The sequence below is a fragment of the Sinohyriopsis cumingii genome, chromosome 8 (assembly GCF_028554795.1).
Source record: "Sinohyriopsis cumingii isolate HCF-2022 chromosome 8, ASM2855479v2, whole genome shotgun sequence".
Taxonomy (NCBI): Eukaryota; Metazoa; Mollusca; class Bivalvia; order Unionida; family Unionidae; genus Sinohyriopsis; species Sinohyriopsis cumingii.
Window position 1 is genome coordinate 65,638,151 of NC_142968.1, and position 144,179 is coordinate 65,782,329.

General features: G+C 35.5%; 4 protein-coding genes and 1 long non-coding RNA gene across 10 annotated transcripts; 3 read left to right on the forward strand and 2 right to left on the reverse strand.

Moving 5' to 3' along the window:
* Positions 1-1,682: 1,682 nt before the first annotated feature.
* LOC149793707 (homeobox protein PKNOX2-like) lies at positions 1,683-39,030 on the reverse strand. 2 transcript variants are annotated; one of them, XM_089967709.1, is made up of 10 exons: positions 38,930-39,030; positions 34,721-34,906; positions 31,624-31,710; positions 30,281-30,452; positions 28,517-28,876; positions 23,605-23,722; positions 19,147-19,292; positions 16,162-16,238; positions 10,992-11,212; positions 1,683-10,438 (listed from the first exon to the last, which is right to left on the reverse strand). In XM_089967709.1, the coding sequence occupies exons 2-10, from the start codon at positions 34,768-34,770 to the stop codon at positions 10,281-10,283; spliced, it is 1,389 nt and encodes a 462-aa protein (XP_089823835.1). In that variant the 5' UTR covers positions 34,771-34,906; positions 38,930-39,030; the 3' UTR covers positions 1,683-10,280. The 2 variants fall into 2 exon arrangements, with proteins under 2 accessions (XP_089823835.1, XP_089823836.1); XM_089967710.1 differs by lacking the exon at positions 38,930-39,030 and adding an exon at positions 38,687-38,871.
* On the forward strand, positions 38,996-44,384 carry LOC149793708 (uncharacterized). Its single transcript, XR_016422880.1, has 2 exons — positions 38,996-39,072; positions 44,015-44,384. It is a non-coding gene; the product is annotated as an uncharacterized LOC149793708 (long non-coding RNA).
* A 6,759-nt stretch (positions 44,385-51,143) lies between these two features.
* On the reverse strand, positions 51,144-82,614 carry LOC149793709 (electron transfer flavoprotein subunit beta-like). Its single transcript, XM_089967711.1, has 7 exons — positions 82,544-82,614; positions 80,803-80,961; positions 75,664-75,822; positions 68,768-68,830; positions 66,101-66,259; positions 57,541-57,710; positions 51,144-51,252 (listed from the first exon to the last, which is right to left on the reverse strand). The coding sequence occupies exons 1-7, from the start codon at positions 82,598-82,600 to the stop codon at positions 51,246-51,248; spliced, it is 774 nt and encodes a 257-aa protein (XP_089823837.1). The 5' UTR covers positions 82,601-82,614; the 3' UTR covers positions 51,144-51,245.
* Positions 82,615-82,842: 228 nt separating this feature from the next.
* On the forward strand, positions 82,843-92,214 carry LOC149793711 (cytosolic iron-sulfur assembly component 2A-like). 3 transcript variants are annotated; one of them, XR_016422879.1, is made up of 3 exons: positions 82,843-82,930; positions 89,231-89,774; positions 92,145-92,214. XR_016422879.1 is itself a non-coding variant. In XM_089967715.1 (2 exons), exon 2 carries the CDS (start codon positions 89,292-89,294, stop codon positions 89,700-89,702), a length of 411 nt encoding a protein of 136 aa, XP_089823841.1. In that variant the 5' UTR covers positions 82,843-82,930; positions 89,231-89,291; the 3' UTR covers positions 89,703-91,841. The 3 variants fall into 3 exon arrangements, 2 of the variants coding, with proteins under 2 accessions (XP_089823841.1, XP_089823842.1); XM_089967715.1 differs by lacking the exon at positions 92,145-92,214 and having other exon boundaries at positions 89,231-91,841; XM_089967716.1 differs by lacking the exons at positions 82,843-82,930; positions 92,145-92,214 and adding an exon at positions 83,166-83,292 and having other exon boundaries at positions 89,231-91,841.
* On the forward strand, positions 82,843-120,040 carry LOC149793710 (phosphatidylglycerophosphatase and protein-tyrosine phosphatase 1-like). 3 transcript variants are annotated; one of them, XM_089967713.1, is made up of 6 exons: positions 82,870-82,930; positions 92,145-92,219; positions 97,948-98,133; positions 105,873-105,953; positions 108,928-109,119; positions 119,189-120,040. In XM_089967713.1, the coding sequence occupies exons 3-6, from the start codon at positions 97,987-97,989 to the stop codon at positions 119,321-119,323; spliced, it is 555 nt and encodes a 184-aa protein (XP_089823839.1). In that variant the 5' UTR covers positions 82,870-82,930; positions 92,145-92,219; positions 97,948-97,986; the 3' UTR covers positions 119,324-120,040. The 3 variants fall into 3 exon arrangements, with proteins under 3 accessions (XP_089823838.1, XP_089823839.1, XP_089823840.1); XM_089967712.1 differs by lacking the exon at positions 92,145-92,219 and having other exon boundaries at positions 82,843-82,930; XM_089967714.1 differs by lacking the exons at positions 82,870-82,930; positions 92,145-92,219 and adding an exon at positions 83,161-83,292.
* The last annotated feature ends 24,139 nt before the right edge of the window (positions 120,041-144,179 follow it).

Consider the following 144,179-nt stretch of genomic DNA (forward strand, 5'->3'; position numbering starts at 1 on the left):
CCCAGGTTGTGTTCTTACAACACAAGACTGCTTAGTGAAATTGTCAGCTGTTATGTAAGCCTGGTGAATACCCAAGCCAACTTGACCATCTTGTTTAGTTTTTAGTAATACTGGCCACATTTGATGGCAAATTAGGATCATTAGCAGAACTTAAAAGGACTTTATGGGAGAGAGTTTTCTTCCCAATTTGTTCAGATTCTGTCTGAACATTTTGCTTAAACAGGTTCAAGGTTTCTCAAAAATTTAGTCATGGCAGCCATATTTTATATCAGATAAAGGTCATTAGTAAAAATTTAAAAGGCATTCATGCCAGAATGTTTTCTGTCAAAATTCATTAAGTTGTTTTTTTAGAAGAAGTGGTTTTAAAGTTTTATATTGTTAGCAATAGTAGCCATATATGATGTCATTCAATTGTTTTATATGGAAAACCCTTCAGGCTGAAACTAGTAATGGGGCTTTTCAGAAAAGGTTGAAAATGGCAATATTGATGGACACCTGCTGGATGATTCATGACATGGCCATACTGTATGCAAATGATGTACAACTTGGCTATACTGTATGCAAATGATATACAACTTGGCCATATGGTATGCGAATGATACATGACATGGCCATACTGTATGCAGATGACATACAACTTGGCCATACTGTATGCAAATGATGCACAACATGGCCATACTGTATGCAAATGATGTACATCATGGCCGTACTATATGCAAATGATGCACAACATGGCCATATGGTATGCAAATGATGTACAACTTGGCCATACTATATGCAAATGATACATGACATGGCCATACTGTATGCAAATGATGCAGGACATGGCCACACTGTATGCAGATGATGCACAACTTGGCCATAATATATGCAAATGATGCATGACATGGCCATACAATATGCAAATGATGTACAATATGGCCATTCTATATGCAAATGATGGACATGTCCATATAATATACAAATGATGTGCAACATGGTCATACTATATGCAAATGATGCATGACATGGTCAAACTATATGCAAATGATGCACAACATGGCCTTACTATACGCAAATGATGCATGACATGGTAAAACTATATGCAAATGATGCATGCCATGGTCAAACTATATGCAAATGATGCATGACATGGTCAAACCATATGCAAATGATGCACAACATGGCCATACTATATGCAAATGATGCATGACATGGTCAAACTATAAGCAAATGATGCACGACATGGCCAAACATTATGCAAATAATGCATGACATGGCCATGTATGCAAATAATGCATGACATGGTCAAACTGTATGCAAATGATGCATCACATGGCCATACTGTATGCAAATGATGCACAACATGTCCATAATATATGCAAATGATGCATGACATGGCCTTTCTATATGCAAATGTCCATACTATATGTAAATGATGCACATGTCCATACTATATGCAAATGATGTACAAAATGGTCAAACTATATGCAAATGATGCATGACATGGCCATACTATATGCAAATGATGCATGGCATGGCCATCCTATATTTAAATGATGCACAACATGACCATACCATAAGCTCATTTAGCTTTATGACCAGCTGAGCTCAAAATAATAACCAATCCCAGATGGTCATTATGAAATGATATGTTGGTGGTGAAAACAAAACATGGGGGAAAAATAAATGCAAACAACAGGTCAAGTAATACTCTTTAATGCAGTTTTCTTTATTTACATGTACAAAAATAGTAACTTTTTCAAGAGGAAAATACATGTAAGTCAAGGTCCTTTATTTGGCACCACAGTTTTATATTTACACTAGAAATCATACCAAACTAAACAAGCATAAGCAATAATTCTATTGCAACAGGCAAAAAGAGAAATTCAGATTTGTATAGTTGCAGTAGAGTTCACAACCCTTTCCAACTGAGACTTTTTGGGGGTAAACCTACTTATTTATTATCATTCACAAGTATGATGATTTAAAAATAAAATAAAAAATACATACATGATACCTTTGCCATCCATGACTATGTTGTAGCTTGGAAGGCACATTCAATATTAGATTTCATTTGTCCCCCATATGGAATCACTGTGGAGCCATATCTAACCATATATAACGAACCAGCAGATTAGGGTTTATTCTACTAACCTGCAACTGTAACCTATCTAGATCCTAATCACTGTTGTCTCTTGAAATTACATACATAAAACAACTATCATAGAGTTGCTGTTGTGGGTTTAACACTATTTTTCAGCAATGTTGGACTATACATGATGGCTAATAAATATGCAAATGGAAGGACCTAGAAGAGCCACTAACCCACAGGAAGCTACTGGCAAGCTTACTGACATATCCATGTTAGCAGAGTCCAAAATTCAATCCCATGTAGATGGAAATGTCAGTGAACTGTAAAGGCAAAGTTCCTTAGATCACTCACCCACCTGGGGTCCTTCTTAACTGTCATAGAACCTAAACTGATGGTGCAATATGAAAGAGAAGGTCTGGGTCTATACTGTTCACCATAGGGTAAGTACTGATAAATACAATAATATTAAACAAAAAAATGCTAAAATGGCAGTACTTGTCCAGTATCCCACATAATTTGACTGGTAATTCCTTACAAAGAAATATATAGGCAATGGATTTTTGTGTGCACATAATGTGACAAAATCAAAACAGAAAGTGGTTTAAATCCAGTTTAATATTCCATTTCATTTATTCAATTCCACAATGTATAAAACTCCTTGAGTGTCTGCTCCAAATTTATCTCTATAATAACGTCACATATGTATAATTTTTGGGTTAGACGTTATGAATCGCATACCAGAACACCAAGCACTGCAAACAGTTTATTCTGAATAATCTGATAAAAATATCAAGATAACAATAAAAAAACCTTTAAATACATGCTGAATGTACAAGTTAAGTTATATATGGCCTCATTCAATAAAGGCTTGTAAGAAAAAACTTAAAAAATGTTCAGTACATTGATCTCCACCTCAAAATGGATTAACTGCTCCAAACCTAATATTTTACTTTCCAATAGTTTCAATTTTCCACAGATCCATGATAAATGTATTAAAATTTCTCATACATGTCCAATAACTTACATATAAAAACCTGTTGTTTATTATGGAATTCTATGGAATTTTTAAAAATGGAAAATTAATTATGACCACTTTCCAAAGATCATTTTTTATAACCACTGAAAATTTCACTTTCAGTGCAAAGTAAAGTTTATTAAATCCATGATGTACACTTCCATGAGAAAATGGTCTGCAAAATTCAAAACATCCCAAACAAAACTGAATTAATGAAGCAACCAGGCCTCAGTCACACTAACCAACAATGTCATAAAAGATTCTGGGTTAGGAGGGGCTATATGTAGCTCATGAGAATCAGGCCAGAGGTGCAATCAATTCATATATGAATGACGACTCAATCTCATTTATGTCTGGACTTTTTTACAGGTCCATTTATAAGTACAGGGAGTGGCATAGCTTTATCAAAATTTGTCCTAGTTACATGCAAATCTGAAAATGAAATAAAATGAGACATTAAACCTTAATATTTAACCTTCACATGCACTGATAATGAGGGTCTGAAAAATTTCAACAATTAAAATCAGATTTCCAATTAACAACAAGAGTGCTGTGTGAATGACATAATATACACGTCCCCATTTTTAATACTCCTCTACTTGAAGGGTAAGGTTGACTCTTGAGATCAATGACCAGTGGGTTGCAATGACCTTGGCCTATGACCAAAGTAATGCAGTCTTGAAATGAACTCCATGTGCCCTTTGACCTTTATACCTCATTAATACCCAAAGTGCAGCCATACACAAAATTTAGCCAAGAAACTAATTAATTTGTCACGGTTAACATATGACCATTACTGAATGGAATTAAAGTACTTTTTGGATTATAAAACATGCATTTTCCAAATCCGAAGATGTTTATCTTTTAAGACTCTCAAAAACATATATGCCAGAAAAGATGATCATGTACAAGACCACAAAATGAGTCAAATGAAACAAATCTGTCTATATTCCTATAAATTGGCATTTAAAGCCAATGCAATGTACAGAATACAAATCCTAACTTTACTGTGCTGACATGCTTTATGTTGCTACATGGAAACAACATAATGAGCATAAATTGTTTTGTTTCCTTTCAAACCTACAATGCTAAAGAATTCTAGAGCACTATATGTGAATGTTATACAAAGTAAACATTTCCTATCACAGTATCGAAAAAAACCCCAATAAATGCAAATTATTAGAATGTTATCTTGAAACGAAAAAAGTTTAACCCTGAATTTTAATGTGTGCCAAGAAAATCTCAAACAAGATTTTTCAACCAAACTAAACTCCTCAAGATGATTAGGTTGCAAATTCCATCATTTAAAGATATTTACAAAAGGATTGATTTAAATTTTGACAAAAGATCTTCAAAATTATATACTGTTGTATAAACAAGGATTGAATTTTATTTAAAATTAATTTGTCTTCTTGTAGTTCAGTAAACCAGTCCCAAAACCTGAATTGATACATGGGCTCTTATTGTTGCTTAATATATAATAAAAGGGACGACAATTTCCAATTTCTCCTGCATTCTACTTGAGATCTGAAACCAATGCATAAAAGCTATATGTCACTGTGTAATAGTTTTGCACCAAAGTTCAGCTCAGAGATTCGAAATTTTCTAATGTGGGTTTCCTCTGAATATTCCAACCCCATTTTTGACATTTGGACATTTAGGATGGTGTGTGGGTTCAGAGCAATTACATATAAAAAAATTGGAATCTACTGTCACCATAAGATAGCTCACCAGCAGGCCAAGCAAATTTAAACTATGTTAAATCGACTTATACCGGCATGAAATGGATAGCAAAATTACTTATTTTCTCACAAATGGCAAATATAATATTCGCCATTTCTTTAATCGCTGACAGACTAGACGAAACTCTGCATAGGTGAAACCTGATCCAGTACTCTCCATTTGCGTTAATAGTCACATTACTTCACAACTATAAAATAAAAACGACATGGGAAGTCCAATAGCCACATGATATCAACAATAAACTCCTTTTTAATGTCGTTGTACAAAATTTGTTATATTAAATGAAAGTCTGATAACTTTTGCAAAAACCAGAAAGAACATATAATTCTCAACATATTTATTTCGAGAACAACTACAGGATACTTTGCCAGTCTGATTCATCAAGCAAAGTAGTCTGGTTCCCCGCTTCGTATGCTCCATGCGTGAGAGAGCACATGTCAACGTGGTAGTCACATGATACAACAAAACTCTGGAAGTAAGTATCGGAATAAATATAGAGAATTTTGTGCTCTTTCATGTTTTTATTTTTATTACAACCAGTATATAACTTTCATTTTTTTTCTATAATATTTGAAAATGACGGTTGTGAGTTCTATGTGCTCGTGTGACTAGCAATTGAAATTGCTTGTACCAGCTCAAATTTCATCAATGCATTAGTTTTATTGTCTTTCAGCAGATGAAAGACATAATGATTTTAATACTTGCAATTTCTGAGAAAAGAAATAATTTTTATATCAATTTTATGCAGGTATAACTCGAGTTAACAATGCTTAAGTTTGCTAGCCCATCCGCTAAGTGGCTATGATTTAATGCCACCATGTTCTCTTGTGATGTGAGACTGGTTTTCATACCTTCCATATAAAAAAAGATGGATATCGAACTGTGTGGAAGAAAAAGTCTACAAGACGAACCCTAATCCACTGAGCATTTGGATTGTCTCAACAAATATATTTATGGCAAGCACCCAAATAATCCATAATGCAACCTCCTAATTTTCTAGTTAGAACTCGATAAATGTAACTCATGATCAGTTCAGTTAAAACTCAGTTACGTAATTGTTTTGGATGCCAATTTGTGGAGAAAAATTTTTGGTTTTTCCCCGGACTTTCATCAATATTTGCAAAATTCAAGGATTTTTCATGGTCGTGAAAAAATGATCATTTCTCCTGATTCCTGGTAGCGTGAGAACTTGTGCAGAAACCATTCTCTATTTATTTGGGGACTACCCTTGTCCTATAATTCCCAAATCAATTATATTTTTCCAAGTACAAGTCAATTACCAAGTTTGATGAAAGCATGCCATACAGAAATGTTGTTTAGAAACCATTTTTTCTTCTTAAATCAGTGATCTTTACCTCTGATCTTTTAACTCCAAAATTATAGTTTTCTTCCTTACCTCAAGACCAATCTATTTACTGTTTGGCAATGGTAAATGGTGCAGAACTCAAGTAATTGTGTGGAAATGAAAATGAGCTTAGACAGGAAGAACAGATGAAGTGATAGACATCGCCTCAACATAATATTCTCTGCCTTATGGTGGGCATATAAAAATTAAATTTTTCACATACACTTTACCCATTTATCAAACACAACATTTTGTAAAGATCAATATTTCTTTCCCTGCATGAGTCAATTTTATGGCAGTCTGAAGCAATTCTTTTTTTCACATTTCTGAGTATGTCACACACGCGTCCAAAACACAGAAGTAGAAATCAATTATATTATGCATATCCAGCAAAAACAAATAAACAGTTGTCACAACAGATGACAGAAAGTTATTGAACAAATTATGTAAGAGGAAGAAATGTGAACATGTATTTTTAATAAAAAATCACAATTATATTCTGAATTGGATATATCTCAGAGTAACTGGCACTCACCCAAAAATATTCTATCGACCTTTGAGATTCCCAGTTCCACCTGTACTATCCAAATCAAATAAAACATTAACTTTAACATTAGAGAGAGTAAACAATTTATTTGAATGTATTCAAGGGAATCCAAAATGATGTTTTTCATTTGAAAAATATAAAAGATGTTTCTCTGACTTTATAATTGTGTTCATCTGCTCTGCAGCCTAAATGCTATTGATTTCGATCAAATTGCACAAAAAATAAAAATAAAATGCTTTTTTTTTACAAACATGAAAGCATTCAAATAATAAAGCTTATCATTAAAAAGACAAAACAGTCTTAACAGCAAAATGCATACTTTTAACCATAAGAAATAGATTTGGTTCATAGTGTATACATGAATATAGATAACTAGACAAACAACATGTTTAAAGCTTGATAATAACAGCTCACCAAACTTAAAATTGTCAGACACAATAATATAATTTGATAAAAAAAATTAATATGAAATTTTTACCCTAAACCAAAAGCTGCCTACAAAGGTATTTTAGCCTAGACTACTCCAAGCCATATCTTCAAATTTATTTTTTATCCCAAAGCAAAATAAACATAAGAACTGTATAATCACATTGTGTTAGTTTTTCCCCATCAAAAACTATGTTTCTTAAGAAAAGAGTTGTATGAAACATGTCTCAACTGCAACCATTCTACATTGAATAGTGAGAAAACCAGCCATATATGGGATTATAAATCACTGCCTATATTCACAAAAAAACGAATAATAAAAAATAAACACTTGGTATGAAATTAATGACTGGTTTAAACCATAAAACTGGTTTTGTCAAGTTTCACCATGCTAATACTCTAAGCTTTTACATCAGTACACTTAGTATACAGTAACACACTTGAGAAGATATAACTATGCCAGTGTTTGAACATACCACTAACAACTGTTAGTAATATGGAAAAGATTTGTCAGGGGTTTACAAGCATTTATATTACTTCTCACAAGATGAAAGGCACTCCAGATTAAACAAGATCCAGCTGAAATGGATACATCACAAAGGGTCCCACTCTCAACTATTTCGGTTGGCAGGGACTTAAACAGTTTGGCTTTGTGGGGTTTAAAGCCATTTTTCAGCACATGATAGGCTACACATCTGCAACCAGTATATTTGGTGGAGGAACATGAGTCATACCCCAGGAAGAACCAAATACCCATGGGAAGCTAAGTTTTCCCACATATCCACATCGGTCAAGCTTAGACCTGAACCCATGCAGACAGAAGATGCAAGAGATATATAAAGGCAAGTGCATTAGACCACTCAACCCCCCCACCCCCCAAGGCTCCCTGTCTTAAACACAAAAACTTCTGTTGGAAAATAAAAGTTGAAGATGGCCATTCTGGGGTCTTGACTCTTCCAAAAGAAAATGCTGAATGATAGAACTCCAGCTCAAAGTCTTGTTGATACTGAGGTGTACAGTAACTTTGATTGAAAAGTAATATACCTCAGTAAAGTTATGCTGTGGAAAGCAAAGTTGGCCGGAAAAACAATCAGGGGTCACAACTCTATGAAATGAAAATGTGAAACACTTGAAATTTAAACTTATGCAGGGTCTCTTCAACATACAACCTAATGCCAATTTAGCTGAAATGCAACAAAGCTTATTATTTTTAAGCTTCAGAAACCAGTCAAGACAAGGCATTCAAAGGCCGTAATTCTTGTAAATAATTCCATGGAATGCTGGAAACTAAATTCACACAGGATCTCGTCAATCTGAAGCAATAATGTTAAATTTGGCTTAAAAGCAACAAAGTTTGGTAAAAATATCTTATGGAAGCCTAAGTCAGGCAGACAAGCAATGAAGAGACTTTAACTATTTTCAACGTGACAAACCCACATGGGCACATGCAGGTCTAAAAGACACTGTTCATACCAAATTGCATCAGAATATGTTGAATGGTCCTTAAGCAATTCTGGCTACAAGCCACATCTCGTGTGAATAAGTGAAGTTAATTGCCAAAGGCCCTAGCACTACTCAAAACCCTCAAAAAGCACAACTAGGTCTATGAGACAATGTACAACAACGACACTAAAATATATCAAATAATTTGTGAGCTACACTGGTTACAAGGATCAACTGCAATGGAGACATCATATCAATAGAAAAAGGGTAATAACTCAAAACTGGACCTTACAAGACAAAAATCTACATGTCATAGGCAATTTACCTACAATAAAACACCATATTAGTGTAAGGGTTGCATAACTATGCTGGTTGCAAAAAGTGTGCATGGACTGAGAGAGAGAGAGAGAGAGAGAGAGAGCGAGAGAAAGAGAGAGACAGATAGACAGACAGACACAGTATTGTAGGATTTCCATATCATGATGCGGGACCCAAATTACATTATTGAGATTCCATTAATGTAATTATGTAAATTAAATCCAAACATTGCACAATAAACTCCAGTTCCTATTAGACTGCATGTCTTCTTTCAGTTATATTTTTTTAAAAAGTCAACTCTGCATCACAACCCCAGAACAAGCCATAATAATATAAGTATATGCAACCGTAAAGGTCTTTATTATTGTTTAAACAGGATGAAAGTTCAGATTTGTATTTTCAGTTTAAAACTGCTGTATGCAGTTTTCAAATCAGAAATTTTTGTTTCTTTCAACTTTTTAAATATTTGTTTCTTGCAACTGTTGAAATACTTAACTTAAATTGTGAAAGCCTCTCAGTGGTTTTCTACCACAAAGGTGGTTTTCATATTATGATAAGGGAGACAACTTTTGCACATTTCCAAAATTTAACACTAAAATTACATTTTTTAAACTTTGAAATGAAATAATAAAAATCTTTTAATATAACACAGAAATTTATTTAATATATTTCTTAACAAAGCAGAGGTTAAGTATTTAAAGAGATCTGGATACAACTAATACAAAACTTTATCACATGTGATGTTATAATGCATAATAAAACATTAGCATAATATGAAAAAAATCAATGACTTCCTTTATTTGTTAAACTTGTAATACTATGCCTGTGAAAGCAAGTATTGGTATTTAATCTAACAATAACATGGGTACCTATCAGCTGGTCTGTTAACTCTGATGCAAATAAATATCATTATCTGCAGATATTTTTTATTTGAAAGTTTAAAGTTTCAAAACATTTCTATGAGAATACAACTATAAATTTAACATCACAATGCCCATCATCAACTAAGTATAATGTTCTTAGTTCCAGTGAATATTCTTTGCATATTTTTCATGTACATCAGCTGATGATATTCTATAATCGATCAGAAAGGAAGAGGTGGAGCCAAGATTTTCTGTCCTAATCAGCCTCTGTGTTGATCATTCTCTTGAGACAAATATATGTATCCTTAGAATATTTCCATGGTTTCTGCTCATAATCTGTCCTTGACCAGAGGTCAGGCAGTCATGGTTGGGTCATTAATCCACAGAGGTGTTTTCCATGATAAACTTATCTTCCTTATCATGCTACTGACATATATGAATCTTTTTGAATATTTCCATGGCAAAATCTACTGTTTTTACTGTGACCTCGAAGGTCAAGGTTGAGGTCAGGACTCTAGAGAGATTTCCTTCTTTCTATCCTCCTCTTCCGAGTCATTCTCTGATGATGGAGATGATTCTGAGGATTTGTGGTAGTGCTGTGCTCCTTGGAGAGTATCAAAGGTTAAGGCAGGACCACTCACAATTTGGCCATCAGAAGTGACATCTGGAAGTATCAAGTTTATATACTACTTCTGGGACAAATACAAATCAATACAATTTAAAGAATTTTTTTTATTCCAAGCATTTCCTGATATTATTTGTATATTATATGAGGCTTAACTACTGTAATAAATGACAATTGAGATCATATTTAAAAAAATGCTTAAGTTTTACTGGATTTTTTCACAGGCCATGAATAGCAGTGCCAGTTCAACATACGTCTGGAATATTAAAATAAACACTGACATCATACCAAATGTAAAACTTATCACTCGTAAATGCCAAATATTCTCTTGAAATATTTAAATAAATTGTATGATATAATAACAAATTGAAAAGTTCATTTAATTCATAATTTATTTAAAGGAAAAGAAACAACAATAATTTTTAACACTGAATGTAACAACAACAATGAATCCAATTACTATCATTGCTTTTTTTATCTAGATTTGGCTTAATTTCATATCACAAATTATTACTGGTATATAACAAGTCTTTTCCCCCTCTTGCTCCCTCTGATAAAAAAGCCCCAAAATCTTTTAACATTTGTTACTTACAAGTTCCTGGTGTTAAAATTATTGTTTGACCTGGTGCAGAAGCAGATATATTCTCTTTTGAGTCTATAGAAGATGTACTAGACTGGCTGATTGGGTTTTGGTGGTTGAATGGCCAGAAGCGTTGTGGTTGTCTCGTTGGTTTTGCCTTTTTAGCTTTGGCTTGATCTGGGTTGCTTGCATCTAGCATGGGTTGAAGAATTCTTCGTCTTGCATTTATAAACCTAAAATAAGGAGATGCATATGATTAAATAATTTCTGAAAAAACATTTGGCAAGTTTGAAAAATGATTATGTTGATTCTTAATGTAGCAGGAGAACTTTCAACTATTCCATTGATTTAATGTTTTCAGTGTAAAAGCTCATTTAAAAGGGCAAATGTCACTTTATTTACTCCCAAACTGTCTACTCCCTACTTGTCTAATCTCAGCCAGTCTACTCCACTTCAATAACAGGCTCAGGCCGAACAATTCCCTTGAAGGATTGCAACAACAAAAATGCTGCAAGCAAGGTAACAGCTGTCAGTTACAAACAAGTGCTCACACAACACCTGACAAGCAAATGCTGTAATGGAAAAATGAAATGAATGGCAGCCTATGTTTGAGGCATGGGCCTATTGGATGAACAAAGAGAGAGAGAGAGAGAGAGAGAGATGCATGCTTAGCTGAAATGACAAGTCATATGAATTTAAAAGTTGTTTATTTGGAAACAGAGGCAAAAAATGGTGCTGTTTTAATATGTAACTGTATTGTTAAAGATGCAATTTTTAAATACATGTAATAATTAAGCATGGAAAACAATGAAGTCAAACTTTCGAACAATAGGCATGATATGAAATAAAAAAAAATGTTCTGCAATTTTAAAAAAATCAAATGGTGTAGTTATCTTTTAAAGAAATAACAGTACAGTAGACAAACTGGGAGTAAACAACTTGACACAGTTGAGGGGCCCTGGGTGGTCGAGTGGTCTAAAGTGCTTGCCTTTACTGATCACTGCCATCTCACCAGTCTTCATAGGATTGAGTCTTGGACTGGCTTATGTGGCTATTTGAAAAATTTGCCAATAGCTTCCTGTGGGTCAGCAGTTCTTTTGGGGTTTTCCCCTGAGTTCTTTGTCCACAAGTTATACTGGCTGCAATGTATAGCCTATCATGAAATGAAAAATGGCATAAAGCCAACAGCAACAACAACTTTACTCAGTGGACAAATTGGGAGTAAACAAATTGACACAGCTAGATGATTACATCACCCTCATGTGTGCACTGAATGGTCATGCAAGATTACAAGGGCTCATACGACAGATTATAATTATTGGTCTATTATGAGCCTCCTTGACACGTCATACATTCATGAATCAGTGACAGGCTTAATATTTGTATCCATCTCCATATATCCACTTCTCTGTTGGCACTTTATTGTTAGATAATAGTACTTGCACTTAAAGGCTGAAAGAACAAAATTGCTGAATGGTTTTCTATTAAATTTTTATCAATTTGCATTATTTAAAACATTTATTGCATTTATATGAATATTTTACTAAAGAACCAAAGATTCAGCACAATTATCAAATCTTCACCATAATAATAGTTTCTGACACAAGTTAAAATTTATTATGTTGTTATAATACTATTAGATCACAACAACTGTTTTAGATTACAAATCATAGTTGGATTAAACACAAGAGTCCATTGAAGGATTCGATCCTCTTCTGACTGAAAAGAATTTGCAGGAATTCGTGATAAGTTTGCTTCTTTCCTGCTTTTATTACTTTAAACTGCCAAGTACTGAAACCATGTTTGAGTTAACTTGTGTACAAGACAAACAGTGTTTCCTTTTACCCTCATTTGTGTGTCCGAGACCTCCACATTTTTAATTTGACCCCTAGGCCTTGACATTACATTAAATGATGACTATAGTGGCAGCCATTTTGTGAGGTCTGATCATTTTAGCAAAAATTTCATTTCAATGCAACTATATGTTCAAATGGAGATACTATAACAAAGTTTTAATGAAGGATGTTGTAGCCATTTTGTGAGGTCTGATCAGCATCATTTTCATTTTTCTGATAAACTACATAAAAAATGTTTAATGAAAATCTCATGTTTATAAGACTATTTATTCACAAGGAGTAGCAATCACAAGCTTCTCAAGATGGTCTTTACTGGGACCATTATAGAGGCAATATTGGCACCACTTTCGTACACAACTTGGGTTGGGTATCATCAGCTCACTTCACATTCAATACATACAGCAATATGCAACTTCCAATACATGGTATGTATTGGCAATACATATTTAGTGCTATTTAGGAAAGTTTACTTGTAAACTTGCATTGTTTCTCTAGCTTTGTCAAATTATGCTGATATTTTCCAAAATGATATGAGAATGCTTTCTGCATCATTAGTTTTTCAGACAGAATTGAAACTCATTTTAAGGCTACACAATTTACTTTATGTAGTTTCTGATTGATTCATACAGAAATGACTTTATTAAAATTAATTTCTTCCATTTATTGATCACAACTTTTATGACAAGGATTTGTTGGAATTTTAAAATTTCTATCTGAACTGGCATGTAGCATTGATCTATACTAGTCAAATACAGATGACCAATTACATATAGTAATAAGCCTTGTAACTGAACATCTGATAAAGCAGACTAGCAATAATTATTTCAAAATGGCTACTTGGCAGCCATGCGGGAAGTCAAATTAGCACCAATTTTATTCATGACCAACTGGATATCATACTAAATATTTTAATGGCAACCCCATGTCGATATCACTATCTATTCAGTAGGAATAATGACACAATTTTCAAGACGGCAACCATGGCAGCCATGCTGGATATCAGACTGACACCATTTCATTCAGCAACAACAAATATCATAAGAAATCTTTTTTTTTAAAAATCGTCTCAATACAACCATTGTTATGACTCTATAGTCTTTCAGTAACATAAAAAAAAATAAAAGCCAACAAATCTGGTAAAATAAAATTCAACAAATAATTTATTTCCCTTGAATACAAAGTGAAAACTTGAAAGGAATTTACATTATTGTGAATTCAATTCCAAATAGTCCTAAATGTTCTATTACAAGAACAAATATATGCTGAATGAATTTCAGTGGTGTTCTGCTTGAATTCCACTCCTGAATGTGTTGATGTACCAATAGCCTTGAATAGCATTCATATGCTAAGAGTCTTGCTGTATCACCATAATATAATCCAAAATGTCCTTGACTGCATTCACAATAATTCCAAAATAGTGATTTAGTCACTATCTGAACTATCTATACTAGCCAAATACAGATGACCAATTACATATAGTAATAAGCCTTGTAACTGAACATCTGATAAAGCAGTTATCACTAAGCACCTAATAATTCCAAAACCAAGCAAACATGTTTACCCAACATGAAATATTTTGACAGGTATGTCTGGAAATAATAGGTACGTCTCTCTAGCAATTAAACTCTGGAAATCTAGCACCCAAAGATGGTGTTTATCATCTATTGTTGATATGATTATCACACAATACATAATGATTACTGTTTTGCAAATAATTAAATGAATAAAAAATAAGTATCTATAAATCATTCTAGTACATAATGACTGATAGGTAAATTGTAAGCAACGATGTGAGCTCTTGCAATGGAAATAAATGAGCTTCAGCTCGGTTTATTTTAAATTACCAGCACTATTCTGCCAACTGTTTGTTGAAATTTTGAGTAATTTATTCAAAACTTGGAGCTCTTGCTTTGCTGACTAATATGCCATATTTCTGATCTGTTCCATAATGCTGTGTTTTAATTCCATCACTACTTGTTCAAACTGAAGTATTTTTATCAAATGAATACCCTTACTTTTTAATTTCCTTTTTTAGGTTCTTATTTATTCAAATTATCTTAACCCTTTTGAGTGATATTTTTTCTTGTAGCAGAAGATCCCTTAGTACTGAATTGTTTGAGAAAAAAAATGAAAACTGCATCCTACTTTTAAATTGTCTATATTTTAATTAGGACTGGTTTTCTGCCATTTCTACATTTAATTTCAGAATAGTGCAGCGTAGGGTGTTGACTGGCATACAATGTTTTTGTCCGACCTGCATATGTATCAAACTTGCAATGAACACCATTTTCAGGCTCAAAATAACAGACTGTTATTTCCAGTAACACTTTCCCAATATTCTGATATACTTCAAAATCATGTTTGTCATTGCTATCACCTGCCAGTATTTGCCAAGTGAAATCGTCATCTGAAGATGAGCCATTTTTCGTTTTTCAGGTAGCCCATATTTTAAACAAGCATCTTCCTTGATGAATCTGAGGTTAAAACTACAACAGCATGCTTGTTCTAGGGCCGAATGTGCCAATCAAATCTAGTTTAATAACCTTTTATGTCAAGCAGACATACTCAGTTTGAACAAACAGCTGCATACCTGAGAAAAAAAAGACATGCTGCAGCAAGTGATATGAGGCTGCTACTGGAGGTGGATCTTATGTCATGAGAGACTTTAAATATTCTATACTGTGTAGTGTACATGTTTATATGCATGACTTTAAAATAATTTCAAGGAGTTCTCATGCATCACTGCTCTGCCAGTGAGCAAATTTGTATAATTTCTGCGAGGCTGACATGCCTCTGGCAGCATATCTGAATACACAATCTGGAAAAGTAGCAATAACAAGATTTCCAATACAAACACCAAAGTGATCACTGTGATTGTCAGGTACTCAACATTTTCATTTCATACCAATTAGACATGATGAGAAATCTTTTAGTGAAATCCTGTGTCTGCATTGACCATCTGTTTGGGAAAAGTGGCAACAAAAAATATTTTCAAGAAGGACTCTAGGCCAGATTGTCACCATTTTTGTTTAGTGCCAATCAGACATCACAAGATGTCTTTTAGTGAAAACCATTTTTTGATATAATTATCTGGTCATGAGGAGTAGTGATTACAAAATTTCTAAGGGGCTCCATTTTCATTTAGGACCAACTACGTCTAGGTATGAATGTGTGTGTTTCAGTTTCACACCAATACTCCCAACAGTGTATAAAGCATAACAGTAACACACTGGCACTAATAGGCAGCTGACAGACAACAAGCCATCTTACAAGCTTATCTGGTCTTTGACCAGTTCAGGTAAAAACTAAACTGGATCCCAATTTACCAATTATTGACCTGCAGCAGTGTTAGGTTTGTTTGAGCTGCTATTTGTCTCTTTTCATCTTCTGTAGGATAGGGATGCTGAAAATAGATGATTATAATAAGATTATCAAATTATTGAGAACACTAATGGGTTGGAAGGTTCAGGTAATACTAGGATAAATGGGATGAACATAACATGCAAAATATTAATAATGTTATTCCTTTTTTATGAGTAGATAAATAAAAGCGATCTTAATTATAAATGTTTCATTTTTTTCTTTTTACTTCTTAAAAGAGACTTGATAAAAAAATTAAAACATTTTGAAAAAATATTCAATTAATCACTATTGATGAACATTTTCCATTGAAATTGTTTGTAGTACTACATAAAAGTTAGTCTGAGTTTCCTCTGACCCATGCAACCCCATTTTTGACATTTGAACATTTTTTATGTTAGGGTGTAGGGTCAGAGTCCATTCCTTATTGAAAAGTTGGAATTTGCCGATACCGTTTGGTGTCAGCACGGGGTAGCCGCTTACTAGCTGGCCCAGCAAACTTGAACGACCTTTCACCGAAATATACCTGCATGAAATTGATAGGACTATAATTTATTTTCTCAAAAATCATGAGCATAGCATTCGTCATGTCTTAAATCCACTGACAGATGAGACGAAGGTATGACATTGCTGAAATTTGACCTGGATCTGGCCATTTGCATCCCAAGTCACATGACTACACAAATCTTGCAATCTACATGTCAATGGCATCAGTGGTCATACAGTCATGTGATATCGACAATAAACAAATTTCCAAAGTTGTTGTACATAGAATTTGGACATATTATATTGAAGTCACTTAATGTTTGCAAATAAATATAATGCACACTTAATTCTCAACATATTTATTCTGAGAACAATGACCAGAAACATGCTGGTATCACAGCAGGGTGGAGAAAACCATTTTCAAGAAGTACTGATCACATGCCCGCGATGTTTATGTTGGTGTCAATGACTAACACATTGACATGTGCTCTCTGCATATTGAATCATGGTTTTCTTAAAATTGCTGCAAAATTTACAGATTTTCGGTAATTGTTTTCATAATAAATATTCTGAGAAGTTTATGTTTCTTTCATTTTTCTATAAAAGTTACGTTACTTTCATTTATATGTTTGATTTGTTTTCCTACAGCAACACTAGAAATGGTGAATTGTTGATATTACGTGACTGTATGATCTCTGATGTCATTGATATGTAGGTTGCGAGAGTTGTGTAGTCTGTTATGATCGCAATTTCTGAGAAAATAAATAATTTTCCTATCGATTTCATGCAGGTATATTTTTGACGAAAGGTCATTCAAGTTTGCTAGGCCGGCAAGTAAGTGGCTACCCCATGCTGACACCAAATGGTGTTGGTGAATTCCAACTTTTTGATAGGGACCCTACACCCCAACATAAATGTCCAAATATCAAAAATGTGGTGGCAAGGGTCAGAGGAAACTCAAGCTACATAAAAGTCAGCAAACCTTTTCAAGGGAGGTAACCATACTAAATTATTTTCTCTCAGGATTAGAATTTGAGTTATCCCTTCAGATGCTTTGCCTGATTTTTCATGGTCAAATGAGCTAGCATAACTAAATACAGAAAGTGCCTTATTATGCAAAACAAACTAAGATTAATAACAAACAGTAGATAACATGCCAAGCTCAAAATTACTGACAGGAGGTAGAAATATTAGATAAAGTTACCTGATGAAATTTTCTCATTTGTACTTTGAATTAAACTTCATTTCACAAACAAATCAGGCTTTATAAAGTTCAGTCTGCACATTACATTAAATGATAGTATCTAAATGTTCCTGTCTGTAACTGAATTAACAACAGATGAATGTGTAACTGACATAAACAGTATAAAAACAATTCCAAGAAATTATGAGTTCTGCATGCTCTCCTGTCTTCATTTTAAAATATAGTGACCTTATCTAAGTGTCAGAAGGTGGGAAGTAATTTTCATGGATATTAAAAGGCAGGGCTTCTTACAGTCCAAGTATGATAGCTATCCCCCCCAGGATTTGGACTCGAGATCATAATGGAAAACGTTTATTAACCTCTAACCATTGCTGGATATGACAAACAAATGACTGACATATGTATATACTTCCAGGAGATAGCTTCCCCAACAGGCATTAAAACTGAAGTCTATATTAAAGGTGTTTCAATGGCTGAATTTCTGAAGCACTCAGTGGCCAAATGGTCAAAGGTGCTCACCTTTACAGGTCAATAAAAGCATCTCACTTCAATCCATGTTAGTTAGAACCTCAGCTTGACCAATGTGGATATGTAAGAAAGCTTGCCAGTAGCTTACCACAAATTAATTGTTCTTTATAGGTTCTTCCACCATCAAAATAGTGACCACTATGTATAGCCTAACACATGCTGAAAAATGGCATTAAATCTCACAAAAGCAGGATTTAAATTTTATCCAGTGAGATTACTGGACACTAGACTGTATGAATCCAAACTAAGGGGTCTTTGTATACCCAAAAAAGTTTTGCAAGCAGTACTAATCCAACACTTTATAAGAAAGACCCCAGATAGCCATCTAGTTAATTCACTGCAAACTCCTTTTTTACTACCCCAGGCAGTCACTTCGGTATACCATACAATCTGAGAAAATAATTTGCCTGATAACAATGCAGGTCTGCATATACAGTAACCACCTCTGCATGTATACATGAACGAATAAATTAATTTCCGTATGTACAGTGCAGTATTTTCTGTTCAGTTTATATGAAGTACAGGCATCAAGCACATTCCTGAGCCAATGTGCAAGCCATCCAAAGTTCTGTAATCTTGAACTAAAGCTACCAATGTGCCAGAAACCAAAATGGATGGATGGATGGAAAGAAGGACAACATCATATCAAGATATACTCAGATTATTGGTAGGCACATCAAAATATACAGAAAATAAATTAAAAGTATAAACATGTATTCTTTTGCAAACTAACCACAATGTGCTGAAAGAGCCAGGATTTCATGATTTGAGTGGCCTGTTTTGGAAGTACCCCACGCTTGTTTTTCCTCTTCTCTGAGGTATCATCATCATCAGAGTCAAAGTTCTGCGCTGAAGCCAAGGCACCCAGTGAGGTTACCACTAAAATTAAGGTGGAATAAATATAAAAAAACGTGAAAAGTAAGTCTAGGAATGTAAATTGACCCAATGCTAGAATAATGATAACCAAATCTATTACATTTTTTATATTGCTAAGTGCTTTTCTTTTGATCATAATATCATGCACAACAACAATTTTCTTAATGACAAAAATTTAGCAAACAACAAATGTGCTCATGGAATAAGAGCGCTCCACCAAAAGGCTTTAAAGCTGACCTTAACACCAAAATGTAACCAGACTGATATACAGGTCTCAGAAACGCTTAATCATGTGTGTTTGGATGCCAATTTTTTTATCTGGAACGCAGAAAATCACTTAGGCGGGAGTCCTCCATACACATATAATAAGTATGTGGCAAAATTCAAAGACATGCCAGTCTTGCTTCAGCCACCTACTTAGTGGGAAAATGTGTTGATCAATTAGCTGTGCTGATATTTACAATGACAGAATTCAGTGGCTGAATGAGCCCCTGATGTAAATGTTGCCATCTTAAGAGTATATCAAAAGAGCATGATGCAATTGTTGGATGGCAAGTTCAAAGACTTTGACTGGTGGCTGGGTTGGGAAAATCTTTTGATATTTATAATGACAGAAGTCAGTGGCTGAAAGACCACCTTATCTATTAAAAGAGTACATCAAAAGAACATGATGCAATAGCTGGGCAGCAAGTTCAATGGCTTTGGGTGGGAATATGTACTGATATTTACAGTGATTGAAGTCATTGGCAGGAAGACCCAGAGATGTACATGTGATCATTTATAAGAGTACATCAAATAAACAACTTTGGCTTTCATTATTGTGTTCATTTCTGAGTGTAGCGCAATAAGCAATGCACGTAACCTTGGAATCAAGACATATTGCAAATTTGGATAAGTATTTTGGGGTTAAACGGCAAACTGACAAAGATTGCAATGAGATTCAGAAAAGTGCTAAAGGTGCTAGAACTGATAGCTTGGATGGGACAGTAGCCAAGACTAAGAAAGTGTGTGATGCCTTGCTTAGTGCTTGGAATAAGACCTTCCTTGGATTGACAAAATTCAATCTCATTATGATGGACAAACAAGAGCTATGTCAGTGTTATAAAGAATGTAGATATTAAAGTCAATGGGAACCAATAGTTCTTCTAATTTGTATAGTTTTCAGGGAGGGAACTTCAACTTTTGCTGGTGGGACTCCTATTTTTATCAAAATGGGAGTCCTGGACTGCTAGTTTTAAAATGTAAGTGAGACCTCTGAGATATATAAATAAAGGTAACACCAGATGCATAAACAAGGGTCACTAAATAAATACATAAGGGTTAAACTCATCAACAACAGTCCCACAAGATGTATAGACAAAGGTAAAACTAGATGAATAGGCAAAGGTAAAACTACATGTATAGACAAGAGTCTCACTGCATATATTGACAAGAATCACAGACTAGGGTCACGTTCAATGTGAAGACATAAGTTAAACTAAATGTACAGACCATGGTCCCACTAGATGTATAGACGACAAAATTTTCAAACCAGCCACTGAGGTGACAATAACGGATGCAAGATCAGCACCATTTTTGTTTAGGCCCAACTAGACACCATTATAAAATTTAATATCAACATGACTATACAATCTGAAAGAGTAGAGATAACAAAATTTTCAAGATGGCTGTCAAGGATGTAAGATTGGCATCATTTTCATTTTAAACTAGATATAATTGGGAGTGGTTGTTAAACAAGTCTATGTTCATATGACCCTCCATTCATGAGAAATAACAATGACAAGATTTCAAGATGGCTGTCATAGTGGCCATATTGAATGTCAGATCAATAGTGTTTTTCAAGATCGCTGCAATGTGACCTTACTGGATGTAAGAACAGCACCATTTTAATCTAGGATCAAGAAAAGACTTTTGAATTTTTTAAAATGTTAATAGGTGTATCCATTCAGATAGAGTAGCAATAATATGATTTCTGGGATGACCACTATGTTGCCATGTTGGAAGACAGATAAGCACCGTATTTCATTTAGAACCAGCTACACAATGCTGATAGAGTGGTTAAGTGAAAACCGCAAGGTGACACATCCATATATTCTGAAAAAGTAGCCAGATAAAGATTTTCATGCATCCATTTTGGATCAGCAACATATTAATGTAGGAACAAATATATATTACAAACAAGAAATGCTTGTTAAAAGGTCAGTATGGTCATCTTTTGAGAAGAAGCTGTAACAAGATTTTTCAAATTCAGTTCAGTGTAATTGTCACTTAGGATAAACTACACAGACAAGGTTCACACTAGATGACAGACAAAGGTCACATTAGATGACAGACAAGGGTCACACTAGATGACAGACAAAGGTCACACTAGATGACAGACAAAGGTCACACTAGATGACAGACATAGGTCATACTAGATGACAGACAAGGGTCACACTAGGTTACAAAGGTCACACTAGATGACAGACAAAGGTCACACTAGATGACAGACAAAGGTCATACCTACATAATCTGAGAAGTGTTTTTATCAAAATCTCATGTCAAAATAACCATCCCTTCAAGAAAAACAGTGATGTAAAGATTTTGGATTTTCAGATCAGCACCATTTTCATTTAGTAGCAACTATACATCATATTATATCCTTTAATGAATACCCTATGCCACTACTACTATCTGTTAAGAAGTAGTGATGACATTTTCCAGATAGTAACCATACTAGATATATGACTGGCACCCATTTTAAAAGCTATACATCGCAAGAAGTCTCCTCATGAAAGGCCCAAGTCTCTATGCCATCCATTCAGGAGAAGCAGTAAGAACAAGATTTTCATGATAGTTGCCATAGCAACTATGCTGGGGGACAAATAAGCACCACTGAAGTTATTTACATGTTAATGTTGTTAACCTGTAGACACAACGAAAAACATATGTTAAACTGAATACCTGAATGAACAATGATAACCCTATATCAATGTCTTTTCAATTTTCATCAAAGTTATACATAATTATGTTGTGTCAAATATTCTGATGTTCTTGGTGTTCTAAGACTTATAATTTCCCCACAACTAAAGTCATTACACATGCAATATTACCTCAAGGCATATTATGTAAGCAAGAGCAAAAAAGCATAATTAGCTCATTTTCACGCAAAAAATCAATATTAATGTAACATTTTTTCAGAACATCATACATAATGATATAAAGAAAAATAAATTGCATTAGTTTTCATATTTTAAGAAGGGTTAGAATTTTAAAGAAAAAGAATTTCCCCAAGTTTCCTAGCTTGTTATACTGTCTATTTAAAAAAAGACATTGTATATCTTAGGTATTGTTCAAAGAACATTTAATTCCCTTTATTTTGGTGTATGACTGATGGGTGTAATATGGGTTATAGAGTATACAGCTTGACCTTACTCCAGTATGTGTGTGCGTGTGATTTGGATTTTTAATGTAAATTTCAGTCATATCGCTACGATGTCTGCAATGCAACAGATTTTAGTGATGTCTAGCACTGGGGCATCATGCCACAGACATGCAGCATGATGTCCCACCCAGTTCCATTATCCTGACACCAGGCCAACCAGTCCTAACACTAACCTCTTAATGCTGAGCACCAAGCAAGGCAGCTGTTAGCCCCATTTCTGCAAGTCTTTGGTATGACTCAGAAGGGGATTGAACCCACGACCTCCTGCATCTGAGGCGGATGCAGTAACCACTAGGCCACTGGGGCAGTCTGACCTTACTTCAGATGTGCATCTTTAAAAAAACTGCTACATCCACTTGGTCATTTTCACCTCCTGGACTTTAGAGGTAACTTGTAATAAAAAGAGCAGATAACTTTTTTTTACATTATATATTACATTATATACATTTGGTAATTCATCCACTGAACTTTCAGAAGCTGACATTGTCAAGTTTGGCAAATTTCATTTTCCCTATTTTAATAGGTGATAAAGGAAGTGTACTTTAGACTAATTCAGGCTGACTTTTATTTTGCACGAGGGAGCAGTCATTTTAGTCAGCAATGTGCTTAGATCATGTACAATTTACATAAGTACAATATCCAAACAAATTTCAGCCATATTACATCAAAATAGCATAGAGGTATGCCAACATTCTCTCCACTGTGCATGTTTCAAATGCAAACAACTTCACCTTACATACGTCACTCTCTCAAAAGTACCTAATAACTGGTGAGTGTCCCCATAATGGTAAATACTCCTGACAACTCTGATCATTGACTCTGGGTGGGGTGAATATTTATCCTTTTGAGACAGGGGCCACAAAGGCATAATATAATTTTACCGTTGCTTACTTGTATTATTATTAAGTGTGGTAGATGCTGAGGCAGGCACTCCAATTTGGGATAACGGAGTACTTCCGTGAATCATTGGAGCACTGGGAATATGAGCAGGCATTGGTGCTGTCTGGATCTGAAATGAGGCTTAAGTCATAAGTAAAACTCAGAAATAGGTGCTGGTGCATTATGCAAAAATAAAATTTCTACAATGGAAAGGAAGTATTTTTTAAACTTAAAAAATGAGGATCCCTGGTCAAGAAAATTTGAGAAAGATAAAGCATGTCATTTTAAAGAAGTCTGACCTTGATCATAAAATCCACCATCCAAGTTTAAGAAAACATTTACTAAAAGCACAGCTTGAAAGTCTGAAAACTCATGAATCTCCAATATATATAAAATATGAAAAATCTGTGGAAACCTAAGATTAGATAAACAGGAATGATTCTGCATGTTCTGGAGAAGAAAAAAAGAACACAAGAAATCTGCACATTTTGTCTTCAGACATTTATTTAATAATAAGACAGAGCTCTGTATAAGAAATGAACATAAAAAAGAGTCCCTTGAAGGGACTGGTGCTCAACTGTGTTAAAACAATTGCCAGGATATCAAGATAAGACCATTTTTACCTTTTAACTGCTGAATATTGAAACCACCACCAAGTGTTTTCAAATTAGCTGCTGTGGAAGCGATATTGGATGTCAGATTGACACCATTTTCATTCAGGACAAAGTTGATATCATCTGAAGTCTTTTGGTGAAAACCACAGGTCATAATGATCATCCATTCAGGATGTAGTAATAAGAGTGTTTTTGCAAGAAAGCTATTGTGGCAGCGATGACTGGAACAGTTTTTACTTAGGATCAACTAGGTATCATACACAGTCTATTGGTGAAAACCCCATGTTCATATACCACCCAGTTGGAAGGAGTAGAGATAACATTAATTTCAAGATTGCCATGATGGTGGTCATGCTGAGGGTTGGTCATGGTCATTTAGGATCAACCAGACATCATAAGAACTCTTCTGATGGGAACCCTACGTCAAAATGACTTTCCAATGAAAAGCAGTAGTGAAAAGATAATTTTTAAGATGGCCAAATACTGGATATCATATAAACACCATTTTAATTTAGGCTCAAGAAAGCATTATAATAAGTCTTTTAGTGAAAAGTCTGCTAATATGACCATTCACTTGAAGAGCAGTGACAATATTTTCAGGGTGACCATTAAAGGCAGCCATATTAGACCTCAGATCAGTACTGTTTTCACTGAGAACAACTAGACATCATAAAACGTCTTTTGGTGAAAACTCCATGTCAATATTACTTTCCATTCAGGAGGAGCAGTGATAACATGATGTCAAGATGGCTAATGTGGCACACATATAGATGTCATATCAGCACAATTTTCATTTATGACAAACTAGACAAAACAGGAACTCTTAGTTCATGCCACCATCCAATGTAGGAAGAGTTTTGACAACATAATTTTCATGGTGGCCATGCTGGTCTGTATATTGGCACCACTTCCATTAAGGACCAAATAGACATCATACAAAGTTTTTCAGTGAAACCCAATGTTGATATAACCATCCATGTAGAAAAAGTAGCGAAAATATTTTCAAGATGGCTGCAATGGTGCCCATAATGGACATCAGATAGGCACCATTTTCATTAAAGACCAACCAGATATCATAAGAAGTTTTCTAGTGAAAATCCCATGATGATATGACCACAAATTCAAGAAGAGATGCAATGACATATTTTCAAAATAGTCGCTGTAGTGGCTATATTAGACATTCAGGCAACACCAATTCATTTAGGACCAAATAAATCATAGGATGAATGTGTAAAGTTCAAATAACCAAGGAAGCGTAGCAATAACAAGGTGGTGCTGACAGATGGATGGACTATTGATACCATGCCATCCGGTAAGTTCTTCTATGACAGATGGCTGGACTATTGACATCATCCCATTCGGTAAGTTTTTCTGTTCTATGACAGATGGATGGACTATTGACACCATCCCATCTGGTAAGTTCTCCTGATCTATGACAGATGGATGGACTTTTTACACCATCCCATCTGGTAAGTTCTCCTGGTCTATGACAGATGGATGGACTATTGACACCATCCCATCCGGTAAGTTTTTCTGGTCTATGACAGATGGATGGACTATTGACACCATCCCATCTGGTAAGTTGTCCTGGTCTATGACAGATGGATGGACTTTTTACACCATCCCATCCATTAAGTTCTTCTGGTCTATGACAGATAGACGGTCTTTTTACACCATCCCATCCAGTAAGTTCTTCTGGTCTATGACAGATTGATGGACTTTTTACACCATCCCATCCAGTAAGTTCTTCTGGTCTATGACCAGTAGAGCTAAAATAAACACTTTTGCTACAAGACTGATTCTTTATCATAAAGATGCTAATCATGTCTTTTTTAATATTTCAAATGGCTAGTTCAGGGTGTATTTGATAATATGGCTGTTTGAGTGAGGGTTCTCATAATGACCAAGTACAATCATGTTAAACATGGAAGGAACATCTGGAACTTAAACTGATAGCTAAGCTTATATTGACAGAACACTTCACTACACAAGACAGAATGTGTTTAACATAGAAGCAAGACAATGACAACTTTGAACTCAATGCTCAAATCAAATTATTCTCTATAATTTGTATTAAATATTTTTGTAATTTTATTTGAAATACATCTCACATCTTATATAAAGCTCTGAAAACTTAATACACCTGGCATCAAAATCTGTTATTATGAAGCCTGCTAGAAGTTCCACATGCTCTGGACTAGAACAGGGTACACAGTCTGGGCTGCATGACTAGTTTTTGCACACTTGTTTATTTTCTGATTAATTTCTTACTTGGCACATTATTGTCCAGCATGCTTTATACAGTACTGAAGAGGACATTTCAATATGAGAGTATTTTTTCTTATTTTAAATTGAACTTTCACTGCATAAATAGATACCAATGAAACAGAAACACATAATTACACTGAGCTACTACAACAAAGATGCTACTCCATTTGGTAACTATCAGTGCCATGCATATTTTGATATACACAATTTTGTCCCATTTCAATTGCTTATTCATTATATTTGAAAAAATATGTAAATAAATATAAAAAAAATAAAAAAAGACTTTTTTTCCTGTTTAAATGTACTTATGATGAATTCAAGTTTTTCAAACAAATTCAAGGACTTTTGAACTAAAAAATGCCCCTATTTTAAAATACAAACTGTGGTAATTGGAAATTTTAGTAATAATGACTGCAAGTGAAATTAATGTAATGAAAATTAAAAAGCTAGAACATGTTATTTAGCATTTATTCTGGATTCATCACTTACTACCTTCTGTACAGTTACCAAAATCACCTGAGACACAACTAATCAGGAGATGAGATGGACTAGTCAGAGTCTCTATGTATTATAATAATGTTTTTTTTTTAATTTTCAAAAATAACTAATAATACATTTCAAATACAAAAGTACATCTCAAGTGGTCATTCTATTGCTACTTTACAACTTGTGACCATGTACATGTAGTCATTGAAACTTGAAATTTTTTCATGGGCAATTAAACTAGTGGGGTTTGGAGAGCATTCAGTCATAAAACAAAGCACATGCCCCATTTTTTAATTTGAACATGAACCAAGGACAGTTGTCCAACCTGGCATCTACAATAATTTGAGAATGCATGACATTTTTGAGTGATCAAACTCAAATGCACAGTACTACATGTTTTGACTAGATTTCCAAATCATAATGGAAAACATGTCTGCTTACAAGTAAACACTGCATAACCAGTCACATTATTTACATTGCTTCTGTATGCAAATGTTAAAGTGCCAAGTGGCCTCTGTCATATGCTCTCAAAGGATGTACTTATAGCTGTCAGTAGGATTTTGAAACTGGGAGTCCAGGAGCCCCAGCAAGCTGAACCTGGGGGGTCATTATATATATATAATGTTTCACACTACTTACTGTCCTACAGTTGAACCTCCACTTTCATGGGCATTTTTATTGACTTGGGACCATTAGACTTCTTCATTTTCCTGTTCAGCCTCACTTTCTTTGCTAGCTAAGAACACTCCTTGACAGTGTCATCACAACACTTTCTTTCCATACAAGCTTAAAGGCTTTTTCTTCCCTATGACCATGTTCACAGTTTATTGAAGTTTAGATCACAAACACATGATAACTTATCATTAACTGATTTAAGCAGGACCATGTAATTCATTGTGCAAGCAAAGACGGCATATTCTTAGTCTTTTCAGATTCTGTTCACAGGATGAAAAGAATACTAAGCAGAGTGACTACACTTGGTTATCAGTGCTAGATAATTACTTGCCATGGCCATTTAAAGCTGACAGTGAGAAACATAAACAGGTGTTAGAACTGGTTTGTTTGTCTTACACTGCTTTAATTGATATAGCTGTGGTTTTGCCTACAAAGGGTTCTTTTTCCACTGAACTTGTAAAATAAGAAGAACCATGTCTCTGTGGGATGTGCACCCTTTCAATATGGCAGGTCCAGGACCGACAACTGGGGGTCCAAGATGCATTCACTAGAAGTTAAGCAGTGAATTTCTAACTTTTAAAACAATGTTTGTCCAACTTTTCATTTTATAATAAATGCAGTTGCCCAGGACAATTCTTGCTATAAGGCACTTGCTTGATCAGGACATTGGTCTAGGCTTCGATGTTGGGGAATTCAATTTGTACAGACCTGATAGTGCATGTAATCTGCCAGGCATATTCAGGGCATATTTAAATTAGCTTCAACTGGTGGCCCGCAAGGTCTGATTTTGTTTGAGGAGAACAAACATTTCACCAAATGACAAGTACATTATTTTCAAAGAAAAGAGACATTTGTACCAATAACTCAGTATGTATTCTCACCTGTATTGGTTGTGCTACTAATCCCTGTGGTGTTTGTACCATTTGATATATAGTTCCTCCAGAAATGATTTGTCCTTGACTCACTGTTGCCATGGAAACTGTTGGCTGGTTGTATCCAGGTTGCATTATCACACCACTACCAGCACTGGATGGCACTGTAACCTGTTGACCTTGATCTTGTGATGAAGGTGGTTGGTCAAACATAGACTGATCAAAATCAGACTCTGTCCTTAAAAGGTTTTCACTTTGCAATTTGCTTTTCAAGCAATTGATATACCTTGTACAAAAATCCTTGCATAGCTCATTGACTTTCTCCAACTCCAGCAGATGAATCCTCAAAACCTGAATAGCTTTTACCATCTGAAACAAAGAAACATCTTTGGTAACATATTCAGAGGTCAGACATAGTGTTTGTTAAACTTCTATGACCCTACTGCTGTAGTGTTCTTAGTAGATATAATTATGCAGGTCCAATAATTATATGTACAAAAAGCCTAAAACTTTAAAGGATCTATTTGTTTTTATGCCATGAAAATCTAATCAGGTCATCCACATAAAACATAAAAAGGAGAATAAAACTTTCATTGACCTCAAATGGTTCTTGCCTAATTGTTTTAATAAGGTTTTCAAAAAAAGTCAAATGTTCAAAATGATCCTAAATCTTTAACAAATTAAAAAATTATCATAATTGCCTCAAAATCTAATTATGTTAAATACATATGAATTCAAGTACGACTATCAAATTTCCATTGTCAAAAATATGTACATTATGCTTAATCATGTTAGCAATTTTTTTTATTAGAAAAAAGTCCACTAACTTCAAACATTTAGAACTGTTATAATGGCCTGAAAATCCAATTAAGTCATCTGCTTAGGACCATGATAAGGTCTGTATAATTTCATGGCTTTAAACTGATTAGTTTTTGGGCTAATGTACTAAAATCAAATTAGAACAGACATATTAACGCAGATATTTCAACATTTAGTTGTATAGCAGGACAGTAACAAAACAATATTTTGGCAACAGCATTGTACTAAAGCAAACAACAAAAACGGCTGAAGATACTACTTGATGCCATTGCCAAAGCATGTCTCTCTAATCCTAAATGAAAATAAGGAAGAAAAAAAAAGGAAATGTTTTTCACAGAAGACGAAGGTCTGTCCTTGGTGGCCATAATAAAACTAAAGCATGCTGACTGATGGATGGACTGATAATTCATTTCCATTTCACATTCTTTGAAGGGGATTTCCCCAAAGACAAGATCTTTTCTTTGCAATTATATTGATAGTTTTAACTTAATGGTGTCAATTGGACAAAGGTATCTACCTAATTGTGTAAATTAACAGAGGTAACTACCTAATTACAAATTATTGAAAAATAAAAATCCTTACCTATGGTTCTATAAAGATATCACCAGCTTGACTTGGCAACTAAAAATCAGTTTTGGGCAAATAAAATTACGTTGTAATCCGATAACATGTATAACAGGAAAAAAGAACAAAAACATCAATTTGAAACTCCTTTACAACAGCTTTCTCATCCAGCTAGTAAGTCACGATTGGAATTGTTGCCCCCATAGATGCTCAGATTGATCCTTATTCAATAATGTCACTGAGTGAAGCAAACAACAGTCTTGAAATGAAAGTTAAACAGAAACAATAACTCTGCCAAATATATATGGAGAGATGCGAACTTTGGCATCACTCAAATACACTTAACAGAAATATTTAATGGTCTAGGCTTGAGCTGAAAAGAGCATATACCAGCGCATCTAGTTCTTTGTCTTCACTGAAGAAAGGCATGCGTTCTTGCTCCTGCTGCTGAACAAATGTCTGAATATCCACATCAAAACTATCTGCACTTGGACAGTCCGGGGTGTAGGTGGCCTGCTCACATTTCTTAAACAACAGCTCCATCAATGGGTAGAGTGGATGCCTTAAATAATTGGTTAAAAGTAGATGCATTTAATTTTATCACTTATGGAAAAGGCTAAAAACTATATGATTACTGTAATAATATGGGTATTATTAAATCACATGATTATTGTACTAATACTGAAATATATGATGCACATTACTGCTGTACTAATATTAGTATTCATGACAGACATGATGATTACTGTAATAATATTGGTATGCATGATGCACATTATTAATGTAATAATATTGGTATGCATAATGCACATTATTAATGCAATAATATTGGTATGCACGATGCACATTATCAATGTAATAATACTGGTATGCATGATGTGCATTATCAATGTAATAATATTGGTATTCATTACATGCATGATGATTACTGTAATAATATTGGTATGCATAATGCACATTATTAATGTAATAATATTGGTATGCATGATGCACATTATCAATGTAATAATACTGGTATGCATGATGTGCATTATCAATGTAATAATATTGGTATTCATTACATGCATGATGATTACTGTAATACTATTGGTACGCATAAAGAACATGATTACTGTAATACTATTGGTACACATAAAGAACATGATTACTGTAATACTATTGGTACGCATAAAGAACATGATTACTGTAATAACATTGGTATGTATGATTAATGGCATTGCACTGCTGTGCAAGATCTCCTTATGGCAAAGCTAAAAGATAAGAATACTGCATTTTTCCGATAAATTAATTATTTAAAAATGAGAAATAAAATATGTAATATAACTAACTCAAAGTACAAGAGAATGAAGACCAACTACAAATGTAATACTTTAATACCAATCTCTACTGCTGATCAACAAACACAAATTCATAAATGATGACAATAAAAATCAAGCTGGCATGTAAATATGCAGTTTGGAATATGTTTGGTTATAATTCATACTGAAAAGCTGAATATGGTAAAATACCGCAATGTGTGGTTTCTTGTAAAAAACAGAATAACCATCTCAGTCAGAAAATTGTTAAAGTGCCATAACATTCAAAACTCATATGACAGCTTCATGCATTAGGGTTCAAATAAAAAAAATTGCAGTATATTTTAAAATGAGAAAAATAATCTAAGTGAAGCTGAAAACAGTTTTCCAGTTTCCATGGAAAATATTATATTTGCAAAACTGCAAGGTTGGTGTTACCTGTAGATTGACTTCCTCCCCTCTTCTATACTTGCATCTGTCTTCTGAATAGGAACACTAACGAGGGTGATGGGTGTCCCTCCCACACTGCAAAAACAACAATAATCAAAACTGAGTGAAAATGTTAGCATTTGATTTTGCATCATGACATTCTAAATATGCATGACCTTGACCTTTGGGCTAACTGATCAATCTGAATATTATATGTCTCATTACAGATTGAAATAATTCACCTACCATACATTCTCACTTACAAGTTGGGTCCAAACTGCAAAGACCTAGATATGCCATCATAAATTGCACTGGCAGATCCTGATCTATGAAGTTTCTTTGGAGTAATCAGTAAAACAAGCTGCATAAACACTGATCTGCTGGCATGTAAGTACTGTTACATCTCTGTGCATAAATGACAACCCCAAGAGGCATAATTGTAATTGTTGCTAACATAAGGGGCAAAAAAGTGTAATCTGCATATTACTAGCACCCTTATTAGTACCCCGGTACTTTGTTCAGGTTTTGGCATCATAGCTAAAAAATAGGCGAATTCCATGTGGATTAGAACCCTAAAACCAAAACAATTATTTATATTCAACACTCACTTCAACCTGTCTACATGTCTAACTTAAGCTGAATCATCATGAGGTCCACAAATTCTGCATTACAAAGTGGTAAACCCGATTGCTGTATTGCATCACTCTTGCATTCTTTTTACAAATTTGTAAAGTGCTGTTGATTTGTCCATTTCTGATTGGACGTGTTTTTAAGTTTAACAAGACCCATCTGCTCTATGATACTTCATCCACAAGTCAAATCGTAAAAGCCATTCAAAGTAAAGACTGGTGCACTAGCTAACTTGAATATCAATATAATGAATCTGCATGTCATAGTTCAAATTAAAGAAACCCCCTCTATTTTTTTCTTGGAAACAGGCCATTAATGGTTGCTATAAATAAAAAATTAGGAAATTACATGTATGTCCATGCATGACAAATTAACTATTGTTATATTCTCATGAAGCATTCTTTCTTTTAGAATATTCTCAAATTTTTAAGAGAAGTTGAATTAAAAATGTCAATATAAATGACAAACAGAACTATTAATTTTTTTTTATATTAATTTTTAATGTGGCGGAAAAGCTTAATCAATACATAAGCAAGTGTAAGATGTAATTTGGTGAAAAAAGCATAATGATTATGCCAAAACCATAATGGCTGGCATGCATGTTCTATGGTCTTGAAATAATCAATAGAAAAGAGTGAAAACCAACAAGTTGTGTAAAATTCAATAAATAATTAATTTGCCAAGAACAAAAGTGAAAATTTAAAAAGAACAGATCTGTGAATTAGTTCTAAAAGTTCTATCATATGACCAAAAGCATACAGTATTCCAAATGAATTCCGGTGTTCTGAAAGAATTCTGATAATGAATGTGTTCATGTGCCAATAGCCTGGAATTTGGTGATGTGTTAACAGTCTTGATGTATCACAATGATAAAATCCATAATTGTCCTTGAATGCATTCACAACAATTCCAAGATATTAATTTAATCCAAAAAGTCTAACAGCACAGTTTAATATCAATGAATAATTTAAATTAAATCATCACAACTAAAATTGATTCCTCTAAAGACTGACGTTAAGATAGGAATGAGTGATTGTGAAGTACCTGGTAAACAACATTTATAAAAAAAACTAAGACACAATAACAGAACCATGATGAAGGTAATTTTCCAATCAAATTTGTAAACAACTGGCTTCTGGCCAAGGCACTGGAGTAAAATTCCTTACCCAATGACACACCACAATTACTGACCTGCACTGATCCAACGGTAGGTCAAACGTCCAGCAGGCTAACCACTTAGCCATCACGGCTCACACAAATAAACAGATGGGTGGACCATATACTTAACCATTTTACTCTTAAACACTGAGGGAAAAAAAATTGCCAATTGTAGAAATTATGAAGTTTACTTAATTTCTACTGATAGATTACCTGGATTATCATAATTACAATCAATACTAAGATAACTAATTAACTGAAAGAAGAACAAAGCTATACCAAAACTGATGAAGTCTAAAAGATTCACATTCAGTTCTGAATTAATTTCCTAAATGATGACTGTATTGTTGAGTTTTCTCATCTTTAACATCAGTGACCATTATGGTTTGAACATATGAACAGAGTGCAAAACTCACCCAAAAAAATCAAGCAAGGCCACAGGACCAGTATCCTAAAATTGATACTGGTCCATAAGGATGGAATGGTTAATCATAATAGAGATTTTGACAACCATTGGTATTCTGATATGTTCATAAATCTGGTTTAGTCTTTTACTCTGAGCTTCCTCTGACCTTTCCTATACCATTCAAGATTTTCTTACATTTATGTCGGTGTGTGAGGTCATTTCTGAGTAGAAAAATCATCTTCCTATTAATTTCATGTGGGTAGGGATTGATGCAAATTTGTTTAAGTTTTATATTCCCAGTAGTATGTGGCTACCCTATGCAGACACAGCAAATTCCAACTTTTCAGTAAGGCAATGCACTCTGATCTCACACCTCAATAAATTGTCAAAATATCTACACTTGGGAAAGAAAGGTCAGAACAAAATCACACTAACAATTTTTGACATACAACTTTACTTTACAGATCTAAATAAACCCCAGTCAAGATTTATGCAGTCTCATTCTAAAACATGATTTGTAAAATACTGATCTGATAAAACCCTACAGGATTTACGCAATTATCTCTGACAGAACTTGAACACTGCCCAATCATCCAGATTTTCAAAACATACTTAAGACTGTAAATAAATGCTGAACGTTGTTGACAACTTTACCATCAATCAGACTAATAAAATGGACACGAAATACTAGCAACTGGCTGGGAGACTACTGCTGATATTGAGCACTGAAAAAAAACCCGCATTTTCCATATTTCCTTTTTAAGACTTATATTTTGACTGGCAAATTGGCCATGTATTTAGTTTTAAAAAAAAAACAAATGGGAAAAATAAATTGATGGTCTGTGCTGCACAAATCCATTCTTGTGGCACACTACAGTTCAAACTGTTTACAACTAACAGAGGTTTACAAACCTAACTAGGTCCTGAAGCTGCTGCTGTGACCCTGTGGCTGTGGTTACCATGGTAACTGTGAATGAGATTGTGATGTTCACCTCCAAAGTTTGTATGTAGAACACTTGCCTTTACAAAAGGAACATAACAGACAAGTGTAGTGTTGCCATCAATACAATGCATCACATTCTGTCCTGATAAAGGCATCTAATTAAAAGAAAGAGAATATAACTTAAATAATGCTGGCAATCATGCATTAATAAGCTAGGCTTCCTTCCCATCCAGCTATGTGAAGATAAATAAATAAATGTTTCAAAGTGGACTGACAATTTCCAGCTTATGTCCATCCCATGATACTACATAACAGAGAGAATTAAAATTAAGCTGGACAATTTTACAAAACAAGTATTTGTGGTTAATGATTTTGCCTAAATTATCACTAAATTACAAAGGCTGTCCACAAATCATTTAAGCAAGAGCAACTCCAATGGCTTGCAATTGCCAATCCCTATGCTTGTCACTGCATACTCCAACCGTGCACTTGACAGTATAATCCGATAAATCCGTCTCTCAAATCTGCGTTGATACTAAAAGACAATATGTTGGTCGGAGTTCAAAATGGTCACAGGACAGAGGGTTGTTATTCCATGGATATACAAGTCACCAAACATAGGATTTGATCTGGAAATAGTATGTACATATCACAATATGAACCTATCAGCTGATGGAAGCTAAACAGCTGCAAGAAATACAGGTATAAATATGTATAAGGGGTATGAATATGTATGTGTACAATGGGTACGAATATGTATGTGTATAAGGGGTATGAATATGTGTGTATAAAGAGTATGAATATGTGTATAAGGGGTATGAATATGTATGTGTATAAGGGATATGAATATGTATGTGTATAGGGATATGACTATGTATGTGTATAGGGATATGACTATGTATGTGTATAAGGGATATGAATATGTGTGTATAAGGAGTATGTATATGTGTATAAGGGGAATGAATATGTGTATAAGGGGTATGAATATGCATGTGTATAAAGGGTACGAATATGTATGTGTATAAGGGGTATGAATATGTGTGTATAAAGAGTATGAATACGTGTACAAGGGGTATGAATATGTATGTGTATAAGGGGTATGAATATGTATGTGTATAAGGGATATGAATATCTATGTGTATAGGGATATGAATATGTGTGTATAAGGAGTATGTATATGTGTATAAGAGGAATGAATATATGTATAAGGGGTATGAATATGCATGTGTATAAGGGGTATGAATATGTGTATAAGGGATATGAATATGTGTGTATAAGGAGTATGTATATGTGTATAAGGGGAATGAATATGTGTATAAGGGGTATGAATATGCATGTGTATAAGGGTATGAATATGTATGTGTATAAGGGTATGAATATGCATGTGTATAAGGGGTACGAATATGTATGTGTATAAGGGAAATGAATATCTATGTGTATAAGGGATATGATTATGTATGTGTATAAGGGGTATGAATATGTGTATAAGGAGTATGAACATCTATGTGCATAAGGGGAATGAATATGTATGTGTATAAGGGATATGACTGTATGTGTATAAGGGGTATGAATATGTGTGTATAAGGAGTATGAATACATGTATAAGGCAAATGAATATGTGTATAAGGGGTATGAATATGCATGTGTATAAGGTTATGAATATGTATGTGTATAAGGGTATGAACAGCTATGTGTATAAAGGGTATGAATATGTATGTGTATGAGGGGTATGAGTATGTGTATAAAATATACATCAATGTCTGCAGACAAAAGTGGTTGCAGGTTTTTAATTAATAGGCAATATCAGCCCATAACCACCAGTCAACATTATTACAGGTGTGGGGCTGATCTAGCAGTCTATTGACAGTATAGCGAGGTTAGAAAATATCTGAAATGTCATTTTAACTTTAACTATCTGTTTATTAACCAGACCATATCCCCCACACCTACCATCAGGGATCCAACATGTAGTTGTCAAGGATGGCACCCCTCCAGTGGCATAGTAAGAAATTCTGCCCCACCCCACCAACTTAATTCTGGGGTTACCTCTCTCCCCCCAAAGCTTGGTTGGTTGGAATATTGGGCCACCCCAGGGTCTGCCCCCCCCCCAACATTTTGTGAAATTCTAACAAGCAATTTTTACTGGGTATTCCATAAAACTGGATTTAGCCGGTAACTAGCAAAAGGGTGTGTGTGCATGGGTACTCCCCAAATGGTGTACAGTGGTAGCCCAAATGTGTCTGGTTGATATGATGGGATATGTACCTGGCTACCTGTGTTTAGGGAATATCCTAGTTTATTAGATGTGTCAATGAAAAATGGACTACTGGAAGGCCAAACAGATGTAGGCCATTAAGATCTTATACGATTTTTAAAAAGTGTGAAGATAATTATGGGCAATAACATTAGCTCACATGCAACCATCTGATCCACAGGCAAATATAACCCATGGCTGATGACCTGGTTTTATGGGATTACAGTTGCACAATATGGATACATTTCAAAATTGCTATCTTTCCTACATCCTGAAGGAAGTTGCACATGCCTGTTGCACTGTTATGTGAAAACTAAAGGTTTGTCTTTCACAAAGCAAGTCAATAAAATTTCAATAATAATCAATTACAAACTAGATATAAAATTTGAACAGAAAAAGAAATCTATATGCAGATAAAATGTGTGATTTGGATTTTTAACTTAGCTTCAAGAATATTTCAGTTATATCACTATGATGTTTGCAGTGTAGCAGTTTATAGTGATGTCTAGCATTAGACCATCATGCTGCTGACATATAGCATGATGTTCCACCTGGTTACATTATCCTGCCATCAGGCAGACCAGTCCTAACACTAACCTCTTAATGCTGAGTGCCTAGCAAGGCAGCTGTTGCTACTGTACCATTTTTAGAAGTTTTTTTGTATGACTCAGCAAGGGTTTGAACCTGCGACCTTCGCATCCGTTCTTACCACTAGGCCACGGGAGTGGTCCAGAAAAAATATGTACAAATGTTTTGTATGTACATATTTAGGTGCTTGAGTATGATGGCAGGGAGTGGTCAAGAAAAAATATGCACAAATGTTTTGTATGTACATATTTATGTACTTGAGTATAATGGCAGGTCAGAATGTACTAGAGTTTAGTGGCATGTCAGCACAATAATTAAATGTTCTAAAAAAAATAAAAATAAACATCTGCCCAAAAATTGTTTATAAAGATCAGTACTGTCAAATAATGCAAACATGTAGAATTTTTTTTTTCAATTCTGTAATATGGTTACAAATAATGAAATTATATACGAGTTTATTGGCAAATCTGTAAAATAATAGCTATATGGTACCATTTAAATATGATATTTATAAAAAATATTACAGGAAAATCCAATAGAAGATGAACACTTCTAATTAAACTAAACATTAAGTACCACAATATAAAAGATAAAATAAAATAAAGAGATGCATTATGCTTCAGGAAGATAAAACCTTCCAAACAAAATGTATAGTAATAAAAAGTATGTACTACAATAGACACATAGTAAGTATCAAATTCTGAAAGCTGTCCAATTAATTTAGGTCTACTATCACAAACAGCCTATAGGTACTGTACAACATCAAAGAACGGAATCCGTCATCTTAATCTGCAAACATGAGGTCATCATTTTGTGTATGTACATGTAATTATAATGTGCGAACCGACTAGACTGATTTCATAAAAAGGAATTATTGTTAGCTTGTATTCCCTATAATCGCCACACAATGATCAATTTTCGTATTTTCAGTACTTCGTATATACATGTTGGGAGATATTCTAGTTGGGTTAAAATACAAAAGTCACGTACAAGAAACTACATTTATACCAAAAAGATTATTTAATATGCTTCTTTTTATCTTTTACATATGATCCTGACTGAACACCCACCCGATGCAACTGTCTGTACGTACCATCTGACCTGCAAACTGTAATGAATCAAATGCAATCGTGCGAATTCTCAAATTTCAAGGATTTTGTAAGAATGTGGGTCAATCTTTGTGTCAATTAAAAGCCACAGTCTACAAGGTCTCATTAGGGGCAGGACAGCAGAATGACTGCCACCAGAGGCCAGTAAATCACATATGAGAAGAAAGGACTGATGCAGGCGGAATCAGACAGACAGTTGAGACTAAGCAATATTATTGGTAGCTTACCTATTGCAGCGACAGTGTCAGTCTTCGTCAAAATGGCGGGCGTCATCTCTGGATACTGCCCACAACGTCATGTGACCATGACGTAAACGCACCTGTTGTTTGGTTCATCAACGATCGATTTAGCTTCCAAAACATTGTTTCAGGTAATGATATTCATTTTTTGTTCGCAATTCTAATATTTCTTGCAAACTTCTTGAAATGAATGTGTCGTATTTATCTACAACATGGGTAAATTTGGAATTAATATGGTGTCGAGCCCATCTGGTTGGCTCTAGATACCAACCCCAATGTACCCTCCCAGCGACCTAATTATGGTACCACGTGACTTGGCAATCAACATATTTCAACAATGCTACACATGTCAGCCGTCTTGGATGACATTTCATTCAGTGCCAACCCCCGCCCTTGGTGCAAGTGATTTGTGATCTTCAGACTGATTCGAACATGCATGTAGAGATAGCTACGGAAAAAGGCTTTGCTATTACTTAGAGAGCACGATCCAGGAACATCAAGTTCACGTGACGACCTATTTACCACAGAATCGTTTCTTCGATAGATACATTTCTTGAGAGTGCTGGGTAGTTTGTTTTAGGAATTTTTAAGTTATTCTACGTGTAGGTGTGTATGTTGACAGAACAAGGAGTGTAGGCCTATATGTTCCTGAGTGCACAATACTACTATGACTACTACTACTAAACCATTGTCTTCACTGACGCTGTAAATGATCAATTACTGTTTGCTTATTACCATTTTGCAGTATAATTGCTTCGGTTGCAATGAAACTTTAGTGGAATTTAGAAAGTTATTTCCTAATTAAAGCAGGAAATTATGGAAAGATAAAAATATGAAGCGAAGTTAAAGTAGTATTAACCGAAGCCATATTTTAATAAACACCGTATTATTATTATCTATCATCATTGGCGTAACTTCAAACTGTGACCCTGCTGCGAAAATCCGCCCCCCCCCCCGTTACGATCGTTGCGTCATCGATTTATATTATTTTAAGAATAAAGTACATTTCAAACACAATTACCAAAATAATTTTTCTCTTTCCATTTTTAATGCGGGGATCTAAAATTATGTAATGAACAAAAAGCTTGTCTTCTTTAAATAATAAAAGTAGGAAAAATTAATTTTAAAAAAATACGGAAAAGGGAAGTTATAATTACTTTCTCAATATAAGACACAAAGGATTACCTCCCTTATGACTACGCTCGAAAATAGCTGGAATCGGGAACGGAACTTTCAAAGAAGTATAAAGGATACATTTTCCCCGAAATATATCCCCTTGTAACACAGTTTGAAAGCATTCTTTTAAAAAAACATTTGCGACTAGTAATCTTTCAAGATAACAATAGGTTTGGCGACTATTTTTGCAATAAAAACATGATTTTGTTGAATCAGATGGACAGGAGGTTTTCAATACAAACAAGCCCCCCCCCCCCCCCCAAGTAACAAACTAAAGCTAATGTCATCAGCTGTTAAAAAGTACCCAGGAATAAATATATCTGTGTAGTATTTTCTGACCATCAGATTGTGAAATCATAGAAAATTCTGAGATTATGCTAAATTATGAGATTTTTGTAATATAGTATTTTTATGGGTGTTGATTTACAAATGCCCTTACTGTTCACTGAAAATGCAAAATGCTCACCAGTAGTATTCTTGGACTGGAACATTAATTTGGAATTATAGTGAATTCAGACAAGAAATTTTGTTGATTATATTACTGTGATACATTAAAAAACTTTAAGTACATCTTCACACTGCAGCCCACTGGCACATCAGCACATTTGAAACTATAGGCACATTAAAACATTCATTACTGGAACTTATTTGGAATACCACTGGAGTCAAGTTGGAACTTTATACCTTTAGACTTTTGATAAAACGTTTAAGAGTATTTAGGATTTAATTCACAATACTGTATGTTCTTTTTTAAATTTCACCTAGTATTGTAGGGAAATAAATTATTTGTTGAATTTCCCCAAATTTGTTGGTTTTTTGCTCTTTTCTGTTACTTAGTTTGAGACCATAGACTCATAATAAGACTATACATCACAATGTAATATATTTGGTTTAACACTAAAGAATTGAGTTGTTCTGAAAATGAATGAAAGTTTCTGGGCCATAACATATTGTAATATGATGGTTTCAGAAAAATATAGATAAACCTTCTTTTCACATGTTTATTTACAATTTACAGTAAAAACACTCCAATACCATTGTGTTGCATTACACAAGAAAAAGCCCTCTGTCTCACCAGAATTACGATGATCTCCTAGAACATAGAGAGAGAAAATCCAATGAATCCTTTGGCATGTAAAGCTAAAATATTCTGTCTGTCTCAAGCCTGCGAGCCTCATTAAAAGCCCCTTTCCAAGTTCATAATTCAGTCTAGTTGAAACCTAATGCTTGACACATAAAAGCAGATAAGAGTTACCTCACTCCTTAGGATCTGAAAGCCAGACCTTATAAATGACAAGTCCAAATTGTTCAAAAAACCAGTGCAACTGGTCCATTATTAAAGCATCACACATACCCCCCCACCCCTGTATGCACATAACATAAATAAAAATATCATATTAATCTACGAGATATATGTATAAGAAGAGAAAAGCATGAGATCAGGAAGTATTTACAAGGCATGTACTTATAATTATTTATTGTATTTATTACTTTAGTATCTGGGCCTTGAGTGGCCGAGTGGTCTAAAGCGCTGTCCATTACGGATCACTGCCATCTCACCTCTGTCTGCGTGGGTTCGAGTCTCGGATTCAGCCAATGTGGGTATGTGAGAAAGCTTGCCAGTAGCTTCTCGTGGGTCGGTGGTTCTTTCCGGGATTTTCCCGGGTTCTTCCTCCACCATTAATACTGGCTGCCATGTGTAGCCTATCGTGTGCTGAAAAATGGCGTTAAACCCTACAACAACAACAACAACAACAACAACTTTCGTATCTCATCCATTTAAGACAATACTTATGAATTGATTTTGTTGTTGTTTTAGATTTAATGCCATTTCTCAGCACATGATAGGCAATAAGTGGCAGCCAGTATATCTGGTGGAGGAAGAACCCTGAAAAATCTTGGGAAGAACCACCAACCCAAGTGAAACTTCTGCCAAGCTTTTCTGCACACCCATATTGGCTGAGCCAGAACAATTATGAAATTAAGAAATGCTAAGAGACTGTCATGTCACTGGGAATATTGTTCTGTACTACAGTGGACCAGTATTAATGAATTTAAAAAAATTCCAATATTGGCTTTGGTATAATGGAAAATTTCTAACAGACTTTAAATTTGGAAAACCATCAGCATCTCTCTGGTGAAAGATATTTCTTAGGTAGAGAGGAATGGCTTTTCAAGACACTTCATACATAAATTCGGCCTTCCTACATAATATTCTTTCATGCATTTGTATAATGTTTTATAAAATTCACTGCTTCTTAAAAACTGTCCTTTAACTGATTGAGAATTAAAAACCTGTCTTATTTTGGAGCCAGAAATTTTTTCTTATGCTTGAATTAGAAGCATTACCCAAAGTTACATTACAATAATTAGATTGAACTGAATGTAACTTTTATAAAGATGACCTTAAAATGAGAAGGAATGAATGTGGCTGCATTCATCTTATCTTGATAGATGACAAAACATAATTTGGGATGTAAATGAGGTTTTTAGGGGAAATGCATGTCATTGGGGGTGGGGTGGAGAAATAGACCCGATAATAAATAAATCAGAGCTTAAAGGGTATTGGTAGAGAAAACGTGGATGCTGAAATGCCCTTAATTTCTCTATCAATACCTATATTTATCATCCTATCCTATGATATATCTGCTATAACCACTTGAGCTTGCCTGGCATCTTTACTGCATACTTTTTCAACTGGCTGAGAATTTGTAGTTCCTCTTCACTTTGTTGCTCATTTTATGTGTACAGCTTGTGAAAGACAAATTTCTGGCAATTTTATGAAGAACACATTAGTTTGAGACCAGAGAATAATTATTTAGATTTATGGGGACAGGCGCCTGTCAGATTGCCATACTGCCATGATTGGTGATGTTTTTTTTGAGGGGAGAATTTTATTCTTAATTAAGCATTCATTTATTTAGCCATCAGAAGACTGGTGGAGACAAAAGCTAACTTTGATTCCATAGTGTAAATGTCAAAATTGAAATCTTGCTGAACACTGTTACTCAAACTACAAGGTCAAGTTGACCACGACTTTGGCGCCTCTGGAAAAAGGCAGCAGATATATTTGATTCTGATTGGTTATGCTAAATAAGGGTCGTGTTTCCCACACTAAATTTCCTAGTTTTAATATCACCACATCAACATTTTTAATTAGTCTAAGCTTTTCTGCAAGAGAAAACAAGTGTAAGAATACACTGAGAGTAGATTTGGGAGAAATTCTCTCGTAAAACTGTTGTCCAAACAAATTTGTTGGTAGAAGCGAGGAACGCTGAAAGCAAATGTAGTTGCGACAATTCCATGTAATTTGTTCATGCCATATATAATGCTTTGCTGAATTTATTTACTTATATTTGCATGAATTTAATTTCTACATTCATATTTCAGTTTGCTTTATGAAGTATAACTGTTGAGTTTATGCATAGGAAGTGGTACATTAATCTTTAGATAAGATTTATGAATTGTTTGAATTTGTCATCTTGTTTGTATACGAATTAGGTTCTAAGAATTTCATGCATTACATTAGTTAATATGAGTTACGAGAATCTGTGTGAATTCACCGAATTTAGAAGATTTCACATATGATTACGGTTGAGTGTGTAGTGACTGAAATGACGTAGTAAGCTATATAATGTATCTCATTCATTTACTTGTGTAAATTGAGGCTGGCTCATAACTTTTATATCTCATGTGGTGTTAATGTGTGTTGTTAATGCCTGATGAATTAGCCATTAGACTAACTAGGGTCATTATAGGACATGTGGAGCCGACTGATAGCCTTAGCATCTGTTTAGCACCAATAGTAAGATCTGATAATGAGAGGGGGATAATGCAAGTCCCTGTTATCATAAACAACAGAAAATGTAGTTTGCTTCTATTTATATTTTTAAAAAGGGAGAAAATAGCTCCTGCGACATGTTATCTTTAAGACGTATCCTGAGACGTATTATCTCTGAGACGTATCCTGTGAGACGTATTATCCTGAGATCCAGATATTTATGAATGTACGTCCCAGACATAGAGTTGCGGACTGAAAGAGGCAAAACAGGGAGGTCGAAGGAACAGCTACAGTGGAAGTGGAGTGAACGGAGAAGCAGGCTATGCAATTGTACAATGCATTGACTTCGATTGTTCACTTGATCCTATGATCACTACATCGGCTACTTTATTTAAATATATTTGTGTTCTTTGTAATTCGGTATTCTTGATGTAATGAATTCTCACAGTTGTTTTATGTAATTGATTAAATTGTTGTTTACATGTATGGAGGCTCGTATTGGTCTGTTCATTATCTCTGCTCAGATCTCCATCTATTCCGGGGCCCCGAGTAGCCGAGTGGTCCAAAGCGCTCACCGTTCCGGATCACTGCCATCTCACCTCTGTCTGCGTGAGTTCGAGATCCAAGGCTCAGTTAGCGTGGGTACATGGGAAAGCCTGCCAGTAGCTTCTCGTGGGTCGGTGGTTCTTCCCTGTGTTCATCCTCCACCATTTATACTGGCCACCATGTGTAGCCTACCTTGTGCTGAAAAATGGTGTTAAACCCTACAACAACAACAACAGCTCTCTATTCCACCTTTAAGTTTAACCACTTATATTTATATTTACTCAAACCAAGCAATAACATTGAAGGCAGTCAACCTCTAGATAACGAGAACCAAATTAAGCGGACACCTTGAAAGGTACAATCCGCCAACCGACAAACCTCTTGCAAGTAGAGGGGACTTTGTGTAAGGTTTCTACAAAGTGGACCGTGGGTTGCTTACACAGCTAAATCCCTGACATATGTGACAGTTGTGTTCCCAAGAGAGTTTGCAGAAGTTGAAATTGTGTAAGAAATTGTGTTGATTCTACATTTGCATAGGTAAGTTGAAATTGTGTAAGTCAGCAGATACCTGTGTATATATAAACTGAAAAAGCCTGGCCACTTCCCCAAATTTCAGTTTACTGAAGTTTGTGCAGATGTGATAAAGATCCAATTCTAAGCATTTATGTGACAAGGGAGAATGTAATCATAAGAGCATCAGTGTCTGTATGCACAACAGTGTACAAAATTTAGAAAGCCGTTAATGTTTTTAAATACATGTATTTAATAAAGAATTAGCTGAACAATATTTGTTCCTTCTAAAAATTACCTCATAACATAAATGCAGTTATTCCACACAGATATAGTCTTCGTTACAGGAAACATTTGAGGAATGAGACACTTTTAAAACTTTACTTCAGTCGATCAGAGTTATGAATGATACTCTTCAATGTTTAAATACTCCGTATAATTCATAATGTTCACAGTTTATGAGTCTGGCTTTGGGAAGGTATGTAGCATTGTTGTTTTTTACATCCATCTTTAATGACCGTTAATGTGGCTTGTGTTAATGCCTCCATTTCTTGTGCCATAGCCAAATAATACTCATCCTCAGCAATCACAAAGTTTGTTAATCTCCGTATAACATATAAAACTACAGAGTTTGTCACTGAGTGAATCCAACTTTTAGAATACTGCTTTGTCTGTCTCTGTTGACAAAGAATCAATAGTGAGGCCATATGCCTGGTTAATAATTTCGATATTTAATTTAAAACAACAAACAATGTTCTATTGATCATGTATACGAATGAATAGTAGCAATCAGAATTAGATAATAAGCAAATAAACAAAGTCTTTCTTAAACAAAGTCTTTCTTAAATGGCTTATCTACATGCATTTAGTTATTAATACATGTAATTAGCCTTAACAGTTGGCTCTTTTGTATGGTGCAGACTTCAGATTGGCTTATTGTCAATTGTCAGCCCTAATCTGTGTCAGCATACATCTCAAGTATTGTTTTAACCTCATGGGACTTGGGATATTTTTTGGGTCACCAGCTCACAGATCAGCCCACTACAGTACTTGCTGACCATAGTTAATCTATTCCAGCAGGTGTCAGGGATTTAGCAGCTAAAATATATTTCCAAGTTTTAAATTGAGTTTTAGTCTGAATTTTTAATTTAAATAATGAAAAATTGAAATCTGGGATCAAAATTGTGTTTTGTATTTGGAGCTGAATAGTTATACTTTACTGTGAAAAAAAATCATATTAATGAAGGAAAGATTTTGGGCTAGAAAAATATGGTTCTTAAGGTGATTCTGCTACACCAAGGTTTACATTTTGAGAAGTTTCACTCTGTGTGTGTGTGTGTGTGTCTGTATATATATATATATATATATATATATATATATATATGCCTTTTTGGATTTCATGAGAAGTTGACTTGAAGTTCATTTTAAAATTGTGGTACTCTTAGCATTAAATGCAGTCATTCACTGCACAGAATTAAATGATTCTTGTTGGGGAGGCAACTATATATGTATATATGTGTGTGTGTGTGTGTGTATATGTGTGTGAGTATGTGTATGTGTGTGTGTGTCCTTGAGTGTTGTGATATTGCTACAATGTCTGCAATGTGGCAGTTTATAGTAATGGGGTATCATGCCGCAGACATGTAGCATGATGTCCCACCCAGTCACATTATCCTGACACCAGGCCGACTAGTCCTAACATTAACCTCTTAATACTGAGTGCCAAGTGAGGCAGCTGTTAGTACCATTTTTGTAAGTCTTTGGTATGACTGGGGGGGGGGAAAATCAAACCCATGACCTCCCGCATCTGTAGCGGACACTCTAACCACTAGGCCACTGGAGTGGTGTGCGTGTCCTTGAAAAAGTTTACCTAAGTGTGCATATACTGCTATATACTTTGTAAAGTCATATTCAGTTATGTGCCACTGTAGTTCTGTGTTGGTTTTATGCGTGGAATTAATATTCTGTGTATGCAGTTCATTACAGTTTTGCATTACTGGATGTACTACTGGACTGATTGCATCCAATGCATATTTGTAATTTGTCTGTTGTATGAATAATCCTTAAGGCTTTTTTTAATGGTAGTAAAAAATCAATGCTGGCTTTAAATAAAGATTATCTAACTTGATTTTGCTTTGCTGATATTATTTCAGTCAATTACTGCTTTACTCGAGTCATGGTGGCTAAATAGTCAGTTGTTTTATGCTTAATGCCATTTTTCAGCACATGATAGGCTATACATTGTGGCCAGTATAACTGGTGGAGGAAGAACTCTGGAAAACCCCCAGTAAAAATCACTGACCCATGGGAAGCTACTGGCAAGCTTTCTCACATAACCACACTAGCTGGGCCCAAGGCTTGAATCCACATGGACAGAGGTGAGATGGCAGTGATTGGTAAAGGTGCATGCTTCAAACTCCTGACACCCAGACCACGGCTAAGTTAACAGACTGCTTGGCTTACAGATGGAAGTTTGTTATATAAACTTGTGCATGAAGGGAACTTTTGAGACCATGCTCATCATAGTATATACTCATTCACATGTTGCTGCTGTAATGATGTTTTTTCTTTTTAACTTGATGTCTCTAAAGCCTTAGTTCATAGTCTCTTTGCAAAAAAGATGTATGACTGTTTCCTACTGTTGTTCCACATTCATGCATTGGAATGTTGTTGTTGTTGGGTTTAATGCCATTTTTCAGCACACGATAGGCTATGCATGGCGGCCAGTATTAATGGTGGAGGAAGAACCTGGGAAAACCCTGGGAAGAACCACCGACCCACGAGAAGCTACTGGCAAGCTTTCTCATATACCCACATTGGCTGAATCCTAGACTCGAACCCACACAGACAGAGGTGAGATTGCAGTGATCCGTAATGGAGAGTGATTTAGACCACTCGGTGCCCCTGCATTGTAATCCCATAAATAATGAGAGTAAAGGGCCCAGACTACATGTGGTGGCTTAGATGCATTACATATTGTGGTATCATTGTTATGATGTCTACATGTCACCTTGTAAGGTTTGTGTGCCTTTCTTGGCCATTACACCAGTTATTTGGCACTCGGACTTCAAATGAGCACAGTCAAAACAAAACACCGTAATTAATTTTAACTGATATGAGTTCATGGATTACAGTATTGTAATTACAAATAGTTAAAAATATTTAATCAGCAACCACATAAACAAGCAATTACTTTTGTTATAGATTGGAAAACTTAAGAAAATGACAATGTCAAAATATTTTCAAACTATTTTGAAACAACAACTTTAAATGTGTATGAGTGCATATACACAGGAATCTTCATACTGGTTTTCATCGATTAAAAAAGTGGTGGCAACCGATGTTAGGGATGATTAACATCTGCATGTTTAAGGGATTAATTAAAAATAACTATGAATCTTTTGGACTTATTAATTTTTGGTAACATTTTCAACTGAAATTTAAACAAATTGCTTGATGTAACTGTAGTTGATTAACTGTTTACACTTAATATACAGATTTTCAATAACGTAGTATGGAATATTTCAAATTAATATTAATCAATGTTTTTTTTATATATATAGTCAACCATACTGATTCAAAGGCTTTTGGTTTAAACATGCTTCACATAATTAGCTTTGTTGCCCCATAACTGGTGGAAGTCACTAGAGAAAAGACTTCAAAAGTATGGTACTTCTTCAATCTTGATGCCTTGTACTGAATCCCATTTTGAATTTCTGGAGCAAATTGTTTTCTTTTTCTTAATCTAGATATAATCCCTACTGCTGCCACCTTCCATGTTTATATCATACTTGAACTTGTCAAGTGAATCAGCTGACATGATTTCTGATTTAGCTGCTTTTGTGATACAATTTCTTAGCAACAAATTCCAAAAAGAATAACAAAAATTACATGCATTTCAGTGATGTATACAAATAAGTGACATAAACATTTCAGTGATCCATAAATACCAGTGATCAAGATGTAAATGAAACATATCAAATGTTCTTGAAAAATCAGAATCGGAAAGAAGTGATGATAGTGGCAGGATTTGAGGTTAATGATATGAATGACTGCGAAAGAAGCGATCATAGTGGCAGGATTTGAGGTTAATGATATGAATGACTGCAAAAGAAGCGATCATAGTGGCAGGATTTGAGGTTAATGATATGAATGACTGCAAAAGAAGCGATCATAGTGGCAGGATTTGAGGTTAATGATATGAATGATTGTGAAAGAAGCGATCATAGTGGCAGGTTTGAGCTTAATGATATGAATGACTGCAAAAGAAGCGATCATAGTGGCAGGATTTGAGGTTAATGATATGAATGACTGCAAAAGAAGCGATCATAGTGGCAGGATTTGAGGTTAATGATATGAATGACTGCAAAAGAAGCGATCATAGTGGCAGGATTTGAGGTTAATGATATGAATGACTGCAAAAGAAGCGATCATAGTGGCAGGATTTGAGGTTAATGATATGAATGACTGCAAAAGAAGCGATCATAGTGGCAGGATTTGAGGTTAATAATATGAATGATTGTGAAAGAAGCAATCATAGTGGCAGGATTTGAGGTTAATGATATGAATGACTGCATCCAAATCAGAATCAGAAAGAAGTGATCATAGTGGCAGGATTTGAGGTTAATGATATGAATGACTGCGAAAGAAGCGATCATAGTGGCAGGATTTGAGGTTAATGATATGAATGACTGCAAAAGAAGCGATCATAGTGGCAGGATTTGAGGTTAATGATATGAATGACTGCGAAAAAAGCGATCATAGTGGCAGGATTGTTATTATGGAAAAAATATTGTATCAATTTGGTTCTTTCATAACATGTACTAGTTCAATATTTATCCTTGTATTATACATGTAATGCTCGTATGCAAGATTTGACTTTTAAGATTGTGACATTTGATTGGTTAGCAATTTGACACCAGCCACATCTGATCAACTAGTAATTTGATAAAATCCAGGTCATCAATTATATACAAGCCACATTTTTTTACTGGTTAGCCTTCTGACAACAGCTACATTTGATTGGTCACCAATCTGAAACCAGCTATGTCAACAATTGGACACAAGCCACCTTTGGTTGGTGAACAATTTCACACCAGCCAGGTCAGCAATTTGACTCAAACCACATTATTTTTGGTTAGCAATTTGACACAAACCACAGCAGATTGATCAGAAATTTGGCACTAGCCATTTTGATGTCAGAAATTTGAGTTTGAGCCTGAGTTTGAATATGAAAATTGTATGTCATCTTGGGGCCAGATCTGCCATATGATAATATCCTGGCAGATGTGAGTGCGCACAGTTCACATGAATAATACCACAGTTCTGGGTTTTGTTCCAGTTGTAATTTCATAACATCATAACTATCAATACAGTAATTTCTCAAGTATTTTTCCATTGTCAGTTTAAAAATCAACCAAAAAGTGATTGGAACCAATTACGTTTAATGCTTTCTGGGTCATGTAGAGTCAGTTATTACAAGATTTAATATTATTTTGACGAGAAAACCTTCACTGTCACAAATGTTTTATGGATCAAAAAAGTTATCATCCTTTCAATTTTGTCATAAGGCTACATATAGTCTAACAAAGGAGCTGAAAAATTCTTTTTTGGTGGGGAGAAAATCCTCCTCTTCTCAAATCTTATTTGAACAAACTGGAAGGAACAGATACAAAGAAAGCTTGATGGAAAGTAGGATGGAAGGGAAGGTCCAATTTATTGCCATTTCTTTTCTATGAAAAGCATGGGACAGTAAGCAATATGACAGTCCCAAGATCAATTAAATGTGGAAGACCAATTCCTAATAAGTCCTAAGATCAATTAAATATGGACAGTCCTAAGAGCAATTAAATATGGACAGTCGTAAGATCAATTAAATATGGACAGTCCTAAGAGCAATTAAATATGGAAGGAGTCGGTACTCTCTTTAAAATCTGTAGTGTCTGGCATAAGTTTCATGGAAACTTTATCAGCAAAATCTAACATACCAATTACAATTATTGTAAATAAAATAATTGTAATAAAAAATAATTAATAATTAGAATTTGTTATAATTACCTTAAATAAGCAAGTTAAAAAAAACTTTAAATTGTTGGTTCTGATAATGCCACTGCTATTATTTACCAAGGAAAAGTGTAACAATGCCTTATTACCTTTCCAAATCAGGCCAGATACAATAATGTAACAAAGTTTTGTATAATATAAATTTATTCATTTAATATACAAGTGTTTAATACCAGCTCTATCAATACCTCACTCATACATCATAGATCCCAAATTCATCTTTACATCTTATGATCTGGAAGAAAAAAAAAAGAATATGAACATATTAACAAATTTAATTTAGAGAACTGGATTCCTTTCTAATTTATTGACTATCATCAGAAATATTTTCAAATTAGTACTTCATTTTTTATATCTCTATTTCATCATACTTGAAAAATAAAGCTTTAAATGAAAGTGTAAAGTGATGTTTATATAGTAATCGATACTGTAACATCTGCGAGGCATTTCTGCAATGGACGGAGCTTATCTGACACTTTCTTGAAATAAAGCAGCATAGATACACTAGTTGGGTCTCCCAAACAAGTGGTATCATTGTTGTCTTATAATGGGCACATCAGTTTGGAAAACCCACATCAGCTGGAAAATCTACATTAGTCTGGAAAATCTACATTAGTTTGGAAAAATATCGCAAGAATTAAGTTTATTGATAAACTGTTAAGAGGTCAGTAGTAGGAAGAGCAAGATTTTGTGTAGGAATACTGCAGACATTTATAAGGGAGATTAATAACACAGATTAGTAACACAGATAATAATGACAAAGGTTAATAACACAGATAACACATACATTAATAACAGAGATTAATAACACAGACATCATTAACATAGAGATTAATGACAGACATTACTAACAAAGCCATTAATAAGACAGATTAATGATGCAGACATAACACAGGCATTAATAACACAGCTATTAATAACACAGATTAATGACACAGATATTAATAACAAAGCCATTAATAACACAGATTAATGAAACAGACATTAATAACACAGGCATTAATAACAGAGATTAATAACACAGATTTCAGGAATGTTTGTTCATCTGTATGCATACTAAAATTCTGCATACAGAAAATATTCCCTGGTGTTTTAAAGTTGGTCACACTCAGCCATACTGCACTAGAGCTTTGCACACAAAGACAAAAGATCAGAATTTCTGTTGGCAATAGTAGAAAATGTATTCTGACATTAGAGAAACCTTCTAATTACATTGTGAACAGAATTTCTCTTCGACTCCTGCCACTAGTCTGGGAATTTAAAAATGTTGGACAAAACTGAAGTAAATCACAAGAAAAAGTAAAACAGGGTGAATTCCTCAAAATTTGTAAATATTTTGTGTCAGGAATTATTTTTCCAGCATCTTAGGACATAAAACTTTTGTAACTTAATGGGATTGATGTTCTTTTGTCTGAAAAGAATGTCCAGGAATTTAGGATAAAACCATATCTTTTAAACCTCTGAGTTTTAAAATCATCTCTGATATTCTTTACCAAACCAATTTTCAAATTAACCATTGCAGAGGTAATATTGTGTGTAAGATCAACACAATTTTCGTTAGAACAAACCAGAAATCATTAGAAGACAATTGGTGAAAACTCCATTCTAGTATGACCAAATATTCAAAAACAGCAGTGACAACAAAATTTTCAAGATGGCCACTAGGGCAGACATATTTGATATAAGATTGGCACCATCTGCATTTAGGACCAACGACATATAAAAAGTCTTTTTGCAAATCCTATTTCACTATGGCCATTCATTTTGGATGAGTAGTGATAACAAATTTTTTTTGCATGGCCACGGTAATACTGGATATCAGACTAGCATCATTTTCATTTAGGACCACCTAGACATAAGAAATCTAAGGGGAATAGCAATAACCGTATTTTCAAGCCAGTTACCATGGCAATCATATCTGAGGTCAGATCAGCAACATTTTAAGTTTGAACCAGCTAGATACCATACTTAGTCTTCCGAAGAAACCAGTTTTGAAAAGGCTTTATGTTTAGGGGAATAGCAATTACAAATTTGAAGATGGCTGCTGTGACAGCCATACTGTCTGTCAGATTGGCACTGTATTCATTTAGAACCATGGAGACATCATAAGAAATCTTCCCATGAAAACATCATGTCGATATGACCAACCATTCGGAAGGAGTAGCAATAAAATTTTCAAAATGGCTGCTATAAGGCCATATGGATGTCCCTCTGGTACCATTCTCAGTTAGGACCAACCTGACATCATAAGAAATTTTCTGGTGAAATCCCAATGTCAATATGATTTTACATTAAGAAAAAATAGCTATACAATTTTTTCCAGATAATTACCATGATGGTTATATTGAACTTCAGATTGGCACCATTTTCATTTTGGACCCACCAGACATAATAAGAAGTCTTCTATTGAAATCCCCATGTCAATATGTCCATCCATTCAAGAGAAAAGTGCTAACATGATTTTCAAGATGACTGTGATGGATGTCTGATTGGTACCATTTTCATTTAGGACCAACTAGGTACCATAAGAAGTCTTGCAGTGAAAACCCCATGTCACTATGACCATCCATTCAGAAGTAGTGACAACATGACTTTCAGTGGCCATATTGGATGTCTCACTGTTTTAATGTAAAGTGTATATTTTTCTTGAAATTGTGATTTTTAAAGCAAAACTATCATATTCCAATGTTGGATACCCAATTAGTCAAACATCCAATAAGTGTCCCTAAAATGAGCAATCATTGTTTTTACATCACCTTGGAAATGATGGTTATACAAGTTGTTGTTGTTGTAGGGTTTAACGTCATTTTTCAGCACCAGATAGGCTATACATGGCGGCCAGTATTAATGGTGGAGGAAGAACCAGGAAAAAACCCCAGAAAGAACCACCAACCCAAGAGAAGCTACTGGCCAGCCTTCTCACATACCCACATTAGCTGAATTCGACACTTGAACCCACACAGACAGAGGTGAGATGGCAGTGATCTGGAACGGAGAGCGCTTTAGACCACTCGGCCACTCGGGGCCCCTGGTTATACAAGAATAACTTGACAAGTAATTTAGATTCTGAAACAGATCCATAGGTTTTAATATAAAACTGCATTTTTTACTGTATAAAAACAATTCCAGGTGCCATCAAATCATTAAATGTTTCCCCCTTGTTTCTACAATGTAGGATTTGGCAGATTCATACTCTCTGAGTCTTGGTTACTTAAATACATGTATGTCATAATTTTTCACCCCTGAAAATCAGTTAAGTGAATCTGACTTTCAGAGTACATTTCTGTCATTTTCATCAGGAAAGTATCAAAAGCAAGGTTGCAGGCCTTTTACTGTATTTAGACAGGCAATCTAATTTAGAGGTTTAGCAAAATTTGGGACCTACAGGTCAACTTCATGAGTCTCTATGTTTTTATTATTTTGTATCCTCATGTGAGATACTTAACATCAACTGCTCCAGTAAAACCAGCTATAAATGGGTATTAGTATGTCCTGGGAAGTTTACCCATGATGGACTGGAGTCTCATTTAACAGAAGTCTTGTACTTTCAGCTGGGAGGTTTACCCATGATGGACTGGAGTCTTGTCTAGTGGGAGTCTTGTACTCCCTCTCAGCTGGGGGTTGGACTGGAGTCTCATATAGTGGGAGTCTTGTACTCTCAGCTGGGATGTTTACCCATGATGGACTGAAGTCTCATCCAGTGGGAGTTCTCAGTTGGGGGTTGGACTGGAGTCTTATCTAGTGAGAGTCTTGTACTCTCAACTGGGAGGTTTACCCACGATGGACTGGAGTCTCATCTAGTGGGAGTCTTTTACTCTCAGCTGGGAGGTTTACCCTTGATGGACTGGAGTCTCATCTAGTGGAAGTCTTTTACTCTCAGCTGGGAGGTTTACCCATGATGGACTGGAGTCTCATCTAGTGGAAGTCTTTTACTCTCAGCTGGGAGGTTTACCCATGATGGACTGGAGTCTCATCTAGTGGGAGTCTTTTACTCTCAACTGGGAGGTTTACCCATGATGGACTGGAGTCTCATCTAGTGGGAGTCTTTTACTCTCAACTGGGAGGTTTACCCACGATGGACTGGAGTCTCATCTAGTGGAAGTCTTTTACCCTCAGCTGGGAGGTTTACCCATGATGGACTGGAGTCTCATCTAGTGGAAGTCTTTTACTCTCAGCTGGGAGGTTTACCCATGATGGACTGGAGTCTCATTTAGTGGGAGTCTTTTACTCTCAACTGGGAGGTTTACCCATGATGGACTGGAGTCTCATCTAGTGGGAGTCTTTTACTCTCAGCTGGGAGGTTTACCTTTGATGGACTGGAGTCTTATCTAGTGGGAGTCTTTTACTCTCAGCTGGGAGGTTTACCCATGATGGACTGGAGTCGCATCTTGCAGGAGTCTTGTACTCTCTGCTGGGATAAGTTCCATATTTCTAAATTACTTGTAAGCCCAGGATGACTTTAACCTTTGACTATATATACCATATTTGCTGCATACAAGTTAGATCTAACTGAAAACTGTACAGACCCACATCTGCTGTCTATGGAGTCTGTTAGATCTAATCAGTAGAACAAATAACTCAGACACTGAACTGCCAGTGCATTATGTGATGGCACATCAGGGTCTATGTTGAATACAGTGGGACTCAACTTATAACTATATGCATAAAGTACTATATTTGACCACTGTTAATATACCCTCCATTAAAAACAGCATATACCCAGATATGCTTTCTGATAATGCTCCAGCAAATTAGAGTCACTGCTGTTCATGGTTCTTGTAATTCTGACCGAAAACCAGAGACCATGATCTGCTGATAAAAGATGAGCTATCAGATCTGGATCTAAGATGTCTGTACTTTCATGTACCTTATTCACAGCTAAATATGTACACTGCAATAGTCATTTCCAAAAGTTTAAAAAAAATATGTAACAGCTGACTGGTAAGTGAACAATAAATCCTTTATATGCATGCACACTGTATGACAGCAGATCTGGTATGTGAATGGTACAAACTCATGATCTGCCAGCACTGCAAGACAGCAGATCTAGTATGTGAAAAGCATCAATCTAAGATCTGGTGGAATATTGTGCAACAGTTGATATGGTGTAAGACTTGTTGGTATTAAGTATAAGACGCAGATCTTATACAAGAACAGCATAGATCTCATTCTTCTGGCACACTGCATAACAGCAAATCTGGTCTGTGAACAAACAACACAGATGCCTGATCACTGTATGACAGCATATCTCGTCTGTGAACAAATAACACAGATGCCTGATCACTGTATGACAGCATATCTGGTCTGTGAACGAACAACACAGATGCCTGATCACTGTATGACAGCAAATCTGGTCTGTGAACAAACAACACAGATGCCTGATCACTGTATAACAGCATATCTGGTCTGTGAACAAACAACACAGATGCCTGATCACTGTTGACACTGCATGACAGCAAATCTGGTCTGTGAACAAACAACACAGATGCCTGATCACTGTATGACAGCATATCTGGTCTGTGAACAAACAACACAGATGCCTGATCACTGTCGACACTGCATGACAGCAAATCTGGTCTGTGAACAAACAACAGAGATGCCTGATCACTGTATGACAGCATATCTGGTCTGTGAACAAACAACACAGATGCCTGATCACTGTATGACAGCATATCTGGTCTGTGAACAAACAACACAGATGCCTGATCACTGTCGACACTGCATGACAGCAAATCTGGTCTGTGAACAAACAACACAGATGCCTGATCACTGTATGATAGCATATCTGGTCTGTGAACAAACAACACAGATGCCTGATCACTGTCGACACTGCATGACAGCAAATCTGGTCTGTGAACAAACAACACAGATGCCCGATCACTGTGGCCACTGCATGACAGCAAATCTGGTATGTGAACAAACAACATGGATGCCTGATCACTGTGGACAATGCATGACAGCAAATCTGGTCTGTGAACAAACAACACAGATGCCTGATCACTGTGGCCACTGCATGACAGCAAATCTGGTCTGTGAACAAACAGCACAGATGCCTGATCACTGTGGACACTGCATGACAGCAAATCTATTATGCAAGTAGCAAAGATCCTTGATTTGTTGGCAATGTGATGTGTGAACAGCATTGATCCCTAATCTACGGGCATTGTGTAACACTTACAGCAAATATAGTATGCAATCAACAAAGATTCATGATTTGCTGGCCCTGTGTGAAAGCAGATGTGGTATGTGAACAGCACAAATCCATGATCTGCTGGCACATTACATGACAGCAGTTCTGGTATGTAAACGGTATAGACCCTTGATCTGCTGGTACATTGCATGATCACATATCTAGTATGTAAACAGCTGAAACCCTTGATCTGCCCCACAGATCTGCATGACCACAGATCTGGTGTGTAAAGAGTATAGATCCTTGATCTATTGGTACCGAATAACAGCAGATCTGGGTCTGAATAGATTGTAAGTGGGTGCCAGTTATACAGAGATCAATAAAGTAACTTACGGTATCATTCCCGCATCTCGTAATTTCTGTACAAGCTGTTCCACTGATTCTACTTTCTGTCCAGCTTCTCTCACTGGGGGGTCTTCTACTGACAAAACTTCTTGCCTTGGGCTGATGTCAACTGCATAGTCAGAGGGCTTCTTCACTGTAAGCGGCTTTTTCTTGGCTTTCTGTTGTGCAAATAAAACAGATCAGCAAGTGAAAAATAATGTATCACAACGTCCTTCTCTGAAAATAGGTAGAATTTTTTAAAAAACACAAGTCTCTCAAAGCGACTAATGCTCTAATGGCTGAAATGAATTTCCTGGAATCCATCATAAGTCCATGCTCTGAGTGAAGCCTTTCAAGACTGAAAACAAAAGGACAACGTAATAGATTTTGTTCTTAAGAGTTTTGGTGTACTGACGTTTTATAATTTCACATACAATGAGTTATTGTCCCCTCAGTTATAGCATAATGTGTATGCTGGTTAGTATTTACTTTTTGTTTGACAGATAAACCTGTTTTGAAAGAACACTGCTACAAAAGACCACCCATCTTGAAAGACAAGGTTCTCAAAGTACAGATTTAATATATTGTGTTATGACCCATAATGAGAGACACCTGTCTTGAGAGACAATAACTTCTAGGCAGTAGGGGTGGTTTTTCAAGGCCATTCTGATGTATTAATAGAATGAACTTGTTTTTGTTGATATTTATATGCAAGTGTTTACACTATTTTATTTCAACATATGCATTTGTACATGTAAATTTACGTGATTTGATAACATGTTAAATGTCAGCAAATACGACAGAAAATTGTTGTAGAATTGTTCTTTTAATGGTCTTTGTAGGCACTTTCTTCCAAGGCAATGATGCAAGCCTCATTTTAAATTTAAAAGTCAGCTGACTGAGGGTCACATAGGTATATAGTGGCAAGTATAGCCAAATGACTGGCAAATAAGATATATAGTACCTAGCATTGCCAGATGACTGGCAAATAACCTGAGGTTTGGCAAATAAGGTATATAGTAGCAAACATAGCCAGATGATTGCCAGAAAAGGTATATAGTGCCTAGCATTGCCAGATGACTCGCAAATAACCAAAGGATTGACAAATAATGTATGTAGTGGCAAGCATAGCCAGATGATTAGCAAATAAGGTATATAGTGCCTAGCATTGCCAGATGACTGGCAAATAACCAGAGCATTGGCAAATAAGGTATATAGTGGCAGGCATAGCCAGATGATTGGCAAAGAAGGTATACAGTGCCTAGCATAACCAGAGGATTGGCAAATAAGGTATATAGTGGCAAGCATAGCCAGATGACTGGCAAATAAGGTATATAGTGCCTAGCATTGCCAGATGACTGGAAAATAAACATAATCTCCTTTCATTTACACAATCACTGGTACTATGTTACAACCAATTAGCTTATTGTTGACACTGGCTGTAATCTGTGCCAGTGTGTGTCCAACTTTGTTATTAATTCATACACAGCCATAGGTTATTTCATGGCCATTGGCCAATCTCACAACTAGGATCAGGCAGTTATATGGCTAAGGTTAGAGTCAGCTTCAGTTTTATGATGTTCATTTTAGTGCAGAAATCAATTTGGGACTGATAGTTTACTTTGGTGTTCAGAATACAGAAGTTCCAGTTCACTAAATCTTTATTAAAATTAAAGATGGATTTTAGTTTAGTGAGAATTTTGGCCTTGAGAAGCTTCACTGTATGTTTTTCTTGGTAAACTTTATTTAATTATTTGTAATCTGAAAAATGTCCAGACAAATTATGTTCTAGGACAACAACCACAATCATTTCCAAAAAGGCTTGTTGATAATAGAATGTAAACTTCTGTTTTGCACTGTTGACATTTTTGCAAAAATCCCAAATCTGTACACCACATTGAACATCTAAATCATAACAAAGACAACTCAACATGAGGCTTCACCTGCTTGAACATGACATACTGTTTTGTGTTCATTGATGATCTCTTATCAGGATGGTGCCCTAACAGAGAAGTAAAGGTTCATTTGAGAAATAAATAAACAAGAGGTCCCTGTAGGCCTGAAATTGCTCACACTGCTTACATCACATGACAGATCATTGTATCACTAAACAAGTTTATGTAGTATCGTAAGAACAAACACAACCTACATAAATTATCCCCAAACTTTATATCCTGTTATTTAATAAATTATGATAAAAATTAATGTAGCTTACGCATCTGAAAGTTTTTGTGGCTGTGACTGTGTGACTTGCCATGGGCGTTCACAGATTTGTCATATGGCTGTGACATACACTTACGAAGCAAGAAGCTATACATGAAAGGTAACAATATTTCAATTTACCCATATAACATTCTGTTCATTTAACATGTGATCAGACCCCTCCCCAAAAGACAAAAATAATGACTGATAATTGTTGTTACTATTGTTGTTTTGGGTTCAACACCATTTTTCAGCACAAGAAAGGTTATAGATGGTGGCCAGTATTTTTGGGGGAGGAAGAACCCCCAAAAGCCCCAGTAAGAACTATCGATTCATGGGAAGCTACTGGCAGCTTTCTCACAAACTCATATTAGCTGAGCCTGAAATCTGAACACATGCAGACATAGGTGAGATGGCAATAATCAGTAAAGGTGAGCACTTTAGACCTTTTGGCCACATCGGGCCCCGCAGATATTTGCCAAGTGGAGTCACATGACCAAAGCAACAAAACTTTCAAATAAGCAAATGAACAACAGTCACATTGGATTGGTTTCTGAATCTGATGAGCAGCCATATATAGTCACGAAATTCTAAATAGCAACAGGAGATAGGGTTGTACTGTTTCCGGCTTATTTATCAGTTGTCAGTCATAGGATTTGATCACGAAATATTCTCTACATACCACCAAATGGTCCTTTCAAGAAATACTGGCATCTAAAATGTACACATATGTTTTGTACAGATTTCAAGAAATACTGGTGTCTAAAATGTACACTGATATGTTTTGCACAGATTGGTTTGCATTAAATGCATGATGTTATGAAGAGATGAGATCAGCCCCAAACTGCCCATGAGTATCAGTAGGAATTTTGGGTCTGATTCATCTCACTATGAACACCTAAACTTCACCAGTGATATTTTTGGAATAATTTGTCTGGTCTGGCAAATGTGTCTTAAAAAAGTCATTTGCTCTTCATTATCTGTCACTTGTATTGTAAAAGTCATACAGGTCATGTATGTGCATTTACTAATCTTAAATATGAATTAAATTGTTTTAAGATATAATACAAATTTTGTTTAACCAGAGTCTTTCCAATCCTGATTACTGATTGTTCTGTACCTTATCTGTCATCAAGAAACTTCCAGAGGAATATTATTAATTGCTATCAACCATTACATGGCCATGTACTAAACTGGGCCAAGAAAAGAGCATGTTGAGTCTAATCATCACATTACAGGGTAGTATAAATTTGTTTATCAACATGTGTAGCTTTCACTGGAACATAATAGCATGTGGCATTCAATCCATTTTGTACTGGATTGTACATTTAGGTTGATCTTGTCCAAAAATGTCCAAGTACTTTAACATTGATTTTTGCCATATGTACTTTTCAGGGTCATGTAAACAATGAGCGTCCCAAGGAATATTGTTGTATGAGGATCCAAATAAAGTGAATAATAGCCATTAAAAAGTATGTAAAATCAACTTCTAAAAAATTACACCCATTACTGAATAAATGGTGTTGAATTCCTACATGACATGTATAACTTTTACTCTAAATGCAAACAGGCATGTGGAATTCTTAAGGACTATACAGTGACCATGACCTTTGACGTTTTGAAACCCAATTCAAATGGCTTTTTTCCCCCCAAGTGCTAGCTATTCACAAAGCTAAGTTCAGCTATGTGATGTAGAACTAATGTTATTATGTGGAAACCATTTTTCTCCTTTCAATCACAATGACCATGACCTTTGTACCTCAAAATTGATAGGAATCTTCCTTACAACTAGACAACAAAATTTTGTCCAGCTCTATGATGAACTAATGTTACTATAGGGAAAGCATTTTTTCCCCCTTTCAGTCACAGTGACCCTGACCTTTGACCTTTTAACTTTTGGAATAAGTAAACTCTTTAACTCACACAGAAGCTATCCACATAGTATGATCTGGGTACATGATTTAGAACAAATGAAATAATGCATAAACCATTTTTCTCTTAAAGTCTGCAACCTTGATTTTTTTTTAACCTTTGACCCCCAAATCAAAAGGCTTCTTCCTTACTGCAAGTGCAAGCTATCCATAATATTTGTCAAAGCTAAATACTGTATAATTAATGTTCTCATGCAGATAAGGAAAGGCTGATGAACAGAGAGCATTATGGCATATTACAATGTCAAATAGTGACTTTTTTCTAATGTATACACAGAGAAATTTGTATTGAATTTATTATTAATTTTTACAAACTGTGAATCTTATACTATGTTTACAAAACAAAACAATAAAAGTAAAATAATGCAAACTTGAATTTTTTACTATGCTCAAAATAGTTAAAATGAATAAACTCCCTAGATATCCCAAATGAATGAATTATCAGGTTTGAAGGCTAATTATGGCTGTTTTGTATTAACTACATAGTAGTGTTTTATTGCACATCAGCACAAAAGTGGCTAGGTAGTGCCAACAAAGGGCTACTTTTTAAAAATGTAAAGATGAATCGTTTATTTTATGATGTAAAACCCTTTCAAAAATGTAAAATTAGGTAAAACAAGATAAAATATAAAATGTAAATATGTTAAATTTCTGTACTGGACACAGTTTTCTAGATGAAAGCAGTATTTATTTTCTCATGTACAGGCCCAGGGCAAATGGCTCTATAATAGATCACTTGCCCTGACTAAATTTCCATGTGCCTCCAAAAGAACATTTATTTACTATTTTTCTGATACACAATTACTATACTTTAAATAAGAATTAATAAACCCAAATACTAGTATATTTTTTAATTTGCCTCTCAAAATAGTGCACCTCAGAAAAAAAATATTGTGTGTGGTCTTGTTTTCTAAAACTTTTGTTTTATCTGATTTCATTAAAGTCATGATTTCTCCAGGTCATCATGTAAACCGGTACCCAGCACAAAAACAGTTTTTTTTTAATAGTATTTTCAACAACATTCTGTATCTTTCTGTACTATAGTTTTGATTCCATTTCTCTTTAAAACATGTTTTCCTCCATGACCTGATGTGAAAGTATGTATAATTTCTGTATCTGTGACGTCCTTTGTGTCTGGTTCTGCAGAGTTGATGTTTGTGTGGATCTTAAGAAAATTTGTGCTTTAAACAGTTTTACTCAGCTTTGTAATCTTGATATTGCTCAGGAGACTGAACCCTCACTCACATTCTTCTGTTGAGGGGCTTACTGCTAAAATTATTTCATAATGGACTGCACCTCTGGTCTCTGACCATTTATACACACATAATTTTGCTTGCAGATTGATGTGTGTGTGTGTGTGTGATTTGGATTCTTAACACAGCTTTAACAATTTTTCAGTCATATCGTTACGATGTCTGCAGTGTGACAGTTTATAGTGATGTCTAGCACTGGGGCAACATGCCGCAAACATGTAGCATGATGTCCCACCAATGTCACAACCTGACACCAGGCCAACCAGTCCTAACACTAACCTCTTAATGCTGAGCACCAAGCGAGGCAGCTGTTAGTACCATTTTTGTAAGTCTTTGGTATGACTCGGCCAGGGATCGAACCCACGACCTCCCACATCCGAGGCTGATGCTCTATCCACTGGCCACCGGAGCGGTCTTGCAGATAGATATTTTGACAGCGTATCTAATCATGATCTTTAGGGAAGAGTATTCAGGGAACTTGGAATAGTTTGTTTCTGCATGTTTTATAACTCTCCATGTTTCTTGACTGAAATTGACAACAAATAAAGTTGGAAACCCATGGGTCTTGTTTTAATTTCAAACAGTAAAACAATCACTTCAAGTTTCATAATTAGCTTGTGCTGCAGTACGCTGAGCCAGTGTATCATCATAACAGAAGAAAACATGTATCAATAAAATCAATGGCTGCCAACTCTTTGACATAAATGGATAAAAATACAAAGCATATCTCTTTCTTTAAGACTATAGATATTGTCTTGGACACTTTTGTAGGTGGCTAATACATTAACTGTCAAGCAATTACTTAGGTACCACTCGATATATTTATATATTTAACCTATGCTGCATTACCCAAGGGACAGTTCATTACTGATAAAGGTCAAATGGGTGCATATTACAGGTAACCAAGGAAATATGCAGTAAAAAATAGTATTGTTCCCCACTGATAGACCACACACTTTATCTTGTACATCAAATTTATAGCTTTTGATGCAAGTATGCAGATGAAGGGTGACATATATAATTGGAGTTCCCAATGAGGGTTAAATATTAATAATTTACCATTTTCTTCACAGAAATTCAAAATAAAAATACTGCATTGCATTAGTGCTCGTAAAAGTTTGATTGGCAAATTAGATAAAACATTATTTTTCATCCTGATGGACAACACACTTAGAATATGGCAAGTGTTCATATCTGCCAACCTCTTAGACAGTATTGGGGGTGGGTGGGGTGAGACTTGAGAAGTATGATCTCGGGTCCCAAGAGGTGTCATTGTAAATGACCCAAAATAAGCCTCGTCATACAATTGAAAAATAATAAACCTACGGAAACAAATGACTGAAAATTAAAATCTGTAGAAAATAAAATAATGCATCTATTTTCTTTGAAGCATTTGTTTCAGTTACGAACAAAAAAAATGGTAGACTTGTTGCTGTAAAATACTACACACATATGCCCACAATCACATAACCACAACTACAAAGGCATTTAAAAAAATGTACCAAGATTCCGTCTCTGAAATCCAATGGAAACTGGAATACAGTCTTAATCTGATGCAGTTCTTGCTACTCTCAATAACTGAAGGGAATGAAAGCATCATTTGTGTTTATCTTTGTATTCCTTAGAGACTTGACAATATTCTTATTCAAACATCCCTAAAGAGCTTGTTGTATTTTCCTCAGCATATAAAATGATCTTTCTGAATCTGCATAGCTGTGAGGGAGTGTCAAATATTCAGATTAAAAATATAATCTGCAACTGCAAATAGCTGAATAAAACTGCAAAAAGTAGTTCAGCTTGTGTCTGCTGCTGATTGTTTAAACATGTTAGTAACTTTTGGAACTGAGTTCTGCATTCATGCATTGTTCCAATGCTGGGTGGTGATGCTATGTCAGTGGATGTCATACACTCCAGAAATACCCCATGAGCACTTAGCAACGTTGTTTACAGTTTATACAGCTGCAGGTTTTGGTTCCTAATTTCAAATTTCATGTTCTTCTAAACATATTATGGGGTTTGGGAGTCAAATACCTTGTTTTTATCATGACATCTTATGTTCTAAAGTTAGAGGGGCTCCAGTTGTTGGACTATCTGATTTTCTGAGCACAAAAAAACCATTAAAAAAAGATAAAAATGTGTCTGATCGGCACCATAATTGTATGTCTAATATGAGGGAGATTTTCTGAAGAACCTGATGGTTGTTGTCCTGAATAAATTTTGTAACTGGAACTTTTCCAAGTGTGATATACAAAATTAAAGCTTTCTTCTAATGTTTATGTATGATGTAGACATAAAATTGTCACACAGGCTGGTAAAACAATTTATTCTAACATGCAATTTGTGCCATAAAAGGAAAAAAGATTATACCCTCTCTTCATCAAGTAAGTGGACAGCGATGTTCACTATCCCAAAAGTAGTTGTAACATGCTCAAAGAAGCTGTAAAAAGATCTTTCTTTTATATAAATATCACTTTAACTTACACTAAATTTGAACTCATTGCAAAAGTTTATGTTTTTCTGAGAGTAGTTCATTTTTTGGCATTTTGTAATCTTGAATATAAAAGCATAATCCTCCAAGCTACTTGTCGGACTGGACATACGGGACATAAAAATAATTTTTCTGATTCAAAGCTGAAATTTTCCTGGCCAATAAGTCAGTCTTTAATATTTAGCTAAATCATTTAATCACATCATGCAATTCTGTTACACTGCAAAACAGAGAAAAGATTGAGTTGCTGCCAATTACAAACATAATAATACACTTCTGTGTCCAGAACTAGCATCTTTTAAACAATACTGAATCAACTCTAGATATTATGTCATAGCTACCCATTTTTGTACAAAACAAACCTTCATCCCAATGGCAAATGAATTAAAAGGTATTATAACTAGATTCCATACATAACTGAAAGCAATTTGTACAAAATCATTTGAAGTAGGTTGCAACAATCGAGTTTAGTTTCACAACATATTTTCAGCCCAAGTTAAACTGATGTGTAATAATATGGGTGCTACAGGCCAGATCAACAGATAACTGAGCAAAGAGAATACTATATGTGTTAACCATACATTTAAAATATTAAAAAATATGTGACAAATACTGTAATGAAAGAAAATTGCTTTCATCTGTTCCTAGCTTTATTTCTAAAAAGAAGCACGACCATTTAACACATTGATACTAACCATGATATTCGGCAAAGTTGCATATCTTGGTTCATTCAGTCTCAAATCAGTAGTTACTACAGCTGGCAACTTGACCTTTATGTTCTCCAAGCCTCCGTCTATCTCTCGCAATACCTTCAAGCTTCCATTATCTATCTCCACTTTGGAAGCAAATGTGGCCTAAAAAATGAATGAGATTTATATTCAATATACACACCACTTTTATGAAAATTTAGAGTTTCAATAACTTTAAACTAGAGAAATGGTGAACAATTTTGCTAGCACTAATATACTCATTTGCCCCCAGTACTCAAAAAAATTTTTCTCTGGCACAGGTTTAGGGCTGGTGACTTTAAAAAAAATCACAAGCCCTAACTCACATTGCAGAAGCCCTGACTCGAATTTGTAGTACACAAAAGCATATTACTTCCTCAAGTGTTTCCGCCAAAATCATTCTTTGGTTAGTCTCTCCTTTTTAATCTCACCTCGACCAAAGGATGAACTATTTTTAATTAAAGATTCAGAAGCCATCCTGGACCACCTTTGGTCCCTTGTTTTACTTATGCCACCTAAAAAAAACCTGCTACATCTGGCCTATACTTCCAGATTACAAAGTAATCAATCAGCAGCTTACTGTATACACATGTTAGCCTTTCTAATCAGATTACTGAGCCATACATCATTTCATTGGTTACAATCACTGCTGAAACAATTCATATTGTTATGTTTTAGGCTCTTTACAACAGTAATAAGAAAAGAGTGAAGACAACAAGCTTTGTAAAATTTAACAAATAATGTATTTCCCTAGAAAAACAAGGTAAAAATGAGAAAAAGAACTTATGGTTCTATGAATCAAATCCAAAAATAATCCAAGAATTAAAAAATAGAAGTCCTAGAAATAAAAAGTCCTAAATGAATCTTTAGTTGGAGTCCTGATTAAAAAAAATAAAAGATGGTGGATGATGATGTATGCTGCGGTCAGTGTTGTCTTGATGTGTCAACAGTTCCTTGTTGAACCACAGAAAATAATATTCCAGTTTTGAATTCTGAATAAAATTTAAATAAATGTCTTTTCCAAGAATTCTGCATGAGCACTTAAATGTTTACAGAGAAAAGAATTAATAATTCCATAAAATAGAATTTCAGCTCAAACTGATCAAAACAAAACACCTTTAAATGTTAATAGTTGATAGTCCAATTGACTAAATTCTCTATAGTAAAAGGTTATACACTAATTTAAGACCCAAAACAGATTCCTGCATGAGGGTCACATGATCGTGTTTCTAGAACTACATAGAAGCTTTACATGCCTAACATCACATACTCCCAGTATGGCCTCCATTTCACTTATGAATCCAAACTAAGAAAAAATAAAAAAAAGTTGTTTACTTCAACTCACTGATTTCTGATACAAGGTCAGGAACTAGGTCAGCAATTTGATACAAAGTTTCTATTATTAAGTGTTTACACAAAAAAACCCAGTCAGGTCAACTAATTTCTGGAATATGTCAAATTCAGGAAATAAAATTGGATTACAATAGCATGTAATCGAATTAAAAATATTTAAAATTAACAAACAAACAATTAAAGTAAATCAAATAAAAATTAAATCAAATATATATATATATATATATATATATATATATATATATATATATATATTCCCAGTAGAATGGTTCTGGTTGGTTTTTGTAATGTGCTGACAGAACACATAAAAATAAATTTGTAAAACAATTATGACAGAAAATCTGATTATTTTCAAAAGTGGCAGATTTCAGAGATAATATGGTACATGATAGACAGCTGTAAAAATGGTACTTTTGTCCTACTGCCAGTAGAAAAAAATGCACACTGGCTCATTTCATTGCTTACAATTTGCCTATAAATCATATCAGTACATTATACAGTATATTACATGATTTATAGGTAAACTGTAAGAAACAATACAAGCCCCTGTGATCACAATGGCAAGTGAGCACTAATTATGAGTAAATCAGGCAATCTCTTCCCCATTCATAGGTCACATGCTTTGCTTTGTACACAAAGTTTATAGCTTTCAATGGAAGTATGGTAATAATCCAATATTCATAAGGGTAGGACCTACTTAGGAGATAAATATTAATAATTTACTAGTCTGTCAAAAGCTTCAAAATAAAATTTTGCATTTTATCAGCGCAATCCAAGTTTTCTAAGGCAAATCAGATTTTGTAATTACAGGGGCAGTGGGCTATCAGATTTTGTAATTACAGGGGCACTGGGCTATCAGATTTTTTGAGCACTGCTATCCCACAGTGCAACTCTATATCCCAACAAAGGAGATGAACCTATAGCTCTTTTTAAAATCTGTGTGAGTAGCTCTTTTTAAAATCTGTGTGAGTACAATGATTGGTCAACATGCTCTGTAGACAGTCATTTCAAATTTGTTTTGCAATTTAGTGAAATAAGGAACTCTGTGATATTTATCATGCCATACATATGATCTTACATTCATACTTTGATATGAAATTGAGCAGTATCAGTCACTGCTCACAAAAGATTGCAAACGGTATATAAATTGAATTCTTAGATTTCACATGATGGAGCACTTGTGCCTGAGCCTTCCAATCACAGTATAGGAGTGTGAGAAGTATGAGACCTGTAGTGCTAGAGATAACTTAATATTTATCAAGCCCCTAAATTAGAACTTACCTGGGGCCAGTCTAGAATTGCAGCTGTCATCTGACCAGTCTGGTTACAGTCATCATCAATGGCCTATACAGTCAGAAAATATACAACTTAGAAACCAGTCATCAGTAAATGTGATTATATAAGATTAAAAACATGTTTTGCAACAAATCAGTTTTACTTTAATTTCCTGACATAATTTTAGCCAGAGAAAAAAAATCTATTGAAGAGACTTAAAGGATTATAGTAATCTCCTATTTAGTGTGTCTTTAGAGTAACAAATTTCTGATTTTAAATATTTTAATCCAAAACAAAATCAGGTTTTCATGTCAAAAAGATGCCATGACATACTATAATGCAAAGGACAAAATATCCAATGTATCTTAACATCTCAAAGTCAATTCTCCTAATTTCCAGTTTTGCCTCAAACAAATTATTGGTATTCATAATATAATAAATGTATAAGATTACATGAGTGCTAACATTTATAAAAATACAAGAATAATTTCAATCTTTCCAATGAAAAATGCAAGGACAAAAGAAATAACATTGTTCACATCATTTCATGTTTTGTATTTCATTTGAAATGTACACATGAATATAAACCTTTGTATAAAATTATAAGCACTGTGTAAAACAAAAATGTGCAAAAATGAAATACCATATTACTGTGTAAATGTAATACATTTTTAATTAGTTTTTTTAAAAGTTACACAGAAATGAACTGATACCATGATAAAATTGTAATAAATTTTAAGGTAGTTTTCTTGAAATTACACAGAAATGAAATGATACCATGAAATAATGAAATATATTTTCAGGTAGATTTTTTAACGTTTACATTTATATTTTCAGGTAGTTTTCTTAAAGTTGAAGAGAAGATTGAAAAATTCTTTAATTTATAAACTTAAAAGCATATAACATTTCCTAAAGAAACTAATACAAACAAGTTTGCCTAAAATATGATGATACTTTATAACTTGGAGTGTTGCACAATATGGATTCTATTTTTGCTTCAAAGTAGAGTTGATTGATTTTAATTTGATCTCGTGATTATTCATTGTTAATGATCTTATATGGCAAGCTTGTGAAGATATTCTATATTAATGAAGAGAATCAAAGTGGCTACAAGAAACTAATTGTTTTAACCACAAAAATGACAAAATGTTTAAAGAAACATGAATTTTTTTTTTAAAGAATTTTGCCAGGAAAGAGTATTTGCAAAAAATAATGTTAGCTGTAAAAATTACTAGTATCATGTAACATTGAAAATGACAACTAGAGGTTTTAGCAATGAGTGCATCACAAGAGCACCATGGCTACAATATGCTCAGTAGGGCCTCTAACATAGGAATTTGTGCCGTGAATCAAAATTTGTCAAACAGTAATGAGGGCTCACAACTCTTCTAAATGATGAACTGAAATCTAAGTCATGGTCTCAGAAATATAAAGTTGCATGCCAAATGTGATTGAAATACAACTGTCCTTCAGGGACCTTTACTTCTCTAAATGATAATGTGGATGCTGGACATTATTATTCAAAGTCTCAGCAACATAAAGTTGAATGCCGACTTGGTAAAGTAATGCAGCCTGCAGAAACCAAAGTCAGGAGGACAGACAATAAAAGAAGGCCAAAAATCGTGTAAACAACGTTGCAGAATGCTTAAACTGCAGAATGCTATAAATCATGGAATGCCAGAAATAATGGAATGTTTTAAACCATGGAATGCTAGAAATCAAACTAATTCAAAGCTTTATCAATATAATGGTTCATGCTTCATTTGGTTACATTACACGTTTTTAGTTAAGTTATGCTGCATAAAACAACATTAGGCAGAAGGAAAATTAGGGGCTATAACTGCTCAAAATAAGAGCTATCATAATATAAAATTGTTCCAATTTCTAAGCATAGCCAAGATTGCTACAAAGATAGTTTTATAACTTTTTTTCTCAAAGATCAGCATCAGAAAACCTGGCTGGCAGCACAACTTACTTTTTGGAGCATTATGAATTAGGCATTCTGCATTAAACTTGGCAAACAGCTGAAGTGAGTGATTGAGTAATGCATATGAAGTACATTCTAATTGGAATTTCCATGATTAATTCTCACTGATCAATAAACACACACACACACACACACAAACATACAAATATATATATATATATATATATATATATATATATATATATATATATATATATATATATATATATATATATATATATATATATATATATAGAGACACACACATACACACACAAGTACAGTATATGTAATCAATAGTACAAAACATACTGATTCAATACAGTGGTGGTGGTGCTCTACAATTTTGTATTTTGCATAGGGTTAGAATTTTAAAGAAAAACAGTTTCCCCGACTTTCCGAACTGGTTATATTGGCTATTTAAAAAAGACCTTGTATATCTTAGGTATAGTAAGCACTTTTAATTCCCTTTATTTTGGTGTATGATTGATGGGTGTACTATGGGTTATAGAGTATACAGCTTGGCCTTACTCCAGATGTGCACCTTTCAAAAAGGTGCTAGCTCCACTTGGTCATTTTAACTTCCTGAACTTCAGAGGTAAATTATATAAAAAAGAGCCAATAACTATTTTTACATTTTATATATTTGGTAATTCATTCATTGCACTTTCAGAAGCTTGTATTGTCTAGCCTGGCAAAATTCATTTTCCCCATTTTAATAGCTGCTATGGATAGTGTACTTCAGACTATTTCAGGTTGATGTTTTTTTAGCACAAGGGAGCAGTCATTTTAGTTAGCAGTGTGCTTAGATCATGTACAATTTCCAAAAGTACAATATCCAAGGAAATGTCAGCCACATTACATTATTATATATAGTATAGTTATATAGTATAGTATTATATAGGTATGCCAACATTCTCTCCAATGTGCATGTCTTAAATGCAAACAACTTCACTGTATATATATCACTCTCTCAAAAGTACATAATAACTGGTGAGTGCCCCCTGTAGCTGTTGTAGGGTTTAAATGCCATTTTCAGCATAAGAAAGGCTATACATAGTGGCCAGTATAATGGTGGAGGAGGAACCCGGGAAAACCAGTGCAAAGAGCCACCAACCCACAATGATTCAATACAAATATGATAGTCAATGAAGCCTGAAATAAAATGAATCCATGACAAAACTGCATGAATGTACACTGAAAGTTTTATGCCACACTGACCATACATGAAAAGTAAAACATTTTTCCAAAGCATGAAATGTAGGTCATGGTGAAATGCTTTTGGCATGACAGTTTAGTTCCATCCAAGACCCTGTAAGTGTGTGTGTGTGTGTGTGTGTGTGTGTGTGTGTGATTTGGATTTTTAATGTAGCTTTAACAATTTTTCAGTCATATTGCGACATCTGAAGTGTGATAGTTTATAGTGATGTCTAGCACTGGGGCATCATGTTGCAGACATGCAGCATGATGTCCCACCCAGACACATTATCCTGACACCAGGCCTACCAGTCCTAACACTAACCTCTTAATGCTGAGCGCCAAGCAAGGGAGCTGTTAGTACCATTTTTGTAAGTCTTTGGTATGACTCAGCCAGGGATCAAACCCATGATCTTTTGCTTCCAAGGCAGACACTCTAACCACTAGGCCACCGGAGCAGTAAGACCATGTAAGTAAAAGTGCCTTAAAAAACTCACCTAAGCAATGCCAAACAAAACCAAAGAATGCTGAAGAGAGTGAAAGCTGGAGATACAGATAGGCTGATGATGTTTACACTAAATGCCCTTTTCACATTATTGTGGATCATACAAAAATGGTTTGTGTCCTCTGAGAACAGCACAAAACTTGACCTTAAGGAAATAATAAAGTGGACTTCAACACTTAGAATTAGGTACAATATATTGTTTCTATTGTGTTCATACAGCCAAAATATATGGTATAATAAGCAATGCATGGATATATGACTGTAAACGAGAGTCCCTTGAAGGGACTGTTCTACAGCCAAAATACGTGTTGGAATGACCTAGGTGTGGATACAAAATTCTAAAAAAATCCCTCAATATGCCAGACAAAATTATTTTCCTAATCAACAATTGTTCCTTTAAAGGTCATCAATTCAATCTCTTCCATTTGTAATTCAGTGGAAAACTAAGTGTCTATTAACATTTTTCAAATTATTGCTGATGCTGCTCTGAAACAGCACAATTAAAAATTTACAGCAATCCACAAGTACGTTCAAGTATGTCTTCTCCAGTAAGTAATTTTTAAAGTGCAAAGTCTATTTAAGAAACCATGCATTAGCATAAGAAAGTAATATTCAGGTCACAAACTCAAAATGTGCATTAGCATAAGAAAGTATTCAGGTTACAAAATTAAACTGTGCATTAACATTGTTGTGTATATTTATATTGTGTGCTTAATCTTTGTGAGTGATTGAGGGTTGTGCCTACATGATTTTTCTCATGCTTTTTAAGATATTTACTAAAACCTGAGTTCAAGGCCTGATATTCTTTAAGAGCTTAGAAGGTTCTGATGCAAAGTTGTTAACAATTTTGTGTAATGTTCCATTAAGATAATTGGTTTTTCCAGCATCTTCTATTGCAACACAGGTAGAATGAAATACATAACATGTATAAATGATTTGGTACACGAATTATTCATTCCTGTTTTATAATTAGTCTGTGGAATAACTTATAGATGTTTTCACCATCTGAGAGGAATTATTTATAAAAATTATTCACTGGAATTACAAAGTGCTCATTGACTTTTTGAACTAAAACACTACTTTGGGATTATTGAAGACTCATCCAAAGACAATCTGGATTATATCATTATAATACAACAACACATTCAAGACTACTGGAATTCATTGGAACATTCTATACTTTTGGACTTGTGACAGAACATTTAAGATTATTTGGAATTTAATTCACAACACTGTGTCTTTTGAATTTTCACTTTGTATTCTAGGCAAATAAATTATTTGTTGAATTTTACTTAAATTGTTGGTTTCACCTTTTTTGTTACATAGTTAGGACCATATAGTCATAACAGTATAAGAAAGCATTCAGGTCACAAACTCAAACTCTGCAGTAGGATAAGAAAGTATTCAGGTTACAGACTCAAACTGTGCATTAGCATAAGAAAGTATTCAGGTCACAAACCCAAACTCTGCATTACCATAAGAAAGTATTCAGGTTACAAACTGAAACTCTGCATTAGCATAAGAAAGTAGTCAGGTCACAAACTCAAACTGCATTAGCATAAGAACGTATTCAGGTCACAAATTTAAACTGTGTTTTTCTGCTTATCAAGATAGAACATTTTTCCATGCCCACTATGCCTATTCAAGAAAAGAACATTTTTGTGAATCAAGACAAAATAATAACTCTCCAACACAGACTCACTTTCAGAGTGGTCAATAAATGGTCCATATGCTTTGTAATATTCAAGTAAACAGTCTGGACTTGGGAAATCAAAAGAAAAACACAACTCTCACCCACAAACAGTTCTAAATTTTACTTTGCCAACATGAGAGCAAAAAACCAGACAAACTCATCTACACAATAACTGATCAGCTGTGGACTGAATAACAGACTGACACTTTTCCGCAACTGATTTTTAAATAATTAACATGACTTGCCAGTAAAAAGAAAAGACAGCAAGTTGTAAAATTCATCCAAGTGGATGATATATCATTCAGGTCATCTCACTTTAAACAGTGTCAACAAATACTGGACAAAAGGATTGACTGCCAAAACTAAAAAGATGATGAATGGACATTTGAAAAATTATATGTTAAAAAGTATTTATGGATATAAAGATACAGAAAGAAATTTTATGTGTGTGTTTTGGATTTTGAACATAACTGTAAAAGAATTTCAGGCATATTGTTGTGATGCCTGCAGTGTGACAGTTTACAGTAATGTCTAGCACTTGGGCATCATGTTGCAGACATGTAGCATCATGTCCCACCTAGCCACATTATCCTGACACTAGGCCGACCAGTCCGAACACTGACCTCTTAACGCTGAGCACCAAGCGAGGTAGCTGCTAGTAACATTTTTATTAGTCTCTGGTATGACTTGGGGTTTGAACCCACAACCTCCCGTATCTGAGGCAGATGTTCTAACCACTAGACCACCAAAGTGGTAAGAAATTTCATGAATAAGAGTACAGTGATTGGTACATAATATGAAAAAAGCAGTGAACAAAGAGTATTTAATCCATTCATTGTGTTAATATATGTAGGCAAATAAAAAAACTATAAATTTCCAATCCTATCAATGGCTTTCTGTAATGAAGCTAGAAAGTCAGTGGCTAAAAAAATCCCTCTTTCTAAAAATAGATGCACCCACATGTTATGTATGGAGCCATACATGCTCTTGGTTGTGTCAATTCAGTTAGAAAGAAGGGTCTAGTTGGATCATATATCAACATTAATGCTTTAGTGTGTTGTCTATGAATGGGTAATGTTTAATTGGCAATAATGAAATTAGGATCAACAGTATGTATGAAGTTACTTGCGCATTAGCTCCAAGTACACTTTACTAGAGGTTGTTTCAAAATAGTTTAAAAAGCTTATTGACTGCCATTTTATACAGAAGCTTCAGAAAGTAAAAGAAAAATGTGGGTTTTATACCATTTCTCAGCACATGAAGGCTATAAATGATGGCCAGCATATTTGGTGGACAAAGAACCCAGGAAGACCCACTGGAAGCTACTGGCAAGCTTTCTCGCATACCCATACTGCCCGAACTGAGACTTGAGCCCACACAGACAGAGGTAGATGTAAGTGATCTACAAAGGCAGGTGCCTTAGACTACTAAACCACTACTGTTGTCGATGTTGCTTGAAAAGTTATATATATATATATATGTGTGTGTGTGTTGTGAATAGTAATGCAGTTAACAAAAAAGTATGTGTATAGCTAAGTCACCTGTTTCCCTAAAACTACAAGATCCACTTTCTCTTCCTGTGCAATTTTGGCCAAAATTTTGGAAACGTGAAATGGCTGAAGCCCTTCATATTCTTTCCCCTCCACCTGTACATGGATGGCTCTGTCTCCGCCCATAGCCAAAGCTGTTCTCAAAGTCTCCTGTGGAAATAATCCAACCATTAACATGCATCTGATAAATTTATAAGGTTACATCTCTCCAGCCTTACAGACACAGACTAGTGTAGTTTACAGCGTTCCAGCTGTGTAGAGATAGACTGATTCCTTCCCCAAATCCCATCTTCATGATGCATGCCTTTACAGACCTACATTAAGATCCATGAAACATTTAAATAAAACTGTGTTAAGTTTCATTAAATTCTTGAGAATTAATTCAGGTTATTTTCATCCTTTGTTTATAAGTGTGACAGAAAAACACATATAGGAAGTATCTTATTATTTCCAATAACTGTCAAATACACACACACACACACACACACACACACACACACACACACACACACACACACACACATACATTGTGGCTCTCTGTGTCATAGATACAATAATCCCTTCCTTGATTTTTGTTATACACCTATGTTGGTCTGAAGGCAGCACAGAATAGACATGCAGTTTACCCATTTTAAGACCATATTTCAATTATCTCTTCTTTCTTTCTTCCATGTTTGTAACTTTTGTTTGTTGATTAACCCTGTCATTCAAACATGTAGTCCACAATGTCTCTTGTTTTTTGGTGCTAAATGTTTGTTTTGCAGCTTGTTTCTTTCCCTGATGATGAACTTGGTTTGCATTTGTGCTGTTATAAATTTCTGCATCAATGTACATGGTCCCCCTCTTATATGGCCACCCCTTATGCACCCGGAAGTGCCCTTATAAGACGGGTGTCCTTTCCAGAGGGGGACTAAATTTTTTATGAGAAGTATATGTAATGTATGTAGTAAGAAAGCTACATACTTCAAAGCATTTAATATCTTCATTTAATATCTTCGTTTAAAAGTAACATTAATTATTAAAAGGTTCTTCTTGTTATATTAATAGACTTATTTCAACTGAATATACATTAATAGTTCTTATTCTTGGCATAAGCGTGATATGTGAGTGGGTATTGTTGTCATGCACATTGCAAAACCATTCAAAAACGTCATTTAAATCTTGGTACATACATAATTCTATTTCCATTTGCTCCATTTTCCTACTGCTGCTGAATAACCTCCTTATCGGTTATGACATTGTTTATTCAAGTCTTTACAATATAAAATTGTTTTATTCGAGTCTTTTCTACATAAAATTGTTCAGCAAGTCCCCCCTCTCCATCTCACCTGATGTCGTTAAGTAGAATAACAGACTTTCTTCTAAAATAATACATCTCCATTTACGTGATGACATGTTAATGTTTGGTAATGATTTATTTGGATGTTGCTAACTGTATGCGATTTAATTATGCAGACAATACTTTTGTCAGGTGAACGAAATGCCTTCTTTGTAAGGGAAGCAATAAATGTCTTATCATGTGACTTTTCAGTCTTTGTCTGGTACCCTGATTTGTTCAAGGTTAACTTCTGAGTGTGTGTGTTAATGCACAACATCTATTTTTAGCCTATGCTGAACCCTGTTATGATCTTGACAATTACATCCGGCTGTAAGCCTAATCATCAAAAGAGAAGAACTCGACAGATGTATGAAGCCCAAAACTCTGTCATAACACTGTTGAGCCCATTTCCTTTAAATGTTTGCTTTTATAGACAATGATATAATATTAATCTTAGTGTTACATGTACTTTAGTCAACACTTCTTTCAGTAATGGAAACTTGACATTGGGAGACATGTATCGATGATAGAGATGATCTGATTACTTACCTTACGTCACAATACAAATTAATTATTGGTTCTGGATATATTTAAAAAAGAAAGTGGCTGCTTGTGAGGAAAACATTTTCCATTTTTTACTAACATGCTGGCCACTGGTCGCATTAGAGGGGTGGCCATTCTTGAGGGGTACTTTTGAATACAAACTAAGGGATTCTGAACATAAGAAGTGGGTGGTTGCTGGTCAGGTGGCTGTTCAAGAGGACTACTGTATGTACCCAATATGATGCTTCTAAAAAGTAAGTTGAGGATTTGAGAGCTTAACTGGACTTCAACCTGAACAATATGTAAATAATCAAGTCAAAAACTATTCAAGACTGTCAATTAACTATATTATTAATTATTGTTGATTCTACACACTTGACAAATCACACTGACAGCCTTGTGCAAGAAAGAGCATAATCACCTTGCTCGCTGCAGTATTTTGAAATACAAGTCCAGGGCCACATTTCTCCAAAAAATTTAATCCAGTACATAAAATATAGTTAAATGGCCAAACAAATTTTCAAAACTGAGCATCCAAGTCCTTGAAAGGAAAGACTACCACACAACAACAAGCTCTAAGATAACCTCTGTACCTACTGTTTACCAGAGCTCTTTTTTGTGGACTGTGACACCTACCAGTTATTTTTCTCCATATTACACTGGACAACAAATTTTTACAAAAGTCATGTTACTGAAATAAAATTAGTCAATTCTTATCAATTTTTATGTGCTGAACACGAATATGACAGTCAAATTGCAAAATTGGCTCTAGTTTTTTTGTAATCTGCAAGAAATTAATGTTTACATAACGAAATGCATTCCAATAGTAAAAGGTCAACTGTAATAGCCTACCTATAAAAAATCAAGTCATTGACTACATCTTAGATTTCTTCGCCTGTCTCTTGTACAGCTGTTCGGGAGCATCTCTGAGGAGTGTCCAGCAGTAGTCAGCCAGCATTGTAGTGGACCATTTTCCCTGGTATCTTTGTTCCATTGTTGCGATATCTTGATGAAAACGTTCGCCGTGTTCATCACTAACAATACCACAGTTGCTAGGAAAGAAATCCAAATGGGAATGAAGGAAGTGAATCTTTAGAGACATATTGCAGCCAAGTTTCTTATACTTCATCAACATGTCTTCTACTAGTTCCTTATAGTTTTCTGCCCTAACGTTTCCGAGGAAGTTTGTAGAAACTAGGCGAAAAGCATTCCATGCTTGTTTCGCGTCACCTTCCAGCAAGTTGTTGAACCGGTCATCTTTGAAAAGCTCTCGAATCTGAGGACCCACAAAAACTCCCTCTTTAATCTTTGCTTCGCTGAGTCGAGGGAATTTTTCATGCAGGTATCGGAATGCTGGCAAAGTCCGGTCAATGGCTTTCACGAAGTTCTTCATCAAACCTAGTTTGATGTGAAGGGGTGGTAGCAAGATTTTCTGAGCCTCAACCAGAGCTGGGTGTTGGATATTCTTCTCTCCAATGGCTACATTCTGCCTGTGAGTCCATTCCTTCCTCATGTAGTGCATTTCCCTTGCTCGGCTATCCCACTTGCATAAGAAACACATGTATTTTGTATATCCTTGCTGCAGTCCCATTAAAAGGGCAACTACCTTCAAATCACCACAGAGGTGCCAGCTGTACTTGTTATACTCAATGGAATTCAGTAGCTGCCTTAAGTTATCGTATGTCTCTTTCATGTGGACAGCATACGCTACTGGAATAGATGGAAGAATGTTTCCATTGTGCAAAAGCACAGCCTTGAGACTCAGTTTCGAAGAGTCCACAAATAGTCTCCATTCTTGTGGGTCATGAGTGATTTTTAAAGCATTCATGAGGCCCTCAATATCGGAACAGACATTACTGTTCTTTATTGTACGTAAATGGATAAAATAATAAGTTTTATGTAACAGTAGCTTGAACTGTCTCGCACAACGTCTAAAATATTTTAAATGCTGAACCTATCTGATTGGGCTTTATATAGTACACTGCTTACGTCAGCTTCAGCAGCCGCCTGGCATTAGTATAATAGGCCTACACATGTATAGTACACTGCTGACGTCAACTTACTTCAGCAGCCGCATGGCATTAGTATTGCATTGCATCAGAAAATGATGCAATCAACTGTGGATGATGTGAGCATGATGGTATTATGCAATGTTACATCATTATTCCGGATGTTGCTGCAGTCCTACTGGAGAAATTTACACAGTGAAACATAGAAAATGAGGTATATGAATATCTTCAAAACGAGAGCCAATACAAATTTTTCACGGTTATATTCGTGTTCGGCACACCAAAATACTACAGATTAGGGCCTTTTCAAGTCAGTAATGATTTCACTGTTGACCAGTGTTATCAGGCAGGATAATAGTGATGTTATCATATACCAAGATCACAATGGATTTTTGTAAGACAGCCCCCTCACCCACATACATCTATTTCAAATTCACTACAATAATGGGCACTAATACAACGCAGCATACTTATCATAATCAGCTGTGTCCTCAGTGTTATTATAATTCAACCAATACATGTTCATCAGATATGAACAGCAACAGTCTATAGGTAATGGTTGGTGAAAAGCAAAATAATGGAATTTTCCATGAGTTCCAAACATGGCTCTGACAGCTGCCCTGATACACAATATTGTATTAAAAACATCATGATATATCATGACAATATTGTAAAACAGAGGCAATGGCTATACATTAAACTCGTGATAACATCACCATTGGACCAATTTATGAAAGGTTAGATTTTCATGAATTTGCACGTCCTGCAAAACTGGGCTGGGCTGCTGGACAAGTGAGTTTTCCACCACTGATAATATGTGTGTGTGCTTATAATTCATTTTCATTGTTATAACTTGGCCATTTTTCACTCCAAAGGATTATTTAAGAATGCATATCCTTACCAAAAATTACAGATATTATAGACCACAATATGGCAATAATTACAGGGAGCAAATGAATAACCAAGCTCAACCTAACTAAAAAGAGCTGTCAGTCAATCCATATTTACTTGAAAGCAAATGGACTGTTCACTGATTTCAACACTGGTTATGAGTGAGGCATTACATGAATGTTAAGCTTATCAGCAACATGGTTTACTAGTGGATTGACACCTATGTCAAATTACAAATTATTACTAAAACATTACACACTCACAAGGTGGCCATATTTCTGAAATAGAAATATTTTATTTCATAGAGGTTTCTATGTTGTTGAGTAGACATAGTTTGGTGAATTAACATTTGATGATGGCTATTGTTACCTGACATTGGCTAGGTCCACAAGAGACAACAATGATTTCCGATGCTAGTTTTTTCTCCTTCATTCGGATAGCTTCCTCCATAGCAATCTCATCAAATGGGTTCATGCTGTGTTTAACTCCATCTGTGAAAACACCAGTTTTATCTGGCTTGACACGGACCTGTAATATAAAATATAATTCATTGCTAACAATGACTATTAGGAAATGATAAAAATCTCTCTGTATGCCTGTATCTTTGACCATATTATTATTTATGCAAACATTCAATATCTGCAAGATTGTTCAAAAGTTTCCTGAATACAGCAACAAACTCCAAACCAAAGGTAAATGTTCTCAAATTCTGACTACCACCTCAACAGAGTCATTAAGAACAGTTACATCTGAAGTTTTATATGTATAATATGTGTGACAAACTGAAGGTTAACACTGGATGCAAATTTCAAGATAAAATTACTTCTCTTGCCAAAGAGAAATGATAAAAAGTAGACAGTAAATAACAAGTTTAGTGAGTTAAAATTATGACAGACATTTTACTAAACATATGAGATAAATAATATAGAAAAAAAATAACTAGTAATGAAACTTTATTAAAATACTACAATTTTATATCATTATTTATCAAAACTGTTATATAATTTTGTTTACCTAATGGACAAAAACCTTGAAAAAAGGTTCCTTTAAACAAATGGTGACATAAATCAAAGTGTATAGGCCTAGAATTCAACAATAATGACTTTGTAACCAGAAGGATTTAATTTAGCAGATAATTAAAGTTACTAGTCCTGCTGAATCTTTGTTAGTCCCTCTCACCAACCAAATTTGCAACAACTGAAACTTTATTAGATCATTATGATTATGAAAACTACTAGTCCGACAGGAATATTTCGAGCTCTCCTACTTTAACATGATTAACAAAATAAACTTGTTTAACATTAACATTACTAGCAATCTACTTGTAACTCCCACTGAGTGAATTGGCTGCAAATGCATATAATTTCACTCATTTTTTCAGCATTATGTGTAATTTTCAATGAGAATCACATAATTGCAGATTGAAATACTATCTAATGATTCCCGACAAAATTAATCAATAAATTTACACAAAAAGTGGATTAAAAGATTGAAAATATTAAGTTGGAACTGTTTCACAGTGTTCTTTGAACAGAAAAGAAAAATATAATGATATTATGTTTTTGATATATTGAAAATACAAAAGTATTTAATGGCCAGAAGAGTGCGTGTGTGTGTGTGTGTAAAAATGTTGACTTTGAGCAAAGGTTAAATCAATTGTGCTTTCTCAGCATATCTGGGCGAAATCAAAATTAAGGTAGACTAATAAAGTTAGAAAACTGATGATGATTTGCATTTCACGAAGGAAGGAGCAATATGGATAAATTAATTTGTTCAGACCACAACTCGAGTAATTCTCTAGCTTGTCCATCATCTGTATAAAAAGAAAAGTTATATGAAATTATTATCATCTGTTTTGTGTTTATTAAAGCATTAACTGTTTGCAGAGAAGACAACTGGCTGTACTGAATTAGGTGTCATCCCCTATGAGAAATTTCCAACAATGTGGACAAATGCTTGCATCGCATGCAATCAGCGTCTTGTTCAGTGACCTAAGGTCAGTGGTGTGTCTTTCACCTTGTTATGACAAGAGATAAATAATTCTGGAAGCTATTTTCATTGAATAGGCTTTTAAATCACTTCATCATGTACTTTGTTTTAAAACAATTACCTTAACAGCATAGTCTATAACTCGCTTGCAACCAACGAGAACCCTGAGCGCTGACATTCTTCTTCCTGAACCTTGTAAATGAAAAGGATAATTTCATGAACCTTTTTATAGCATAATTAATCAATCCATAAACGTTGTATCTAAATGTGAAGTTAAAGTAACAGTAATGATACAACCAAAATAATAATAAAAGCTTTAAACAATATTTTAATTAAGTCTAATAAACTTAACTTTACTAATTTTAACTACAAAATCGAAATTGAAACAAAGAATGCTCCCAGCGTTTCAAGGGCGAATCACTCTACTGTACACAGATAACCTAATTTCGAGAATAGAAAATATTTGCACGGATCCAGTTTTAATTGGTGGCTACTGAATGCACATCGAGTAGGTGTTTACTTGGAATATTGTTGTGTAGCTAAATATGATAATTTTCTTATGATGCTAGATTGAAAGAGTTGGAATTTTTTTTTTCTGTCTGGTCACTGTTGAGTATTTGGCTTATGCTCGATCTAGTCCTGCAATGTAAGACGCATCACCCGATATTTGTTCATAGTGCAAGGTCAGGGTAAACTGCGTGCGACTGGTGAATTTTCATCCAACAATGACCTGTTACAGAAAAATGAGAATAATTTTACACTGAAGATACAAATAAAAACAAACTAATGATTTTTATAGAAAGCATACCTGTGAGATTTTGACTGCGGCAATCAGGTTAATTCCTGATGCAACTGGTGGCAACTCATCAGGTAACATAAAATGTATGGCCCAATTTTTGTAAACTGAACCACATCAGTTGGGAAATTTAAACAATGAAATTCTATACCCGTATTCATCCCATCTGTTCATAAAACTATGTATGGATAGTATATTTTAAGAAAACTAAGGTCACCTTTGCATCACATTTTCACACTGGCCATAACATATTATTGCTAAACCTGCCGCTATTTGGAGAAGTTTATTTTGCTAGTGATTTTAACCTGCATAGAATCAAATCTAAAGCAAACAGAAAATCACGCAAAGTAAAAGAGGGGAGGAGAAGTAACAAAGTGTAAAAGGGACATACATTTCACATAACTCACCAAAAACTCCAATGAAGCTGATGCAGATACATTTGCTCTTGTGAAAGCACAACATTTTGTGCAGCCGACTCCCAAAGAAATCCTTATCACTTCGGCAGGTGTGCTCCCATACACTTTGAGGCCTACAGGAAAATAAAACCCTGAACTTCTTATATATAGGTCATTATAACTTAAATTTCTGGAAATAAGATGAAATCTACATATTGAAACATTTCATGAGTAAATATGTATGTAAAAGCATTAAATTAAGGCACTCATCATTAATTTAGGAAAATATACTTAGTATGTACTGAAAATATTGATAAACTGAATATGTATGTGAAATACTTCAATTAAATCACCTTGCATGAAACTTATAAGGCTTTTGTTGTTCATTAGCAGAATGGATCAGAAGCAATGCCTGGTAACTCTAACAGTGTTAAGTTAACTTCCTTCTACTTTGATTAAGTGCTATCAAATCTATAGGAAGTGTATGTTTGGAATACCTAACTATGTCAGATTCAAGACATGGAGGTAATAAGGAAATGATTTATGATGCAGTGAATCACATTTGACATAACTGAAAAAATGACACTGGTTCTTAAGGTTTCACTGTACAGTTTATCTGGTGAATTTTCATCCGACAATGACCTATTGCAGATAAATGAGAATAATTTTACACTGAAGATACAAATAAAAACAAACTAATGATTTTTGTAGAAAGCATACATGTGAGATTTTGACTGGCAATCAGGTTAATTCCTGATGCAACTGGTGGTTTTTATACTGAACCAACACTGTCACCAACCCCTAAATTTTACATTCATTTTTGACAGCAAAGAGCTATTTTGAATATTTTCCTGTGACAAGGCTGCTAAAAGAATCAGTATGTCCCTTATGCATGAATAAAGTTCACTAGTACTATAACAAATCAGCATACTTTTCATCACCCCATAACCATCTAGATTTTTAGATATTTACCTCTGTAGCAGACACATGTAAATATGTAAGCCAAGTCGGCTGCTCATTTGCAGCCCAAGTTATGCATTTGAACTCCAATGCTCGTCTGTGACAGGCAGTCACCAGCAAGCCAACTTATTTCCAAGCCTGACTCAAAGTAAATCTAAACCACATTACAGATTTAGCTTCTTTGTGAATTTATAAATGCTAGGCTTGTGATGATTAGGTTCATGCCTTGTACCTTAAAAATTAAGGAGGTGTCAAAATACGAAACTATCCAGTGAGATCTTAGAGCATAGGCCCAGGAAGATATTAGGGTTACCATACATCCATATTTCCCCCCTTTATAGTCCTTCAATATCAATACAGATACTGTTATATATGCACCCTCTCCCCAAACTTCTCAATTTGAAAATTCAAAAATGGTTAAAATATTGATGGCATTCCGTTTCCCTACAAATGCAGTGATTCCTAAAGAGCTCTTAGGTGTATACCTAGAGTTCTTACTACTGTTGCCTCTGCTTCCTCTGAACCAGGAATTTATTCTTTGCCCTCTTTTTTACCCCCCCCCCCCCATACAATGTGAGAGGTGGTCGCCTGATGATACCTGTTTTGTACAGGCCAGCATAGATTGTGTCATGATACAATTGTTCTACATCACTGGTTATCTCGGATAGTTATATGAAAAATAATGAGACAGAAACACTTCCTGGTATGTACAAGTGAAATGGATACAGAGATTATGTCATTGCTTTTGAAAATGTGAAAAGGAAACAAGTTATTAAAGATGAATTGTTAAATGAAAAATTGACTGCAACATTTTCTCTGGCAACTTAAATTGGTCTAATCCCAATAAGTTTCCTTTAACTACATTTGCTGTTATGAGATAAAAGTCAGCTTCAGTATATATTTCTGGTATATAATTAATAACTGGCTTTATTTATTTTTCTTGTTATTCTCACAATTCAGCATGAAGTAATGTGATACCCCTCATATTTCAGCATGAAGTGATTTGATACATTGTGATACCCTCTATCTGTCCATTACTATATCTCATAAACCATATGGTACATAATGTTTTCAGACCAAACAGCCATTTTTGCTATGTGGATTTGTAGCAGAAATTGCCTATATGTGATAGATTTTGTGTTATGACTGCTTGGTGATTGTCTATGGATGGGGATGGCATGGACATCCATTTTGGCAGCAGTGTTGAAATTCTGTTATTGCTACTAGAGGTCTTGGAAATGCTTAATCATGCATATTTTGATGCAGTTATTTTATATTTGGGAAGCAGAAAATCCTTTACTCAGGAGTCCGCTGTCTGCATGCAATAGCTGGATGGCAAATTCAAAGTCTTTCCAGTCCTGCTTCAACCACCTGCTGAGTGGGAAATTATATTGATCAATTGATCATTTTAGCTGTGCTGATATTTACAGTGAGATAATTTAGTAGCTGAAAAACCCCAAGATGTACATGTTCTCTTGGTTTCCTTATGATGCTGATGTTTGTTACTATTGTTTGTAAATGTTGTATGATCAATGTCATTCCAACTGCAAGTAAGTTTTGCATAGAGAACTTTCTATATGTTTTGATCCTGTTATTATATTGATCGCATGTTTGGGAGATTTTTCAAGATGCAAAGTATTTAATTAGTGACCTAGACCACCATCCCATAATACAGTAATATATACCAAGACAAAATCTATCACCTGAAACACACATATACGTATTGTGTTCACATTAAATTTTGTGTTATTTTCTTGAATATGCAGCAAATGGTAACATAAGACACATATATTTTTAAATGAAACTATACTAATTTGTGCCCTATCTAAAAACCACATTTCATAATTCATTAATGGTCCTCCATTGTGAATCACAGTTATTTTTTTTTGTCTTATCCAAGTTAGCTACCATTCCATTGGTATTACAAAGGTACCATTGTTATGTGTATCTGTTGTTGCAACGCTATGGCTATATTGGCAGAATTACATCGGCTACATCATCAGCAAATAAGAATGCCTAAAGATCAAGGATATTTTCTGAAATAAAAATACCTCTATAACACAATTTTCTCTCAGTAACCAAATCAGATATCTAAATATATGTACCAGTAATTGTGTTCACATAAATTCCATCGTATGATTAATCATCCCTCAAACTGTGAGAGACTATTTAATTGGATGATGGGTGTTTTCACCCACAGGCTGACTACTTATAACAATTTTTCTGCATTATGTGGAGTTTTCATTATACGAAAGGATAATTAAGTTCAGATGAAGTGGATATATCACAAGATCTAATGTGATATGTTGACAATTAGTGTCTGCTGGTAAAGATTTGTGATTCAGGTTAGAATAACGGATTTGTAGGAAGTACAATATCAGGGGTCAACTTAACATAGATTTTTCCATTGGTTAGAAGGGCCAGCTCATATAGTTTGGAACTGGCCCTTCCAAATTTTAATGACTTAAAAATATTTAACTGGACCTGTGGGCCTGCGGCTGTCAGTATTAACTGATCATCCACAAAACCCACAGGCCGGAATGCTAGCGGTGAAATTGACCCCAGCACATGTCGAAGATTGAGATTTAGAAGTAGATGAAGTTTTCATCAAATCAAACAGTGAGTATAAAATGATATTTTTCTTAAAATATACTTGCTTTAAATATTTTTCACAATATTTGATTGTACATTATTAAATGTTACAAGTATTGTCAGAAGTGTTAGTGTCCATGAATCTATGTCAAACACTGACCTTTATATCGGTAATTAGTATCATCTTCTATTATTTATATTTATATATATATATATTATAGTCTGTATGATACCATATTTTGCATGTACACATATTAACTTGCAACTGGTAAACAACATCTTTACATCTTTGTGCCACTGGGACTCAGTCACATTAATAAATTATGATATAATCTCAGACTCAGAGTTTCATTATTATTCAGCAAGTATTAGGAAATTTAGACACAAAAATATTATTGTTTACCTTCTGTGTAACTCTTAAAAAAGGAACTCAAGTTTTGGTGTTTTTCTTGTAAAACATTGACTTAATTTTTGTCTCATTCCAATGGAAATGTGCCCACTGCTTTAATGATTGTACAGAAATATAAAAATGAATCCTATTGCATTATCATGAGCCCAGTACTTCAGTGACTGTACAGAAATAACAAAAGTTAATCCTTCTTCAGTACTCCATCATTTTAACACTCTCTTTTATAGCTATAGAGTATACTGCCTTATAGTGAGACTGTCTTATAATGAAGTACAAGATACAGTACTACCTCATTGTAATACTGTCCATGGCAGCATTAGAATATGTTGTCTTGTACTGTGACTGCCTTATAATGAAGTACATGATACAACATTCCCTCATTATAACATGTAAAGGAGCCATAGAGTAAACTGCCTTATATTGAGTGAAACTTCCTTATAATAAAGTACATATAATTTTAATGTCATTGAGTGAAATGGGATGCATGTCCATACATTATAACAGGGATTGTCTTATGATGAAGGACCTTAAAATGAGGGAGTAATGTAAAAGTATTTTCAATGAACAGTAACAATACATTTTACTAATAAAAGTAAGCCTTAGTTGTGGCAAAACATACAAAAATCTCTATTAATCCCACCCATCCCCATTTAACTCTGTGATGTCTTTATGAAGACATTAGACATGAACAGTGTGTAACCATATGTCTTCTATCATTGGGGCATTTACCATCTTTACTTGCTTATAAGATGAGTCCAACTGCAGACTGTAAAGACCCAGATCTGCCATCACATAATGAGCTGGCAGATCTGTGTCTGCACAGTTTATTATAGTACAAGTCATGGGTCATGTATATGCATTTTCTCATTTTAAATTAAATATGATTGTTCCTTAAAAATTTTACACTAATTTTCTTCAACCAAAGTCTATTGAATCCTGATTATTGAATGCTCTGTGCCTTGATTGCCACCAAGAAACTTCCAGATGAAAGTTATCTATCGCTGTGGACTTTTACAGTGGTGGCCATGTACTAAACTTGGTTCAAAATAAGAGCGCATTGAGTGGAATCATCACAGTTGAGGGTAGTACGAATTTGTTTATCCATATATGTAGCTTTCATTGTGACATTACAGCATGCAACATTCAATCCGGATTGTACTGGATCTCACCTTTAGGTTCATTTTGTCGAAAAATGTCTAAATACTTTAACATTGATTTTGCCTCATGCACCTATTGGGGCATCTAAATAATGACCTTCCAAAGAATACGGATGTATATGAATCCAAATGAAGTGAATACTTGCCACTTAAAGGTATGTAGAATCAAATTCTAAAAAATGACATCCATTACTGAAATAGTTGGTGTTGAATGCCTACATGACCCGCATGATTTATATTATAGGAGTAATCAGTAGAACAGTATATAGATCCTGATTTGCAGGTGCAATATGCTATGGCAGAGCTGGATCTTTGTTGTTTGCAGTTTGACTTGACTTATAAGTGAGTATATACAGTAAGTTCAGAAACATTACGCCTGAGATCACAGTTGAAACTGCTTGCAGTTGGACTGGATTCATCTTAGTAGAACTTTAAAAAAAATTGCTGTGTGGTTTTTTTAAAAACCCTGATAAAATGCAAGAATCTTAATCCATTACAGGATATACATTTGGAGCTCAAAAGAATTCCACGTGAATCCAGATTTCATCTGACTTCAGACCATGACTGATTCAACAGATAAAGAACTAGTGACGGTACGAGAAACTATATATGACTTGATCCGAGATATCCGAGACCCAGAAAAGGCAGAAACTCTGGAAGAATTGAATGTGGTCAGTGAAGAAGGTGTGACTGTACAGCGCTTCAACACAGATGAATACCTTATCAAAATTGAATTTATTCCCACTGTGCCACATTGTTCATTAGCTTCACTAATAGGTTTATGTCTGCGAGAGAAACTACAGAAAAATTTCACAGAACGGCACAAACTTGATATCTTTATTAAAGAGGGAACGCATGAAACTGTGAAAGAAATTAACAAACAGATTAATGACAAAGAAAGGATTGCAGCAGCAATGGAAAATCCAAATTTACAAAAGCTTGTGAATGAGTGTCTTACAGATGAAAATTGAGTGTTTCCAGTTTACAGTGTATTAACATTAAAGGATGCATCATTTCTTTTTGGATGAAAAAATAATATAATGGTTAATGATTTTTTTTCTTCAGTATAAATACAAATTTTGTTTTCTTCTTTTGATCCATTAATCATCTTCCCTGCAGTGTGATTTATTTTCATGATCTTTAACTTTTTAACACAGAAATGACCAATACCATATATACTCACTTATAAGTTGAGTTTAACTGAAAACCCATCTGCCATCACATATCAACATATCAGGGTCAGTGTTGTTTATTCTACTGATTACTACATAGACCCATATCTAGTACTGCATTGTGTGACCTCAGAACTGGGTCTGAGCAGTTTTTACTTGGACTCAACTTATAAGTAAGTACATACAGTACATATATATTGGTAGCGACTTTGTTGTGGCCATTATACTTGTTTTTATAAATCAGAGGTTAAATAATAAATCACAAAAGGGTAGTAAACTTTACCAGAAGGTGGGCAGATATAGAAGAAAGTATGGGTTTTCAAGTTAAATTTGTTTCCTAATTTTTAATGATTGTAGAACAAGATAGGAAGTGCATGTGTTTTCATATGTTTTTCAGTAGTCATTAGGGCAAACTGTTAATGATAACTTCTTACCTGATCACATCTGCACTTGTAAAATTGTTCAGTTTGGCATTCATTTTCATTATTAATTATCTTTGCAGAAAGCTTTTTATGCATAAGAAGGTTGTGGTCCATTTTTTGATTAATTGAGATATTTTTATAGCTGTTTAGATTCTTGAATTGTTTTCTGTAATTCACAAAATTGATAGAGGCAAGAATTTAATATTGTGTTTAAAATACATGTAGTCATTTCATTATGAGATCACTCAAACAATATACTTGAATGATTGTATTAGTCATTGAGCTATACTATGGTATTTTGTAAAACACGAGCTGTACCATTAAATGGACTTATTTTACTCAGTATTCTGACTTGCTTATTCAACATTGATGTCTTGTATATTATATCAGTGCTCTTTGAAATTGTGGAAAATTCTGTTCAAATTATTTTGTTAATTTTTTATTCAGGGTATACAGGCTGTTAATTTGTAAAAATTATTCACAGTTTCCATCTTTGAGTTATGCATTGTACAGCCTTTTTACTTTTAGGTATTTGCAAACTAACTCTACTTGTAAATTAATCAAATTAAAAGCAGTTTATTTTACTGTCATTGGTATATCTGCAAAAGTTGGCACTTGGAAACCATTTAGTAGCTGTATGTACAGTTGTTTTTTTATAGACAGAATATAGGTTAGTAAATTGCTTACTTAGTAGGGGAACATCAATCATATTGATATTGCTGTTAGTATCACCATATGATGGTATGGATCGACTGTGCATACAAAAAATGGTTTATATCATTTAGACTGTTTTGTGGTGCAACGTCAGTTTGTAAATTAGGCACAGTGTTTAAACTGTTTAAAAATGTAAATAAGTGAAAGAATCTTCTTATTACTGTCAAAGAATGAATCTAATTTTATCAGTAGTAGAGAATGAATGAAAAAATATTTCATTCTTTTATGAATATTTAAATTTGTTTTTGTCAGATTTGTCCATTTTTTTAAACTGCATTTGTTTTTAATAATGCACATTGTTAGTCAAGTTGTGTATATTTACTATGAATGTTGCTCGTAAGTTTCACTAATAAATTATTTTAGTCATATTAAAATCAAGATCTACAACATAATGGAACACTGACAGACATTGATAACATTTCATGCTCTGGTGACTTAAGAATTTTTCCATATTTTTAGCAACTTATCAGGTAAAGCATTACATTTCATGTTAGGGAGAGTTATTGTAAGCAGCGATGTTTTGAATTTTATCTTTCTCTCTCAGTATGAAAGCTGTAATTTGATTGGTGAATTATAGAGGTCAAAAGAACAGTGTCTTGTATCTGTCTGTCAGATCTACTTGATGATAGGTAGATTTTAATTTTAATAAGATTGTAAATTATCCCCCCCCCCCAACAGAGTTGCCATTTTTGTACAAATGTACATCTTTGTTGTAGTCCACATGCATTTTGTTGTTTAACTGTATATTACTGCTCAAAAAATATGAGCAGAAATATTTTCCAAATAAATCAAGGAAACCTGATGTACCGAAACATTTTAATCTTTTATTCCATACAAAAAATTTTGAACTAATGTTCATAAGATCTCTTGTGTTCATTTCAAATACATTTGTAGTACAGTGATTGAAATTTATATGAGAATATATCCTTGAAAAGACTAAATAATTCCAACAACAAGAGCCAGTTGTAAGCCTGTTGGTTACTGTGTCCAATGGTTAAAAGACACTACAAATGAATTTCCCTTGATAATACCAAAATGCTTGTTAATTTACATGTAAAAGTGAAAGGTTAACATCATTAAAAAGAAAACGTTTTTGTATTATAAGGTACAATAGACTACACATGTAGGTTTACTTGGATGAGAAAAAGAAACCTGGCGATTTCAGGATTAAACGGTCAAGGTATGTACTTATATATTTTATGGTACTCTTGTTATAACAGATTTACTAGATATGATCCAGTTGATTTTATGTGAATGAAATTGTAAGTGGACTCAAATATTGCAAAATAAATAAGCTTTAAAATAGATGAGTTGTAATTTTGAAAAACTGCTAGTCATTGGGCACATAAAGCCTTCAGCTACAAACGCTTGGGTGGCCTAGTGGTTAGAGCATCTGTCTCGGATGCAGGAGGTCGCAGGTTTGAACCCTGGCCGAGTCATATCAAAGACTTACAAAAATGGTACTAACAGCTGCCTCGCTTGGTGCTCAGCATTAAGAGGTTAGTGTTAGGACTGATCAGCTTGGTGTCAGGATAATGTGACTGGGTGGGAGATCATGCTACATGTTTGCGGCATGATGCCCCGGTGCTAGACATCACTATAAACTGCCACACTGCAGACATTGTAGCGATATGACTGAAAAATTGTTAAAGCTACATTAAAAATCTAAATCACACTCACATACACACACAAATACTTGGATCTGCTGGGTTGAAAGGTCTTAAAACCATTTAAAATTATTTCTGAAACAAAAACCTGTTGCAGTTCAGAATGTAGAGATTTTTTGTATGGTTGTAGGTCCCAGGTCTTGGTAAAGCTTTCTGTCATATTTGGACTGTTGAATTAGGATGCTCAGTCCTTTCATTTTGATGCACCCCTACCCTCAGAGATCCTGGTAAGGTCATGGTCATTTGAAAAACTTGCTTAAGTTTGTAGTTGAAGTATTTTGGTATTGTTTTGTATCCTAAATCATGGGAAGGCAAACTATATAGTGATAGTAGAATTAGACTGTTCTTACCATTAATATCTAATTACTGAAACCATGAGTCTGGCACCCTGGCAAGGTCAAGGTCATTTTAAAATCTTGAATAAGTTAACAGTTTAAGTGGTTTTTTTTGTGTGGTCATAAGTCCTCAAAAACAACTTTATAATTGGATGGTAGAATCCGAACACAGCCTTTATACTGATGTTCTCCTATCCACCTTGGTTAATGCAGTTTGGTGGGAGTGATCATGAGAACAACACATACCCTGATTTACTAGTTTATTATGTGATGGCACATCAGGGTCTATGTTGTTTGCAGTTGTTACTTATAAGAAAAAATATACAATATGTATACTGAGCATCAGACATTAGTACAGTATTATTCCATGAAAGATCAGGTGGCCATTCTAATATTATTCAAAGAAAGATTAATGGCCATTCTAATATTAATCCTTCAAAGATTAGGTGGCCATTCTAAAATTATTCCATGAAAGATCAGGTGGCCAGTTTAATAGTACTCCATGAAAGATAAAGTGGCCATTCTAAAATTATTCCATGAAAAATTAGGTGGCCACTCTAAAATTATTCCATGAAAGATCAGGTGGCCAGTTTAATAGTACTCCATGAAAGATTAGGTGGCCATTCTAAAATTAAAAGATGAAAGATTAGATGGCCAGTCTAATTGTACTCCAGGAAAGATTAGATGGCCAGTCTAATTGTACTCCAGGAAAGATTAGCTGGCCAGTCTAATAGAACTCCATGAAAGATAAAGTGTATATTCTAATAGTATTTCATGAAAGATTAGGTGGCTAGTCTAATATTAATCTATGAAGGATTAGGTGGCCAGTCAAATATTATTCCATGAAAGATTAGGCAGACAGTCTAATTGTACTCCATGAAAGAATAGGTGGCCAGTCCAATAGTACTCCATGAAATATTAGCTGGCCAGTCAAATATTATTCCATGAAAGATCAGGTGGCAATTCTAATATTATTCTTTGAAAGACTAGGTGCCCAGTCTAATTGTATTCCATGAAAGATTAGGTGGCCATTCTAAACTTATTCCATGAAAGGTTAGGTGGCCATTCTAAACTTATTCCATGAAAGGTTAGATGGCCAGTCTAAACTTGTTCCATGGAAGAATAGGTGGCCATTCTAAACTTATTCCATGAAAGATTAGATGGCCAGTCTAAACTTATTCCATGAAAGAATAGGTGGCCATTCTAAACTTATTCCATGAAAGATTAGGTGGCCATTCTAATATTAATCCATGAAAGATAGTTGGACAGTCTAATTGTACTCCATGAAAGAATAGGTGGCCAGTCCAATAGTACTCCATGAAATATTAGCTGGCCAGTCAAATATTATTCCATGAAAGATCAGGTGGCAATTCTAATATTATTCTATGAAAGACTAGGTGCCCAGTCTAATTGTATTCCATGAAAGATTAGGTGGCCATTCTAAACTTACTCCATGAAAGGTTAGGTGGCCATTCTAAACTTATTCCATGAAAGGTTAGATGGCCAGTCTAAACTTGTTCCATGGAAGAATAGGTGGCCATTCTAAACTTATTCCATGAAAGATTAGATGGCCAGTCTGAACTTATTCCATGAAAGAATAGGTGGCCATTCTAAACTTATTCCATGAAAGATTAGGTGGCCATTCTAATATTAATCCATGAAAGATAGTTGGACAGTCTAATTGTACTCCATGAAAGAATAGGTGGCCAGTCCAATAGTACTCCATGAAATATTAGCTGGCCAGTCAAATATTATTCCATGAAAGATCAGGTGGCAATTCTAATATTATTCTATGAAAGACTAGGTGCCCAGTCTAATTGTACTCCATGAAAGATTAGGTGGCCATTTTAAAATGTTTCCATGAAAGATCAGGTGGCCATTCTAATATTTTTCCACTTAAGACTGAAGTGGCCATTCTAATAGTACCCCATGAAAGATTAGCTGGCCAGTCTATCACATTGTTGGTCAGAGAAAGAGCCTATATTCTTATTCTGAGATAAAGATATCCTAAGTAAATGTTTGCCAGATATGTGTTAAATAAATTGAAGGGTGGGATATCATAAAACCTGGGTTTATCATTTGATAAATATGGCAGTTGTTTAAACAGATGACAGGTTTAATCTAATCTGTGATATGAACACATGCATGTAATCTTGGTTATTCAAACTCAAGAGGGACATCAGAAATATTTTGGATGACTTGAAGCTTGAATTAATCAGTTTGGTTTATATTGTAAGCCATGAACTGAAAGATCACTGTCGGTGATATCACAAGTCTTAGAGACCAGGTTCATAATGCACAAATCATTTGGTTTTATAGTATGAAGACCTCTTTTGAAAATCTAATGTATTGAGAGACCATTTATTCTGAGCAAAAGGAATGGTATCTTAAGGAAGGTCCATTTGTACCAATTTGTATGTTTTAATGGATGAACATAAAGGTCAAATAAACCTTTGTGCAGATGATCACGTTTTAAACCAGTGGGATTCTACTGTATGAAGAATCAGTATTTCCTACTGGGTTTTGATGGAACATATAGGTTGACAAGGACCAGTTGTGTGCTACTGGGTTTTGATGGAACATATAGGTTGACAAGGACCAGTTATGTACTACTGGGTTTTGATGGAACATATAGGTTGACAAGGACCAGTTGTGTGCTACTAGTTACCGTTACTGATTTTATGTCTGTTCATCAGAGTTAAACCTGACAGCAGGGTCTGCTGTGTGAACTGCATGAGCTAGTACTTATTTAATTAGTTTCTGTACAGAATGTGAAATAATGGTAACTAAACCCCCAGTACAACTGTGAACTGCATGAGCTAGTACTTTGTTAATTAGTTTCTGTACAGAATGTGAAATAAAGGTATAACCCCCAGTACAACAGTGAACTGCATGAGATAGTACTTAGTTAATTAGTTTCTGTACAGAATGTGAAATAATGGTAACTAAACCCCCAGTACAACTGTGAGCTGCATGAGCTAGTACTTAGTTAAGTAGTCTCTGTACAGAATGTGAAATAAAGGTAACTAAACCCCCAGTACAACTGTGAACTGCATATACCCAAATTTGATGTCACTATTCCCCAGCAGATTCAAGAGTATTCAGTAGAACGAACATTATAAACTCAGATCTGCCAGTTCATTATGTGATGTATATAAGGGTCTATGCTGTTTGCAGTTGGACACAACTTTAGTAAGCATATATGGTATATTTAACCCAATTGCAAACAGAACTGACTAGATCTGGCCAACATTACTAAAATTAGAAAAACCTTTGAACAACCTCTTGTCAGAAACTGCTGGAAAGAATTTGACCGAATATGACAGAAGGCATCCTGAGAGGAAGGAATGTATAGCCTATCATGTGACGAAAATGACATTAAACTGGCAAAAATGAGAACAATCTTTTTCACTCCCCTGAAGAGCCATTCAGGTAAAAGAATGATATTGACACCTGAGCATTCTAATGTTCTTTTGATTGACTCAATATTTGGTATAACAAAGCACATCATAATTCAATACAATTGACACAATATGAATTAAAAGACATGATCATCACAATGATTTTTATCACCATTAAAAAAATTGCCAGGAATGGGAGCATCAGAAGGTTACATTTTATTACAGTCAGCTCCCATTACAAAGATCATGCTGTTTTCAGCCATTTTGTTGTTGTAGATCTCTTGCCTTAAATTTATACATGAGATAATTTCCTTGTCTTACTGTCAAGCAAACATATGTAAATGAGAAGAATGAGCCAGATATTAATATATATATATATATATATATATATATATATATATATATATATATATATATATATATATCCTTATCTACAAAGAAATATATCCTTATCTGCATAAAAATATATCCTTATCTACATATAAATATATCCTTATCTACAAAGAAATATATCCTTATCTGCATATAAATATATCCTTATCTGCATATAAATATATCCTTATCTACATAGAAATATATCCCTGCATATAAATATATCCTTATCAGCATAGAAATGTATCCTTATCAGCATATAAATATATCCTTATCTGCATAGAAATATATCCTTATCTACATAGAAATATATCCTTATCTGCATATAAATATATCCTTATCTGCATATAAATGTCTCCTTATCTGCATATAAATGTATCCTTATCAACATAGAAATATATCCATATCAAGATACGAGGAACTAAGAATCAACTCTATATTTGTCAACAGGAACTTGAAAACCCTAGTTTTAATCCCACTAATGTATTTTGCCAGATAATAATGATGATGGTGATAATAATAATAGTAATATAATACTACTAATAATAATAATGCTTTATTTAATGATCATAGCATCATTAGTTAACGTTATTTCTCCCAGAGATCCTCAGTCAAATACAGCACAAATTTAACTGTGTGAAAATAATTATAGTCAGATTACAATCATAAGGCCTTAGGTAAATACGATTAATTGAAGTAAATGCAGAAAGTCAATGGATAGTTAGAACAAGGATGCAGAGTACAACTACTTGTGAATAAAAGTATGATGTTGCAATCAAATGTTAAAAATGTTGACCCGGCATGTTGAATAATGAATTGTAGTGATGGATGATTCTATAGAACTGAAGCAAGTACAAGAAAACTCATTTTAATGATTATTTTGGGTTGATGTATATTTTTATAGGGAGACTTTCAGTACCCCTGACTAATACATGAGTTTTTATTATTGGTGTACCAGTCTAGCACCACCTTGAATGTAGATACAAGAGTACATGTATATCATGACCTGAAAAAAGTGCAACTAAAGAACTGAATGAACTGAGGATGAAATTTAAGTAAATATTAGATAAGACATGTACATCGTGTGTTGTGTAGCATTCATCATCTTGCTCAAACATTTTTCTTCTATACAGCAATCTTGCTGCAGTCTCCAGTGAGGACACCTGATTGACATGGTTGGACTGTTCCACAAGGTGGCTCTGTATCCCACCCTTCTGCATAATATTTTAATGTCAAAGATGACAAGGAGGAACTGGTATGACAGGATTGATGAGACAGTCCTCCTTGGAGCTATGCCTTTCAAGTGGATGACACAAAAGGTCTGTGTTACAGTTATTTTAAAAGAAATGCAGAAACAATGTCTTAAGTAGGCTTTTGGTTCATTCTTTTATTGATTCTACTGATCAGTTTATATATTTCTCACATGACAGTACCACTTCAGTTTTACTATGACATTTTGAGAAGGACTCAGAATTATCATTTGTAGATGCATAACAAATACTTACATACATACATACATACATATACATACATTCATACATACATACATACATACATACATACATACATACATACATACATACATACATACATATAAAAATGTGTCAGTTTATTGATACAGTGTACAAATGATTTATTTCATTTTTCACTAATCCCAAATAGGTACTTAGGACTGTTATAATCTTGTTGTAGAGTGTTTATTAAATAAGTTTCATTTTTCTTATCTTTAGTATTCATTATCAGTAACAAAGTCACACATGAGATTGACCATGATCGTCTGCATGATATTGATGTTGTTGGGAGCACAATGAAAACTGCCAACTTCTGGAGAATTATTATGAGTGAGCATGTGCACTTTCTGCTTCCTGTCACCCTGACAGGTCATCAAAGCACTTTGAACTTTCCTCCTGAATAGTCACGTAGATGTTTATTAACTTATAATAATCTGAGATCTTCTGTTCTTGTTTGGAGTCTGCGTACTGTCATTCTCTTTCTGAATTCATTTGTAATCTGACCGATTTGAAGGACTGCACATTTTGCACATATCAGTCCATAAATCACATTTTTTAAATTGCAATTGATGTCCTTTTTAACTTTTATGAACTTACCATTTTTAAATTTTATTGTGCATCCTTCTATTATACTGTTATATTACAACATGTTTTTCATCTACTCATATGTTTGATTACCAAGGCCTCTCTTTCAATGAAGTTAAATTTAGATTGGGTAAGTTGTTTTAAATGTTTTGATTATCTACTGAATAATTTGTATTTTACAAAACAGTTTCTCATTTAATCACTGTTCATTTGTTCATAGCTTCAGGATGATATTATTGTTCAATGCATTCTAAGCTGTAAGTAAAGGAATTCCTTTGATGATGAGTTAATCTTTTCACAGTTATCTCCCTTGATTGGTCCATGTCTTATTGCTCTTAGTGTTCCCAGACTGATAATTTCCTCTGGGTAGTTTTTCCTGTGAAGATATAGCGGTAATTCTGTGAGTCTCAGTTCTTTTTTATATTTGTTATTTACAATTGTTTTTACTTCTGATGCAAGATTAAATGAATGTTCACTTTTATGTCTTGCATGAGAAGATTTAACACATTAACCCCTGGAGACGAGTTTACGTGGCAGGAGGTAGTAGCCTACTGCCAAGCTCTGTAGCATCAAGGTCACCAAAGTGGGTGGTATTATAGAAAGGTAGACAGACGTAGCTCTACAAAGATACCAAATAATCTGGAATTTCTAGTTGCACTACAAAATACAGAGGGAAAAACCTCATTTTTTGGACCTGATTTTTTTCCACCCAACATTTGCCCATGGTCGGAATCTGATTTTGTGTCCAAATTTTAGACTTTTTGGTCTCAGATCTAAGGCAGACCTGTATAAACTGCAAACAGGCAGATGAACCTTTGCAGAAAGTTGGATAAGATGGGTATTTGGAATAAAGGGTGGTCTTGATATGAAAATAATGGGTCTGTTAATAAAAAATAAATAAAAAAATAAAAATAAAAAGAACTCCAATGTTTACCATTCTGCTTATGCGTGAGCCAAATAGCCAATGAAAATTGATTTTTCTAACACAACTAGTCATTATGTTTTTGGAAGATCACTTGGAAGTTGATTTATTAGGATGTATTCAGAAATAGCTTTCAAAATGTGTTTCTTACTCGAGTTTCAGGCGAAAATGACAAAAACCTCCAGGGGTTAATGTGCTAAAGTTGAGTTAGTTTTGTTGTTTATATCTCTTTCTATAAACATTGATGTTAATAACAAAACAATGACATCAGGTTGATTATTTAAAAAGTATAATGTATCTACCTTTAGGCATCCATCATGATGAAGTGAAAGCACTTTAAATAATAAAGGATGAACATGACTGATATCCTGTTGAATTTATATATATATATATATATATATATATATATATATATATATATATATATATATATATATATACACACACACACACACACACACACATCATCATTGGTGACTCAGTCTCAAGAGACCATGCGAATAGCGCCCTTGGGGTGTTGTCTGTCTCTGGGGTGTTGGTATCATCTGTTGTGGCTGTGCAGGTCTATACGCAAGTGACAGTCCCGATTGCACTTGGTGCAGACATACTGGGAAGTCTGAGTTACTCTGGTTGCTGCTGCGTTCTTCTTTCTCTCACATTTCTCTGCTGCCAACTGGCCTCTCCTTGCATCAGCGACTGATATGTCCTTGCTTACCATCAGTCTCCAGGTGCCTCAGTCCTTGGCCAGCACTTCCCAGCCATTGGGTGAAATGTCACATGCCTTCATGTCCCTCCTGCACACATCCTTGAAATGGAGTGAGGGGTGGCCGACTCTTCTCATGCCCGTGGCCAGCTGTCCATATAGGATGTCCTTTGGCAGCCTCCCATCCTCCATGCATCGGACGTGTCCCAGCTGTCGAAGGTGGCATTTGCTCAGCAGGGAGTACATGCTGGGGGTACTTGCATGCTGCAGGATCTCGCTGTGTGGGACATGGTCTTGCCAGCTAATTTTCAGGATGCGTTTTAGGCATCGTATATGAAAGGAGTTGAGCCGGCACTCTTGCCTCATGTAGGTACTCCTGGTCTCACTTCCATATGGAAGGGTGCTGAGAATGCAGCCTGGTAGACTTGAACCTTGGTGTGCTCTGTCAGTGCGTTGTTTTCCCACACCCTCTTTGTTAGTTGTGCCATGATGGTGTTTGCCTTTCCAAGCCTTCCTTCCAGCTCCATATCAAGCGAGAGAGTGTTGCTGATGGTTGAACCCAGGTAGGTAAAGTTGTTGACTGCTTCCAGGGTGACACCGTTGATTTTGATGGAAGGGGCAATGGTGGTATCTTGCATGCTGACATTTGTCTTTTCCAGGCTGATGGTGAGCCCAAACTGCATGCAGGCATCAGCGAAACGGTCTCCCAGTCTCTGGAGGGCTTCCTAGGTGTGGGTCACAAGAAAAACATCATCTACAAAAAGCATCTCCCTGATGAGCACAGCCCTCACTTTGGTCTTCGAGTGCAGTTGTGCCAGGTTGAACAGCCTCCCGTGAGACCTGGTGTGTAGATATATGCCATCAGTGGACTAGTCAAAGGCGTTGGACAGGAGCAGGGAGAAGAAGATCCCAAAAAGGGTTGGTGCCAGCATGCAGCCCAGCTTCACACTGCTGTTAAATGGGAAGGAGGTTGAGGAGGATCCATCATACAGGACTGTTCCCTTCATATCTGCTTGGAAAGTGATTATCATGCTGCGGAGTATTGTGGGGCAACCGATCTTACTGAGAAGTTCAAAAAAGCCCTTCCTGCTGACCAAGTCAAAGGCCTTGGTGAGGTCGATGAACATCATGTAGAGTGGTTGACCTTACTCTCTGCTGTTCTCTTGGAGTTGTCATAGGGAGAAGATCATGTCTGTCATCGACCTGCCTGCTCTGAAGCCGCACTGGAATTCTGGGTACACATGGTCTGCCAGCAACTGCAGCCTGTTGAGTATGATGAGGGCATACCCTTTACCAACGATGCTCAGGAGCGAGATCCCTCTGTTATTATTACTGTCACTGCGGGCACCCTTGTTTTTGTAAAGGGTCACAGTTGTGGCATCGTGCATGTCTTGGGGGACTGCTCCTTCCTCCCAGCAGAGGCAAAGTAGATCATGCAGTGGTTGAAGCAATGTTGGTTTCCCACATTTGATAGCTTTGGGCGGGATGCCATCACTACCTGGTGCTTTGTCATTTGGGAGGGAGTCAATTGTTTTGCTGAGCTCCTCTAAGGTTGGCACTTTGTCGAGCTCCTCCATGGTGGACAGATTCTTTATGCTGCTGAGGGCTGCATCGGTGACCAACATTTCTTGGGAGTATAGCTCTGAGTAGTGCTCCACCCATCTGGCCATCTGTTGCCCACGGTCTGTGATCTTCTCTCCCATCAGAGATTTCAGGGGAGTGACCCCTTTCACCATAGGGCCTAGAGCCTTCTTGATGCCACTGTACATACCTTGGATGTTTCCGGACTTGGCACTGCACTGGATTCCTTCACACAGTTGTTGCCAGTACTTGTTCACATACTGTCTAGCGATGTGTTGAGTGTTGCTTCGGGCACTTCTTAGAGCAGCAAGTGTCCGTTCATTAGGGCATTTTTTGTAAGCTATGAAGGCTTTTCGTTTCTCCTCAGTTAGTGGTTCCATCCTTGATAGGTGTGCGTTGAACCAGTCCTGGCTGGGTCGTTCCTTCTTGCCAAACTTGGACACGGCTGTACTGTAGATGGCACACTTCATGGTGTTCCACTTGGCTGTGGCATCGTGCTCTGTCCTGGAGAGCCTTGTCCAGGGCAGACACATATTCCTCCACCTTGGAGGGGACCGACATCTGCGCAGTGTTTATGCGAGGGCATCCTTTTGGTTTTGAGCAGTGTAGTGTGTGTGGCTGTTGTCGCACCCTGCTGCTCACAAGGGCATGGTCGGAGTCGCAGTCTGCACTGTGGTAGGTTTTGGTGGAGAGGATGCTGTTAAGGGCAGAGTACCTGGTGATGACCAAGTCGAGTTGGTGCCAGCAATGAGACCTGGGGTGTTTCCATGACACTTTGTGTTGTGGCTTACACTTGAAGAAGGTGTTTGTGATGCACAGGCCATGGTAGGTGCACAGCTCCAGCAGTCTCTGACCATTTTCGTTGGTCTTTCCAGTGCCATTATATCCGAGGCAGGTAGGCCATGACTCATGGTCTGCACCTACTCTGGCATTAAAGTCACCGAGGAGGCGGATGGACAGGAAACACTCAGTGCCCCCTGTGGGAGGTTCAACCATGGCCAGGAGATTGTTTTTGATGGTGAAGCCCACTCCATGTTGGCGGTGCTCCTCAGGTTCTCGACCTTTCCAGAAGAAGGTGTAGTTTTCCTCTCTGAGGGAGCCACTAGAGGCGAGCCTGGTTTCCTGGAGGGCAGCTATGATGATTTTTAGTCTGGTGAATTCTCTATCAATGATGGCTGTCTTCCTGGTGTTGTCCACTTCCCTGAGGTCGTCGGAGATGCCTGTGCACATGGTGTGCATATTCCAGCTTGTGAATCGAAGAGCTGGAGTCTTCTTTATTGGTTTCTTGATTCTTTTGTCTGGTGTGGAATTTCCATCTGCTTGTCATGCTGAGCAACACACTGAGCTCCAGACACCCACTGGAGCAGGCAGATGATGGCGGGTCAACACCTTATTGACCGGGGGCTGCCCGGCTTGAGGCGGGTGGTAGTCGGTCAGTGGGACACAATGATCCCTCCCACCATCAAAGCTGACCAGTGGCGCCCCTTCCCTACCCCAATCGGGTGGGACTTATAACCAGTTAACTGTCAGCTTCCGTGTTGTTTCCTCACTCAGTAGCGAGACTGGAGTGACCTCTCCAGGGCGCAAGCCTGGGCATGGAGTATGGGTATCCTGGGCTGCCCAGATGTCAGGATCCCTCTCTCATTCTTGCCGGTGGGGTCCAAAGGAATGCTGAGCATGACATTTGGCACCACTTTGGATGCATGAGCTGCCGGAAGGAAGTCGTAGTCGACACCCAACTGCCTTGGGGTCTCCACTCCAGATTTTCTGTCTGGGTTTACTCCCGTAGCCTTTCCTTCTCCCGAAGATATCCACAAGGCAGTGGAGCCATCATCCAATGGATGGGACTTGGTGGGTTTTGAATCAGAGTTTCCTTCTCCTAGACGAACTGCCTGACAAGGCTAACGAGCTTCATCTGCCCGGGTTTGGAGTCAGAGTTTCCCTTCTCTTTGACTGGTTGCCTGCCAAGGCTAACAAGCCCAGTCTGCCCACCCAGTTATTCCGCCGGGCACTCGGTCATGCCATACAGCAGGCTCTGTGAAAAACAGGGGACCCTGTATGAAGGTGCTGCTGTGGACACAGTAGTGTAGGAGAGGCCATATACATGTAACCTCCTGCCCAGCAGAGCAAGACAGTGGTCCTGCGGCGATCACTACACCTGGAAAGGAGAGGCTATGAGAGACGCTTCACTTTCCTTTGGCAAGTGGGACGTCAGGCCCAGGCCTTGCACATGCCCTCTTATTGAAATGTAACTTATCCAGATGAATAATTAAGTTACATATTTAAGAGAAAGGAAGTGAACAAGAGGGGTGCAAAGAGAGAAAGTTTATTCTTGCATGTGAGTGCCACTATGGCAAAATATAATTGATCATACAGAAATCCCAAGCTCATCAAGCAGGGTTAATGGTCCAATAAAAGGCATTCTGTAGCCCAAGCATATATACTTTTGCTGTCAGTTTATTATTAATGGTGACTGAATGGATAATAAAAGTTAATCACCTACCAGCACATGTGTGAATAGAATCTGTCAGTTTACATTACAGAGTTTACATTGATTAATTGCCCTTTGACACTTGTTCACAATTCTACTTTTTAACACAAATGTTATCATCCGGATGATCAATTATACAATGACACAAAAGTTGGAACACTGAGTGGAAAACAACAAAGTTTTCCTGTGTTTCAACTTGAATCATGGTCATTCTTAGTGGATAGTAAATAACACACATATAGTTACACCATACACGCAGAGTGAGATGCATATAGTCACACCACATGGACATGCAGAGTGACATACATATAGTCACACCACATACACAGAGTGACATGGATAGTAAAATAAATATGTACATTTAGGAACAGAGAAGCAAAGTGAATAGGTCTAAAGTAAAGAAACAGAAGAAATAAAATAGAATAAATAAGTATATGTCTAGAATTTGGAGAGAAATTAACAGCACTGTTGCAGTATACTGCTTGGCAATGTTAACCATGCCTGAGATCAGGTTTCATATGGTACTTTCTGAAGCAGTTTATTACTTTCCTCTACTCACTTCCACTGCAAGAAGCAAAGATATGAATCCATTTACATTACATGGGAATGTAGTGGAAAGATGTAATAATAATGGTACTAATAGAAAGTAGTAGTAATAATAACTTTATTTCACTTGAGTAGAATGAGGCTGGGCAAACTGATAGTCTAAAAGAAACTGATGCATAGTGGGTTAAAGAGTACTTGTGGACTAGAATTTTTATTTGTTTAAGCCAAATTGCTATTTGTTTGCATCTGTAAATGTTTCTTCTTTTGGCCACATTCATTGTAATTTCAACTCAGATTGATTTGTGCAGCATTTCAAGGGACTGGACAGAGTGTCTAACTGAGTTGAAAAAGTTGGCATGTTTTGTGTTGGCCTTGTTTCTGATGTGCCAAACTATAAGCATTTATTGTTTTACACATGGTACTGTCTTTGTGTGTGTCTCTTTGTATGTTTTTTGTTGTCCTCAGAGAAAGACCTTGCTTGAAGTCAAAGCACAGAGGAAGAGTTGTTATTTTCCCCATGCCATATTCCAACTTTTGTTTCATTATATAATATTGGTTGTTGGTTTGCATTTCCATTTTATTTCTTTTGAACTTTTTGGGAAAATGCTACCTATCAAAGTCTGTTTTTTTAATTTATGTGATGTAATAATGTAAGAATACTTTATATTATTTTATTTCAAAGTAATTATATTGTAAACAGCATTTTTAATTTTTTACAGCTTGTTACAGAAGAGAATGTTCGAGGAGTTGTCTCCCTTACAGAAGATTATGAAACTGAGTATTTCTGTAATTCAGAAGAGGTAAACAACATGCTTTCCATTGAAATCATTACATTTGTCACCATCATTATCACAGTTAGGGTGCATCATAGGCTAAATGCATTGCAAAGATACAAAAATGGGTTACTAATCTCTTTTCTTGGATTTTTAACATTACTTGAAGATGGTGTCATGCTCCAGTTTCCACACCAAACAGGCATTATAGATTGCACATTGATTCAGAATTACTGTGATCTACTTCTACAGTTTGTTGAAAACTCATTTGAAGTTACTGACTTGTGCAAAAGAAGCAGGGTTTTCTTGTGAGCTCAAACTCACTAACTATTCTAATTTGCAAATTGTTTTTGAGGTATATATTATAAATGTTAAAGCACTTGCTTCACACCTCTATGTTCCTGGGTTTGATCCCCAATCCCAACTTGTGTAACTGGTAACCAATTAAAGGTGGCTGTTTGCCTCTAGCTTCCTCACTTGCACCCAGCTCATGCTGAAGTCCACTTTATGCCAATTCATGAGTTGTCCACCTTAAAAGTTTACCTTGTGCCAACTCCTGAGATATCCACCTCAGAAGCCTATCTCATGTCAACATCTGAGCTGTTGAGAATACTTTATAGTTGTCAGCACTTTTACAATTGACATCTGATATTTGTAAGCTCTACTGGTCATAGGCCAGACGAATTTGTGTAATGGTCATTTGTCCATCATCTGTTAGTGCAAGTTTGCTAACACTGCTCCTCCTTATCTATGTGTAAGATTGCCATGAAACTTTACATGTATAATCATCCCATGGTCTATGGTAGTTGGTCCTAAATGAAAATTATACTGCTCAGACATACAGTATGGCCACTACAATGGCCATCTTTAAATTTATGTTATCATTGCTCTTCCAGATTGGATGGTCATATTAACATTTGGTTTTCACTGAAAGATTTCTTATGATGTCTAGTTGGTCCTAAATGAAAATTATACTGCTCAGACATACAGTATGGCCACTACAATGGCCATCTTTAAATTTATTTTATCATTGCTCTTCCAGATTGGATGGTCATATTAACATTTGATTTTCACTGAAAGACTTCTTATGATGTCTAGTTGGTCCTAAATGAAAATGATGCTGATCTGAGGTCTAATATGATCACCACAGTAGTCACCTTGAAAAGTTTGTGATCACTACTTAATCAGAGTGGAAAGTCAAACTGTCATGGGGTTTTCAACAAAAGACTTCTTATGATGTCTAATTGCTCATAAATGATAAATGAAAATGGTGCCAAGTTGTCCAATATTGTTTCCTCTGTGGCCAGCTTGGAAATCTTGTTATCTCTACTCCTCCTGAATGGATGGTCCTATCAATATGAGGTTTTCACAAAATGAGTTGTGATATCTAATTAGGCTTAAATTAAAATGTGGCTGATTTGATATTCAATATAACTGCTACTGTGGCCATGTTGAAAATCTTTTTATTGATACTCCTTGTGATTTGAAAGTCATATTATCGTGGTGTTATCACCAGAAATGGCTTATGATGTCTAATGGGGCTGATCTGATGGCTAGATTTGGTTTTGGTACTGTTGATCAGACTCTTTAATAGTTGGTTCAAGATAATACAAAGTCTTGTCTTTATTGGACAACATAATGTATCATTGGATACACATTGATATACAGTGAAACCCCTCAAAACTGAAAACCTTTGGGACCCACATATTTTTTCAGTTTTGAGAAGTTCTCTAAGTTTTCTGAATTTTTTGCACATGTGAAAAAAGTCTTTCTCTGATGAGAGAGAGAGAATGCAGTTATGAGAGCATGTGTTTCTTTGTGTAAGAGGTCACAAAATTAAGAAAGCTGTTATTTTTTATTTTATTTTAAATACATGCATTCAATGAAAAATTAGCTGAACAATATATGTTCCTACCAAAAATCGTATCCTGTCAGATGAGTAAATACAGTTGCTTCACATAGAAGTATTTTCCTCATCACAAGAAACATCTGAGGAATCAAATAGGGTACTTTTATAACTTTTCTTTAAGTTCGTGGGAATTATGAATGATACTTTATAATGTTATGGTACTCTGTATAATTCATAATGTTTAGAGTTCAAGTACCTGTTTTGAAGAAGGCATGGAGTTATCTATTGTTTCATACAATGTTCTTTTACTAATGTGGCTTGTATTAATTATTCCAGTTTTAGTGTCAAGCCAAATAAAGACCATCCTTAGCAAGTTTATTAATCTCTGTAAGCTCTAAAATGTCTGGGTGTGTCATATCACTGCCAGTGGTTCAAACATGGTCTCATCATCATATTCATTGCTTTCATCATTGACCTGATTGCTTTCACGAAACTGTGACACAGTCAAGAGACTCAGACATAGATTAGGTCCATGCCAAGAACATATTGATCTTTCCTATTGACTCATCTGTTTGTTTACATTATTTATCCATTTAATGAATATCTATGTAGTCATCCATGATTTCCTGTAAGCTATGTATGTCACAGGCAAATTTGTAACATTACTGTCCTTAAAGCAGGGGGTTTCTGAGCCTTTCTGATTACATGTAGTTTAAATTTCTTACCCTTATAACTCCATGTAAAATATTACTGTCCCGAGTAAAGTCAATTTACAGTCATGGCTACTTAAATACATGTGCAGTGATTTTTCTTGCTTGAAAATCATTTGAGTGAATCTGACATTTAGAATACAGCTTTGTAGGTCTCCATTGGCAAAGCATTAAAAATGGGATCAAAATTTGTTTTGGTATTCAGAGTTTAGATATAATAGAGAAACAGTTATGATATTAAAGGATGAAAAATTCAGGACTAAATAAGAAATTCGGTCTTGAGTTGATTCCAGTATACAAAGGTTTTGGATTTAAGGAGTTTCACTGTATCAACTTATGGACAAAATATTATCCTTTAAACTTTTAATAAACTTTCCATTGTCAAATATATTTTTACACATATGAAGCAGAATTTAAAATTAATTTTGTACTCATTGTTTAGGAGTGGCTTGCCCAGGGAGTGAGGTTGCTGAAGATTCCTACCTTAGACTATTTTGGGACACCAGAACAGAAGGACATAAACTCAGCTGTATCGTTCATTTTAGAGAATCGTCAAAAACAGTCCAGTGTCTATGTTCACTGTAAAGCTGGTCGAACAAGAAGTACAACAGTTGTTGCCTGTTATCTCGTGAAGGTATGGTTTTTGAACTTTGAATTGTGAAGTAAGATGAGTCAGGGGCTGTTCAATTTAAACATACATGGTACCCAGGGAAGGCAGTTTAAAAAAAATATATGCCATGGTACTTTGATTTCACAGAGTTCATATTAAAATGATAAGAAAATTCTTAATTGCATCTATGGGTGAATAGCCCACTTTAAAAGTGCCTTCCCTGGGTCCCAGTTATGTTTTAATGGAATAGCGCTAATGTAGTTTTGAAGTAAACCAAACGAATTCCTTAGCTTTATGCCAACCCATACTTTTTCTCAGAGAAAGTATCTAACCTACCTGTTAGCCAATATATCTTCATCTAGAATGGTAATAATATGGGCTAATCCTTATTTTCAAAGGAGCAGCCACTCATAAAAAGAAGTTACCTTGTCCTACACCTGGGACCCAATAGCCATCCCGTCTTATTCTCTGCCTAATTTCAAGTAGGATAAAATTACCATTTTGTCACTTTCATAATAAGCCACCACCTTTAATCTGGGTACCTTTTAATCACTTATGCACCGTTACCATCTTACCGTTTTTAATTTCAACCATTTGTTCTTTTATATCGCTGGTCGATGTAGAACCTTTTATAAGTTTTAAAAGATTATACAAGTAACACTTTGTTTGGCGCTAAATAGCCTAAGAGTGCTGATGCGCCGTTAAAAAAAAACAATCAATCAATCAATCAATTTAATCACTTAAGGGGCAAAAACAAAAAAGATAGGTGCTACTGTATTTCAATAAACATGGCAAGATTAGAGTGTCCTTACAATACATTATGAATTCATAAGATATTAAGTGAGAGGGCTTTTAATAAATCTCATTTCCTGTTGCATGGGGCAAGTTGATTGCCACATGGGCAGGCAGAATTCCAGATGATGATAGCTCTTCCAGTCTCTTGCATGCGAAGATAGAATTGCATAAAAGCTAAAAATAACTTGACCCCATTGCTTGCAACTGGGACACGTTGATTTGGTCCTCTGTCTTTTCTGAGAAGCTTGATAGCAAGGTTGTGCAAAAAGGACCAACATAGACAAATTAAATTTGGTAGGTATATTTCTTTCCAGATGTACATTTTTGAGCCATTAATGCATATTTTTGAAGCATAATATTTGTACATTTTTGACAAACTTTATTTGATGATAACATTATCAGTATCATTAAGCAAAAACCACTTCCAAAACACCAAATGAAATTTCATTTGCATGTTTGGATGCATATGTAGATGACCTGATTAAACTGTTGTGTCCTTGTAGTAATTTTTCAGATTATCTGATTTTAAAACTTATTGATCTGAATTTATTGGTCAGCAGTGGGAGCATACAAACAGATCTATTTTGATTTGTTTTTGTGATGTCCCCTCTGCCAGGAGCAGGAGCATCTTGACTTGGTCCTGTCCATCTGTCCATTCATAAATGAAAACCAATCAGTATGGAAAAATTGAATTTAATTGGCACATTTGTGTTCATATGTAGATGACCTAATGAGATTTTCAGGTCATTACCTCAGTTATTCTGTTTTTTGACACATTTTTGAATTTTATCAGTTCTCATCAGCAACCAAATGCAGAGATTTTGAAATTTGAATTACACAATGCATTATGTTAGCTTTCACTGCATTTCCAAATAATTTTGAATTACATATGCATTGTGTTAGCTTTCAGTGCATTTCAAAGTAAATTTACTTATGCATTATATATACCATTATTATGCCTTATTATATGTCTAGTTGGTCCTTATTATGTACAGTTGGTCCTTGTTATGTCTAGTTGGTCCTTGATATGTCTAGTTGGTCCTTGTTATGTCTAATTGGTCCTTGATGTGTCTAGTTGGTCTTTGATATGTCTAGTTGGTCCTTATTATGTCTAGTTGGTCCTTGATATGTCTAGTTGGTCCTTGATATGTCTAGTCGGTCCTTGTTATGTCTAGTTGGTCCTTGATATGTCTAATTGGTCCTTATTATGTATAGTTGGTCCTTGTTATGTCTAGTTGGTCCTTGATGTGTCTAATTGGTCCTTATTATGTCTAGTTGGTCCTTATTATGTCTTGTTGGTCGTTATTGTGTCTAGTTGATCATTATTATGTCTACTAGTTGGTCCTTGTTATGTCTAGCTGGTCCTTGTTATGTCTAGTTGGTCCTTATTATGTCTAGTTGGTCCTTATTATGTCTAGTTGGTCCTTGATGTGTCTAGTTGGTCCTTATTATGTCTAGTTGGTCCTTGTTATGTCTAGTTGGTCCTTATTATGTATAGTTGGTCCTTGTTATGTCTTGTTGGTCCTTATATCTAGTTGGTCCTTGTTATGTCTAGTTGGTCATTATTATGTCTAGTTAGTCCTTGTTATGTCTAGTTGGTCCTTGATGTGTCTAGTTGGTCTTTGATATGTCTAGTTGGTCCTTATTATGTCTAGTTGGTCCTTGATATGTCTAGTTGGTCCTTGTTATGTCTAGTTGGTCCTTGATATGTCTAGTTGGTCCTTATTATGTCTTGTTGGTCATTATTGTGTCTAGTTGATCATTATTATGTCTACTAGTTGGTCCTTGTTATGTCTAGTTGGTCCTTGTTATGTCTAGTTGGTCCTTATCATGTCTAGTTGGTCCTTGTTGTGTCTAGTTGGTCCTTATTATTTCTAGTTGGTCCTTGTTATGTCTAATTGGTCCTTGTTATGTCTAATTGGTCCTTATTATGTCTAGTTGGTCCTTATTATGTCTAGTTGGTCCTTATTATGTCTAGTAGGTCCTTATTATGTTTAGCAGGGATCGTCCTGGGCTTCGCCAATGTCGCAAATTGCGATTTTTTTTCCTTATTGGCGACAAAAATATCCCATCTGGCGATTTTTTTGGCGACAGACTTTTTGGTTATTTAATTTGTACATACAATCATAGATTTGGACTGGATAAATTAAAAGGGAGAACGAAAGGAAGCCACAAACTTGACTAAGCAATGCATTGGAATCAATCTGTTACACAAACAATCCTTTGTTCGTATTGACAACCCCCATCTTTACAGTGCATTGTTACATCATAATCTGCTTATGCCGACATCTGGGCTGAGTATGCTGTGATACAGTCAATCATGCTACCGAACTATACCTACAACTGACCGACTTCTGAAGACGCGAATAGAACAGATACAATTAATTGAATGGCTAAATCTTCTGTTGGTTTTTTTTTTTTTTTTTTTTTTTTTTGTTACATATACCAGTACAATAGTTTTGCTGAACCTTCATAGAAAACTGATAACCTTTGAAGTACCGACTACTGTGTATAAATACAAAACAAATGGAAAAATCTCAATCACAATTATGTCTGTCGCCAGTGCAGCATTTTACTCATTGATCTTTTCCTTTTGCCATCAATCCGTGTTACAGCTGCTGAGACTTAAACTCCGAAACAAGAAATAGCACAAAACAAAAACAACAACCAGTTTTGCATAATTAATAATAATTATTTATTTCTCAAAATACAAGAGTGAAAGAATCTCTAAATTGGGTGTGAATTTATGCTTATATATACGGTCCAATATTGCCAGGTGTTGATTCGTGTAAGTTTCATTCGTGGGAATGTAGATCCTATTTTGTTTGTCAAGAAAATTTATACAGCATTCAGTGATCATTCTTGGGATTTAGGAAGCAATTCACTACAAGCTTTGTTAAGCTAGCCATAAGGGGGGGGGGCTGCTGATAGACTACTGGTGTCACCTGTCAGTGCTGTGGACTGTGAACGTGGATTCAGTAAGATGAACCTCATAAAAACTGACATCAGAAATAAACTCTGCATCTCATCTCTCGAGAATTTCATGAGAATCAGCATGTACAGATGTGAAAAATTAGACTTTGAAACTGCATTCAACAAGTGGGCAGCCCTAAAATTGCGACGGATCTTCATGTAACACTTTGTAACATTTTGTTAATGCTTGTTGTAATTAAAGAATTAAGTAACCCATCTTTTGTAATTTTCATTGCCTGTTACATTAATAGACTAAATTAACACTTGGAAAAATGTACACTACTTGTTCTGGCGACACTTTTTGAAAATTGGCGACAAAATATTGAGGTTGGCGATTTTTTTGGCGACAGCTTTTTAAAATCCAGGTCCATCCCTGCTGTTTAGTTGGTCCTTATTATGTCTAGTTGGTCCTTATTATGTCTAGTCGGTCCTTGATGTGTATAGTTGGTCCTTGATGTGTCTAGTTGGTCCTTATTATGTCTAGTCGGTCCTTGATGTGTATAGTTGGTCCTTGATGTGTCTAGTTGGTCCTTATTATGTCTAGTTGGTCCTTGTTATGTCTAGTTGGTCCTTACTATGTCTAGTTGGTCATTATTATGTCTAGTTGGTCCTTATTATGTCTTGTTGGTCCTTGTTATGTCTAATTTGTCCTTATTATGTCTAGTTGGTCCTTATTATGTCTTGTTGGTTATTATTATGTGTAGTTGGTCATTATTATGTCTACTAGTTGGTCCTTGTTATGTCTAGTTGGTCCTTATCATGTCTAGTTGGTCCTTGTTATGTCTAGTTGGTCATTATTATGTCTAGTTGGTCCTTGTTATGTCTGATTAGTCCTTGTTATGTCTAGTTGGTCCTCATTATGTCTAGTTGGACATTATTATGCCTAGTTGGTCATTATTATGTCTACTAGTTGGTCCTTATTAATATTATGTTTAGTTGGTCCTTACTATGTCTAGTTGGTCCTTATTATGTCTAGTTGGTCCTTGTTATGTCTAGTCGGTCCTTATTATGTCTCGTTGGTCCTTGTTATGTCTAGTTGGTCCTTGTTATGTCTAGTTAGTCCTTGTTATGTCTAATTGGTCCTTGTTATGTCTAGCTAGTCCTTGTTATGTCTAGTTGGTCATTATTATGTCTAGTTGGTCATTATTATGTGTACTAGTTGGTCCTTATTATGTTTAGTTGGTCCTTACTATGTCTAGTTGGTCCTTACTATGTCTAGTTGGTCCTTATTATGTCTAGTTGGTCCTTGTTATGTCTAGTTGGTCCTTATTATGTCCAGTTGGTCCTTGTTATGTCTAGTTGGTCCTTGTTATTGGTCCTTGTTATGTCTAGTTGGTCCTTACTATGTCTAGTTGGTCATTATTATGTCTAGTTGGTCATTATTATATCTACTAGTTGGTCCTTGTTATGTCTAGTTGGTCCTTGTTATGTCTAGTTGGTCCTTATCATGTTTAGTTGGTCCTTATTATGTTTAGTTGGTCCTTGTTATGTCTAGTTGGTTCTTATCATGTCTAGTTGGTCCTTGTTATGTCTAGTTGGTCATTATTATGTCTAGTTGGTCCTTGTTATGTCTGATTAGTCCTTGTTATGTCTAGTTGGTCCTCATGTCTAGTTGGACATTATTATGTCTAGTTGGTCATTATTATGTCTACTAGTTGGTCCTTATTAATATTATGTTTAGTTGGTCCTTACTATGTCTAGTTGGTCCTTATTATGTCTCATTGGTCCTTTTTATGTCTAGTTGGTCCTTGTTATGTCTAGTTAGTCCTTGTTATGTCTAGTTGGTCATTATTATGTCTAGTTGGTCATTATTATGTGTACTAGTTGGTCCTTATTATGTTTAGTTGGCCCTTACTATGTCTAGTTGGTCCTTACTATGTCTAGTTGGTCCTTATTATGTCTAGTTGGTCCTTGTTATGTCTAGTTGGTCCTTTTTATGTCCAGTTGGTCCTTGTTATGTCTAGTTGGTCCTTGTTATGTCTAGTTGGTCCTTACTATGTCTAGTTGGTCATTGTTATGTCTAGTTGGTCATTATTATGTCTACTAGTTGGTCATTATTATGTCTAGTTGGTCCTTGTTATGTCTAGTTGGTCCTTGTTATGTCTAGTTGGTCCTTATCATGTCTAGTTGGTCATTATTATGTCTAGTTGGTCATTATTATGTCTACTAGTTGGTCCTTATTATGTCTAGGTGGACCTTGTTATGTCTAGTTGGCCCTAAATAGAAATAGTTCCCATCTGATATCCTAGATTGCCACCATGGCAGCCATCATGAAATTCTTGTTATCATTACTCTTCCAAACAAGAAATCATATCAACTTGAGGTTTCCACCTGAAGATGTCTTATGATGTCTTGTTGGTCCTTATTGACAAAGTGGCAATCTGACATCCATTATATTGACCCACAGCAGCTAATTTGAAAACCATGTTATTGCAGATTAAAAATCAGCAGTTAAATAGAAGAAATGGTCTTTTCTTGAATTCATGGAAATTCTTTTCAGCCAGTGGAAAAATCAGTCCCCTTTGAGGGACACATTTTATTTCACATTGCACTAAATGTAAAACTTTTTACTCTTGAATCTTCATTTAATACAAAGTCATCAGCAACTTGATGATGATTAATTCATTTATTTAAAAGAAATTTAAATAAATTATACCATAAATGCAAATGTTTTATTAAATGTTATTCTGACAAATACCTGCAGGATTGATGTTAAGAAAAGGATTTCTTTCTTTACTATTCACGTTTAAAGCCTTTACTTTATGTGAGAACACACCGCTCCGGTGGCCTAGTGGTTAGAGCGTCCACCTTGGAAGCGGGAGGTTGTGGGTTCAATCCCTGGCCGAGTCATACCAAAGACTTACAAAAATGGTACTAACAGCTGCCTCGCTTGGCGCTCAGCATTAAGAGGTTAGTGTTAGGACTGGTCGGCCCGGTGTCAGGATAATGTGACTGGGTGGGACATCATGCCACATGTCTGCAGCATGATGCCCCAGTGCCAGACATCACTATAAACTGCCACACTGCAGACATCGTAGTGATATGACTGAAAAATTTTTAAAGCTACGTTAAAAATCCAAATAACACACATACACACATTATGTGAGAACAAAATTATCTCACATTGATATATTTAATAATATATAAAAGGAAATATTCATTCATAGACCAGAAGAGTTTATGGACAGTCTGGTGTCAGTATTGTGACATCCATTGTCCACAAGTTTGTTATCATTACTCTTCCTAAACTGTTTGGAGGACTGCCATAAAACTTTACACACACACATTCATCCCTAGGTCTCGTTGATCCTAAGCAAAAATAGTGCCATGCGGAAATCTAATATGGCTTACACAATGGCCATCTAGAAAATATTATCTCTAATCCTTCTGAATGGATATTCATATCAACATAAGGTATTACTGAAAGGTTTCTTACCACATCTAGTTGGTCTTAAATAAAAGTGGCGCTAATCTGATAGCCAACATGGTCACTAGGGCAGTCATTTTGAAAATCTTGTTATTGCTACTCCTCCTAGATGGATGGTTATGCTGACATGGGGTTTTCACCAAAAGACTTCAAATTACATCTAGAAAGGCCTAAATTAAATATGATCAGTACACTGATCAATATCAAAATGTTGTTATTACTCAAGAATGTCAGAAAAGGTTTCAGTAGTTGATGGGGCCCTAAGTGGCCGAGTGGTTTAAAGCGTTTTCCGTTACGGATCACTGCCATCTCACCTCTCTCTGCATGGGTTCAAGTCTCAGATTTGGCCAATGTGGGTATGTGAGAAAGCCTGCCAGTAGCTTCTCGTGGGTCGGTGGTTCTTTCCGGAGGTTTTCCCGGGTTCTTCCTCCACCAGTAATACTGGCTGCCATGTATAGCCTATCGTGTGCTGAAAAATGGCATTAAACCCTACCACAACAAGAACAACAAATAGTTGGTGGTTCAAAGAAGAAATGGTTTTATCTTGGATTCTTGTAAGTAGTATAGTGTCAGTCCCTTTGAGTTCATTTGTTGAGAAGACATTGAAAGGCTGCTCTGTTTTAGTAATGGCAACAATACTTGATCAGCATCATTTGAAAACATTTAAAATACCATTGTTCCAGGACATTTTCTGTCAAAAATTTATTCAGATTTGTTAAGCAGTTTTTTGAAAAGTAGTTGTTTAATGGTTTTCTGTTTTTGCAATTTGGCAATATTTAATGGCTGATTGGCATCATTTGAACAAATTTGAAAAAGGTTCATGCCAAATTTGATCAAAGATCTGTGGATGCTTTTGAGAAGATCCAATTTGTAAGTCTTTCTGTCTTTAGTAATAGTGGCCATATTTGATGGTAGATTGGCATCATTGTTATAAATATTATAGAGCTTAATGCCAGTAGGCTGTGTTGTGTTTGGTTAAATTTTTATTATATTTGAAACATTGTAAATAGCAATCATGAACAGACAACACCTAATACACAGTGGATAAAGGATGGTACAGTCATTTGAATTTATGGCCAGATGAGCTAATAAAACATTATCTTGCATAGTCAGTCAATCTCAAGGTATGGTCCTGTGTCGTCTGTTCAAAATTGCTATTTGAACTTCTCAAAAACCACTGGACCAATTTAAGTTTAATCTGGTTAAGGGCACAAAAGCTTGTAATTTTTTTTGTACAATTGATGCAGATCTGCCATAAATTATGATTGTCATTATGAAACACATATAAATCTTTAAAGCTAATTTTTAAACATGGCTGTACAGAATATGACCAAATTAGACAGAAAGCATCCGTGCCTTTTGATTTTTATACAACTGATGATGATATGCTGTCAAATATGGCTACCCTTACTCAACATAAAAATAAATGTTAAAATGACTGCTTCTCATAAGTCACTGAACAAAATTTTACCAAACTTTATAGAAAGCATCCTGGCATGAAGACCTTTTAAGTTTTGCAAAAATAATTCCATTTTTAAAACGAAATGGATGTTATTACTAAATACAGAAAAATCTTAGATGAGTTCATCTGAAAATCTGCAAACATGACACATCCTGGCAAGAGGCATTTCAAACTTTTTTATACAAAAAATACTGATCTGCAATCAAATATGGCGAGCTTGACTAAAAATAGAGAATCCTTTGAACGTCTTGTTACACATTGTTTAGCAGAAATTTATCAAAATTTGATGTAAAACCTCTTCAAGGTGTTGCAGTTTTGCACCAATAAAACTAACCCACTATTCAGTGTGGCAAGTATTAGAAAAACATATTAATTACTTCTCAGAAACCTTGAACAAAAGTTGAATTTTTTGTTGTTGAGAAAGCCTTTCAAATGGGTACAAATGATACCTGTTATCCAGCATCGTCAGCTCCAAAGTAGAAAAACTTTGAAATGTCAGAATGCATTATGCTTAACTGCCCATTCATTTGGCTTTTAGATTAATGTCAACTGGATGTCTGATCTCAGCCCCAATGGAGTCTCTTGTTTTGCATCTTCCATCTAATTCTAATGGAGTTTACTGATTAAGTCAAACATATCTTTGTATAATATGACAAATATTTTCAAAAAGCGACAGTGGTTGTATAGAAAATGTTATATCAGCTTGGTTGTCTATGCCCTTTTGATTTCTGTTTACACTATTGTAGCTGACTAAATTAATCATTTTATGGAGAGCTATCAAATAAAGTAAATGTTTTTATTGCTATATCAGGATTTTGTGATATGTACCATCCTTCTGTCCATCCATATATCTATTTGTTCATAGCTCTTATATCTCCCTTAAATGCTGGATTGGGTAGACAAAAATTACAATTCCACATTTTTCAGTATGTTTTAATGAAACTTTACACATGTAGCTACATCAGGAGGACATCTGATTTATGTATGTGTCTGTGATTTTAAATTTTAACATAGCTTTAAACAAAAGTTCATATTGCTATAATGTCTACAGTGTGTCAGTTTATAGTGATTAGTAGGGGCATCATGCTGCAGACATGTAGCATGATGTCCTAACCAGTCACATTATCCTGACACCAGGCTGACCAGTCTTAACACTAACCTCTTAATGCTGAGTGCCAAACGAGGCAGCTGTTAGTACCATTTGTGTAAGTCTTTGATATGATTTGGCCTTGGTTCAAACCCATGATCTCCCACATCTGAAGCAGATGCTCTGACCACTAGGCCACTGGAATGGTTTCTAATTTATGTAACAGGTTTTATGTTATGATGGTCCAGAAAAAGAGGAGGGGTGGGAGTGAGAAAGAGAGGGAAAGGAGAATAACTAAAAGGCTTGAAAATTTGCCATGTTGAATGATGGAATTATCTCTTTTTTCCAGGTTCATGGTTGGAAGCCAGAAGAAGCTGTTGAGTTCATCAAATCCAAAAGACCTCACATTTGGCTACGAGACACACAGATGAAATCCATTTATCAATATTATTCATCTTGTCAGGGCAATTCACCAGGAGGTTGATTTTCAACGAACTCAAGCTTATTTCAATAATTTAATTTTCACCCTGACCCAGTATTTTCCATCTCCTGTAAGTATATATTCCTATGGGAGTCAGTTTTAATGTAAGGACAGTGAAACCCCTCTATAACATGATGATTGTCAGGACAAAGTGACTGGGTGGGACATGTTACATGCCTGCGGCAGGATCCACAGTGCTAGCCATCACTATAAACTGCCACACTGCAGATATAGTAGTAGTATGACTGAATAATTGTTAAAGCTACATTAAAAATCCAAATCACACACACACACACACACAACCACCTTATACAAGGAACTATGTTGTAACGAACTGCTGTAGTATCATGTCACTGCAGCTGAATTTAGACAATGATAGTAATTTTATGTGATACACTGCTTTTTTCTCAACATGCTTTGCAACAAGATATAGCATAATGTAATGTTTAATTTAATTTTTATGCATGTTATATATCATATAACGTGTTTTGCAAGATTTTTTGCCATTTGCCACAAGATTATGTTCAAATAATCTTTACACAAAGAATATTTTATGTATGTTACTAAAGAACTTTAATATCTGATGTCCATCATGCAATATCATTCTTGCAAGGTTCAGCTCTAGATGCATGGATGAAGAAAAATGCATGAATTTTATAATACTCTTTTGTTATATGCCCAGCCATGAGTACATTTGAAGAAATAAATGAATTGGCAGAAGTTTTGTTTTACTTTTTGTTTCCTAAACTGTAAAACTGGGAGTGTCCTTGATTTGGGGATTATTTTTCGTTTATAAACTGTCATATTCTAAAAAAATTTTAAAAAAAGGTGATTTGAAGAGTTTTTCTAATCTGATGTATATTTTGAGTATAACTTTACAGTTTATGATATAAGTTTTGAAATGCCTGACTTAAGTGAGTCTTGTTACGTCATTGTCCATCCATCCATTAACCTATTATGTTATGTTATTGTCCATCCATCCATTAACCTATTATGTTATGTTATTGTCTGTCCAGCCATTAACCTATTATGTTATGTTATTGTCTGTCCAGCCATTAACCTATTATTTTATGTTATTGTCCATCCATCCATTAACCTATTATGTTATGTTATTGTCCATCCATCCATTAACCTATTATGTTATGTTATTGTCCATCCATCCATTAACCTATTATGTTATGTTATTGTCCATCCATCCATTAACCTATTATGTTATGTTACTGTCTGTCCATCCATTAACCTATTATGTTATGTTACTGTCTGTCCATCCATTAACCTATTATGTTATGTTATTGTCCATCCATCCATTAACCTATTATGTTATGTTATTGTCCATCCATCCATTAACCTATTATGTTATGTTACTGTCTGTCCATCCATTAACCTATTATGTTATGTTACTGTCTGTCCATCCATTAACCTATTATGTTATGTTATTGTCCATCCATCCATTAACCTATTATGTTATGTTATTGTCCATCCATCCATTAACCTATTATGTTATGTTATTGTCCATCCATCCATTAACCTATTATGTTATGTTATTGTCCATCCATCTATTAACCTATTATGTTATGTTATTGTCCATCCATCCATTAACCTATTATGTTATGTTACTGTCTGTCCATCCATTAACCTATTATGTTATGTTATTGTCCATCCATCCATTAACCTATTATGTTATGTTATTGTCCATCCATCCATTAACCTATTATGTTATGTTATTGTCTGTCCAGCCATTAACCTATTATGTTATGTTATTGTCTGTCCAGCCATTAACCTATTATGTTATGTTATTGTCCATCCATCCATTAACCTATTATGTTATGTTATTGTCCATCCATCCATTAACCTATTATGTTATGTCATTGTCCATCCATCCATTAACCTATTATGTTATGTCATTGTCCATCCATCCATTAACCTATTATGTTATGTTATTGTCCATCCATCCATTAACCTATTATGTTATGTTACTGTCTGTCCATCCATTAACCTATTATGTTATGTCATTGTCCATCCATCCATTAACCTATTATGTTATGTTATTGTCCATCCATCCATTAACCTATTATGTTATGTTATTGTCCATTCATCCATTAACCTATTATGTTATGTTATTGTCTGTCCATCCATTAACCTATTATGTTATGTTATTGTCCATCCATCCATTAACCTATTATGTTATGTTACTGTCTGTCCATCCATTAACCTATTATGTTATTGTCTGTCCATCCATTAACCTATTATGTTATGTTACTGTCTGTCCATCCATTAACCTATTATGTTATGTTATTGTCTGTCCATCCATTAACCTATTATGTTATGTTATTGTCTGTCCAGCCATTAACCTATTATGTTATGTTATTGTCTGTCCAGCCATTAACATTTTCTTGTCAGGTCCATAACATTGTATGTGTTGGTGATTTTCATGGAAGTTCTCTCAAGTGTATATCATGACTAGATGTTTTTTTTGCATGCTGGTGGGGCTAAGGTCATGGTCATAGCAAAGGAACAACTAATTCTGTGACTTTGAACCTTGTTTAGACTGTATATACTAATTATGTCTTTATCTCTGGAAAGAATTTGTATCTGACTTTGGTAAAATGGGTAAAATCATGATATCAAATTTGGGTAATAGTTTACTTAAGATTTTTCACCAAGATATTTCTGGTGATGTGTGATGGAAAATGTGCCTATATAATATCCAGTATGGTAATCATCACAGTCATCTTGAAAATCTTGTTATCAGTACTCCTAAAAACAGAGTCATATCAACATGGTATTTTCACCAGAAGACTTCTTATGATGTTTTATTGGTCTTAAATGAAATGCTGCCAATCTAACACCTAGTATATCCAATACAAATAGTATATCCAGTACACCTAGTACATGTATATCCAATACAAATAGTATATCCAATAGACCTAGTATATCCAATACACCTAGTATATCCAATATTACAAAGCTGAAAATTATGTTATCACGAAAGAATATCAGAGATGGTTTCAACACTCAGCAGTTAAAAAGGGACTGCTCCAGTGGCCTAGTGGTTAGAACTTCTGACTCATGGGTTTGATCCCCAGCCATGTCATACCAAAGACGTACAAAAATGGTACTAACAGCTGCCTCGCTTGGCGCTCAGCATTAAGAGGTTAGTGTTAGGACTGGTCGGCCTAGTGTCAGGATAATGTGCTAGACATCACTATAAACTGCCACATTGCAGACATCATAGTGATATGACTGAAAAATTGTTAAAGCTACGTTAAAAATCCAAACCAAACACACACACACAGTTAAAAGGTATATTGTATTACAGGATCGTCATTTCAAGCCATCAGAGCATTAACCCCTTCAGGGGAAACATTTGATGCACATGAGCAGAAGATTGTACATATATTTATTCTACAGAGAATATCAATGAAGGTTCATGAGTCAGGTCAAATTGAAGGGATTTTTCCCATTGAGAGTTAATTTTTTGAACAAGGAATGATTCATTTTGCTTTAACTGTTTGATTTTATCTTTTCCACTGAGAAGTGTATTATTTTAACAATGTAAATGGAGTTTCATCAAACTCAAACTCCTTCTGGATCTACAATGGATAATGCCTCATACAGTGGTTCCCTGCTTATAAGATCACCGCTTATGCAGCCTGGAACAAGCTTTATAAGAGGAGGGGGATCATATATGTCAATTGTAATTACATATGAAGTTAAAAAGTCAAAATAATTCTGAACAATTAATATTTTCATTTAAAACTCATATGCATGATGCAGAATCAATATGATACAACTATTACTAAAATGTCATTTCAAAATCAATATTTGAATCGTCATCAATAAGATTGTACGGTTGTCTTCATGTTACATTTTCTTAAATCATTCAGTGCATAAGTGTCATGTTCTTATCACATGCAGTGAAAAACTGTTTGAAAACCTAGTCTTTTAAATCAGGGTACAAGTGCCTCTTGGTTTAACAATTGTTATTTCTCTGTTCACATTTCTGCAGAATATTTTCTTTATCTTTTATGATTTTGTTTATTTGCATTTTTCTAGGATATTTTTTTGCAAGGATCCTTGAACTCTCCCCCTTTTCGCTGAGTAAAATTAATGTAGACCTTTTCTTTTATACTGAGAATTTTATTCACCTTGACAACATGTTGGACTTTATTCCAATTATGTCAACTTGACCACTGTTAAAACAAGTTTTAGCCTTTAAACAAAACGCCTTGTGAAGTGTCAGGTTACACGATTCATTGGCCATATTATGGTTCTTTGCCATGTTTATGGTTGTTTTAACTATTTGAGTGAAGCCAAATGACTTGATTTAGCATTCACTGTATGTATTCCAGTGGTCTGTCAAATCAAGTGCTAAGTTACAGTGTTCAGGACAAGAACTTTTGGCACTTTCTCTGCTGTAGGTGCATGGGATGTAATGTTGTAACCACAGTGGTGTCAGTCATTTACTAGTGTAGAAAATGCAGAGTTCTTTTTTTTCCTCCATGATCGTATTAAACTGCATCAGTGCTCCACAACAGCTTGTAAATTTTAAGTTTGTATTTGAAAATAAAATAGCCTTATTTTTGTACATATATACAACTATTATCTATAAACACTTAAGAACCATGTGGTCAGTAAGGTGCAAAAGTGTATGTGAATGTTGTCATGTAAGCACATTTACAAAAATTAAATATGATTGTTCTATTATCTAATACTAATATAGTCTAACCAAAGTCTATTAAGTTCTGAGTGTCAAATGTCATCACACAACTTCTACACAGAAATTATTGATCTCGTGGAGTTCTACAATGGTGGTCAGGTAATAAACTGGGTCAAGAAAAGACAATGTTGGTTCAATCATAATAAATGACCAGATAGTATGAAAATTTGTCAACACCACAGGTTTCATTATGATGTCACAACATGCAACATTCAGTCCAGTTTCTACTGGATCACACTTTGACTTTGTCCATTAATGTCTGCATACCTTAATTATTGATTTTTGACATATGCATTGATCGGGGCACGTAATTAATGTCCTTCCAAATGAATATGGATATATGATTATCTAAGTAATGTCAAATATCGCCATTTAAAGTATGTGTAATCAAATTCTAATAAAATGACACCCATTTCTGACTTAGTACTGAACACCAGCATGATGTGTATGACATATTTTATAGTATGGACACTTCAAGTCTTAATCCAGTATAAAATTTAAACTATTTCATGCTTGTTGAATTTTAAAACTATGCTCCACATTTGCTGAGTAACACTAATTTATTGGATGGTGGCTGTTATCTTTATATTAAGACTGAAAATAAACAACAAAATATATTTTGATGTTTATCAGAGCTTATCTATTAATATTTTATGTAAGCAAATAATGGTTACTCAACATTATATTAAAACTGATAGTGATAGTGAAATAGGTGGAATTGCATTAAAAGACACAAACCTTTATTCAAACCCTTTATTTAATGATCATCTGACAAGAAGTTGTGAGAAATCATAACTTCTCGTATATCTTTCATTAATTCTGGAACTTAATCTCAAGTTGATTCAGTCTGTGGCAGTGTACTGCTCTGGTTCTTATACCATAAGCATGAACCATATGTGCCCCAAAAGGCTATCATACCATTTCTACATCATGTAGATGTGTGCTGAAAGATACAGCTTATGTAACCTTGATTTGTGTTGAAAGATACAGTGAATTCAGTGTGCTGAAAGAGACAGTGAATTCATTGTGCTGAAAGATACAGTGAATTCAGTGTGCTGAGAGATACAGCTTATGCAACCTTGATTTGTATTGAAAGATACAGTGAATTCAGTGTGCTGAAAGAGACAGTGAATTCAGTGTGCTGAAAGATACAGCTTATGTGATCTTGATTTGTGCTGAAAGATACAGTGAATTCAAATTGCTGAAAGATACAGCTTATGTAACCTTGATTTGTGCTGAAAGATACATTGAATTCAGTGTGCTGAAAGAGACAGTGAATTCAGGGTGCTGAAAGAGACAGTGAATTCAGTGTGCTGAAAGATACAGCTTATGTAACCTTGATTTGTGCTGAAAGATACAGTGAATTCAATGTGCTGAAAGATAGTGAATTCATTGTGCTGAAAGAGTGAATTCAGTGTGCTGAAAGATCAGTGAATTCATTGTGCTGAAAGATACAGTGAATTCAGTGTGCTGAGAGATACAGCTTATGTAACCTTGATTTGTGCTGAAAGATACAGTGAATTCAATGTGCTGAAAGATACAGTGAATTCAGTGTGCTGAAAGAGTGAATTCAGTGTGCTGAAAGATACAGTGAATTAATTGTGCTGAAAGATACAGTGAATTCAGTGTACTGAAAGATACAGCTTATGTAACCTTGATTTGTGCTGAAAGATACAGTGAATTCATAGTCCTGAAAGATACAGTGAATTCAGTGTGCTGGCTGAAAGTGAATTAAGTGTGCTGAAAGATACAGTGAATTCAGTGTGCTGAAAGATACAGTGGATTCAGTGTGCTGAAAGATAAAGTGAACTCAGTGTGCTGAAAGATACATCCTTTGTAATCTTGATTTGTGCTGAGATACAGTGAATTCAGTGTGCTGAAAGATACAGTGAATTCAGTGTGCTGAAAGATAAAGTGAATTCAGTGTTCTGAAAGATACATCCTTTGTAATCTTGATTTGTGCTGAGATACAGTGAATTCAGTGTGCTGAAAGATACATTGAATTCAGTGTTCTGAAAGATATAGTGAATTCAGTGTGCTGAAAGATACATCCTTTGTAATCTTGATTTGTGCTGAGATACAGTGAATTCAATGTGCTGAAAGATACAGTGAATTCAGTGTTCTGAAAGATACAGTGAATTCAATGTGCTGAAAGATAAAGTGAATTCAGTGTCTGAAAGATAGTGAATTCAGTGTGCTGAAAGATTCATTCCATGTAATCTTGAAAATTATCATCAGTCATAATATCCACTAATTATCAAAGAGAAGAAACCTGACCTCTGAGGGATGCCAAAAATGCTATCACATCATTTTCATGCTAGTTTGTGCTCATCAGTACTGCACATCTCATATTTTTAGTAAAAGTCAGACAGGTCATTTAGACTTTCAGTACATACCATTTCAGTCACTGGTGTCATTTTTTTAACAAAAATTTAGAATACTCATACCTTTAAATGGTGATTATTCACTTTAGTTGGATCCTCATACATCCATAATCCTTTGGAAGGTCATTATTTACAAGCCCCAACAAACACATATGTAAAACTCAATGTTAAAGTAATGTTATTTATATTTAATTTGTATTGTTTGTTTTTTAAATATTTTTTAAAAATAATTTTATTATATGCTATTGGTGATGTAACACTGTATGTTAGACTTGACCTTGCCCAAAATCAAGTTCATTTTCTACTTGACCTGAATCATTGATTTTTAATTTTTTTTTTGCAAACAACTAATACATAGCTAAATATTTTACCTATGAGAATGGGTTAACTATTATGATTATTATCTTTGCCTGAGTCAAGGACATTGTGTTTACCATGTTCTTTATTATAATTATTTATCTAGTAAACATTTGGAACCTGCTAGAAAGAATTTTTCCATTTTGTAGTAGTTTTTAAATATTAAAAAAATGCTAATTGTGACCTTAGGTCAAGTTGAGGCCTATAGAATCTTGTTTATCTAGAAATTATTTATCCATGCTTTAAGATCTGAGTAGAATCAATTTTATTATTGTTTTTTTCTCAGTAATTCATTTCAGCTGAAATTTATTATTTATTCAGATTATTTTTTCACTGGAAATATAAAGTGCTTAACAAAAATAACATTCTTGGAAATACAGAATTGGATTTATAGTGAAATTTTAAATAAGGACTTAATTTCTTGGATTGTATTATTGTGATCCCCACAAAAAGACTGTTGGCACATCGTCATTATATGGGCCACCACATGCACATGAAACTTTCAGCACTGGATCTAAGTTATAAGTTAAATGAATATTGCAAATGAATATTCCCATCCCATTCTCATGTTTAGTCTTGACACCAGTTAATTCACTCATTGATTAATGTGTGTTACATAACTCGGTCCTTTCGCCAATTTATGAATAAGGGTCTGTTCACCTGTGGAACTTCTCATGCATAATGGAGTAGATTAAGATGGTAGATAGTTAAATGAAGCAATAAACTACAGTCAGGGAATATAAGCATTGCATCTGTCTACCTTTCTATAATACCACCCACTTTAGTGTATCATACATGACCTTGACACTACAGAGCTTGACAGTAGGCTACTAACTCCTGCCACATAACCCGGATTATGTAAAATAAATTAAGAAAATTCCAAAACCAAGACCTAGACACAAATAAACATATTTACTTATATTAATAATAATTCTGATTTTAAACCCATACACATAGAGAATAATTTAGCTATGTATTAGTTGTTTACACAGAATAAAATTTTAAAAAGTCAATTTGAGACAAACAGAAATTAACTAAATTTTGAACAAGGTCAAGTCCAACATATGACATTACATTCAGTAGCATGTAATGAAATAAAATTAAATAAAACTAACAATGTAAATTAAATATACATATTTTAGTGACAGAATTAAATATACGCATTTTAGTGACAGAATTAAATATACATATTTTAGTGACAAATCATTCAGAATATCTAAAGCTTTAATAGCTCTGCGACTTTCCAGGAAAGCACAACATTAATTTGGATGAGTCAGATTCCTTATGACAGGGACATTGTTAAAGCTACGTTAAAAATCCAATCAGACATGCACACAAATACACACACACACACACACTTAATTTGGATGGCAATCCCTATGAGAATTTCAAGAAAATCGTAGAAGATTTCCTATGAAAAATGCAAGAAAAAGTATCAAAACTTGCATACAATTTGGGAGTTGATTTCATCTTAATTATTTTTCTTTGTTTTGCTTTTTGTTCTAAAATTATTTTTGTTGAAGGCCATATGTATAGTTCCTCTTGATAGAAAGATCGATGAAACACTGTCTGAAAATCTAACGAAATGCTCTCAAAGTTTGTAAAATTATATTAAACATGTTTGCTGATTATGGTTGCCCATATTAAAATTGGGAGTCCGAAACAGATGTATAAATGTTGGAATGAAGAGACACATTATACGAACGTAAAAATAATTATCATAAATAATTATCAATTCATTTGGCACGTCGAGAGCTTTAATGAAAAGGCTGTATATGCGGTATTTAAATGAGACCAGACATCAAGCGTCCGAGAAAACCGCCTGTAACTGCATGACCTCTCCAAGAAGACATCGACTTGAATTTTGTCTATTTTGTCTAACATATTCTCTTCCTTGTGCCTAGGTACAAGACACACGGTACTAATGGTATGAAAAAATGGGTGTAACATAAAATAGAGTATATAAGGGTTAGGCTGACCAGGATTTGTTAATAATGTAAGTTATGTTGTAGGAAAAAGAATCTTTTGAGAGTTTGTCCTAGTTTTAACTAAAAAAATAGAGACATTGTTTTATTGATGGAATTTCAGTCCTTTAACAGTCTTTGAGTTTGGAACACTCATTACTAAAATTAGCACCTGACTGCAGAATTGAAAGCACATGTTTCAAACACACGCAGGTCCAGAAAATGCCGCGGCTCATATCCTTTCCTCTACACAGAAGCTGACATCCAGGTTTTATCTATACTGATAAATATAGGTTTGATCACGAGCACTTAAAAATTTTAAGTTACTGAAATTTTAATAGCATGGTGTTTGCATAGGTTTACTATGAGAACTGAATTAGTACCGTGAGTCCTACAAGGCTCAGTGAAATAGTAAAAAAATCAATTCTTGTGAATGGAGCAAGCTAAGAATCCCGCCGAAGCGGAACATTTAATACCGTGCATACATAGCATACTCTGAAATCGGGTTATTGAGTAAGGCAGTGGGAAGAATTGAGAATGTGGTTAGATTTATTTGTTCTGCAAATAAAAAAATTTCTTTCCCATAATGACAGTATAATGACGATATAATGGAGCAGGGGGCAGATGGGATTTATAAATAGTCATAATATGGTAATGAAAATGATTCCCATATTTCCAGAGAAAGCGTGCCATGTTCTTAATTTTTTCAAATATTTGAAACTCTTTTGACGTGAGCTATCACACAAGAAAAGTTTCCATGAAATCTATCAGTAACTCTATATGACATTAATCTGGATGTCAATAATTTCCCTATGAGAATTGCAATAAATAATCAGAAGATTTCCTATGAAAAATTAAAGCGAAAGTATCGGAACATTCATACAAATTGGGAGTTGTTTTCATCTTTTATTATTTGTCTTTTTTATTTTGTTTGCAACTATATTATAGGCAGTATCCATTGTTTCTCGTGTTATAAAGAACAAAGAAGCAATGCATGACAACCTAATGAACTGGTCTGAAAGTGTGTACAAATATATTAAACGCGTTTGATAATGATGGTAGCGCATATTAAAATGGCGAATCTCAGACGCATAGGCGTTGGAATGAACAACGTAAAAATAAATAACACACATTATAAGAAAGTATAATAATTAATTATCCGTGTTAATTAATTATATATTCCTTTGGCACGCTGTGAACGTCAATGAAATGTCTGTATTGCGCATTTTAAATAAGACGAGCCATCAAGCGCCAGTGAATAACGACTGTAACTAATATCACTTCTTTTGAATTGCACAAAATACCAATCTCGTGAAAGCGAAACGTTTAATGCAGTGCATAGATACAATACTCCGAAATCGGGTTATTGAGCACGGCTAGTGTATCGAAGTGCTTTTCTTATTTCAAGAATTATACCTTTCTTTCCTTACATTTATTGGTATCTTTTATTTGTAATATGTATAATGTGGACCTTATTTATATGCTTGCTCTCTTCAAAAACCTTTCACCCTGATTACATATTCAATGTGTGTGACTTCCACGTGGTATTTCAATCCAAGAACCATTAAAATATACTTACAATTGAAATGATTTGTAATCAAAATTTCAAAATTGCATCAGCAGATGGTGGCTATAATGGCAATACCAATGACAGTAAGGAAAACAACAGGAGGAAATGAGAAGGTGGCGGTATTTATTTGTTCTGCAAATAATGCCTTGTTTGTTTCCCCATAATGACAATATAATGGATGAGGAGACGAATGGGATTTAAATATTTGAAATATGGTAATGAAAATAGCTCATATTTCCATAGTAGTGTGAACTATGAAACAAGAAAAATATCCACGGAATCTTTCAATAGCTTCATATGAGGTTAATCGTAGGGACAAATTTGAAGCTTCAACGTCGGGAACTGTGTGACAAAATATGATGACATGAGATAAAAGATGAGAACTGATCTGCAATCATGTGTCAATTGACATGTTATGGCCAAGAGCACCGAAGGTGGATTAGAGAGCATTTAGCATTCTCTCTCTCTCTCTCTCTCTCTCTGTGGCTTTGCACGTGCGACTTGCTGTCTCAATTTATATCTGATGCGTTGTTTATAGTCCTACGTAAATTATCTAGTAGCGCTTTAGGATACATATACAATTTTGATGACGAAAACTCACATCAAGTCAAAAGTTGCACCAAAGCTTTTTCATACTGAGCTATCAGAACTGTCCGTCAAACCTGTCGGTTCTCGTCCAAACACCGCTATCCCGAAACAAGCGTGATTGGGATGGAACTATTTTTTGTGCGCAAATATGTTTCAAAGGGAAGGACAAATTCATTCCCATATAGAAGTTATGGAAACCAGGAATTGCACAATCCGCCATTGAAAAGGGGAGTTGGTTGTTGATTCCCAATTTTAGTCTTGACCTCAATGAATTTACGTCACCGGCTAATGTGTGCTACGTAACTCCGTCCCTTCACCCATTTTCGAATGTTTTTTGTTTTCTTCACCTGCGGAACTTCTCGTGATTAATCTAGTATATTGAAAAGAAAATAGTTAAATGAAACTATTAACTCCAGTCAGGGAATATAAGCATTGCGTTCATCAATGACAATTCAAAAGATAAAGATTTTTATTCTCTACTTAGTGTAAGACACACAGACTGATTGAAATAGGCAATTGGATGGACTCTCTCTCTACGAAGAAGAGTATGAAAAATGTGCACTTCAAATACGTTGTTTGCACTGTACACCTTAATACTTTGGATAGGGTTTAAGTCTAAAAGAATAAGATTTTGCCATTTTTTTTTCTTCTCGCTGATAATGCTGGCTATTAAAAATGATTTTCTTGAATACAGTAGTTAATGTGAAATGAACTTGTAATGTCCTTATAGTTTGGTGTGTAATTGACGTGTGTATTACCATGATATATTACTTCACCGTCTCCAGCATGTATTTGGCATTAATGATGCAGCCTTACTATGGTTCAAGTCCTACTTGGTCAACAGGACACAGATTGTATCTGCAAATGGAATACATTCCAGCCAAGTTAATCTATGTTGTGGTGTTCCACAGGGGTCTGTTGTTGGACCTGTTCTCTTCATTCTGTACACTCAGTCGCTCTCAAGTGTCATAGATCATCATCCAGTGTCTCACCAACTGTACGCTGATGACACCCAAATATACAAATCTAGCCACTCAACTGAAGTTGATGCTACCATCCAAGGTGTAGAGAGATGCATTGCTGATGTGAAATCATGGATGACTTGTAACAAGCTGCAGATGAATGATGATAAAACTGAGGCCATTCTGATCACAACACAAAGACTTTCTCATTCACATCCTTTACCTCAAACAATAAATATCAGCAACACCAACATTAAATTCACACAATCAGTACGAAACCTATGTGTTACTCTGGACAGTACTCTCACATGTCATGAACATATGCAAGGCTGCATATCTTGAGCTGAGAAGCATCAGCTCAATTCGCAAATATCTTTCAGTTGTTGCCACTAAAACACTTGTGTGTTCATTAGTACTTTCAAGACTGGACTATTGTAACTCAATTCTGTCTGGTTCATCTCAATATCTACTCCAGAAACTTCAAAAAGTTCAAAACACAGCTGCTCGGATCATACTTAGAGTACCACGATCAGAGCACACCTCCCCGCTGCTCTGTACCTTACACTGGCTATCCATTCGATCCAGAATCAAACACAAAATTTGTTCTTTGTGCTACATTTCACTGTCGGACTCTAGTCCAACATACCTATCTGACCTCACCCATGTGTACACACCAGCAAGATACTTACGCTCCTCTTCTGACAATCGTATATTCATTATTCCCACTATGAAAACAAAGTCATATGGACAGCGTTCTTTTGCATACCAGGGCCCAGCAACGTGGAATGAATTGTCCACTGAACTTAGACACAAAGACACAGTGATCACATTCAAGAGTGCTCTCAAAACTCACTTATTTCGACTGCAAGAACAAACTTAAAGACTTAATAATGTTTCCTACCTGAAATATTCTCAGCATGTTTTTTATTTTTTTAATGTTTTTCTAATTTCATGTTGTTTGTTTTTGTAATAATATTATTATGTTTCTTATCTTATAGGTGTTGTCTAATGTTGTAAAGCGCTTAGAGCTTCAAAAGATTAGGCGCTATACAAAGTCCTCATTATTATTATTATTATTATTATTATTATTATGGGTAATAGAGTAGACATTTTGACCTTACTGCAGATGTTCACTTAAAAAATACAAAATGCTAGCGTCGATTCCTCATTGTGGAAATTGTCCTGTTGTTTCCCAAGCAAAATCGACATGGTTCTTGTCAGTTGATTTTCTAGAATTCCTAAAACCTTGTGGATAATCCTCATGTACCAACTAATAACACTTCAATATATTTTCCTTAACCATATCATAATCAGCACTCTGCTGTAGTGACAGTGAAATGTAAATATCACAAGCTTTACCAGTAAGTACACATTGTAATAATAGTGTCCAGTACTCTCTTGGTCATTTCAAAATTTCAGCAAGTTTCTCAAAATGAACAAAATATTGATCTACTTCTTTTTCAAGAAAAGGGGGCACTAACTTGATATTTTTAGAACATCAAAAGTGGGGGAGTATTTGTCCACTTGCCAGCTCTAATTATTTTAATCTGATTGTAATTCCCTTTCTTTTCTTTCTCTTTGCATTTGCATTTGCATTAGCCTATCTTCTTTTTCTGTCTCAAATTTAAGTTGTCTTCCATCTTTCCCTTTCTAAAAATGCACTTCTCTCACTTCCTTCTCTTTTTCCATTTTCATCATTTGTATCTGAAACTGAACTCTTAATTCCAACCTTTTGATGTACTACCATTTTCAAAATATATACCCACTCCTGAGTAGGATACAAAACAAAGTTCTCTGCTATAGACAATATTGTAAAAATCGTGTTAGTTTCACTAAAGATTCTAAAACGTTAAATAATACCTGGGATTTAAAAAATTCCGAAACTATGGGAATTTATATTTCCAAAACAAGTTTTCGGAAATATTTTAGAATAATTCCTATCCCAAGGACGAACTCGCAATTTTCTGCTATGAGTCTATGCTCTTAAAATAAGAGTGAAAGACACCAAGCTTTGTAAATTTAACAAATAAGTTATTTCCCTAGACTACAAAGAGAAAATGAGAAGAAAAAAAGACATTACGGTATTGCGAATTAAGCCCCAAAATAATCTAGGAATTACAGACACAAGTCCTAGTAATTTAAATTCCTGAATAAAACTCAGTACAAGTCCAAAATAATTCCAAAAACTGACGGTAATGATGTGTCTGTTATAGCTCCTAGTGTGTTGATGTGCCAACAGTCTTTTGTTGAATCACAGAACTATAATTCCAGGTTTGAATACACTATAAAGTGCAGCGAATGTCTTTATCCCAGAATTATATCAGAGCACTTTTGTATTTCCAGAGAACATAATCACTTGAATCTTGACCTCAGGTCACAATTAACATTTTCTAAGAAGAACGTTACCAAATGGAACATAGCCTTCATGAGTGATCCTGATGTTTACAAAATAAAAACGATAACCTGTAAAATTCACTTAGGAAATTCCAAAACCTTAACGCAAATAAACATACTTACTTCTTTTGTTAATAACAATACTGATTTAAAACCCATACGCATAGAGAATAATTTAGCTATGTATTAGTTGTTTACAATGAATAAAAAAAGGTCAATTTGGGTCATGCAGAAATAAACTCAAGGTCAAGTCCAAAATACAATGTGACATTACATTAGCATGGAATGAAATAAAATAAAATAAAACTAACTAACAAACAAAGCAAATTAAATATACATAGCAACATTCTGTGGAATGTTTCTTGCACTCTTTTCTCATGAAACTATTATTTTATCGATGAACTGCTGTTGTTGGAGGTTTGAAGCTCAAGTATACTGCAGATGAAAATGTAATTGTATTGTTTCCAGATGACCAGTTTTATGCAACATTATAGAAGAGCTACTACATATAGGACCAAGACATCAAAGATTCAAAATCAGTCATTTTTTAATTTTGCAGAAATAATGTTAGTAGTAAATGGGGCCACCCTAGGGACAATGGGACTTAGCATTAAAAACACCCCTGGGCCACTCTAGGGACAATGGAAATTTAACATGGAGAAAAACGCTGGGCCACTCTAGGGACAATGGGAATTTAACATAGAGTTTGGGCTTGTCTAGGGACAAGGGGAATTGAACATGGGAATAGAGTTTGGGTTTGTCTAGGGACAAGGGGAATTGAATATGGGATTTTTTTTTTAAAAAGTTTTTTAAAATTTAAATTTAAGTTTAAATTTAAAAAGGGTAGGCAATGGAAAGGCTATCTCTTTTCGAGAAATATGGTTGACCCTGAAAAGGGCCTTTGGGTTTTCTTCTTCTTCTGCTTCTAATTTCTTCTTTTTCTCCACCAACTTCTTATTTTATCTCCAACACTCTTTCTCTTCTTTTCTTTCTTTTTTTCTCCTCCTCTTCTTTCTTCTTCTCTTCCTCCTCTTCTTTCTTCCTCTTTTCATTTTCTTCTTCTTTTTCAATTTTTTCATTCCATGCTCTCATCCTTATCCTTTCCTCTTCATCCTCCTGCTCCTCCTTTATCTCTTTCATGACACCACTTATCTTGTCCTTTACCTTTCTCAAGTTATTAATTTCCATCTTTACACGATGGGGACTATAGGAATAGTGGTCTTCAACGAGTCTTATTAACATCTGCTCCATCATTCCTAAATTGTCTAAAACGTCTTGCAATGTTTGCATCTTGTCAATTTGGTTCGAAGCCATCTTCTTTGTAGAATGGTTTGAACGACGAATACTGTGGGTTCTTATAGTGAAAGCGCGGACGTGATGGAAAACATCCCCCTTAAAACATAAAATTGATATTACCTAGATCATGACCTAACATCGTGCAGACGTGAAAGAAAACATCCCTACTTTTCTCATTTCATATAATATACTATCCACATAAGTGAAGCAACAATAAACAAACCCCAAATCTACTATTTACACACGCAAATCATTAAAACAAAATCCATAATCTACTATCCACACAATCGTACGTGAGCGCTTACAAAACCCAAACTATACTCTTCACATACGCTAAGAAACAATAAACAAAATCCATAATCTACTATCCACACAATCGTACGTGAGCGCTTACAAAACCCAAACTATACTCTCCACATACGCTAAGAAACAATAAACAAAATCCGTAATCTACTATCCACACAATCGTACGTGAGCGCTTACAAAACCCAAACTATACTCTCCACATACGCTAAGAAACAATAAACAAAATCCATAATCTACTATCCACACAATCGTACGAAAGCGCTTACAAAACCCAAACTATATTCTTCACATACGCTAAGAAACAATAAACAAAATCCATAATCTACTATCCACACAATCGTACGTGAGCGCTTACAAAACCCAAACTATACTCTTCACATACGCTAAGAAACAATAAACAAAATCCATAATCTACTATCCACACAATCGTACGTGAGCGCTTACAAAACCCAAACTATACTCTCCACATACGCTAAGAAACAATAAACAAAATCCATAATCTACTATCCACACAATCGTACGAAAGCGCTTACAAAACCCAAACTATATTCTTCACATACGCTAAGAAACAATAAACAAAATCCATAATCTACTATCCACACAATCGTACGAAAGCGCTTACAAAACCCAAACTATATTCTTCACATACGCTAAGAAACAATAAACAAAATCCATAATCTACTATCCACACAATCGTACGTGAGCGCTTACAAAACCCAAACTATACTCTTCACATACGCTAAGAAACAATAAACAAAATCCATAATCTACTATCCACACAATCGTACGTGAGCGCTTACAAAACCCAAACTATACTCTTCACATACGCTAAGAAACAATAAACAAAATCCATAATCTACTATCCACACAATCGTACGTGAGCGCTTACAAAACCCTAACTATACTCTTCACCTACGCTAAGAAACAATAAAGAAACCCATAATCTACTATTCACACAAACATACCTTAGCTCTTACAAGCACCAACACACAAACACATACCCTCACACTATCTTAAAAAAGAGTTAGTGTTTATATTCACACTACTCTACCTACACATTGGCAAATTGATGGTTATTTCTTTTCTAGAGTATTGGGTAGCCCTGAAAAGGGCTGTTTTTTGTTTGGAACTTCATGGACACCTGGTTAATGGTGGCACCTTCCAGGCCTGGCACCGCATACACATCTTATCCCCCAGTTACTTTTTACCTTTTGGGGGGAGAGAGCAGAGGCAGGATATGTCGCTTCAGAATCCCAATTTTTGCTCTCTGGGATTCTGAAATTTCTTCTTCTTCTCTCCTTTTCCTCCTCCTCTTCTTTGTATCTTCTCTCCTTCTCTTTGTATCTTCTTTCCTCTTCTTCTTTGTATCTTCTCTCCTCCTCCTCTTCTTTGTTTCTTCTTTCCTCCTCCTCTCTTATCCTTCCCTCCTCCACAATGGCTTCCGCGGCCAGTTCATTCAACAGGCGCCTGGCATATTCCAGATGCACATGAAGTTCCAACAGTTTAGACAGTCTCGTGTTCATTTTTGGTGTTGATCAATCAACAAGGGTAGTTGGACTGCCGAACGAGTTTCAATTTATAGTGAAAGCGCGTACGTGAAGGAAAACATCCCCCTAAAAACATAAAATTGATCTTACCTACATCATGACCAAAAAAAAAATAACAACAACGCGCGGACCTAAAAGAAACACTCACTCACTTTTTTATTCTACCCATCACTATTTTAAAATTTTTTATAAATCACTTCAATTGACTATCCACATACTCAAAGCAATCCAATCTAACCCCGAAATCTACACCTCAAACACCAAATAAAGACATCATTTTAATCTACTATCCACACCAACGTACTTGATCACTTACAAACACACAAACTCACAAACACATACCCTCACATTTTTTTAAAAAGAGTTAGTGTTTATTTTCACACTACTCTACCTACACACATTGGCAAATGGATAGTTAATTCTTTTCTAGAGTATTGGGTAGCCCTGAAAAGGGCTGTTTTTTTGTTTGCTATGGCAATCTTTTTTAGTTTCTAAGAATGCGATGTCCTCTGAGGATAGACTTTCTGGCGATAGGTCTGCTTCTTCAGAAAGAGAAGAAGAACTCTTTGGTGTCGATACGACAATCGACAAAGCCTCTGTCAGCTTCAGGTTCTTGTTGCTGCTGTTGTTGTTGTTGCTGCTGTTGCTGCTGTCTCTGAAGTCTGTACTTCTCTGTCCATTCTTCTTTTTCCCTGTTCATTTCTTCTCTGAAAAGCTCTTCTATCAGGTCTTCAGTGATTTTTAACATTCTCACATTCTCTATTTCTTCTGGCTTCGGTGTCAGACTGTGTCTGACCCTATGCAAATTCACGTAGGCTTCGTTGAGCTTAGCTAGTTTGGAACACATCTTCTTAGGAGGATGAGTCGACAATGGATGGTTAGACTGGAAACAACCCGGTTCTTAAAGTCAAAGCGCGGACTTGAAGGAAAACATCCCCCACACGGTTTTTGAGTCGCAACGTTTAGTGAGTGTCATGAGAGGGATAGTAAGAAATGAAAGAGCATCAATCCAACATTCTTATAGCTAAACAAAAGACAAAGGCATTTTTTTCAAAACACATTTTTTATTCAAAAATCACTTAACACTAAACACAACTCTAACATTTTTAACAATAATCCAACAATATAACATCAAACAATTTTTTCAAAACACAACATTTTTTATTCAAAAATCACTTAACACTAAACAACAACAACTGTAACATTTTTTAACAATAATCCAACACTAAAAGTTTCTCCACTAGGTAAAGAGGGATAACAGTCTTCCATGGTTTCTAGTAATCTAGGATGACTTCTCTCAAACTGTTGATTTCTATGGTATTATCGAATTCTGCATACAGGATGACGTTCACCGTTTCATCAGGGTCTCGGTCTTTAAACTGAATTTCCACACGAATCTGGCCGGATTTTATAGGGTGGAAATGTCCCTCGTCGCTGCCTTGGTCAGGAGTGAAATCGAAAGCCCACAAAGCGTAGCCTCCTGCATAATCCTCGTACGTAATACCGTGACTGGTATTGGTTCCTAACTGTCCGGTGGCTTCGTACAGGGACAAGTACGATCTCAAGTAATTCTTCTTGGTAAAGTCAGGTTCGAAAGGTCGGGTACACAAGGTCTTGCCATCGCGACTGACTTCGATTTTGGACACGCCAAAGTGTTGAAAGTAGAAAGGATTTTTTTCGGCAGCTCCGTTGAAGGCTGTATTCTCGACGATACCAACGATCAAACGTTTGGGTAACTGTCCTTGGAACAGATGATCTTCGATCATGGATCGCTGTTCCTTGGAAATGGTGAAGGTTTTCACTTCCACGCGTCGTATGGGATACTTGGCGGTCGTTCTGCTCAACGTCTGACTGATGTCGTTTCCCACTTTAGGTAACACTTCCACACGGCGTACGTAGAGTCTGGCTTCTAGGATTTTGGTTTTGTAACCGTCACTATCAGCCATCAAATGGAAAGCGGCACTGCTACGATTCAGTCTCAGGCGGACATCCACCCCGTTCAGCAAATACTTTTCTTGCAACCACATGTCCAAATGCAAACGATCCATCAGTTCTAAACTTGTGTCGGCTCCCGTGATTCTCTTTCTTCGTTCTAGAAATCCATCATTGTTGTCTTTCTTTTCATCAGTTTCCAATATTTCAAACTTGGTAGGTTCGTCAGCTTCCCATACCACACAGGCATTGAGATGAGTGTTCTTGGCATCTATTCCGTACGTCAAGAGATTTTCCAGGTAGGCACGATAAGGGTAAGTATCCATGCTGCTACTGACCAGTTTGTTATTCAAGTACAAGTCCACTCCACTGAACAAGGAATGCATGAAATTGTTGACGGGAGCTACTGCTTCATCGTCTATAGGACCTCCAGTCTTATCTAGAATTTTGACTTTCAGGTACAAGTAACTGCTATTCAGATCGATGTAATCTTCGGGCTGTCCTTTGATTTCAAACTCGATGGGAGCGGAATCGGTCAGTGAGGAGACGGGGTGAAATTCCACCCACTGGGATTCTTGCATCGTCATCATCGTGGGGGGCATGGCAAACAGATCCAGTTCCGTCTTGGAACAAGCGCAAGATTCTCGGTGCATCATTTTTTTGTCTCTTTTCTCAATAATCGAAAACGTCTAAGTCTCGAACGGTTCTTCTTTTCTTGGCCTTTATAGCTTGAAGTCTGGTGAAAGGGTGTTTTCTTCGTCGTCTCTTTCTACTTTGTCCTTGCTGAATGCATGACTCGGTAGCGTGCAGGGCATTTATAGGTGTTTCTCGGTGACCCAAAATGTCTTTGCCCGTTTGCAGCAAGACATTTTTGCCTGCTCTCATGAAGGCTTCTTTAGGGTTTTGTTTGTCGATGATGACATTTTGGAGAAATTCTTTGCCTTGCGTCAGTGCCGCATCTTTCAAGGCGTGCAATCCGCGTGTCACCATCGGTTTCAACACCGGGGCCACCGAACGAAAGGCCGATTTCAACATATCTCCTAAACCGTGTCCTCGCTGTCGAGCAACCCCTCGGTACACTGGATACATGACTTACGAATCGTGAGAAAACCGTTTTCGAAAATGGAGTTTCACCGTGACTTTTCCTTTGGTGAATGGAATATTTTGTCCCAAATCTCCTTTTATAGTAATGTTGACCGTGTCCAAATACGACTTACTGACAGGCAAATAGTGAGGATGTACAAATTCGCGGTGGACGTGGTAAGTGTTTCCACCTTCCTCGTCAGTGTTCGTGGCAGAATCCACTTTGAAAGGAATGACACGCAGTAACGGCACGGAGGTGTGTCCCACCACGTTCTACTCCACCACATCGGAGTACACAAACATCAAATTCAGTCCTTGGTTCAGTTCTACCGGGGCACGAAATAACTTGCTAAAAGACTCGTTGTCGTAAACGATGGGTAATTCGCTTTTCTTCATCATGCTCATTCTCAGGTTCATGTCTCCGCCCAACATGTCATACAATTCAGGACAAAATAAAATGGACAGGATTTTACTCCGTTCAAATTTCATCAAGAAGCGACGAGCTGTTTTGTGGTACTCCATGGTGACACTTTTGTTAACATGCTCCAAAGCTTTCAGAAACAAGGCATTAAACCTGGAGGCTATGGTGCTGACCAAATGTTGACCACTAAAATAATAGCCTGGGGAAATGAACAAGTGATAGGTGGTGTACTTTTGTGTACGGGTTTTCTTGTCATATTTGACATTGCTATCCATCCACTGTTGCAATTGTTCGTCATGAACTTCCACATCAAAAAAATTTTGATTGGGAAGGACATTGAGGACTTGGGTCGGGTGAATCATTTCTACTAAAGCCACTTCCCAATGGGCTTCGTGATCTAAGGGGATGGCTTGAGGTAATTTGGCTGTGTAACAGCACAACGTGTTCTTGGGAAACACCTCCATGGAACTGTCACTGGGTAAGGTTAAGTAAAATTGGTTTTGGTGACTCATAATTCCAGAGTTCTGTGGCTGTCCGAGGGGTTAGTGGACGTCAGAGGCGTGTCTCCGCCCAAAATGGGGTTCTGGTTGTGGTTGGAGTGGTGACTGGCACTGGCACTGGACACAAGGTTCCCGTGGTTCCCGTTCGAGGTGAATTTCAGGGAGGGATTAGGAAGCAGGTAACCGATGCAACTGCTCAATAAAATGGTCCACAATTGTTTGTCTCCTTGTTGCAAACTCAAATTGGCGATGGCTGCCCCGATGACACAATACACCACGAAGATTTGGCAGAAAAAGACGATTTGCGTTTTAGGCACACGTTCTCCACACCACACCCACAAGGGTTGTTTTTGTAAATCTTGCACAGAAGAACTGGGTGAAGGAGGAGTGGTCGACGTAGCTGCGTCTGTGTGAAAAGGCATGATGGTCACTTCTTTTTATAGTCGATGACTTGCGAAGCGTCGATCCAAGAATCAAAACTGGGTGGATATCCTTTCCAACGTACTTTGACTTCTTTGACACGTCGTTTGCCCACTTTACGGGTTCTGCGTTCGAGAATGCTTTCGATGTCGTACACGTCGTCTTCTTTTTTGGTGACACGTTGTAACTCGGGCAAATGAAACGTTCCTTTGAGCACTTCTCCGTTCATGTCTTCCAATTTATAGACGGCAGGATGACGGCCATGCACTCGTCCAGTGACGCGAAACAATTCGGTCGTCCAGTTGGGTAAGTAACCTTTGTCGAAAGTGCGTTTGGTTAGCCCTCGTCGGGGACGTACCAAACAGACGCTCAAACACCAGCACTTCGTTGTCGGGAGTCACGTCTTGCGGGGCACGTCCGATGCTTCGATGGTAAGATTGGTTGTACGCTTGCACCAGGTGTGGTAAGATGTCGATGTACTTCAGAGTGTGGTAATGCGTAAAATATTTCCACATGCGTTCTTTCAAAGTGCGTTGAAAACGTTCCACGATGCTGGCTTTGGTTTCGGGATTCTCGGTGGTAAAAAAATGAATGTCACGTTTCTTTAATTCTTTTTGGAAAGCTTGGTTCAGAAATTCGGTGCCTTTGTCCGTTTGCCATCGAAGAGGGTGACGACCGCTTTGTTTCAACACCCGTTGCAGGGCTCGCACTAACTCGCTGCTGGATTTGGAAGTCAAGGGCACGACCCAGGCAAATTTGGAAAAGACGTCGATGACACAAAACAAATATTTGTAGCCACGATTGTAGCTGGCCAAATGAGAGACATCGGCTAAACCGGCTTGCCATTGATGATCGATGCCTTCCACTCGGGTGCGACTTCTGGCAAACTTGCGTCGAATGGGTTTGTGTAAAGTGTAGGTAGCTTGTTCTTGTAACCATCGTTGCACTTGAGGTAAACGGAGACTTTTCAGTCGAGTTTTGGCAGCACGATACAATTTTTGAACTCCTGCGTAACCTGCAGGATGGGAGGGATCGTAGTAAATGCTGGCTAAGACTTTTTCCATTTTTATTTTTTGTGTTAATAAGACACCCACTCTTGGAGGATGGTACTCTTTTTCTCTTGGGGTACTTTCTTGGATTGCAATGCTTTACGTGTGCGGCCGGCAATAGGTGTCGAAGAGAAGGATGTCTGAGCGGGGGATATCGGTTCTTGTTTCACTTCTGTCTTCACTTCTGTCTTCACTTTCTTTTTCTCTTGTGATGAAGAAGGGGTGGCCATCATCTTTTTAATCCATCCAATTCTGGAGGTAGGTGGTGTTGTTAACTTGCGTACTTTTTCTGGTGGAGTTTGAAACCCTTCCTCTTCTTCTTCTCCTTTTTCTGTCTTGGTCACTGGTACTGGTGGTACTGGTACTGGTACTGGTACTGGTGATGGTGCTGGACTTTTCATCAAGGTCTTAAAATCTTTCAGAGTGGGTAGAGCTGTTTCGTCTAAAGCTTTCTGGTGAAAGAGTTGCAGTCGTTGCAAGAGTTGACCGTACTTTTGCGATTTTTCTGTTTCGGACAAATCTTGGCGATCCATCAAGGACTGCAATTCGTGTTGTAACTGGGACATCTCGCTCAAATTGGGATTGGGAGGTAAATGCGGGGTGCGTTGTTCTTGCCACCGATGGTATTCCATCCATCGTTTGTAAGGCACTAAAGCTAGTTTTCGTCCTTCCATGGGGTTGTCAGGGGTCGATTCTGAGATCTTGGGACTTCCGAGACCTTTTTATCTTGCTCCCACCAGTCCTCCCAACATGGTTCCCAAGACTCCTTTCAGTATGGGACCTAACAAGAGAGGCAAAATGCCTCCACGTTGCACCAACATCTTCTTTTTTTGACGAATGGGAATTTTCTTTCGAACCATTTGGCGAAGAACGTGACGATGCTTGCTTAAGCATTGTTTCTGGTGTTTGGACAAAGGGATCGTGCCTTTCAAAACGTTCAAACAACATTCGCACACGGTATAGATGATCTCTTTGGAGGCTGTTTGAATGAGTTTTTTTCGTAGGGGTGGAGAAGCTTTGGACAGGACAGATAACATGTCCCCATGTTTGGCTAAACGTGGTGGCAGTCCTTTCCTTTTCTTTCCTTGGGGTTTTCTGGAGGGTGACATCTTTGAGTCTTCAGGAGTAACAAAAAAAAACACTGATACCCTACTTGGTCACAGGTCTTTTTATACTGGAACGCGTCGCCACTGATTGTCTTTACGTCGTATCAGTTCGAGGACAGGCATGACACGTCGTGCAGGGGTACGCAACGGACTAAATCGAGCCAGTTCTTGCTTGGACAAATCCAGTAAACTTTGTAACATGCCCGATCTTTCATGGACTTTGATTTTGGGAGAAGGTACTTTGTGAGCAGCAGCCACTG

What these genes read in the sequence shown, in the direction of transcription:
- LOC149793711 (XM_089967715.1), top strand. Translation starts at nt 89,292, where the DNA reads ATGACTGATTCAACAGATAAAGAACTAGTGACGGTACGAGAAACTATA.
- LOC149793710 (XM_089967712.1), top strand. Translation starts at nt 97,987, where the DNA reads ATGGTTGGACTGTTCCACAAGGTGGCTCTGTATCCCACCCTTCTGCAT. An exon ending in ATTTCTGTAATTCAGAAGAG is followed by an intron (nt 105,954 to 108,927) that starts GTAAACAACATG and finishes CTCATTGTTTAG; the next exon opens with GAGTGGCTTGCCCAGGGAGT. An exon ending in TTGCCTGTTATCTCGTGAAG is followed by an intron (nt 109,120 to 119,188) that starts GTATGGTTTTTG and finishes TCTTTTTTCCAG; the next exon opens with GTTCATGGTTGGAAGCCAGA.
- LOC149793707 (XM_089967709.1), bottom strand. Translation starts at nt 34,770, where the DNA reads ATGGTAACCACAGCCACAGGGTCACAGCAGCAGCTTCAGGACCTAGTT. An exon ending in ACAAAGAACTAGATGCGCTG is followed by an intron (nt 28,877 to 30,280) that starts GTATATGCTCTT and finishes TCTTTGTTTCAG; the next exon opens with ATGGTAAAAGCTATTCAGGT. An exon ending in GGCTCTTTCAGCACATTGTG is followed by an intron (nt 16,239 to 19,146) that starts GTTAGTTTGCAA and finishes ATCTATTTTCAG; the next exon opens with CATCCCTATCCTACAGAAGA.
- LOC149793709 (XM_089967711.1), bottom strand. Translation starts at nt 82,600, where the DNA reads ATGTCAGCGCTCAGGGTTCTCGTTGGTTGCAAGCGAGTTATAGACTAT. An exon ending in TTATAGACTATGCTGTTAAG is followed by an intron (nt 80,962 to 82,543) that starts GTAATTGTTTTA and finishes TTTATATTACAG; the next exon opens with GTCCGTGTCAAGCCAGATAA. An exon ending in CAATTCTAGACTGGCCCCAG is followed by an intron (nt 66,260 to 68,767) that starts GTAAGTTCTAAT and finishes TTCATTTTTTAG; the next exon opens with GCCACATTTGCTTCCAAAGT.